At 32.0% G+C, this 120,603-nt stretch overlaps 8 protein-coding genes, 1 long non-coding RNA gene and 1 other non-coding gene across 15 annotated transcripts in view; 3 read left to right on the top strand and 7 right to left on the bottom strand.

The window, feature by feature from the left end:
* LOC101243903 (callose synthase 12) overlaps window positions 1-7,548 on the bottom strand; it is a 9,073-nt gene extending 1,525 nt beyond the window's left edge. Inside the window, exons 1-2 of one of the 2 annotated variants that reach the window (XM_004243304.5) lie at window positions 1,983-7,548; window positions 553-624 (exon numbers count right to left, since the gene is read on the bottom strand). In XM_004243304.5, coding sequence (XP_004243352.1) covers window positions 1,989-7,295 — 5,307 coding nt within the window. In that variant the 5' untranslated portion in view covers window positions 7,296-7,548 and the 3' untranslated portion in view covers window positions 553-624; window positions 1,983-1,988. The remainder of the gene's footprint in view (window positions 1-552; window positions 625-1,982) is intronic. The other variant, XM_010325437.4, reaches the window with a different exon arrangement.
* On the bottom strand, window positions 4,273-4,351 carry LOC112941953 (small nucleolar RNA J33). Its single transcript, XR_003247612.1, has one exon. It is a non-coding gene; the product is annotated as a small nucleolar RNA J33 (small nucleolar RNA).
* Window positions 7,549-14,579: 7,031 nt separating the features above from the next.
* On the bottom strand, window positions 14,580-18,665 carry LOC101268882 (uncharacterized). The gene is made up of 3 exons (XM_004243303.5): window positions 18,094-18,665; window positions 16,747-17,037; window positions 14,580-16,026 (listed from the first exon to the last, which is right to left on the bottom strand). The coding sequence occupies exons 1-3, from the start codon at window positions 18,247-18,249 to the stop codon at window positions 14,860-14,862; spliced, it is 1,614 nt and encodes a 537-aa protein (XP_004243351.1). The 5' UTR covers window positions 18,250-18,665; the 3' UTR covers window positions 14,580-14,859.
* Window positions 18,666-49,987: 31,322 nt separating this feature from the next.
* On the bottom strand, window positions 49,988-59,374 carry LOC112941847 (uncharacterized). Its single transcript, XM_069287482.1, has 5 exons — window positions 59,350-59,374; window positions 58,773-58,928; window positions 58,585-58,697; window positions 55,429-55,505; window positions 49,988-50,276 (listed from the first exon to the last, which is right to left on the bottom strand). The coding sequence occupies exons 1-5, from the start codon at window positions 59,372-59,374 to the stop codon at window positions 50,222-50,224; spliced, it is 426 nt and encodes a 141-aa protein (XP_069143583.1). The 3' UTR covers window positions 49,988-50,221.
* A 7,054-nt stretch (window positions 59,375-66,428) lies between these two features.
* On the top strand, window positions 66,429-67,844 carry LOC104648386 (uncharacterized). Its single transcript, XR_742388.4, has 2 exons — window positions 66,429-66,987; window positions 67,396-67,844. It is a non-coding gene; the product is annotated as an uncharacterized lncRNA (long non-coding RNA).
* A 462-nt stretch (window positions 67,845-68,306) lies between these two features.
* On the bottom strand, window positions 68,307-75,926 carry LOC101268201 (uncharacterized). Of its 2 annotated transcripts, XM_004243302.5 has the most exons (8): window positions 75,562-75,926; window positions 73,279-73,419; window positions 72,998-73,090; window positions 72,732-72,858; window positions 71,419-71,528; window positions 70,580-70,660; window positions 69,002-69,084; window positions 68,307-68,902 (listed from the first exon to the last, which is right to left on the bottom strand). In XM_004243302.5, the coding sequence occupies exons 1-8, from the start codon at window positions 75,883-75,885 to the stop codon at window positions 68,683-68,685; spliced, it is 1,179 nt and encodes a 392-aa protein (XP_004243350.2). In that variant the 5' UTR covers window positions 75,886-75,926; the 3' UTR covers window positions 68,307-68,682. The 2 variants fall into 2 exon arrangements, with proteins under 2 accessions (XP_004243350.2, XP_025887871.1); XM_026032086.2 differs by lacking the exons at window positions 68,307-68,902; window positions 69,002-69,084 and adding an exon at window positions 69,343-69,811 and having other exon boundaries at window positions 75,562-75,910.
* A 21,578-nt stretch (window positions 75,927-97,504) lies between these two features.
* On the top strand, window positions 97,505-100,270 carry LOC101264841 (E3 ubiquitin-protein ligase RMA1H1). 3 transcript variants are annotated; one of them, XM_010325435.4, is made up of 2 exons: window positions 97,505-97,658; window positions 99,296-100,270. In XM_010325435.4, exon 2 carries the CDS (start codon window positions 99,334-99,336, stop codon window positions 100,060-100,062), a length of 729 nt encoding a protein of 242 aa, XP_010323737.3. In that variant the 5' UTR covers window positions 97,505-97,658; window positions 99,296-99,333; the 3' UTR covers window positions 100,063-100,270. The 3 variants fall into 3 exon arrangements, with proteins under 3 accessions (XP_010323737.3, XP_069143184.1, XP_069143183.1); XM_069287083.1 differs by lacking the exon at window positions 97,505-97,658 and adding an exon at window positions 98,890-98,999; XM_069287082.1 differs by lacking the exon at window positions 97,505-97,658 and adding an exon at window positions 99,078-99,196.
* Window positions 100,271-103,924: 3,654 nt separating this feature from the next.
* On the bottom strand, window positions 103,925-109,045 carry LOC138337056 (pentatricopeptide repeat-containing protein At2g20710, mitochondrial-like). Of its 2 annotated transcripts, XR_011210811.1 has the most exons (3): window positions 108,664-109,045; window positions 104,464-105,878; window positions 103,925-104,222 (listed from the first exon to the last, which is right to left on the bottom strand). XR_011210811.1 is itself a non-coding variant. In XM_069287084.1 (2 exons), exons 1-2 carry the CDS (start codon window positions 108,961-108,963, stop codon window positions 104,697-104,699), a joined length of 1,482 nt encoding a protein of 493 aa, XP_069143185.1. In that variant the 5' UTR covers window positions 108,964-109,041; the 3' UTR covers window positions 104,272-104,696. The 2 variants fall into 2 exon arrangements, 1 of the variants encoding a protein (XP_069143185.1); XM_069287084.1 differs by lacking the exon at window positions 103,925-104,222 and having other exon boundaries at window positions 104,272-105,878; window positions 108,664-109,041.
* A 1,888-nt stretch (window positions 109,046-110,933) lies between these two features.
* On the bottom strand, window positions 110,934-114,195 carry LOC101267624 (pentatricopeptide repeat-containing protein At2g20710, mitochondrial). The gene is made up of 2 exons (XM_069287085.1): window positions 113,673-114,195; window positions 110,934-112,347 (listed from the first exon to the last, which is right to left on the bottom strand). Exon 2 carries the CDS (start codon window positions 112,135-112,137, stop codon window positions 111,166-111,168), a length of 972 nt encoding a protein of 323 aa, XP_069143186.1. The 5' UTR covers window positions 112,138-112,347; window positions 113,673-114,195; the 3' UTR covers window positions 110,934-111,165.
* Window positions 114,196-114,872: 677 nt separating this feature from the next.
* LOC101264232 (receptor-like protein EIX1) lies at window positions 114,873-117,938 on the top strand. Its single transcript, XM_010325434.4, has one exon. It carries the CDS (start codon window positions 115,087-115,089, stop codon window positions 117,850-117,852), a length of 2,766 nt encoding a protein of 921 aa, XP_010323736.1. The 5' UTR covers window positions 114,873-115,086; the 3' UTR covers window positions 117,853-117,938.
* The last annotated feature ends 2,665 nt before the right edge of the window (window positions 117,939-120,603 follow it).

Below are 120,603 nucleotides of genomic sequence, written 5' to 3' on the forward strand. Positions count from 1 at the left end.
AAAAGGTTTGCAATAATATATTTCGAAATTTAACATGCAGCTAAATGTTATCCTATTATCTCTCTACTTAAGAGTCATCTTCATAATTAGTGCTAGCAAACAGATTTACACATAATCAAGCTTACCAAAAATCAGATTAAACCCTATGATGAAAGGAGAAATCTTAGTAGCTCAGTTGGTTGGCTATCTAAACTTCCACCTTATTAATGAGGGTTAGATTCCCCACATTGTAAACCCCTCCCCCATTTCCCCTTTCACTACCCTCAAATTTGAAAGAATAAAAAATAAAAAATCCATATGAATTATGAAGGATAGTTAAGAAGGCTCATACGAAAGTGAAAATCTAATGTTATCTCTTTAAAGTACCTTCTACTGTTATTTTTCATATGTAACTTCTAAAAAGTTAACTTAATTAAACTTTTTAAAACTTCATGATATTTAATTTAAGACCAAAAATAGCAGTATGCATGATTAAGCTCCAAACAAGATGGTTGGTAAAATGAACAAATAGTTGAATAACTGACAAATCAAAGAGTTGAGAAGGTTTCGTACCATGCCTTAATTTCCACATGTATATTGGACATTGACTACATGGAGCACTCATACTTAATGTTCCTGTAAATCCTGAAAGTGAGGAAAGAAGAGAATTGTTGTAATACAATAAATAATTCCAGAAATCGAGGAATGATCAAAAACACAAATTCCAGGATAAGTAACAAAAGGGATGACATTTTAGCTAATCGAACAAAATTATTTTAGGAGCTATAGGTAGCTAGAAGATCACTAGTTTCCATGGAAATTGGACCTGCAAATTGGCTTCTGAAGTTTTAAGAAAGTAGCATTAGAAGATCAACGCCCACAGGAGGTATGTTAATTTGATAGAAGCATACTACTAAAACAAGATATCCCTTCAAGTCCAAGATGTTAATATTCTTGCTATAAAGTGGGAAACATTGTATCTTCATATATAATTACATACACTAGAGAGTAGTGACTAGTCATAAGTTGAGCTATGCAGACAGAAGAGTTTTTGTTGAAGAGGAATATAATTCAATGGTAGTCGAAAACAATGGTGTATTGGCCAATTTAGGAAGACTGTCACGTAGATAGCAACTTATGAATATTATTACATATCTTCCAAAATCTTCAACAATCCAAAGAAAAGACCAGACGTTAAGAACCTCAGCTCCAGTACATAAACATGAGTAATCCTACTTTATATATTATATCAACCTGATTGAAACTTTTCAGGGAAATCAGAAAGCAAAAGTCAAGAAATAGATCTCAAACTAAAGCTTGGGAGTTTTACATATGTTAGTCCACATTAGGATATGTTTTTCTTATGAAGTAGTCCATAATAGAATATGTAGACTACGAATAGAAACTATCATCATTTTTAAGATGTGAATCCAGTGATTAATGGGAGAGTCTTGTGCAAGAAGAGAGTATAGTTCCTAGCAGAATCAAGTTAACCATGACTTGTAAAAGTTTTGATTCTTTTCATCCTTTATAATTGGCTTAAAACGAGATGAAAGTAAAACCAAACGGATGCAGGTGGGCAATATACTAGCTTCATTGCAAATTAATACATGTAAAATATTCAATTCTTAACAATTTACTACCCTACCCCACCCCCTCACCCCCCACCCCCAAAAGAAAAATAAAAAATTAAAGGAAGACGGAAAATAAACGAAAGAACTCAACGGCACTAATCAAATGCCACAACTGGGCAAGCAAGCTGTAGTCAGACAACAAGAAGAGAAATTACAAGGGACAGAATTATTAATCAAATAACTGTTCATAGCAGTAGAAACAATCTACTTTTAATAGCAAATGTGTGAGGTTCTCTAAGAATGATCAACAAAAGAGGTGATCTTACAACTACAACATCTACATGTGAAACACACAAAAGACATGCATTGCAGCAGAATATAAAAGTTATATACAACATTTCTGTATACCTAAATGTTGAAAAGGATTACCTCAAATCACACGTCACTCTTAGGCTTTTTTCCTGTCACAATCTGGAATATCCGCAGACCTCTACTAAATGCTTCATTGAATAGGATCCTTGTCTGCATTGGTTGGAAACCAGGCAACCAAGACAGTACTGCAACAGGTACCATGACAATAATCCCAAACATTATCTCATATAGTCGCGCCACAGACACAACAGTTCCCCATATCATACTCTTCTGCAAAAAGGGACGTAACACTTGGGCGATTGAAATGAAGCCCCAACCAGTAGGAACAAAAGCCAACAGGCTGACAAAGAGATCACCAAATTTAAATGCTGTGAACTGCAGTAAAGCAACAATTACAACTATGAAAAAGAGTACAGCAAGGAGCTGCACAAGGCGAAAGTATATGTGCTCCCGTGCAGCATATTTTTCCCGAGCATAAGCTGTAATATTAAAAAAGCCAAGAGCCACCACCACATAAATCCATGAAAGCAAGTAAACAGCAATGCTTTTGCTTCCAGCAGCAATACCCAGATGATATACAATGCCATACTGGAAAAAGAAGAAGCGGAGGTCTAGGATAATTTCCAGTATCTTTCCCCACAGACCTGTCGTTCTTAAATGATCCTGTTCCTCCTCCCACCATTTCTCCCAGCTCTGGTCTGACTTCGCAAAAACACTACCACGGTACCAAATCCAGTTCATGAAGTCATCAAAATCATACACTGTCTTTAGCCAATCAAACCCAGAAGGATTAAACACAAAGGGCCCCAAGATCCATGACACCACCAGGAACCAACTTGATATAGTCAGTGCTATATATGTAAAAGTTCCTTTAGCAACAGGGCTGTATGCAGCATACACTGTAAGTATCAAACCAAGTTCAATTGCCTTGACAAAATGGCTACGAGCATATAACCGATAATTCTCAGCAAAACACTTGTGCTGCACGACAAAACCTCTCCCAGTTGCCCGGTATTTTGCACCACCATGGAGAATGGTACGACCAAAGTAATGAGCACGAGTTCCCATTGAGAATGTGTAAAATACAGATGAAAGTTGGAGCATCATTGTAAGAAATTCCCAGATAGATGTAAGAAAACCATGCTCGAGAGAGTTCTCCACAATCATTGGTAATGCGGTGAAAAGGCCCAGCTGGATGATAAATTGCTGGTTCAGTATGGCACCAAGTGCTCTGTTGTTGTCGGTGGTATCTGCAGCAACAGAGCCCTCAACCCCACTAAGTGCCAGGTAAAGTCGTCCCCATAAGAATGCATATACAGTGAGGACAATCATCATTGTATTGAAGAAGAATCCTACAGTTGTATAAAAGAAAGAAAGCATTCTGAAGAAATCCAGCCTATGACCCAACCTATAGACATCTCTGCTAAGAACTTGTTCTCCATTGCCACTGGCAACCTTGGCTTCAAACATAGATATCTGATTCAACCCAACATCCCTTCCTTTGCCAACTTGTATATACTCATGGTGAGTGACATTGCCACCTCGTAATGTACAGTTGAAGCCAGCAAAAATGTCCTCGCTGATGTTGATCACTTTAGATGCCTTGCTTATTCCTCCCCTAGTTAGAAACCAAAACCTGTCAAATACATCTGGATGTCCATAATGCATTCGGATTTTCAGGGGGTTGGCTAATACACGCTGTCCTAGGGTTACAAAACTCATTTCCTGAGCTGACATGAACCAAGCAAGGGATGACACGGAACCAGTAAATATATGTTCTCGAACTCCAAGAATCGTAGGTTTGCGAATACCATAGTAGAGTTTGAATTCTTCCAACAAGTTCCTCATTTTCAGTGCCTCCTCAAAGTAATTATCTTGGTTCATGTCAATAGTCTGAACTGCATCACCACGGGTAAAGATAAAGGCATGATTTTGATTTTCTGGTTTCCCCTCCCCAAGCTTCAAAGGACCAGGCAACTTAACTCGATAGATCTCAACTTCCCTTTCAAGTTTTTGATCATACTTCACAAGCACAGAATAATAATCCTTCTCATCCCTTCCTGTGGGAACCTCATCAACATAAGCTACACGAAGAGCTTCATTATTTTTCATCAGATACAAAATTTCCTCTGCATGTGGATCTTTTTTGGCCTTCTGAGCCCCATATATCTGACAAGCTACCACATATGTGAATTTCATTAAAGCAGTCCCATACTCGTGGCCTTTAAACAACATACTCACTGAACTGTCAGCTCTACTCAACCTCCTCGAAGACTGAGATCTTTCTGAACTTAAACCACCAATGCTATCATCATGCCTCATAGAACCAAGTTCCACTGATCCTTCTCTGATATCCATCTCACAAGCAGAATCCAGAAAGGCCAGCATTTTGAGAGCTCGATAGTAGTACATCATCCCCCTAACCGTGCGAGTAAGAGTCTGCCCTCTGTATGATGCCCAAAGACGAAGATCCCTTAGCTTTGTAGTCCATAACTCTTTCTTCTCATCAACCATTCCTTCTCTACGCATTCGCTGCAAGAAATTTTCCCACTCATCAGCATAAATAGTCTGCAAGTAATATAATGTAGAAATCCCATCTTCATTCTCAGTTCTGAGTTGTTCCTTGTTGTACAGTACATCTTCATTGTAGTAAGGTGTCAAAACACTGAAAGCCATCATCTTCTCAACTTGGGGCGCATGTGGCATATTCATAAATAGAGAATTGCTAAAGAAGGCAAGTCGACGTCTCGCCTCAAGATTTCTTGGGATATTACTCATAGAGTCCCGAGATGTAAGAATAGTGTTCAAGCGGCGAGCTTGCCGATAAAATGTCTCATTCTCTGGATCAGGCAATGAAACTACATTCTCAAAAAGCAATCTAGTTGCAGATGCCTGAAGAGCCAGACCTTCCTCTCTCAGCTGATCTCCAGTCATCTTCTCTTTCAGAAAATCCCGAGTGGCAACCTCATATAAGGCCTGGAGAACATTCACAATCTTGTCAACATCCTTTTTTGGCTTAAGTAATAGATCCAGAAGAGCAATCAACTTTCCACGGATCTGGGGCAGAGCAGTCAGATTATAGTATTTTGTGAATTTCTCCAGCTGAATCCACTGATCAATCTGCTGAAAAAAGGTTGTTATGATGGAATGCTCCTCGCTGTTCAATTTCACAATTTCCAGCAGCAAATGCCTTGTACTGTCATAAGCCTCAATAACAGCACATCGTCTGTACTCATACTTGCTGATCTTATGCCAGAGCCACTTATCAGGAGCATCCACCAGCTCCTTCGCCTGGCTGAGACCAAGCAGCACCTCGTTGCAGAGGAGCAAACATGGCCAACGAATCACTCTAACATTCCATGTGTTCTGGGGCAGCTCCAACAACTCAACCTCACGGTCATTCAGAATATCTTCTTCTCTGAAAGTTGTAATTATCTCATTCCAAATCAAGGCAAATTTGTTCGCCTCTACCTGGTTTGATTCAAGCTTTTTGAATGGTCGACCAAACCCATATCTGAGTTTCAAACGGAGGATGGCGTCCTTGAACTTGCTTTTTAGTGTTCCTTGAGCATTCAACAACTGCTCTTCTGGCATCAGATTAAACTGCATTGCACTTGCAAAAAATTGAAATCTCAACCTTAACTGCGGCATGTTTCGAATCTCTCCCAAGTGATCAAATAATCCAACCGCTGCCCCAACAAAAGAAGAGTAGATTGAGTACCATATCTGAATATCCATGAGATAAATCAGTACAACAGGAAGCCAAAGCAATCCTACTGAGAACCTGTTGCTATGGTTAAAGAATTCATGCCATTCGTACTTCACATCCCTGAGGCGCAACAGTGCTCTTGTTGGAACGATCATAGGTTTGATCTGTAGGAAGTAACTGAAGGAAAACTTGGTCGCGAGCACTACTACCCAAAAGAGGGAATACTTAATGTTATCAACAAGGCCTTCCCTGAGTCCACGACCCACAAACGTTCGACTCTGGAACCACCAGGACAACAGGTAAAATATCCTCCAGTTCGTGTTCTCGAGAAAATTCCTGACCCATGGCAGAACAAAGAGTGCCAGGGCTAACAGTTCTGGAGCAATGAAAACAAGAGCAACCTCAAGAAAATTCACTACCCTCCTGTTAGCAGCACTGCTCCATTTCCCATCCCTATTCCTCTGGATCCAAATCCTCCCATAGAATGCACCAAAGACCACAATCCACGCAGCTGCAACCACACTCTTCAACACCATTCTCACCCCATGCCACGGGGTCTCCCTAGAGATGATACGATATTGCATTCCTGCATCAAGTAACGACTGCAGAAATCTCATACTGCTCCAGGTGAAGAAGATAGTTAACACCCTCACCTGAACCTCCCTACTCTCCAAAGCCTGCCACGGATAAGGCTTCCCTTCCCAAGCTACAATAATTGCAGCCTGCAAAAACAACGCCAGCATGATCCATAGCTTATCAAAACTCCTATACAAATTCAAAAATGATCTCTGCTCCACAAACCCTGTCTTTCCAACCTTCTTTCCCTTGTTAGTGGTCACAAAAAATGTACTCCCAATATCAATAGGCCACTTCAACTTATCAAAACACCTTTTAGTCCAGAAATACTCATTGATGTCATCGTAATTCCGCCACGCAGAGTGTGGGGCAGTACCATTCCGACTATTATCAGCCTCAGCTCGGATTGTTTGGTAAATTGGCGTTACGATCCGATTCAGAAAAGCATTTTCACCAGATATCGATGGCAAAAATGGCCTACCAGTATTCTCATCAATGTAATCCTCCAAAATCTTATTCAATTCCATAGCCATATTATGAAAAATAAAGCATAAACATTCAGGAACAAAACGTAGATTCGCTGACTCACCCCATATAAGAAGGTAAAGCGAGACATAAAGCAACTCACGGCGGTGGTCAGATGAGTTATGCCGGTCGGAAAGCCAAACATTAGATTTGAGACCGAGAAAAGAGCACCACGACGAGTAATTCTTCAGAAGCTGACGTCGGAACCGACGGAGAACAGCAGGGTCAAGAGAGTCAATATTGTCCGGCGGCGGAGATAAACGCATCTGAGCATTAGCAAGATGAAGCACGATATGTTCCCGTTGGTTACGAACACTAGAATCCTGAAACCCGAAGAACAGCGCCAGCCAGTCAAGCAGGTCATAGTGAGGTTTCCACGGTGCAAATGGAGGTCTCCTTAGGTCACCTACAGAGCGTAAAGCCGCCGCCGCAGCGCGTACCTCAGGGAAACGTAGAGAAGGATGGTCAGCTAGAAGATTATGAATCGGAATGATGTTATATGGTTCTTCATCTATAGAAACTTGTCTCGCCGCCGGCGTTGAACGTTGCCGGAGGCTCATTGTAGCATTCGGAGAGATCTAAAAAGGAAAATCCCCTTTTGTGTGTAAACGGATACAGAGCATAGAAGATGAATGGCAAAACTGAGAAGCGGCGCGTGGCAATGCGCGTGGTTTATAATGATTTGCTTCTTTAAATTTTTTTGAATTACAAATATTTTTAGTACTTTCGCCTCAGGCCAAGAAAAAAGATATTAACGGTCAATGCCAGCACAAATATCAAAAATAAATAAGTAAATAAATTGTACATATACACAAACTTAAAAATCTCCTTTCATATATATATATAGCATGAAAAATCTTTTTTAGCCACAATGATAAATAAATAACATATTACACTGTGATATTTTATCTTTTTGAATCTTCTTACTCTTTTACAGTTAATATTTTTTAATAAAAAAAAATATCTCAATTTATTTTAAATCAAAAAAGAAAATTATATACTTTTTAAATTTTTTATCAAATTCTTGTCAAATATTCTAGCCATTATAGAATACCTCTATTTCTTCTCGAATATTCATCTCTTTTATTAGGTAATGTATTACTTTTATAATTAACAACACACTTAAATATATTTTACACCGTGATATTTATATAAATAAACAACTTAAAAGTCTCCTATCATATATATCGTAGGATAATTCTTTAGTAGCTAAATCGATAAAATAACATACTTTTTTACACAGTGATATTTTATCTTATTGAAATCTTTTTACTTTTTTAATTAAAAATAAAAAATATTAATTTATTTTAAAATAAAAATAATATTATATATTTTTAAATTTGTAGTCAAATTTTTTGATCATTTTAAAATACATTCATTTTTTCTGGTGTAGATTTATATTTCCGCTCAAATTTTTTTTTTATTAGATAATGTATTACTCTTACGATAAATCAGACAATCAAAAAATTAAAAGCAATAAAGAAATTTGAAATTTTTATATTCTTTCGCAGATATTTCTTACTTTTTCTTAAGCATGAAGATTGGTGAAATAGTTTAGTTTGTAAATTTCCAAGAGCCTACGGAAAAGAAAATTTCAACGGGGACCTTATTTGTATATTCTTATAAAGGCAATTGAAAAATTAAAGTTCAACTTTTGCTTTTACACTTTGTTTTGCTTTTACATTTTGTTTCGAGGGCTCTTAAGTATTTCTTTTTAATACTATATTGTATTATACTATTTTAATAAATATAATATTTAAATAAATTATATTGTTTATATTACATAATGTTATGCTTCAACCTTTCGAAGGATATGCTTATAATAAAGTAGGATATGGTATAGTACTATTAAATTAAAATTATTAAATAATAAGTAAATATAAAGTGAAAAATAAAAATAAGATAATGAACTATAACATTAAGGGTGTTTTTGGTATGAAAAAGATATTTTATTCGGAAAATAATTTCTTAGAAGATATTATTTTGAAAAATAAATGATTTTCTTATTTATATTCTAGATCTCGATAAGAAAGCATGAAAATTTTACCCGAAAGAGTCCATATGCTATAGTAGCATGAGACGGGGAATGCTAGATTGGGGTTGGGATAGTCAAGAGTCGGGTTCGGGAGATTGAATGAATAAGAGAAGACAGATGACTTGAAATGTCACTAATATAACTTATTTCTCCTTACTTTCACTGAAAAAGTCATATTTTTTATTTTTAACAAAATTATTTTTCCAAATAAAATATGTTTCAAATATAAAAATAATTTTTTATAGTAAACACATTTTAAATCGATCGTTATATACTTATGAAATAGAGAGGAAAAAGATCGCTTTCAAACGTGTAGAGTTTCAAGCCAATTGCGTATAGATTGTCAAGTTGTCAACATGAGACAATAAGTCAATTCGAATAAATATTATCAATTCACATGATGTCGATATTAAGAATTAATTAACCATTAAGTTTCAAATTTAGTCATTTAAGAAATTACTTTAAAAAACAAAAAATTCCCCAAAACAGTCAAATCTCAATGAAAATTATAATAGTAGTGCTTCATTAATTAAGGCATGTTAGCCTTTTTTTACCATAATTAATAATATGATGGTCCCTTATATTATGATGAATATATGATTTATTTCCTTAAAAGGCCTACAAACGATTATTATACCAAAACATTTTTAGGTATTGATAATTATTCGTTCAGTCTTAAAATACTTTTTTGTATTAAAAAGTTATTAATTAAAAAAGACAATTGATTATTTTACTTTTAATTGTATCTTAGAATATGATCGGTTTTTGTTTAATATTCAGTCTATTTATATGACATATAGAAGTAATTAGAGCATTGAAACTTGTTTTCTCAACGATAACAATTTTATTATTTTACTATGACAAGTTGTGAATAGTTAAATTCATCGTAAATCTATGACTAACTCATATTTCCTCCGTTCAAAATTGTTTATTATGTTATATTGAAAGTCAATTTAACTAATTTTCAAAGGTAAATTAGATCACATTAATTTGATATTTTAAACAAAAAAAATTAATATTTTAAAACTATATGAAAAGTACTATAAATTACATTTTTTACATATTAATATAATGAAAAAATGTTAATCACAATTTTTATAGTTTGACTCTAAAAATAAAAATTATGACAAAAAATATCAAACGGAGGAAAGTATTATTTTTTTATTACCTATTAATAAATAATTAAAGGACAATGCATTTGGACTATTAGTAATAAATTTTTTATTAATTTTAGTTTTTAAAAAATGATCACAAAAGAAGTTACGAGTTAAGCAGGAAGTCAGAGGAATTTCATTGCCAAATCACAAGTGATAATTAAATAAGATTATTTTATTTATGATTCGATTACCATGTTAATTTAATATTTTTATAATTTCTATTGAACTATATACATATTTTTCATTTGTTTTTCTCAAAATTCTTTAAATATATCTCTGATAAGTCATGAATTTATTCAAAATCATTTTAATATCTTCACGAGATAAGGTAAATATTTTTCTTCTAAATCCGCATAAGAGATTCTAATAATGTCCTAGCTAGTAGCTACTTCACAAATATCAACTCAAATAATTAATGAATTTAATTAAGTATGAGTCTATATTACGATAAAGGAAAATAAATCCCTAATAAAAGGGGACAAGATTCCTTAAAAAGGGGTGGACTAATATTTTATAAAGTAGGTCCATTGAAAATGAAAGTGATTAAATACTTTATCGTCCGCTTTTAGTTGTTTTAATTTTTTTTTTAAAATTTTAAATATAAAAATTAAGATAAATAATCTATAATATATATTTATTAAATTAATATGAAAAAATTATAATTTAAAATGCTAAATTAATTTTTAATTTAATCTTAAAAATTAAATAAATAAACTTTCGAAAAGCATGAGAGTTAAAAATGAAAAGAGAGAGAGTAGATTGTATTAATAATCCCTTATTTTAAGGCGCTCTTTTAACTCTAATTTAAAAGCTTCTTAATTGATTTGTCTATTTGAAAGTGTACCTTAATTAAAATCTAATCATATTTCCAATCATATAACACTTGAATTTTAGAAATTTTCTAAAGGAAAACGGTACGAAGCATATTTGAAATTTGATCGAAATTATTTTAGTAATATTGAATTTTAAAAGCTATCATTTTATCCTTTTTAAACTATTTAATAGTGTACTTATTATAAAGGTATATATATACTCACTTGGACATTATAAATATTGTATAATTATAAATAATAATGTGTCCATGTGAGTATTTATATACCTTTAATTAAATATTACAGGAGCAAAAAATCCTTCTTAAAGTTTAGTATCGCAACAAAAATTTCGATCCAAATTGAAATATTTTTCAGACCCTTTTTCCATTTTCAAATAATGATGAAATTCAAATTCAGTTTTAATCTTTTCATATAATTTTAATGGAAATTGAGTAGAAAAGATTTTTAGCATTTGTGATATATATATATATATACACACACACACACCTTAGGACACGTAAGGTAAATTTAGACAAGAATTTCAATTTTTTTTCCAATCAACTTAGGGGTGACTCGACAATGTTAAAAAAAAAGACATGTCTTAAGCCCCTAAATTTAAGGGGCCTCATTTTTAATAATATTAGGTTATAAGTTATTATTTTTTAACAAATATTGAATACTATTTGTAGAAAAAATAAACTTTTCATGAAAATGAATGAATTATTAGAAAAAATATAACATATTTAGAGTACTATATCTCATGAAAAATAATTTAAAATAAGAATAGTTCTATTATCAATTAAAAACTAAAAAAAATCAATTATATAAATGTTATTAACAATTCAAGTTTAAAGTTTCATTTAATTTTTACCTTAGTCTACTAATATACTCGAGTCACTCCTGAATCAAACTTTTAACTAAAAATAACAATTTTCTTGCAATTGTCTAATCTAATTCTTTTTCCAGCTTTTTTAAAAAAAAAGAGGATATTTGCTTAAATTAAATTCTAGTAAATATAACTTTTTGGCCTTTTCCCCTTTTCACAAAGAAATGATACAATTGAGTAACCATCATTATCTATTTATCTTCTTCTTCGTCTTTATTCAACAATAAATAAATATATTCATCAGAAAAATAAATTAATTATTTAAAAATATATATATATATATATATATATAAAATATGTTTTAGTTTTTATTAAATATATATTAATTTAATAAATCATAAATCATAATAGATTTATTCCAATTGAGATAGATAATGTATTACTAACAATTACTTTAACATAACCTATATAGTAAACTTACAAAACACACGTAAAAGTCTTTTTAAAATTTTGAATTGAAGTGTTTAATATGCACACTCTATCAAGTGTTTAACGATAATAAGTCATAGTTCAAAATTTCAAATATCTATACACTTTAATGACAAATTTAAGAACTTATTAATATATTAAATTGATATTTATTTATTTTTAATTAAATAACTTTAAATTTAAATCCTTCTAATAAAATTATACGAATGTTTTGCTCATAATAGTTATTCACGATCTATTAAATAAGTATAATTTAATTTTTGATATGAAGTCAAATTAATCGCATATGATATAATATAAATATTGCGCACAAAACAAAAAGATAATGATGCACACAAACTTAGGTTATCTGTTTTCAAATAAAATAAATATTTTGTGATGGGCAGCACATGCTTCTTCTACTCAAAAACATTGAATAAACATTTTATTAGATCTCATCATTTTAAATAAATTCAAGAAGGGGTTGGAGGGTGGGGGTTGCATACTCACAATTTCAAATTTACTAGTAATTTTTCATTAGCTTTATTTACTTTGTTCATATTCATATAATAAATGTTTATTTATTTTTGTAATGATTAATATTTCAAGACTGATTTATCTAAATAATTATGTGATTACAACAATTCCGATAATAAGATTTTAAGAATTAAGTTGTAGTCTTGCTTATTTTTTCATACTAATGGTCAGATTAATTTTTGTTTATATATATCGTCCTCGTTATTTATTTATTGTGTTATTTTATTATAATTATTGTTCCTTTCTTATTTTTGTCATATATATGGTATATTTTTTTGTCTTGAATTATTCACCTATATTATTCTCTCGAGTTAGGTTCTATTAAAAGAACATTTTCTAAAAGTAATACTTTCTTTGCTCCAGATAATTTACAAAAAGGATTTTGAATTTTTAACTTTGCCTATCCTATGAGACGAGACTTTAAGTTTAACAAATTTTAACTTCTTATGTCTTATGTCTAAGACTAATTAAATTAAATTACATTTTGAAGTACTCCATCCAATCCATTTATTTCTTGTTTGAAAAAAAAAAAGTCCAATGATTGATTTTTCATAAAGAACATTATATTTTTCAAATGTTCTATTCGATGAAGTCATAATCGAACTTGTGTCATCTAAACTTAATGTTTCACAATAAAATACTCTTTTATATATATATATATATATGTGAAGTGGTTGATATTTGTCACATCAAAAATGAGATTATAACAAAAGTCAAATGCCGCGTCAATTGTTTTCATTAAAATTAATTCGGAAAGTTCTTCCACAAATCAAATCTTTACTAATCGAGGTGAAAGTTTTGATAATAGTGATAATACAAAAGTTCTATTACAAGTACACATTGATTTGTTTTTTTAATTTAATGTTTGATATTTGTATTAGAGCACGATTAATTTAAATTCACGTCACATAGAACTAATTTTAAAAAAATGCTCCCTATCAAATACTCCCTCTGTCCCTATTTACTTGTCCATGTTTTCTTTTATATCTGTCCCTATTTATTTGTCCATTTTAACAAATCAAGAAAGGACAATATTTTTTTTCCTAATATGCCCTTATTTAATTCTAGAAAATTTCTAGTATTATTAAGTTGTAATGCATGCTTTTTGAAACCAAAAAATACATTTATTATACTTGGAGAGTTGCATAATCTTTTAAGTTAAGGATAAAATTGTAACTAAACTATGATAATAATTGATATCTTAATATGTGTGTCACTTCTAAAATGAACAACTAAATTGAGACAGAAAGAGTATATTTATTATATACATACCCAAACTCAAAATCGAAACCTCTGACTGGTGATATGCAAGTTGAAGCTGCCACGCTGAAATTAAGTTGAAAATTTTCAAATTAAAACAAACCAACGCGTATGGGTCCGTCTTACGTTATTGACACTTCCAACGACTTCTAATTTCATTTGGTTGAATTTTACGTCTAGTACATTTAATCCATCCACTTGTTGAAAGATATAAACTTCCTCCATTTTAAAATATTGATCATTTTTTGTCATCCAAAATCAAATTATCTCCGTCTCATATTAGTTGTCATTTTTTTTTAAACAGATCTTTAATAGATCATATAAAGGCTCAAAAGTGATAAATGCCATCGAGAAATAGTGTTAAACTGCAACAAGTAAATTCACTCATCCAAAGTTTGTTTTGCATTCAAATTTTCAGGGATTGGATTTAGGTGTGTAACAAACTTTGACATACTAATTTCATGTGTTTAGTGTTTCACTCCCAGCAATTATTCTGATCTTCCAATAACCAAGAGAACTAAACTTACATCTAAGAGTTATAGCTAAAATGGATCTTGACTTAATTCTACAATTTGGATTTAAACCTTAAATTAAGAAAAAGTCGAAGGTAGAATTTGAAGCTTATGAGTTCGGAATTCTAGTTCCCTTTCTTACCGCCAGGCGCGACGTACATAGTACATACAACAACATAATTATATGTTTTTATCAGATATATAATAAGTACAAATGCTTACTGGTGCGTAGGAGGATATTCATAAGAACTTTCAATTTCAAACAGAAGTGTAAAACCCCTTACAAGTTACAACTAATACGAGAGCTTCAGAAGTTTGCAGGTAAAATAACAAAGCTTCAGAAGACTTGACAAATATACAATGCATCTAAAGATCTCATATACACCAGATTCCACGCTACCAACATGACTCCTTATTCAGCAATAGATAGTGTTTGAGTCACATGTACTACAACTCTTTAGTTTCTCAGACCATTCATGGAACGTTACTAGAAAGATTGGGGCCCGATCATTTAACCTCACCATCCTCTCTGAGGACCACCAGATGAATGTCCATTCATCCTGTCCAGGATGGCATTGAAATCAACAGGCTGGCCACTTTCCTCGAGCCTTTGGATCACATTAACAACATGATCACCACGGTAGCCCATGCTCACTAGTTTCTCAATCAACTCATTGTACGGATGGTTGCGCACCTGCTGAGGTGGACGAACCATCAGATTTGGACTGGGGGCAGGCTGCTGATTTTGGGGAGGGAAGCTGGATGGAGGATAACCACTTTGTTGGAAGTTCGGTTGGGGTGGTGGATGTGCCCTTGTGCCTTCGCCATCATACATCACATATGCATTTCCTGGAGAGAGTGTTGGATGAGCTCCACTAGCTGCATACCCATCCCCTGGTGCACCAAATGAAGGCTTAAGATGTGGCGTAGCGGGCTGTTGCTGAAGGGGCCTACCAGACCTATCATAGCCATAAGGCATTGATTCGGGACGGCTAGCAACTGGTTGAGATACTCCAGAAAATGGCACTTGCATGGGCATACTATTGGGCATTGTCTCAGGAGTAGGATTTGGTTGACTATGCAGATAAGAGGGATAAACAGCAGGTGATGCAGGTCTAGCTTGCTGTTGCATATTTGGAATCTGTGACTGTTGAACCTGTTGGGGTACCTGCTGTGCCCACTGCTGCTGATATTGGGGCATTGATTGGAGTTGTTGTGTCTGATTCACCTGAGGTGCTGCACGCTGTGGTGTTACTTGCATTTGAGGATTTCTGTACTGCGGATCAGACGACAAAAATTGACCTTGAGACAACTGAGTTGGAGCTTGTTGATTTGCCATCTGAGGAGGGGGTAAATAATACCCTTGTGACTGTGGCATACTTTGGGGTGGAATTGATTGTGGAGGAGGCACAGGTGGCTGTTGTGGCTGCTCCACAGGTCGGTTAGTAAGAGAAGCCTGGGGTGCCACTTGATGGGGTAGTGCAAGAGCCAGTTGCTGTCCATGCACTTCAGGTGCGTCGTCACTTTTTTTGTCATCAGACAGGTGTTGAGCACTTCTCTCCTCGTTCTGCTGAGAATTGCTAGATGAAGTTGATCCTTTCTGTGCAAGCTGAAGCTTGGCCAGCTCCTTTTGAGTTTCGGCAAGTTCTTGTTTATCTCTTAGAATCTGTACAGATCTGTGAACCTGCAGGAAGAACAGTTTAGTCAATAGCTATTTAAGTTCTTTGTTGAAATCAAGAGATATTTAAGTTTTTTGTTGAAATCAAAAGCTATTAAAGTTGACATAATGTGATGGAAAAACTGCTGAACACCAAAGAGCAACTTGAGAATTGCCAGTGGTTAAGAACGAAACCATTCATACGCCTTAGAACCAACAAAAGCAAAAGTCAGAATTATTAGTTTATCAAAAAGTGCATCTAAAGTTTCAAGTACAAACAAAATGAAAGGCATCTCTGCAGAGGGATTAGGAAAGCAAACCATACAAGTCAATTTGTCAACTGTCCATTTTTAATTAATGGAGAAGATGTCTAGTTTAGAAAATTCTCTAAGGTGATCACATGTTAAAGCTAAAAACAGATCTGCACCACACAAACTTTCTCCAGCAACTACTGGTTCAAGATAATACTTCATTCATAAACTGCATAAACTGCTAATTGCTAGTAAAGAACCAAGCACATTTCCCAATGCATCTCTCTCAGCTACACTATCTTACATGCAGCCTAGTATGAGTGACAGGTCTTGAAACTAGTTCAAGACACACGGGAGCAGTAACTTTTAAGTGTCTTAACTTTAGACCCACAGAAAAAAGGTAACTAACCTCTAGGACATGCTTAGTTTCAAGACACACGGGAGCAGTAATTTTTAAGTGTCATAACTTTAGTCCCACAGAAAACAGGTAACTAACCTCTTGAACATGCTTCTCTAGAGCCTTCAGTTTTGAATCTGCCTCACCGTGATCCCGAACTAAATCAGAGCGCATTTCTCCAATAGACTTATCAAGATTGTAACAGTATAATTCCAACTGTGACAAGCGTGAACTGATCCCCTCTAGGAAGCGCATGAGATTGTCCGTATATTTCTTCATGGTCTTCTCAATAGTACATATCATGTCTTGGTTGAAGGAAGATTCTTCTGGAGGACTATATGCTGGAGCAGGAAACATTGATGACCTTGTCATTCTGCTTTTGTGGAACTCCTACTCAAAACAAGAACAAAATTGAGTTTATTCTAAGAAAGCGACTGCTTCTATAAATTTAGAAGTGAGTTTACATTGAGTACGAACATTTTTGAGTATGCATTTGAGTGTGAACTTTTACACTTTACCAGCTAAATGAAGAAAACAAATTGGTTAAGTACGATGCATGTACTAGCATTGATCTTAGTAACTATATTTACAAAGACTACATAACCATTATGGTGGTTGGTGTAGAACTTAATTCCTATGGCAATGCAAAATGATGCAAATAAGGCCCATTAGTGCAACCATTTCATGGTTATTTTCACTGTGCCAGATAAAACCTAGACTCCAATCCAGGGAGAAAAATTTCACCATCAGACCTTAGCTCCCCTTGAAGTCCACTATCTCAAAGATGACAATTACTATACAAAAAATGCAAGCATGAAAGTCAAAGCAGATGAACAGAGTTCGTATCAGAAATGGAAATCAAACTCTTTCTTCAACAAATGCACATACGCCAGAGCGTGGCAAGCACCATCATTGCCACCACCAAAAATGATGTAAATAGCAACCTCTAGTTTAACCAAAAACATCTGTCCACAGACCACTCAATTCATGAAAAAGAACCACCAATGGTCTCTCATATCACTTTAATAATCATCTAAACAATTATACCAAAACACTCTTCCATCCCCTTCTCTTTAAATCAGCAGGCGTTTCATTATTCTTCCTATTTCCAATAAATTTGATTCTCCCCATCTTTCCCCTCAGCTGTACTCCCCCAAAGTACGATTTCTCAAGCAATCCTAACAACAAAAAGAACGACCTACATCGTTTACATACCTCAGCTGTACTCCCGATTATACGATTTGTTAAGCAATCTTAACAACAAACGAACGAGCTACAACGTCTACATACCAGACAAAAGATTACATTTTTTTTGGTGGGGTTATAATAAAACACACAAAATCTTTACCAGATTCCAAATTCAGCAACTATTACCACAATCAAACAATAAATTTCCCTCAAAACCCTAAAGGTCAACTAGCTTAAATCACAAACAATAGCAATTACCTTAGCAGAATTGGCAGCGATTACAGAATCAGAGTGTGTTCCATTAGAGGGATCTTGATTAGCATAATCTTCATAGGAACAAAGTATATCATCCGATGCAAAATCAAAACCCTTAGAACCCGCATTGTTTGACCTACCAGATGATCCAGATGCCATTTCTCAATGATCCAAAAACTAGGGTTTCGCTTCGATTATCAAAATCAAGATAAATAATTGTATAAAATCAAGATTTTGAACAAGGTATAACGTATTGATAAAGTTTTCTTGGTAGAGAAGATAAGAGATTTATCGGGAATAGTGTAGTTTGCTTTTGCTTCACTACTAGGTTCGTCCTATTGTATATTTGTAAACACAATTCTAAACTTTATATGATTAATTAAGATAATTAATACTTAATTTTTTTATATTAAGAAAATAAATATTTTACTTTTATTTCGTATATTGTATTTAGAAATTGTTTGATACGAAGAGTAATTACATAAGTAAGATTTAGAAAGACAAGATATTTGAAGATTTTATCACTATTTTGTAATGGAAAAAGAGTTGATTTTTTTTGAAAACGTTTGGATAACGTATATCAAATTTGAATAACAGAATAAGAAAATAATAAAGAAGATATAACATTTATTATAAACGTAACATAGTGCATATAATAATGAAATAATATCAGCAGCTAAATAATTAATGTAATAATTGAAATACAATATATAATATATAACAAAAATAACACAACACTTTACTTTTATTAAATTTGTATCATAATACTCATTTCTTCATATCTAGAACCATGTCCTCGGTAATATGAAGTTGAGTAATTTCTTTATCTAATTATCGCGTAATTACAATGCACCGAAAGATGCTCCTTCGTAAAAAAATTATGTTTTATGTTTATATCAAATTCTACATTGAAAGTATATATACTTAAAGTCGAATAACTTGACAAAAAGTTATGTCTTTAGTGCAATTATAATGAGTATTAGATTCAAATCTCAAATATCGCAATATTTTATTTATTTATTTTGACAATCATACATCAATGTATTTGAATATTTTTAATTAAATTTTTAGCCTATATTTTATTGATGGGATAACTTATTTATTTATCAGAGATAATTTTATTTATCATGTATTCATAAAATATATAATTATACAAAGTAATAATTATTAAATTGAAACATTATTAATAAAATTAAATATATTTTTAATTATTAAAGATTTCTCACAAGCATGTTAAATCATTAATAACCAAGTAATATGAAATTAAAAAAACAAAGAAAGACATAGGTTAAGATTAGGATAAACCTATCGACCGACCATAAAAAAATTAAATATGACCGACCACCATGATTATGTGGTAGGTTATGTTTTTTATTTAATTTTTTTTACCTTTTTAATGTATTTTTATATTATATAACGATTTTTAATTTATTATTTATATTATATAACTGTTGATTATCATTATTTTATTTTATATTATATAACCATTTATTATTATTATTATTTAGTTGTTGAAAAATAGTATAGCATAATGCCAAGATAAACATGCAAAGGAAGGAAGTGAATCTTTTGATTGAAATTATGATCTTGACAAGCTCTATGTAAATAATGACTTCTATTTTAGTTTATTTGATTATTAATATATTGTAAGAAATTATTATAAATTGTAGGATAACACAGAAATATGAAATGTCGAATGTAGTAAACATAGGAAAAATAGGCAGAGACAAAAAAAAGTATTCTAGAAAGGTAATTAGAATGGTCGTGGCGCAACTAAGTTATTAAGAATATGATCATAGATAGAAACGTGCGTGGATCACAAATTAGATTAGAAGATAAGTAGGTAGTTCAGCTTCGATTAACTTTTTGATGAATTTAATCATGTACGTGAACTCTCTAATTTTTATCATCAGTTGTTATTTTAAAATAATTTATCTTTTTGTATGTATTAATGTTAATTGATTGACACGACATATACATATGATAATACACGTAAACAAAAATATTAACAAAACACATATTTGTCATTTAAATAAATTATTAGTGCATATCTTGTAATTTCATTTAAATAAATATATTACTACATTTACTATACTCTATTTTGTTATTAATGGTAATATTTCATATTGGTGTGACACACACGTGCGTCGCACATGTTCTAACCTAACTGATAAAGAAATTAAAAATCAAGCAACAAATGTATATTGAAATTAAATAATAAATCTTTTACAATAATTATTATTAAAAAGGAGCAAAATAATTTTTTTCCTTCTTCAATAAGACGATCCATGAGTGTGACTAGCGTCTTCACATCATCATGTAACCTCAATTGTTACCTTAAGAGGGAGTTTGCTAGATAAAGATGGAGATGAAGGTTGCGACTGCACGTTTGTTAGAGTTATCGATGCCAAATATCGCTTCAGAAAAATTATTTAAAAAATTGAATCGATATTAAAATACTGTTGTTGTCTGCCTAGTTCCTTCATTTTGTTATTTTTTGTTCTTCATTCTAGGGGAGGAAGTATATATATATATATATATATATATATATATATATATATATATATATATATATATATATATATATATATATATATATATAAATATATATATATATGAAAAAATTTATGAGGTGGGAAAAACAACTCAATTTTTATCATATATATATATATATATATATATATAAATATATATATATATGAAAAAATTTATGAGGTGGGAAAAACAACTCAATTTTTATCAGGGATTGTCTTAAAGTATTATAAAATTTTGTTGATAATTTTACTTCATTTATTTTGTTATTGTGCATTTATTTATTTTATCAATTAAGATACATTAAGGTAATAAATCATAAGTGAAATTGACTAAATTTCAATCCTCAACAGAACATTGCATGTTTAACAAAATACACAAAGACTTCTATAATTTGTGATTTTTTTAAGAATTTCAATCCTCATCAGAACATTAATATATAAAGACCTCTTTAATTTGTGAATTTTTTTCAACTTTTTTGATCTCTAACTATTAATGGATATAAATATTTATTTAACTTTGCTTATTTGATGGTCTCTATTTATACACGATTTTATCGTAATTGAATGAGATACATATACTTGTCGCATATATATTTTTTGTTCATGTGATGTTCTTTAATTTTAATTTTGATGTGACACACGTGCATCGCACATACTCTAAACTTGTTAAAAAATATAGGAAAATTTTCAAATAGATAACTTGAGGAGGAGGAGTTATTTGTTAACTTGATTTGATTGCTTTTTCTTTTACTTGTTTTTAAGTCCGTAAATGTCAAAAATTTTACCATAAAATAATGTAGAACCCTGTTGTTCTCCGCCTTGTTCCTCCATCTTTTTTTTTTTGTTCTTCATTCTAAGGAGAATAGTATATATATAGGAAAAATTTATTAGGTAGGGTTGGGGTGGGGCCATTTAGAATCAAATCAATGTTAATTAGGGGGGTGTTTTAAAGTATTATAATTTTTTTTTGACAATTTTAATTATTTTTTTGTCATTGTACATTTAATTATTTTATCAATTATGATAAATTTAGTTACAAAATCATAACTGAAATTGACTAAATTTCAATTCTCATTAGAACATTATATGTTTGATAAAATATATAAAAACCTCTTTAATTTGTGATGTTATTCAATTTTTTCTAAACTCTAAACTATTAATAGATAAATTTGCTTATTTGATAGTCTTAATTTATACATGATTTTATATCAATTGAGTGAGATACACATACCCGTCATATATATATATATATATATATATATATATATATATTTTGTTCATGTGATATTCTTTAATTTTTTTTTATATTGACGTGACACACAAGTGCATCGCACGTACTTTAAACTAGTTACAAAATAAAAGAAGATCTTAACGTAGATAACTTGAGGAGGAGGAGTTGATTAATTTGATTGATTTACCTTTTTTTTTTACTTGTTTTAAGTCCGTAAATGTCAAAAAAATTTTACCATAAAAAAATAACTAAGCATTTATATTAGTACTAATAATCGATAACAATCTTAAAAAATTATAAATATACAAATACAACCAAGAAACAACACTATCTTAAGCCCTAGTCATACGAACATATTTCGAACTTATCATTTGACTTTTCAATATTGGTAATTTTAATTTATAATGCTACTTATAAATCTTTTTTGAATCATTATAATTGTATTCTAGTTTTTTTGAAAAAGTAAAATCATATTTCTAGTTATTATTAATATATTTCTAGTTGTTGCCTTGGAGGGAGTCTGCTAGTTGAAGCTGAAGTTGGAGGAGTTGGAGGCTGCGACTACACAATTGTTGAGTTATCAATGTGAGTAACTACTTCAGAAAAACTCTTTTGGGGAATTGAATCGATAGTAAAACCCTGCTGTTCTTCGCCTTGTTCCTCCATCTTTTTTTTTTGTTCTCCATTCTAAGGAGAATAGTATATATATAGGAAAAATTTATTAGGTAGGGTTGGGGTGGTGCCATTTAGAGTCAAATCAATGTTAATTAGGGGGGTGTTTTAAAGTATTATAATTTTTTTGACAATTTTAGTTATTTTTTTGTCATTGTACATTTAATTATTTTATCAATTATGATAAATTTTGTTAAAATATCATAAATGAAATAGACTACATTTCAATCCTCATTAGAACATTATATGTTTGACAAAATACATAAAAACCTCTTTAATTTGTGATGTTATTCAATTTTTTCTAAACTCTAAACTATTAATAGATAAATTTGCTTATTTGATAGTCTTTATTTATACATGATTTTATATCAATTGAGGGAGATACACATACCCGTCATACATATATATTTTGTTCATGTGATATTCTTTAATTTTTTTTATATTGACGTGACACACGTGCATCGCACGTACTCTAAACTAGTTACAAAATAAAAGAAGATCTTAACATAGATAACTTGAGGAGTAGGAGTAGTTGATTAATTTGATTGATTTACCTTTTTTTAAAAAAAAATTTAAGTCCGTAAATGTCAAAAAAATTTTACCATAAAATAATAACTAAGCATTTATATTAGTACTAATAATCGATAACATTCTTAAAAAATTATAAATATACAAATACAACCAAGAAACAACACTATCCTAAGCCCTAGTCATACGAACATATTTCACACTTATCATTTGACTTTTCAATATTGGTAATTTTAATTATTAAGGCTACTTATAAATCTGTTTTGAATCATTATAATTATATTTTATTTTTTTTTAAAAATTAAAATTATATTTCTAGTTATTATCAATATATTTCTAGTTGTTTCCTTGGAGTGAGTCTGCTAGTTGAAGCTGAAGTTGGAGGCTGCGACTACACAATTGTTGAGTTATCAATATCATTAACTGCTTTAGAAAAGCTCTTTTGGAGAATTGAATCGATATTAGAACCCTGTTGTTCTCCGCCTTGTTCCTCCATTTTTTTTTGTTCTTCCTTCTAAAGAGAATAGTATATATATAGGAAAAATTTATTTGGCAAGGTTGGGGTGGGGCATTTAGAGTCAAATCAATGTTAATTAGGGGGGTGTTTTAAAGTATTATAATTTTTTTTTGAAAATTTTAATTATTTTTTCGTCATTGTACATTTAATTATTTTATCAATTATGATAAATTTAGTTAAAAAATCATAAATGAAATTGACTAAATTTCAATCCTCATTAGAACATTATATGTTTGATAAAATACATAAAAACCTGTTTATTTTGTGATGTTATTCAAATTTTTTTAAATAAAATATATAAAAACCTCTTTATTTTGTGATGTTATTCAATTTTTTTTAAACTCTAAACTATTAATAGATAAATTTACTTATTTGATAGTCTTTATTTATACATGATTTTATATCAATTGAGCGAGATAAACATACTCTTTACATTTATTTTTTTGTTCATGTGATATTATTCAAATTTTGTTTTACTTTTTAAACTTCGATAACTTTTTTGATGTTTTGTTTGGGTCAAATTTATAATAAATTTTGACTGAGCTTTTCTTTTCATACAACAAATAATTAGTTATTTGGAAAAAATAATAAGATTTTAATAAATTTATTTTGTCTTTTACTTCACATTTCACATTTTTTTTTGACAAACTCAATTTGTAGTAAATTGCAGGTCCTGAAGACTATCAACCAACCCTTTTCAATGTCATCTTATTTCTCTTTTTCCTGAATGTAACCTTTACACATTATTTCATTATATTCTTCAAAGCTATTCGTCTTTTAAAAATCTGTGTTTTATATTACAATTGTGATAAATTAGTAGAGAAGATGAATTTGCTTATTTGATAGTCTTTATTTATACATGATTTTATATCAATTGAGCGAGATACACATACCCGTCATATATATATATATATATTGGTCATGTGATATCCTTTAATTTTTTTTATATTGACGTGACACACACGTGCATCGCACGTACTCTAAACTAGTTACAAAATAAAAGAAGATCTTAACATAGATAACTCGAGGAGAAGGAGTAGTTGATTAATTTGATTGATTTACCTTTTTTTTACTTGTTTTATGTCCGTAAATGTCAAAAAACATTTACCATAAAATAATAACTAAGCATTTATATTAGTACTAATAATCGATAACAATCGTAAAAAATTATAAATATACAAATACAACCAAGAAACAAACTATCTTAAGCCCTAGTCATACGAACATATTTCAGACTTATCATTTGACTTTTCAATATTGGTAATTTTAATTATTAAGGCTACTTATAAATCTTTTTTGAATCATTATAATTATATTTTAGTTTTTTTAAAAAGTAAAATCATATTTCTAGTTATTATTAATATATTTCTAGTTGTTGCCTTGGAGGGAGTCTTGTAGTTGAAGCTGAAGTTGGAGGCTGCGACTACATAATTGTTGAGTTATTAATATCAATAACTGCTTTAGAAAAGCTCCTTTGGAGAATTGAATCGATATTAAAACCCTGTTGTTCTGCGACTTGTTCCTCCATCTTTTTTTTGTTCTTCCTTCTAAGGAGAATAATATATATATATAGGAAAAATTTATTAGGCAGGGTTGGGGTGGGGCCATTTAGAGTCAAATCAATGTTAATTAGGGGGGTGTTTTAAAGTATTATTATTTTTTTTTGACAATTTTAATTTTTTTTTAGTCATTGTACATTTAACTATTTTATCAATTATGATAAATTTAGTTAAAAAATCATAAATGAAATCGACTAAATTTCAATCCTCATAAGAATATTATATGTTTGACAAAATACATAAGAACCTCTTTAATTTGTGATGTTATTCAATTTTTTCTAAACTCTAAACTATTAATAGATAAATTTGCTTATTTGATAGTCTTTATTTATACATGATTTTATATCAATTGAGGGAGATACACATACCCGTCATACATATATATTTTGTTCATGTGATATTCTTTAATTTTATTTATATTGACGTGACACACACGTGCATCGCACGTACTCTAAACTAGTTACAAAATAAAAGAAGATCTTAACATAGATAACTTGAGGAGGAGGAGTAGTTGATTAATTTGATTGATTTATCTTTTTTAAAAAAAAATTGTTTTAAGTCCGTAATTGTCAAAAAAAATTTACCATAAAATAATAACTAAGCATTTATTTTAGTACTAATAATCGATAACAATCTTAAAAAATTATAAATATACAAATACAACCAAGAAACAACACTATCTTAAGCCCTAGTCATACGAACATATTTCAGACTTATCATTTGACTTTTCAATATTGGTAATTTTAATTATTAATGCTAATTATAAATCTTTTTTGAATCATTATGATTATATTCTAGTTTTTAAAAAAAGTAAAATCATTTTTCTAGTTATTATTAATATATTTCTAGTTGTTGCCTTGGAGGGAGTCTGCTAGTTGAAGCTGAAGTTGGAGGCTGCGACTACACAATTGTTGAGTTATCAATGTCAGTAACTACTTTAGAAAAGCTCTTTTGGGGAATTGATTCGATAATAAAACCCTGTTGTTCTCCGCCTTGTTCCTCCATCTTTTTTTTTTGTTCTTCATTCTAAGGAGAATAGTATGTATATATATAGGAAAAATTTAATAGGTAGGGTTGGGGTGGGGCCATTTAGAGTCAAACCAATGTTAATTAGGGGGGTGTTTTAAAGTATTATAACTTTTTTTGACAATTTTAATTATTTTTTTTATCATTGTACATTTAATTATTTATCAAATATGATAAATTTAGTTAAAAAATCATAAATGAAATTGACTAAATTTCAATCCTCATTAGAACATTATATGTGTAACGACCTGTTTAGTCGTTTTGAGCAGCAGATTTTATTTCTGGAAAAACAGGCTGAGACGACGGAACTCACGACGGAACGTCATGGGCACGACGGACCGTCGAGGGTGTCTCGTCCCAAAACACATAGAATTAGTGGATCGGGTGTCACGAACCGACACATAGAATTAGTGGATCAGGTGTCACGAACCGACACATAGAATTAGTGGGACGGGTGTCACGAACCAACACATAGAATTAGTGGGACGGGTGTCACGAACCGACACATAGAATTAGTGGATCGGGTGTCACGAACCGACACATAGAATTAGTGGGACGGGTGTCACGAACCGACACATAGAATTAGTGGATCGGGTGTCACGAACTGACACGTAGATGTAGGGGATCGGAGTGTCACGTACCGACACAAGAGGACTAATGAATATGAGGGAGCGGAGTGTCACGTACCGACACAAGAGAAATAAAGATTAAGACTGGTCACCGGACCGGAACCGGGTCACCGGACCGGAATGAACCGGTACCGGACCGGATCGGAATCTGTTGACCGGAATTTTGACCGGTACCGGGATGAACCGGACCGAAATTACCGGGATGGTTCATCGGTTCCGTCCCGTTCCACTATATACCGGGACGGAACCGGAATGAACCGGAATGGACCGGGACGGGATTAACGGGACGATATTTTTTAAATTACGAAAATATAATTTGTTTTTATTTTTTAAGTATAAATTAATAGTTTTTAAATTTATACTATAATTTTTAACTTAAGTTTATTTTAAAGATATTTTATTAATTTTTTTTATTATTGTTAAGTTTGCAAGTAATCTAATAAAGTTTTCAAAATTTAAATCTTTTGAAGTTTATACTTTATAAGTTATTACTTATATTTATTAATATTTATTTTATAAGTTATATTTATAACTTGTATCTTGTAAATATTAAATAAATAAAATTTGTAATTTTAAAAAAGTAAATTAAATTACAAAAATTAAAAAATATCAATTTAATTTATTTAAATTTGTAACAAATTACAATTTCAATTTACAACTATTAGTAGAGTACATAGCTTACGCAGCCACCTTCTAGGAAGGGTTCTGTTTCAACTATGTCTCGAATGTAATACTAATAGTTGTATAGTCCCGTAAATCCTCTTTCTAACTCAGCTAGGGATTGATTGTGATCAACTTCTGGTCTTGGTAAAGCTCGTTGACGATCTTGAATTTCGATGCCATCATCACTACCACATCCAATAGCTGAATCTATGAAAAGTTCAAATTGACTATCTAACTTTGGAAGTCCTTGATTTCTACGCTCAGCATTTATCCAGTCTCTAAATAACACTGATATCTCCAGGCTGTCTTCTGCTAACGAATATCTGTGGTCTCCAATTTGAAATCTTGCCGCGCTGAAAGCTGCCTCCGAAGCTACTGATGATCCTTGAATTGCAAGCACATCCTTCACCATCCTACTAAGTTTTGGATATTGAGCTCCACGATTTCTCCACCAGTTCAATAATTCCGGTATACCATGATCGTTTGTAATATCATCTGTACCCTGTTCAAGATATTTAACAAATTTGCATTTATTAGAAGAGTCAAGACCAAGTTTATGTTTCACTTGTCCATGAGCACCTACTTGATTTGTAGACGTTTGAGGATTTTCAACATTATCTAAGAATGAATATTTATCATACATTTCTTTTGCAAAGTATTTTATACTATTTTGACATGTTACCAAATCAGGTTCTTCTTCAGATTGAATATCTAAATTCTGATAAATGCATTCAACTAAAGCTTTTGTACCATATTCTTTATATTCGGGGTTGAAAAGAAGTGCAGTTAAATAAATTTGAGGAATAGAAAAAAAATATTTTTTAAATTTTGTAATCATAACTTCAATAGCAGAGGTGAATAAAGTATTTGTTTTATATTCAGAAAAAATAGATGAAATCTCACATATGTGTATTAAAATTTCAGAAATAGTAGGATAATATATTCCAGAAAAAATTTTAGTAGCATCATAAAATGATTTCAAAAATATTCTAAGTTCATTTACTTCATCCCAATCACTATCATTAATTTTAAATTCAGGATAAGCATTATGATTATTAAATAGCGTAGTAATAGGTTGCCTATATGCATAAGCAACTTCAAGCATATCATAAAAGTAATTCCATCTAGTTTTTACATGCTTCGGAACTTTTCTAAACGGAAGTTTAAATGCGTTACAAAGTTCTTTAAATTGATTAATTCTACTACTACTATTCATATGAAAAATGTAAAAACAAGCATTATCAATTTTATCATAACTATTTTCAAATAATTTCACACCGTCACTAACAACCAAATTTAATATATGCGCGGCACATCTAACATGAAAAGCATATTTACTAATAGGACAAAGTCTAGGTTCTAGCAAATTAATAGCATTTAAATTAGCAGAGGCATTATCTAAAGTAATACTAACGACTTTATCACAAAGACCAAAAAAATCTAAAATTTCCAACACAGTAGTAGCAATATAAAATCCGGTTTTTTTCTTTTGACAAATTTTATAACCAATAATTCTTTTTTGTAAATTCCAATTATAATCGATCCAATGCGCAGTAACAGTTAAATAATCAAAACCATTAGGACTACGATCCATATCAGTAGTAATAGCAACTCTACAATCCATTAGTTCAAAATAGGCACGTAAATATTGACAATGTTTTTCTTGAAATTCGAAAATATCTCTTTTTACCATGCTTCTTGATAAACCTTGAAAACTAGGATTATATGTTTCACGAATATAAGCAATAAAACCCGGATGTTCTCCAAAACTAAAAGGTAAACCACAAACAACAACCATTTTAGCAAAGTTTTCACGATCACGATCCTTGTTATAGGTTCGATGTGTAAGAGGACCACTTGGGTTCGAAGTATTTAACTCACTTTGAACCATATTTGATCCTCTAACCGATTCTTCAACATTACAATTTCCACCAACTTCAAGAGAAGACATATATGCAAACCACTCTTTACTATGCTTGTTAATCAAATGTTTTTTTAATCCCCCCGTTGAACCTCCCGTCCCACCAGATGTATATTTAAAATGTTGTTTACAAAGATTACATATACTAAAAGTTTTTTCTTCATTCAAATAACAAAATTTCCACACATGTGATTTTAAAGAACGTTGTACCTTGGTCTTACCTCTAGTTGGAATAATAAGGGGACGAGTAGTTCCAACCGGAGGTGGAGCTTCAATACCTATACTATTGACTGTATTGAGGTCGGCGGCGGGGCTAGTCGGTGTATCATCTAAATCTACTTCTTCATCTAAATTTAATTGTTCATCCGTTTCCACTTCTTCATTTTCTTGATTAATACCATAATGTCTTTCATAGAGTTCATGGGGAGTCGGACTATCTGAATTAATATTTATAGGACCGGGACGGGAAAAACTAGTTTCATTCACATGCGTAAATTCATCTGTATTTATTCTAACAAGAGGAATTTTAGATTTAGACGAACTAGCACCTTTGTTAGTTTTTTTAACTAATTTTTTTACTGATTCTACTAGACCTTTTTTACTTCCACTTTTTTTAGAAGACTCCATGATATAAAATTATAAATTATAAAATACGAAACTTAACAAGAACAACTTACAAGTTAAATAATAAATACAAAAAATAAATATAAGATTAGAGAGTGGAACGAAGTTACCAAACGTTTGTATAAGAACAAACGATTATAATGAAAATTAAAATATTGATGTCGAAACTTGAAATTTGAAGAAGATTCCTCCTCCGAAATACACCAAATGACCAAATGATATAAGTTATAAATATGAATGTAATTTGAAAATATATATTCTCTCAAATACTCAGATTATATTTGTAAGTTGTAAACTTGTAAATAAAATTTTTTTACACACAACTCTAATTTATACAACAAAAAAACTAGCCGTTTTAATTTTTCCGTTTAAAATTTAAGGCTGTTCTTGGGAAAAGGGTAGGGGGTGGGGGGGGGGGGAATTTGAAAAAAATTTAAATTTTAAAATATAATTTATAAAAAATATAAATATAAATTATATAAAATATAAAATATAAAAAAATTAATATATATTAAATAAATTGGACCGGAACCGGACCAGACCGGAACCGGAATGAACCGGGATGAACCGGTACCGGTACACCGGTACGAAACTACGGTTCCATCCCGTTCCGTGTACCGGTTTAGAATATCCCAGCCCGTTCCGTAGGCAACCGAAACGGGACGAACCGAAACGGTACCGGTACGTCCCGTTCCGTTGCCCAGTCTTAATAAAGATAATGAATCTTGAAAGATGTTAATATACTCAATCTAATGAACATAATTCCCAAATGAGTATGGTATTGAGGCTTGAGTCCTCATGTGTGAACTTGACGGTAATTGATTATGACATAGTACTTGTTTTTGCTACATGTTGAGTATCATAGTTGATTTTATGATATTACTTGGTATATATTGATTTCTATTTTGAGTTGGCCGATGATATCTACTCAGTACCCGTGTTTTGTACTGACCCCTACTTTTATGTTTTCTCCTTTGTTATTTGTGGAGTGCAGCAAACGTGCCATCGTCTTCAACTCAAACGCAACTCTAGCCAGTCTTCATTATTCCTGATATCAGGGTGAGCTAATGCTTCTAGCTTGGACTGGATCTTCTTCCTCATGTCTTGATGCCTTGAAGTTCCGGCATGGACTAGCTTTCTTGTATTTTAGCTTTTTAGAATACTCTTAGTTTAGTACTTTGATCATAGATGTTCTTGTGGTGATGACTTCCAGATTTTGGAGATAATAATAGTTATTGATTTTATTAATGAGTTTAAGTCTTCCGCATTATTTTCTGTTGATATTATATTGAAATGTTAAGGTTTAGATTGGTTGGTTCGCTCACACAGGAGGGTAAGTGTGGGTGCCAGTCGCGGCCCGATTTGGGTCGTGACAAACTTGGTATCAGAGCATTAGGTTCGTTGGTCTCATCACACAAGAACGAGTCTAGTAGAGTCTTAAGGAACGGTAGGGGGACGCCTTTACTTTTCTTTGAGAGGCTATAAGACTTTAGGAAAATTCCATTCTTTCTTTCTTTCTTTCGTGCTATTACTTGGGTCCAATTGGTATCTAGGTGATACAAATTGGTATCTGACCATCTTCACTCTATTTCGCAGATGTTTAGAACTAGAGCAACGACTGCGCCAACACCAACATCGACAAGACAAGAAGCGTCTGAGCCAGCCACTGGGGCTGTAGCTCGAGGAAGAGTAGCAGCAAGAGGCCGTGGGAGGACGTCCTCTAGAGGAAGAGGACAAGCACCTAGCCCATCTGATGCTAGGGCGGTGACTCCTCCACCAACTGAGGAAGTAGTAAGAGAGGGTGAGGAAGGGGAGAATGAACAAGTGCAAAATGAGGAATTGCCACCCCAACCTACCCCAGAGATGATCAATCAGGTTCTCGCTTATCTTAGTGGGTTATCTGATCAAGGTCAAACACCTCCAGTGTTTTCTGCACCAGCACCTCAGGGTCCGGAGGTACAACATGCGGCTACTGCGGCTCCCGCATGGATGTTCCATTGGAAATAGACACGTTTCCTCGTCTGACTACAGGGCCTATAATGACAAATGATCAACATGAACTTTTCAGTAAGTTCTTGAAATTGAAACCTCCAGTCTTCAAGGGTGCTGAATCTGAGGATGCTTACGATTTTCTGGTTGACTGTCATGAGCAACTACACAAGATGGGTATCGTAGAACGGTTTGGTGTTGAGTTCGTGAGTTATCAGTTTCAAGGGAACGCCAAAATGTGGTGGCGGTCACATGTTGAGTGTCAACCAACCGAGGCACCACATATGACTTGGGCCTCATTCTCTAGCTTGTTTATGGAGAAGTATATCCCCCGAACTTTGAGGGATAGGAAAAAGGATGAGTTCTTGAGACTAGAGCAAGGTAGGATGTCGGTCAATGCATATGAGGCTAAGTTTCGTGCACTATCCAGATATGCCACCCAACTTTGTTTCAGTCCACAAGAGCGGATTCGTCGTTTTGTGAAGGGGTTGAGGTCAGAGTTGCGGATTTCAGCCTTACAGGTAGCGGCTATGGCAAAATCCTTCCAAGAAGTGGTAGATTTCGTGGTAGAGGTGGAAGGAGTGAAGCCAGATGAATTCACCATGGCATCGACATCAAAGAGGTTTCGAAAGAGAGGTGAGTTTAATGGTTCTTACTCTAGAGGACAGGGTTCAGGAGGTTACTCAGTCCGACCAATTCAGTCTTCACTACAGACTGTAGTTGGGGGACCACCTCAGACCGGTCAACACTTCTCTGAAAGACCTATGCTTGAATCAAGAGAGTGTTATGGACGTGGGGAGACTGTACATATTAGGAGGAATTGTCCCAAACAGAGTTATAGACCCCCAATAGCTAGAGGTAGAGGTGGTCATGGTAGAGGCCGTTATTCTGGAGGACGTGGTGGTCGAGGTAATGGTGGTCACCAAAACGGCCGGGGTGATGGGCAAACTGGAGCCACTACATCACAACATGGTAGGGGCAACAGACAAACAAACGAAAGGGCCCATTGTTATGCTTTCCCTGGGAGATCGGAGGCGGAGACATCTGATGCTGTCATCACAGGTAATCTTTCGGTTTGTGATTGCATGGCTTTTGTATTGTTTGACCCTGGCTCTACATTTTCATATGTATCTTCCGCATTTGCTAATGGTCTAAATTTACATTGTGAATTACTTGATATGCCTATTCGCGTTTCTACTCCGGTGGGTGAGTCTGTGGTAGTTGAAAAGGTATATAGGTCTTGTTTGGTGAACTTTGTGGGGGAGCAACACTTATGTAGATTTTGTTATCTTAGAAATGGTTGATTTTGATGTAATTCTGGGTATGACTTGGCTTTCTCCGCAATTTGCGATCTTGGATTGTAATGGTGAAACGGTGACGTTAGCCAAGCCTGGGACAGATCTGTTAGTGTGGGAGGGTGACTACACTTCCAATCCGGTGCGTATCATCTCCTTTCTTCGTGCTAAGAAAATGGTTAGTAAAGGGTGTTTAGCTTTCTTGGCACATCTCAAGGATGACACTACCCAAGTACCTTCGGTTGAGTCGGTTTCGGTGGTCCGTGAGTTTCTGGATGTGTTCCCTGCAGATCTTCCTGGTATGCCACCAGATAGGGATATTGACTTCTGTATTGATCTTGAACCGGGTACTCGCCCCATTTCTATACCCCCTTATAGAATGGCTCCCACGGAGTTAAGAGAGTTAAAAGCCCAACTTCAAGAATTGTTGAACAAAGGCTTCATTAGACCAAGTGCATCTCCTTGGGGTGCTCCGGTATTATTTGTGAAGAAAAAGGATGGGAGTTTTAGGATGTGCATAGATTACAGACAGTTGAACAAGGTAACTATTAAGAACAAGTATCTCATTCCTCGCATTGATGACTTGTTCGATCAGTTACAAGGTGTTTGTGTCTTCTCTAAGATTGACTTGAGATCCGGTTATCATCAATTGAAGATACGGGCAACGGATGTGCCAAAAACTGCTTTTCGAACTAGGTATGGGCATTACGAATTTGTAGTGATGTCTTTTGGTCTTACGAATGCCCCTGCTGCGTTCATGAGTTTGATGAACGGGATTTTTAAACCATATTTGGATCTCTTTGTGATCGTATTTATTGATGACATACTGATATACTCTAAAAGTAAGGAGGAACATGAGGAGCATTTGAGAATGGTATTGGAAATGTTGAGGGAGAAAAAGTTTTATGCCAAGTTCTCTAAGTGTGAGTTTTGGCTAGATGCAGTGTCCTTCTTGGGGCACGTGGTTTCTAAGGATGGAGTGATGGTGGATCCTTCTAAGATTGAGACAGTGAAGAATTGGGTAAGACCTACTAATGTGTCAGAAATAAGGAGCTTTGTTGGTTTAGCTAGCTATTACCGCCGATTTGTCAAGGGATTCTCTTCCATTTCTTCCCAACTGACGAACTTGACTAAGCAAAATGTCCCATTTGTATGGTCGGATGAGTGTGAGGAAAGCTTTCAGAAGCTCAAGACTCTGTTGACTACTCACCAATTCTCACCTTGCCAGTGGAAGGTAAGAATTTCATTGTCTATTGTGATGCATCCTATTCGGGTTTGGGTGCGGTGCTAATGCAAGAGAAGAATGTGATTGCTTATGCTTCAAGACAATTAAAAGTGCATGAACGTAACTATCCAACTCATGATTTGGAATTGGCCGCGGTAGTGTTTGCATTAAAGCAATGGAGACATTATTTATATGGGGTTAAGTGTGAGGTCTATACGGATCATCGTAGCCTACAGTATGTCTTTACTCAGAAAGATTTGAACTTGAGACAGAGGAGATGGATGGAACTACTGAAGGACTACGACATCACTATTTTGTATCATCCGGGGAAGGCGAATGTTGTAGTGGATGCTTTAAGTAGAAAGGCGGGAAGCATGGGAAGTCTAGCTCACTTGCAAGCTTCTAGACGCCCATTGGCTAGAGAAGTTCAGATTCTGGCTAACGACCTTATGAGATTAGAAGTAAATGAGAAGGAAGGATTTTTAGCTTGTGTGGAGGCAAGATCTTCTTTCCTTGACAAGATTAAGGGAAGACAGTTTAATGATGAGAAACTGCGCAGAATCCAAGATAAGGTATTGCGAGGAGAGGCTAAGGAAGCACGAATCGATGAGGAAGGTGTTTTGAGAATTAAGGGAAGGGTATGTGTACCCGCGTCGATGATTTGATCAACACTATTCTGACAGAGGCTCATAGTTCAAGGTATTCGATACATCCGGGTGCAACCAAGATGTACCGTGACCTAAAGCAACACTTTTGGTGGAGTAGAATGAAGCGTGATATTGTGGACTTTATTGCCAAATGTTCAAACTGTCAACAAGTAAAGTATGAATACCAAAGGCCCGGAGGAACACTTCAGAGAATGCCCATTCCGAAATGGAAATGGGAGAGAATCGCAATGGACTTCGTGGTTGGTCTTCCAAAGACGATGGGTAAGTATGACTCTATTTGGGTGATTGTTGATAGGTTAACTTAGTCTGCTCATTTTATTCCGGTTAGGGTGACTTACAATGCTGAGAAGTTAGCCAAAATATATATCTCAGAAATTGTTCGGTTGCATGGGGTTCTACTCTCCATCATATCAGATAGAGGTACGCAGTTTACTTCTAAGTTTTGGAGAACATTGCATGCTGAATTGGGTACTAGGTTGGACCTTAGTACTGCGTTCCATCCTCAGACCGATGGTCAGTCTGAGCGAACGATTTGGAGGATATGCTTAGCGCATGTGTGATAGAGTTTGGTGGCCATTGGGATAGCTTCTTACCCTTAGCGGAATTTTCATACAATAATAGCTACCACTCAAGCATCGATATGGCTCCATTTGAAGCATTGTATGGTAGGAGATATAGGTCCCCCATTGGTTGGTTTGATGCATTCGAGGTTAGACCTTGGGGTACTGATCTTTTGAGGGATTCGATAGAGAAAGTGAAATCTATTCAAGAAAAGCTTCTAGCGGCGCAAAGTAGGCAAAAAGAATATGCAGATCGAAAGGTTAGAGACTTAGAGTTCATGGAGGGTGAACAAGTCTTGTTGAAGGTTTCGCCAATGAAAGGGGTGATGCGGTTTGGTAAAAGAGGCAAGCTAAGCCCAAGGTACATTGGTCCCTTTGAAGTACTTAAGCGAGTAGGGGAGGTGGCTTATGAGTTAGCCTTGCCTCCAGGGATGTCCGGAGTACATCCGGTATTCCATGTGTCGATGTTGAAAAGATACCATGGGGATGGAAACTACATTATCCGTTGGGATTCAGTTTTGCTTGATGAGAATTTGTCCTATGAGGAGGAGCCTGTTGCTATTCTAGATAGAGAAATTCGCAAGTTGAGATCAAGGGAGATTGCATCCATCAAAGTTCAATGGAAGAATCGACCCGTTGAAGAAGCCACTTGGGAGAAGGAGGTTGATATGCGAGAAAGATATCCACACCTGTTCACAGATTCAGGTACTTCTTTTCGCTCTTATTTTCCTTCTTGTGATCGTTCGGGGACGAACGAGGGGTAAATTGGTATCTAATGTAACGACCTGTTTAGTCATTTTGAGCAGCAAATTTTATTTCTGAAAAAATAGGCTGAGACGACGGAACCCACGACGGAACGTCATGGGCACGACGGACCGTCGAGGGTGTCTCGTCCCAAAACACATAGAATTAGTGGATCGATTGTCACGAACCGACACATAGAATTAGTGGGACGGGTGTCATGAACCGACACATAGAATTAGTGGGACGGGTGTCACGAACCGACACATAGAATTAGTGGATCGGGTGTCACGAACCGACACATAAAATTAGTGGGACGGGTGTCACGAACTGACACATAGAATTAGTGGATCGGGTGTCACGAACCGACACGTAGATGTAGGGGATCAGAGTGTCACGTATCGACACAAGAGGACTAATGAATATGAGGGAGCGGAGTGTCACGTACCGACACAAGAGAAATAAAGATAATAAATCTTGAAAGATGTTAATATACTCAATCTAATGAACATAATTCCCAAATGAGTATGGTATTGAGGCTTGAGTCCTCATGTGTGAACTTGACGGTAATTGATTATGACATAGTACTTGTTGTTGCTACATGTTGAGTATCATAGTTGATTTTATGATATTACTTGGTATATATTGATTTCTATTTTGAGTTGGCCGATGATATCTACTCAGTACCCGTGTTTTGTACTGACCCCTACTTTTATGTTTTCTCCTTTGTTATTTGTGGAGTGCAGCAAACGTGCCATCGTCTTCAACTCAACCGCAACTCTAGCCAGTCTTCATTATTCCTGATATCAGGGTGAGCTAATGCTTCTAGCTTGGACTGGATCTTCTTCCTCATGTCTTGATGCCTTGAAGTTCCGGCATGGACTAGCTTTCTTGTATTTTAGCTTTTTAGAATACTCTTAGTTTAGTACTTTGATCATAGATGTTCTTGTGGCGATAACTTCTAGATTTTGGGGATAATAATAGTTATTGATTTTATTAATGAGTTTAAGTCTTCCGCATTATTTTCTGTTGATATTATATTGAAATGTTAAGGTTTAGATTGGTTGGTTCGCTCACACAGGAGGGTAAATGTGGGTGCCAGTTGCGGCCCGATTTGGGTCGTGACAATATGTTTGACAAAATACATAAAAACCTCTTCAATTTCTAATTTTATTCAATTATTTCTAAACTCTAAACTATTAATAGATAAATTTTCTTATTTGATAGTCTTTATTTATACATGATTTTATAGCGTCATATATATATTTTTTGTTCATGTGATATTCTTTAATTTTTTTTATGTTGAGGTGATACACACGTGCATCGCACGCACTCTAAACTAGTTACAAAATAAAAGAAGATCTTAACATAGATAATTTGAGGAGGAGGAGTACTTGATTAATTTGATTTATTTACCTTTTTTTAAAAATTGTTTTAAGTCCGTAAATGTCAAAAAAATTTATCATAAAATAATAACTAAGCATTTATATTAGTACTAATAATCGATAACAATCTTAAAAAAATTATAAATATACAAATACAACCAAGAAACAACACTATCTTAAGCCCTAGTCATACGAACATATTTCAGACTTATCATTTGACTTTTCAATATTGGTAATTTTAATTATTAATGATACTTATAAATCTTTTTTGAATCATTATAATTGTATTCTAGTCTCTTTTTTTTTAAAAGTAAAATCATATTTCTACTTATTATTAATATATTTCTAGTTGTTGCCTTGGAGGGAGTCTGCTAGTTGATGCTGAGTTGGAGGCTGCAACTGCACAATTGTTGAGTTATCAATGTCTGTAAATGCTTAAGAAAAGCTCTCTTGAGGAATTGAATCGATAGTAGAACCCCGTTGTTCTCCGCCTTGTTCTTCCATTTTTTTGTTCTTCATTCTAAGAGAATAGTATATATATAGGAAAAATTTAATAGGTAGGGTTGGGGTGGAGCCATTTAGAGTCAAATCAATGTTAATTAGGGGGGTGTTTTAAAGTATTATAATTTTTTTTATCATTGTACATTTAATTATTTTATCAATTATGATAAATTTAGTTAAAAAATCATAAATGAAATTGACTAAATTTCAATCCTCATCAGAACATTATATGTTTGACAAAATACATAAAAACCTCTTTAATTTGTGATGTTATCCAATTTTTTCTAAACTCTAAACTATTATAGATAAATTTGCTTATTTGATAGTCTTTATTTTTACATGATTTTATATCAATTGAGTGAGATACACATACCCGTCATATATATATTTTTTGTTCATGTGATATTCTTTAATTTTTTTATATTGACGTGACATACACGTGCATCACACGTACTCTAAACTAGTTACAAAATAAAAGAAGATCTTAACATAGATAACTTGAGGAGAAGGAGTAGTTGATTAATTTGATTGATTTTTTTTAAAAATTATTTTAAGTCCGTAAATGTCAAAAAAAAATTACCATAAAATAATAACTAAGCATTTATATTAGTACTAATAATCGATAATAATCTTAAAAAATTATAAATATACAAATACAACCAAGAAACAACACTATCTTTAGCCCTAGTCATACAAACATATTTCAAACTTATCATTTGACTTTTTAATATTGGTAATTTTAATTATTAATGCTACTTATATATCTTTTTTGAATCATTATAATTGTATTCTAATTTTTTTTTAAAGTAAAATCATATTTCTAGTTATTATTAATATATTTATAGTTGTTGCCTTGGAGGGAGTCTGCTAGTTGAAGCTGAAGTTGAAGGCTGCGTCTGCATAATTGTTGAGTCATCAATGTCAGTAACTGCTTCAGAAAACCCTTTTGGGGAATTGAATCGATAGTAGAACCCTATTGTTCTTCGCGTTGTTCCTCCATTTTTTTCGTTCTTCTTTCTAAGGAGAATAGTATATATATAGGAAAAATTTATTAGGTAGGGTTGGGGTGGGGCCATTTAGAGTCAAATCAATGTTAATTAGGGGGGTGTTTTAAAGTATTGTAATTTTTTTTGACAATTTTAATTATTTTTTTGTCATTGTACATTTAATTATTTTATCAATTATGATAAATTTAGTTAAAAAATCATAAATGAAATTGACTAAATTTCAATCCTCATCAGAACATTATATGTTTGACAAAATACATAAAAACATCTTTAATTTGTGAGGTTATCCATTTTTTTTCTAAACTCTAAACTATTAATAGATAAATTTGCTTATTTGATAGTCTTTATTTATACATGATTTTATATCAATTGAGTGAGATACACATACCCGTCATATATATTTTTTTTGTTCATGTGATATTCTTTAACTTTTTTTTTATATTGACGTGACACACACGTGCATCGCACGTACTCTAAACTAGTTACAAAATAAAAGAAGATCTTAACATAGATAACTTGAGGAGGAGGAGTAGTTGATTAATTTACCTTTTTTTTTTACTTGTTTTAAATTCGTAAATGTCAAAAAAAAATTACCATAAAATAATAACTAAGCATTTATATTAGTACTAATAATCGATAACAATCTTAAAAAATTATAAATCAACAAATACAACCAAGAAACAACACTATCATAAGTCGTAGTCATACGAACATATTTAAGATTTATCATTTGACTTTTCAATACTGGTAATTTTAATTAATAATGCTACTTTTAAATTTTTTTTGAATCATTATAATTGTATTCTAATTTTTTTTTTAAAAAAAAAGTAAAATCATATTTCTAGTTATTATTAATATTCTAAGTGTTTCCTTGGAGGAAGTCTGCTAGTTGAAGCTGAAGTTGGAGGCTGCGACTGCACAATTGTTGAGTTATCAATGTTAGTAACGGCTTCAGCAAAGCTCTTTTGGAGAATTGAATAGATAGTAGAACCTTGTTGTTCTCCGTGTTGTTCCTCTATCTTTTTTTTTTGTTCTTCAGTCTAAGGAGAATAGTATATATATAGGAAAAATTTATTAGGTAAGGTTGGGGTGGGGCCATTTAGAGTCATATCAATGTTAATTAGAGGGGTGTTTTAAAGTATTATAATTTTTTTTGATAAATTTAATTATATTTTTGTCGTTGTACATTTAACTATTTTATCAATTATGATAAATTTAGTTAAAAAATCATAAATGAAATTGACTAAATTTCAATCCTCATCAGAACATTATATGTTTGACAAAATACATAAAAACCTCTTTAATTTGTGATGTTATTCAATTTTTTCTAAACTCTAAACTATTAATAGATAAATTTGCTTATTTGATAGTCCTTATTTATACACGATTTTATATCAATTGAGTGAGATACACATACCCGTCATATATATATTTTTTGTTCATTTGATATTCTTTAAATTTTTTTTATATTGACGTGACATACATGTGCATCGCACATACTCTAAACTAGTTGCAAAATAAAAGAAGATCTTAACATAGATAACTTGAGGAGGAGGCGTAGTTGCTTAATTTGATTGATTTACCTTTTTTTTCACTCGTTTTAAGTCCTCAATGTCAAAAATTTTTTATTATAAAATAATAACTAAGCATTTATATTAGTACTAATAATCGATAACAATCTTAAAAAATTATAAATTTACAAATACAACCAAGAAACAACGCTATCTTTAGCCATAGTCATACGAAAATATTTCCGACTTATCATTTGACTTTTCAATATTGGTAATTTTAATTATGAATGCTACTTATAAATATTTTTTGAATCATTATAATTGTATTCTAGTTTTTTTTAAAAAGTAAAATCATATTTCTAGTTATTATTAATATATTTCTAGTTGTTGCGTTGGAGGGAGTCTGCTAGTTGAAGCTGAAGTTGGAGGCTGCGACTGCACAATTGTTGAGTTATCAATGTCAGTAACTGCTTCAGGAAAGCTCTTTTGGGGAATTGAATCGATAGTAGAACCCTGTTGTTCTACGCCTTGTTCCTCCATCTTTTTTTTGTTCTTCATTCTAAGGAGAATAGTATATATATAGGAAAAATTTATTAGGTTTGGTTGGGGTGGGGCCATTTAGAGTCAAATCAATGTTAATTAGGGGGGTGTTTTCAAGTATTATAATTTTTTTTTGACAATTTTAATTATTTTTTTTTATCATTGTACATCTAATTATTTTATCAATTATGATAAATTTAATTTAAAAAATCATAAATGAAATTGACTAAATTTCAATCCTCATTAGAACATTATATGTTTGATAAAATATATAAAAACCTCTTTAATTTGTAATGTTATCCAATTTTTTCTAAATTCTAAACTATTAATAGATAAATTTGCTTATTTGATAGTCTTTATTTATACATAATTTTATATAAATTGAGTGAGATACACATACTCGTCATATATATATTTTTTGTTCACGTGATATTCTTTAATTATTTTTATATTGACGTGACACACACGTGCATCGCACGTACCCTAAACTAATTACAAAATAAAAGAAGATTTTAACATAGATAACTTGAGGAGGAGGCGTAGTTGCTTAATTTGATTGATTTACCTTTTTTTTTTTTTACTTGTTTAAGTCCATAAATGTCAAAAAAGATTTGCCATAAAATAATAACTAAGCATTTATATTAGTACTAATAATCGATAACAATCTTAATAAATTATAAATATACAAATACAACCAAGAAACAACACTGTCTTAAGCCCTAGTCATACGAACATATTTCAGACTAATCATTTGACTTTTCAATATTGGTAATTCTAATTATTAATGCTACTTATAAATCTTTTTTGAATCATTATAATTGTATTCTAATTTTTTTTTAAAAGTAAAATCATATTTCTAGTTATTATTAATATATTTCTAGTTGTTGTCTTGGAGGGAGTCTGCTAGTTGAAGCTGAAGTTAGAGGCTGCGACTATACAATTGTTGAGTTATCAATGTCAGTAACTGCTTCAGACTAGCTCTTTTGGGGAATTGAATCGATTGTAGAACCCTGTTGTTCCCCGCCTTGTTCCTCCATCTTTTTTTTTTTTGGTTCTTCATTCTAAGGAGAATAGTGTATATATATATATATATATATATATATATATATATATATATTGGAAAAATTTATTAGGTAGGGTTGGGGTGGGGCCATTTAGAGTAAAATCAATGTTATTTAGGAGGGTGTTTTAAAGTATTATAATTTTTTTTGACAATTTAAATTATTTTTTTTATCATTGTTCATTTAATTATTTTATCAATAATGATAAATTTAGTTAAAAAATTATAAATGAAATTGACTAAATTTCAATCCTCATTAGAACATTATATGTTTGACAAAATATATAAAAACCTCTTTAATTTGTTATGTTAATCAATTTTTTCTAAACTCTAAACTATTAATAGATAAATTTGCTTATTTGATAGTCTTTATTTATACATGATTTTATATCAATTGAGTGAGATACACATACCCATCATATATATATTTTTTGTTCATGTGATATTCTTTAATTTTTTTTATATTGACGTGACACACACGTGCAGCGCACGTACTCTAAACTAGTTACAAAATAAAAGAAGATCTTAACATAGATTACTTGAGGAGGAGGAGTAGTTGATTAATTTGATTGATTTACCTTTTTTTTTTAATTGTTTTAAGTCCGTAAATGTCAAAAAAAATTTATCATAAAATAATAACTAAGCATTTATATTAGTACTAATAATCGATAACAATCTTAAAAAATTATAAATATACAAATACAACTAAGAAACAACACTATCCTAAGCCCTAATCATACGAACAAATTTCAGACTTATCATTTGACTTTTCAATGTTGGTAATTCTAATTATTAATGCTACTTATAAATCTTTTTTGAATGATTATAATTGTATTCTAGTTTTTTTTAAAAAGTAAAATCATATTTCTAGTTATTATTAATATATTTCTAGTTGTTGCGTTGGAGGGAGTCTGCTAGTTGAAGCTGAAGTTGGAGGCTGCGACTGCACAATTGTTGAGTTATCAATGTCAGTAACTGCTTCAGGAAAGCTCTTTTGGGGAATTGAATCGATAGTAGAACCTTGTTGTTCTACGCCTTGTTCCTCCATCTTTTTTTTGTTCTTCATTCTAAGGAGAATAGTATATATATAGGAAAAATTTATTAGGTAGGGTTGGGGTGGGGCCATTTAGAGTCAAATCAATGTTAATTAGGGGGTGTTTTAAAGTATTATAATTTTTTTTTGACAATTTTAATTATTTTTTTTTATCATAGTACATTTATTATTTATCAAATATGATAAATTTAGTTAAAAATCATAAATGAAATTGACTAAATTTCAATCCTGAATAAAACATTATATGTTTGACAATATACATAAAAACCTCTTTAATTTGTGATTTTATTCAATTTTTTCTAAACTCTAAACTATTAATAGATAAATTTTCTTATTTGATAGTCTTTATTTATACATGATTTTATATCAATTGTGTGAGATACACATACCCATCATATATATATTTTTTGTTTATGTGATATTCTTTAATTTTTTTTTATATTGACGTGATACACACGTGCATCGCACGTACTCTAAACTAGTTACAAAATAAAAGAAGATCTTAAAATAGATAACTTTAGGAGGAGGAGTAGTTGATTAATTTGTTTGATTTACCTTTGTTTTTTACTTGTTTTAAGTCCGTAAATGTCAAAAAACATTTACCATAAAATAATAACTAAGCATTTATATTAGTACTAATAATTGATAACAATCTTACAAAATTAATAACTATACATATACAACCAAGAAACAACACTATCTTATGCCCTAGTCATACGATCATATTTCAGATTATCATTTGACTTTTCAGTATTGGTAATTTTAATTATTAATGCTACTTAAAATCTTTTTTGAATCATTATAATTGTACTCTAATTTTTTTTAAAAGCGAAATCATATTTCTAGTTATTATTAGTATAGGTGCGTTTCTTTTCTATTTCTTAGTCGAATGATATAAAATCAAGAAAAAAGATTTAGCATACAAAATTAATTAGGATTCAACATAAATTCTAAAATTAGAAAATATCTACCTTTGTAGCATTATATTTTGAAATTTATCATCTCTATAATATTGACATTTCAAATTTTCTTCTTACTATATATTATTTTGAACTTAAAATAAGACTAAACATGTTGTTGCTACAAGAGCTTAAAAAGCTTACCACGCATTACATGATCGCTATAATTATATATATATAATTTATGTTAAAAAATTGATTAAATTAATAATTAGAATGCCAATTCATTAGAATAAGGTGTAAAAAAGTCTTTCATGAATATTTTTGTACAAGAAATTAGGAGGATTATTTTGATATTAATTTTAAAATTAAATTTATATATCTTGAATTTTATGTGTCGTATTACCTAACATTAGAATTGTAACGACCTGTTTAGTCGTTTTGAGCTGTAGAGTTTACTTCTGGTAATAACTGTCTGAGTCGACGGATCCCACGACGGTCCGTCATGGGCACGACGGACCGTTGAGGGGTCTCGTTCCAAAACACTTAGATTCTGGAAATTTGGGTACTGAGAACAACTCTCTGAACTTCGCGACGATATGGCAGGACGGACCGTCGTGGGCACGACGGAACGTCACAGGCCCTTAGTGAAAAGTTAGTCTCTGAATTCTGTAACGACTCAGCAGGACGGACCGTCACAGGCACGACGGCCCGTCACAGGCTGCGTAACCCTGACTGGGTCGGATTTCTGTTAAATATTTTAAGGGGCGTTTTGGACTATTCCTGTTTATAATTATAAAGTTAGTGGTTGAATGTTAATAATTCAATTACTTGGGGGTTAAAGGAGACAACCTTGGAATAAATAGTGGGTTACTTTTACCATCTTTTATACTTAATTATATAGTAATTAGGGTAAAAGAAAAAGGGTTGGAATAAGAAAAATAGAAAAAGAACAGAGAGAGGGAGAAACGATCGATCAAGAGGAGAGAACGAAGAGGAAAGCAAAGCTTTGGAAAAGTAGATTTCTGGATCACGAATTCTTCGGTGGAGGTAGGTTATGGTTTATGCTTTTCATAGTAAACTCTTGATAGCGAATGATATGTATTGGGTAGTTTTGTAAAGTCTCCTATATGCTTAATTATATGCTTGCATGATGTGATTATATAATTGCGATAAAATAAGCATGATGAGGCTATTGAATCCTAAACCTTGAAACCTCTTTGTTAATGATGATGCCTTGGTATAAAAGCAGGCTTGATGAACTAAAAGAATGAGGTTAGTGGATCGGGTGTCACGTTCCAACACCAGGATAGTAATAGAGGATCGGGTGTCACGTTCCAACACCAGGATAGTAATAGAGGATCGGGTGTCACGTTCCGACACCAGGATAATATTAATGGATCGGGTGTCACGTTCCGACACCAGGATAGTATGAATGGGATCGGGTGTCACGTTCCGACACCAGGATAGTAATAGTGGATCGGGTGTCACGTTCCGACACCAAGATAGTATGATGAGGATCGGAGTGTCACGTTCCGACACCAGGATAGTAAAGAGAATGAATCTTGAAATATGTTAATATACTCAATTTAATGAACCTATTTCTCAAATGAGTATGGTATGGAGGCTTGAGTTCTCATGGGTGTACTTGGCGTTATTTATCAATGATTCTCGTACTTGTGTTGCTACATGTTGAGTATTGTAGTTGATTTTATGATATTATCTGATATATACTGTTTTCTATTTTGAGTTGGCCGATGATACCTACTCAGTACCTATGTTTTGTACTGACCCCAACTTGTATGTTTTCTTTTTATTATTTGTGGGGTGCAGCAAACGTACCGTCGTCTTCAACTCAACCGCAACTCTAGCCAGTCTTCGTCACACCAGATTTCAGGGTGAGCTAAAGCTTCTAGCTTGGACTGGATCTTCTTCTTCATGTCTGGATGCCTTGAAGTTCTGGCATAGACTAGCTGTTATTTATGTTTAGTTTCTTAGATACTCTTAGCTTTGGGAATTTGAGAATAGATGTTCTTGTGATGATGACTTCCAGATTTTGGGGATAATGATAAGTTTGAGTTTTAGAAGTTGATTATTGATTTCGTTAATGAGTTTTAAGTCTTCCGCATTATTTTTATGTTTATTATGTTTGAAATGTTGGGGTTTAGATTGGTTGGTTCGCTCACATAGTAGGGTAAGTGTGGGTGCCACTCGCGGCTCGTTTTGGATCGTGACAAGAATGATTTTGTTTCCAAATCTTACAATATCATTAATCTCATATAAAATATAATATTTATATAAATATTGAAAAATTTGAGTTTGAATCAAACAAAATTTAAAAAGATAGAAAAGGGTTATAGGAGAAAAAGATAAATTAGGCTAACCTCTACGACCCGTTGTCTCTTTATCTTCTTTTGTAGCATCATAACTCATAAATTCAATTGTAAAACATATCAATATAAAGAGCAAACAAAAATAAAAAATCAAAACATAAATCATCAAAGTGATGAAGAAATTAAAAGACCGACCAACAAGTGCATGCAAAAATTAAATTATAAACCTTTTACATTATTTATTAAAAGGAGCAAAATAACTTTTTTCTCCTCTTCAGTAAGACGATCCATGAGTCTGACTAGTGTCTTCACATCACAATACCTCAATTGTTTCCTTGGAGGGACTTTGCTAGATGAAGTTGAAAATGAAGACTATAATTGGGGTTTGTTGAGTTATCGATGTCAGTTGCCACTTCAGAAAAATTCTTTTAAGGAATTGAATCGATAATAGAACTATATTATTATCCGTCTTGTCCCTCAGCTTTGTTATTTTTTTACTTCATTCTAAGGAGAGGAAGAATATATATAGGAAAAATTTTATGAAGTGGGGTTATTTAGAGACAACTTAATTTTTATTAGGGGATGTCTTAAAGTATTTGAAAATTTTGTTGAAAATTTTACTTCATTTATTTTTGTTATTGTAAATTTATTTATTTTATCAATTAAGACAAATTAAGTAAATTAATCATAAATAAAATGGACTAAATTTCAATCCTCATCAGAACATTAATACATAACGACCTCTTTGATTTGTGAATTTTATTCAACTTTTTTGAACTCTAAACTATTAATAGATATAGATATTTATTGAAGTTTACTTTTTTGATAGTCTTAATTCATACATGATTTTATCGCAATTGAGTGAGCTTTACATACTTATCAAATATATATTTTTTATTCATGTGATATTCTTTAAATTTTATTTTACCTTTTATATTAACATGACACACACGTACGTACTATCAACTAGTTAAAAATTAAAAGAAGATTTTCAAATAGATAACTTGAGGAAAGGAATTATTGATTAACTTGATTTGATTGCTTCTTCTTTTTTTTTTGCCTTGTTTTTAGTTCCAATGTCAAAAATAAATAAATATAAAACAATAAATAATCATTTATATTAGTACTAATAATCAATAACAATCTTAAAAATTATAATTATACAAGTACAACTAAGAAACAACACTATCATATGCTCTAATCATACATACATATTTTCATACTTATCATTTGAATTTTCAATATTGATTTCGGACTTATCATTTGAATTTTCAATATTGATAGTTTTAATCATTGGTGCTACTTATAAATCTTTTTTGGATCATTATAGTTGTGCTCTTATTTTTTTTAGTAGAATCATATTTCTATTAATTATTAATTTAGTTGTGTTTCTTTTCTATTTCTTAACCAGAATGATATAAAGCCATGAAAGAAAAATTAAATTAGGGTGCCTCTACGCCCCCTTGACTCTTTATCTTCTTTTGTAGCGCTGTAACGCATAAATTACATTGTAAAACATATCAACATATAGAGCAAACAAAAATAAAAAATCAAAACATAAATCATCTAACTGATGAAGAAATTAAAAGATTGAGCAACAAGTGCGTGCAAAAATTAAATAAATAATTATGATCTAAAAAAGCAAAGACATAAATCATTTATATTAGTACTAATAATTTATAACGATCTTCAAAAATTATAACTAGATTAATTTTACATATAACCAAGAAACAACACTAGCTATCACTTGTTCTAGATACATATTTAAAAAATTATCATTTGAGTTGTCAATTTTGGTAGTTTTAATCATTGGTTCTACTTATCAATCTTTATATGTAATTGCGCTTTCTTGCTTTATTTTTCCGTAGTAAAACTATGTTTCTATTAATTATTTACTTAGCTGCAAATTTTTTTTCAATTTATTAGTCAGAATGATATAAGATCATGAAAGAAGAATTAAACACACAAAATTGATTAAAAATCGCATAAATTCTAAACTTAGAAATATAAATTTATCATCTCGATAATATCGGCATTTCAAATTTTCTTCTTTAACTGATAAACAAGACCAAAGATGTTGATGGTACAAAAAGTTAAAAAGATAACCACACGTGACTTGAACGCTATAATTATGTATATAATTAATGGTGAAAATATATTTAAATAAATAAATAGAATGACAAATCATTAGAGTAAGCTATAAAAAAAATAATCTTTAATGAGTATTTTGGTACAAGAAATTAGGTGGAATATTCTAATATTAGTTTAGAAATTAAGTTTATATATCTTAAATTTTGGGTGAGATATTACCAAAAATTTGTATTTTTTTTTTCAAAATCTTATAATATCACTTATCTCATTAGAAATATAAAATTAATATAAATATAATTTTGAATCAAATTAATCTAATAAAGTTGGAGGAGAAGTATAAGAGCAAATTTTAGAGTTGTCAAAGAGGTCGTCTTAGCCACACCCGATGTAAGCTTCATGGGTCAAGGAATCGATGCGCTGGGACAGGACAACCCTTCATTTAAAAGGGCTTGGAAATTCCCAATCCAACCTAACCCTAAAAGAGCCAAGGGTTAGGGCGGGTTGATCCTTCTTTTTTTCTTTTCAAGATTAAAATTTTATTACACGATGAAAATGAGAAGATTTTCAAATCTAATATGACATGTATCTAGAATATACGTGGATACATGTATCCGGTGTGATGCATCCCAGATACGTAAGCGAGATATGGGAGTGATGAACAATATGAGACGGAGGCAGGGTTCGAGATTTGTCTAAGTATCCTAGATACCTGCAAATCCACATGAATAGAGTGTATCTAGAACAAATGAACCTAATTTTGGGTACATGTATCTGGACATACCAAAATCTGGTAAGATTCGTAAATTACAACATAGTTTGCATTTAGGGGATTAGTTCATATACTAGTGAGGTTATAAATTTACCATTAAATAAATAGTTTTGGCTCATGGGCCTATCTCGGCTCTTCCCTGGTCAAGCTTCAAAGGCCAAATGCCTATCTGGGTTGGGCTTATAAGCCCTAATTTTAAATGGGCTTGAAAAATCTTATTCCAACCCTACCCCAATAACAGGTAGTCTGGGCGGCCCTATGGGATAAACCTATTTTGACAGATCTAAACAAAATAAACGAAGTAGGCGACCTCTCCGCCCACTTTCTCTTTATATTCTTTTGTACCGCCGTCGTAACTCATGAACTCAACTGTAAAACATATATTAATATAAAGATCATACATAAATGGAAAAACAAAACATAATTCATCTAAGTGATGAAGGAATTAAAAGATCGAGCAACAAGTACATGCTGAAATTAAATAATAAACCTTTTACATTAATTATTATTATTATTATTATAAAGGAGCAAAATGACTCTTTTCTCCTCTTCAGTAAGACGACCCATGAGTCTGGCTAGAGTCTTCACATCACGAAGCCTTAGTTGTTGCCTTGGAGGGAGTCTGCTAGATGAAGCTGAAGTTGGAGGCTGCGACTGCACAATTGTTGAGTTATCAATGCCAGTAACTACTTCAGAAAAGCTCTTTTGGGGAATTGAAGCGATAGTAGAACCCTGTTGTTCTCCGACTTGTTCCTCCATCTTTTTTTTTGTTCTTCATTCTAAGGAGAAGAAGAGTATATATATATATAGGAAAAAGTTATTGGGTAGGGTTGGAGTGGGAACATTTAGAGTCAAAGTAATGTTCATTAGGGGGGTGTTTTAAAGTATAATAAATTTTTTTTTGACAATTTTAATTATTTTTTTGTCTTTTTACATTTAATTATCTTATCAATCATGATAACTTTAATTAAAAAATCATAAATGAAATTGACTAAATTTCAATCCTCATTAGAACATTATATGTTTGACAAAATACATAAAGACCTCTTTAATTTGTGATTTTATTCAATTTTTTCTAAACTCTAAATTATTAATAGATAAATTTGCTTATTTGATTGTCTTTATTTATACATGATTTTATTACAATTGAGTGAGATAAACATACTCTTTACATTTATTTTTTTTGTTCGTGTGCTATTATTCAAATTTTATTTTACTTTTTAAACTTCAATAACCTTTTTGATTTTTTTTGGGGTCAAATTTATAATAAATTTTGACTGAGCTTTTCTTTTCAGACAAAAAATAATTAGTTATTTGGCAAAAATAAAATATTTTAATATTTTACTTCACTAACTCAATTTGTAGTAAATTGCAGGTCCTGAAGACTGTCAACCAACCCTTTCCAATAACAAAATAAAGTCGGGACTAGAGAAAGTTTACCTAGATTTTATTTCTACCCAAGTAGGGAAGTCATTTTCGATAGAGTCTCAACTCAAGAGAAAAATAGTTCAAAGCAGTATAGATAAAGAATAATGGAAATCAAAAAATTATGACAACACACCAACTTGACAAATCATTATACTAAATTAAATAATTTGAATAAATTTTTACTAGATAGGAAACATTACCCCTTTTATCTTTTGAATCATAGTATATCATGTCATATAAAATTTGAAAGAATCTGGACTTTTGTTCCAAAAAATAGTCAGTCCTGCAGCTGCTGAATTATTATCAGACTTCTAGAGACCAACAAAATCTTAGACCTTTGGGTTGCTGCTACAATGATCAAATAAATTTCTTGCTTTTCAGACTATTATTACTTCGCTACTGAGCTGCTGCCACTAATTTGAGTTTTAACCTAATAACTTCTCGAACTTGATGGAGGTTGATCCATGAACTTAATCAAGGTTCATGCGATTACATGTTTTTAGCTATGATCACACATTAACTAATATAAATGACTTATGCGGAACTCAAAGGAAACATTTTATGACACAGAAATAGAGATAACATGCATAGCACGAAAGAAGCTAACTAAAGAAGATTAATGAAAATAATTTCCAAAAAAGATAAGGTAAAACACGCAGTGTGATAACATAATTTTAATGAAATAAAGCTAGCCCAAAACAACAAGATGGAATCAGAAAGTTACTGAATTGCCAAGAAACATTAGATAAAGAGAAACGATACACTAATCTGAACACTATAGTTAATGCCAAATTCATATCACATTGTGTAAACTACACCCACAAAGCGCCAACTAGGACACATACGATCAGAGTTTATATGATCAAATTATAATTTGAAACTAAATTTGTACATTAAGACTAGAAAAACAATCAACAGGAAGTAAAACCAAGATAAAACGCCCAAGCTTTCAGCTATCATCACACATAAATTAAGAAAAAGAATTAAACGAGATGAAGAGGAGTGATAGCACATTCCAGCAGCTAATAAAGAGACATCTCAATTTTATTTTACTTTCTTTGAGTAACAAGAAAACCAACTGAAGCAAACATACTACTCAAACAGGACACCGATATTTTAAATACACAGCAAGCTAGAAGTTGTTAGCACAAAGAAATGGACATAGCAATAACGACTTAAGAATGAAAACTGAATCTTGCCCTTAACTTAGTGATCAAGAACATATATTAGCTATATATCCCCAATCATTCGGTTCATTGGACAATCTTGAAATACATAAAACAGAGATGTCAACTTACATAAATACTTATTTAGAAGAGACTGGAATTGGAAATGAAGCCAAAACAAAGTAAAGAAAATTCCAACAGATAAGTTCTCAAATATGCAGGCAGAACACAATTCATTATTAAATCTATCGGAGTATCAATTGATGGTATCCTCCTTTGATTCAACAGAGCTATAACTACTCAATGCTCGTTAAACTAAGGGAAGAAGAAAGAAGATTAACTTTTGCAGAGCAGCTAACAAGGACGACATTAACCTCAAATAACAACAAAATAATGAAGATTTAGCTATCGAAACAAGAGCTCCCAAAAACTTTCGCAAGGTCCCATTTTTCAAGCCTTCAGAACCATCGATGATCAGTGAAAAAAGGGTTTATATACAATTCCCAAAATCCGAAAAAACCTTAAAGAATTCAATGTGGACTCTTTTAGAAATTCTCAAATCCTTTAAAAAAAATAAGGTTGAATACGTACGGATTTGTATCGAGCACCACCCCCCCACGCCACAAGGCACGACAACTCCCCCCACCCCCACCCCACCCCAAACCATGAGGCACGGAGCGTGCCCCGAAGCCCATCTCCCTCCCTCGCAAGCCCCGAGAGACGCTTTGTGCCTCGCGTGCCCCGAGGACCATCTCCCTCCCCATCCCGCCTTGAGACACGCTCTATGCCTTGCATGCCCCGAGGCCTCTCTCCCTTCCACGCCCCGCCCCGAGTCCTCTCTCCCTCTCCTGCCCCACCCCGAGGCATGCTCCGTACCTCAAGCCCCGCTCCCTTGCCCAGCCTCGAGGTATGCTCTCCCCCCATCCCTGCCTCGTGCCTCTAAGGCCTCGCCCCATCCCCTCCCCGAAGCATGCTCTGTGCCTCGAGGCCTCCTCCCTTACCCTGCCTCGAGGCACCCCCGTCCCGCGCCCCTCCTTGAGGCACCCCGAGGCCCCTCTTTCCCTATTCTTGCCTCAAGGCACCTTGAGGCCCCCCTCACCCCATCCTTGCCTCGAGGCACGTTTCGTGCCCCGAATCCCCTCTCTTTCACCTCCTCCCCTCTCCGATGAAAACACTCCATGCCTCGAGGCTCCCCTCCCTCGCCCCACCCCGAGGCACGCTTCATGCCCCGAGGCCACTCTTCCCCCCCCCCCATTCCCGCCCGAAGCATGCTTCGTACCTAGAGGCCCCATTTCCCGCCCCACCTCAAGTCACCCTTTCCCCATCCATGCACTGAGGCACCCCCAGGCCCGCCTCATTCCATCCCCGCCCCGAGGCACACTCTGTGCCCTAAGGCCCCCTTCCCCATCCATGCCCTGAGGCACCTCCAGGCTCGCCTCATTCCATCCCCGCCCCGAGGCACACTATGTGCCCTAAGGCCCCCTACCCCTCTCTGAGGCACGCTCTGTGACTCGTGGCCCCCTACCCCCATCCAACCCCGATATACGCTCCGTGCCCGAGGCCTCTTCTTCCTTCCTGCCCCTAGGCATGATTCGTGCCCCCGAGACCCTCTCTCCTCCGCCCCGTCCCGAGGACCCCTTCCTCGCCCGCTCCGATGATCACTCTCCCCCATCCCCACCCATTGCCCTAAGGCCCCACCTCCCCGCATCTCTACCCCGAAGCACGCCACGTGCCTCGAGGCCCCTCTCACTTACCCCGTCTCGGGGCAAGCTCGTCCCCCGCCTCGCCTCGAGGCACCCTGACGCCCCCCCCTCTCCATATCCCCGTCCCAAGGCACCCTGAGTTCTCCTCCTCCCATCCCCGTCTAGAGACACGCCCTGTGCCCCGAGTCCGCCTTTTCCCCTTCCTCCCATTCCGTGCCCTGAGGCCCCTTTCCCCCTCCCCGCCTTAAGGCACACTCCGTGCCTTGAGGTCCCCCTCCCCGCCTTAAGGCACACTCCGTGCCTTGAAGGCCCCTCCCTGTCCCGCCCTAAGGCATGTTTTATGCCTCAAGGCCCCCCCTTCTCTCGCCTCACCCCGCGGCAAGCTCCATGCCTCGAGGCCCCCCTTCCCTCGCCTCGCTTCTTTCCCCAAGCCCCTTTTCCCTGCATCCCTTCCCCGAGGCACACACTGTACCCCTGCCTCCCCCATCCCCGCCCTAAGGCACGCTCCATGCCTCGATGCCCCCTCCTTCTCTCCAACCCGAAGCACGCTTCATATCCCGAGGCCTCCCTTTCCCCCATCCCCGCCCCGAGGCACCCCACGACCTTTCCTTCCCCGATTCTCGCCTCGAGGGATGCACATGAACCATCTCTTCACCAAGGCACGCTCCGTGCCTATACCTTCCTCGAGGCCTTGTTTTCCCATCCCCGCCCTGAGATACGCTTCGTGGCCCGAGGCCTCCCTCCCCAATCCCCGCCTTGAAGCATGCTCCGTTCCATTTGGCCCCCTATCCCCGTCCCTAGGCACGCTCCGTGCCCCCAGATCCCCCTCACGTCTCTCCCTTCCCCCTCCACTTGAAGCACGCTCTCTGCACTAATGCCCCTTCCTTCGCCCCGCCTCGAGGCGCTGCCTCTCCCCATCCCCGCCATGAGGGACACTCCGTGCCCCGACACCCCCATTTCCCCCTCGAAGTACGCTTCGTGCCCCGAGACCCCCTTTTCTCTCATCCCCGCCCAAAGGCTCCGTTTTCCCATACCCCCCCCCCCCCGAGGTACGCTTCGTGTCCCTAGGCCTCCCTTCCCCATCCCCACCTTGAGGCAAGCTTCGTGCCTTGAGACACCCCCTTCCCTCCTCCTTGAAGCACGCTCCATGCTCGAAGGCCCCCCACCCTCGCCCCGCCTTGAGGCACGCTTCGTGCCCCGACCCCTTCCCCCGCCCCGCCTTAAGGCACACCCCTATTCCTTCCCGATGACTTGCCCTAAGGCATGCCTCTCTCTCATCCCCCCACCCCGCCCTTTCGCCTCTTCTCTTTGTCCAGACCCATCCCCGCCCCCCCTCGCCCATCTCCCTCTCCTCACACTCCCCGCTTATCTTGTCCCCCTGACCTACTCCCTTCCTCTCCCCCCCTAGCACGCTTTGTGCTTAGAGGCCCCTGCCTCGCCTTAAGGCACGCTTTATAGCAACAAAAAAAGACATAAGAAAAATAGAGTTGGGCAGAGAGTAATTCAAACCTTTTATAATGAACTGATCCAAGTGTCTTATTTATCCCATGAATCTTGATCCTCTGCATATACATGGATCTGCGTTGCTTCATAAATTATACAAAAAAAAAAGAGATTAGAAAAGGAACACCTATAAAATCATGGAACCAGAAGAAGACATGCTTAAGACATTTCTCACATTTAAAATGGTTACTTTAAAAGGGATCTTTATAACCAATCTGGGCATGTTGAATAATCAAACTCAAAAAAATCATGTTTTCAAAATTGATGACTAAAAGGGATCAATGAATTAAAATGAAGACAATGCCTCGTTCTGGTTAGCTCATCCTTTTTATAGATTAGATCAAGTCTTCTTATATTTCATGAGAGCAGGTTGTCAAGCTCACACCATGTGGTATGGTGCATAATTCTGCTCTGGCTTTCACCTTCGAGCAAGTAGGTAAAGATTCAAAAACTCTGAAGGTACTAATTTTTGTGTAGGACATGTATACTAGGCGGAGAACTTGAGGTTAATGACGTTCCCTTTTAACTAGACTTTCTTTTTCTCTCGTATTTTATCCCCTTTTATAGCTTCCTCGTTATATTTCGTTCTCCCCTTTTCTGGTTTTCCCATCAGTTTTGTCTGTGCTACCTAATATATTGTGTGTCTAAAGGAATAGCAATAATTGTATTTTACTGAAATATGACAAAATCTCTAGATTAAGGGGATGCTAGTGAAATGTTGTCCCTGATTTTCTTTAGTGATAAAGCTATTGTCAAGTTCTGATGACCTTCACAAATTTGTACATGTTAAGTTTCTGCTTATGCTAATACATAGACTTAGCAAGAAAAATCAAACTGGAGGCAACATAATTTTCATTTCTTCTTGTCACTTTGTCAGGAGTGTTATTTTCCGTTGATATGTTATTGTATTTTTTCCACTACTATATGGTTTAGGCAGCAAGATAAATTCCTTGCCAAAGGAATCAACACGATGCTACGGAGCAAATAATCATTGCATGAAAGAAAATTACAGACTGATGACAATACTATTTAGGCTTTTCTGATTTCTTATGTGAAAATGAAGAGGGGACTAGTGAATGTTTTGGGCAACATGTGAAGGTGTGGAGTTTGTTACAAGTAGCTATTGATAGGTTTACAAATTAGAATATTTTTGTGTTTCTTATATTTCTGCTTTTTCAGCTATTCCTCTGTAATTCTCTTCTCTATTTTCTTCAGCTTTTATTCTTCTGTTACATTGCCATTTACCTTTAATTTCTTATTGTATGATGTACTTTACCAAAAAAAAATCTAATTTTTGAATGTATAACTCATATGGTGGAGACTAACTTTCTAGAAAAGTAAAATAACTATACTTATTGCTTTCAGCAACTGTTACAAGATATAAGATGCTTAAACTACAATTATTATTACATGTGAATTGAAATATCCCACATGGGGTAATGGTGTTTTTGTTTCAATATTGTTTATCTTTATTTGGATTTTGTTTTTTCAAGATTTTCATTATCTGACTTTTAATGAGTAGAGAATCTATTGGTTGGTTTGGGGTTTGTCACCATTATTGTCTCATTCTAACTTCTAGGATCATCAAGAATGGGGTTTTCAGTTCTATTTTTCGGGAGGAAACTTGTTTTTTTGGTGGTTTGGTTTGAATATTGATGTGAGTTGATTGTTTTGCTTGGGGGGAATCTTGATAAAGATTGCTTCTTTTGATGTTTTAGAGCTGAAATTTTCATCATCCCACCATAATCAAAGTTTGAATTTGTTGTTTTTTGAGCTCCAAGATTTCATCTTAGATTAGAGTTTCTGAGTTTTGGTTTGATTTTGGGTTTTCTTGGTAGTTAGAATCAAAAGTAAACTGAGTTGATGATGATGAAAAGTTTTAAGCTTTGTAATTTTTGAAAGTGGAAAAAGGAAGTTGGGAATTTGTCTGGATAAATTAGTGATATACAAAAGAAGGGATTAAATTTGGGTGGTGGTGGTGATGGAGCAGCAGATTAGCTTTCACGAGGTGATTGAGAAACAGAAGATTTCCAAAATGGGACGATGGAGAAGTAGAAGAACTTTAGAGGGTTGATGGAAAAGCAAAAATGTTTTCGGATAGTGATGGAGAGAAAGATGAGCTTTGGTGGTAAGAAGAAAAGGAGAATCACCAGGGAAAAAAGGGGATTCCCCACTTCACTTGGCAGTAAAACTAGGGAACCTCGGAAAGGTGAAAGAAATAGGTCATAGCAAAAGCACCAACAATTTGTTATCTAAACAAAACCAGAAAGTGAGACAGTTCTGTATGTTGCGGCAGAGAATGGCCATAGTTTGGTTGTTGCAAGAGTTGTTAAAACATTTAGACCTTCAGACAACTTCTATTCTGGCAAATAATGGTTTTGATACATTCCATACTGCCGCAAAGCAGGTTCATCTTGATGAGTCTTATGATGCATTCTTTCTTGTACATATCTTGCTTATGGAGATAATGTCTATGTTTATTTTAATTCACATGTTATAATTGTTGCAGACCCATATAAGGAGCAATTTTCATCATTGATTTTAGCTTCCAAAACTTTACCTTAAGTTGTTGTAGTGCAGATTACTTATGGCTTCAGTTAGAATATGTTTTCACCAGCCTAGATGTTGAGACCCTACATATTATCACTTGAAGACTTGTGATATAGATAATCTTCAACTTTGTAAATCTACAATTAGAGGAAAGGACTAAGTTCGGAGAAGATAATTTTCACATCATGTGAGCATTGAAGATCATCCTTTTCTTTGTAAATATTCTATGTTTCAAGCTAAATAATCCATGAAGGTTTTATTACTAATTCTAATCAGTAACAACAAAGAGCTAACCACCAGATATGATATACCAAATTCTCCATTCCTATGAGTTGATTTTGAGGTTACCTAAAAATTATTCAATTAACTAAGCCCCCAACCCTAAGTCAGAGGTTAAATACTAAATTGGGAAAAAGTAAATTTTCCACACAGCGATCTCGGTGATAAACACTCACAGTGAGCAATTGCAAGCGATAATCTTGAAGCAAAGCAAAATTCTATGTTTAAAGCTAAATGATCCATAAACTGATAAACCAAATTTTCCATTCTTACGAGTTGATTTCAAGGTTTATTCAAATAATCAATCAACTAAGCCCCCCAACCCTAAGGTACCTGAATACGAACAGTACATCCGAACCAATGTATCTCCTCATTTGCCCCAAAACTACCTCCCTCGTGACTCTCAGCAATTTTATTTTCGCCATCGTCATCTTTGCCATTTTCTGCTGCATACACAAAAAAAAATTGATTTCGTTGATCCAAGAAAAAGTCAAATTGAGAGGGGAATTAAGAAATTCTACCATTTATGAGAAACTGAAGGTTTTGCAGAGAGAGAGACTCATCTTCATCGCTTTGAGAAGAGTGCTTGTGAGAATGATGGTGAAGAAGAGAACTCAACACAATTTTGTATATGTAACGGTCGATTGGATGAAAACAAAATAATTTTAAAAAATGGACTTTAAAATTTTATTACTTTATAGCTATAAAAAAAAAAAATTGCTACTTCAAAATACAATAGATAATTATTCAAATGTATAATCCAGTGGATCCAAATTCCACTAGAATTCCAATTCTAGGTCTTTTTTGAAAATAATAGTACTAATACTAACAATTATTTTGCTTTCAGAAAAGGGTCAAAAATATCCTTAAACTATCTAAAATAGCTTAAATATACCTTTAAACTATATTTTGGTTCATAACTATCCTTCTCGTCAAACTATTGGGTCAAAAATGTCTTCTAATAAACGAAAATTATTAAATGTCATGTGGATGCCACATGAATATCACATGGCACCCCAATAGATTTCCACTGTCAGATAGACTTAAAGAAAAAGGGTCAAAAGTACCCTTAAACTATTCGAAATAGTTCATATTTACCCTTAAATTGTTCGAAATAACTCATATTTGCCCAGAATATAACTTAAAAGAGAAGATACGAATATAATTAAAATTATTAAAAACGTTAGGTATGAGAAAAAGGAAGCACGGGAAAATTTTATATTTTCTTGAACGAATTCAAACACTTTGTAAAAAGGTAGGAATTTATCGTGAAAATAAAAGCAGTATAATATGGAAGCAAATTATAGAAAAAGAAATGTTAGGGTACTGCAATAAACTACTATGACTACAAAGTTACTTGATTTATTTGATTATTTTTCATTAAAAATTGTACTAATATGAAATATTATTTAAAATCAAAATTTTAAGAAATAAAAAAACATCTATTTAAACTATTTTAATGACTTGACCAACAAAAAATTAATTTTTGTACAGTTACTCAATTATGTTATTATATCAATTAATTATTATTTTAATTCTAAATTAGACAGTAAACCTCGTTATTCAATTAACATTATCCAACAATTCATTGGTTTCCCTATCAACTATCTAACTGGTTTTGCCACTGGACACAAAAGAAAGATCATTGTTTATAGGTGATGAATTCTTCCTTACAATGAATAGGGAGATAATGATTAGTAAATTGGACAAGTGAACGATTGATAGATTACAAAAATAAAGATAGAATAATTGGTTAAATAAAGCTAGAGTTTGACTATAAATTTTTAAATATTTTTGACAAATATTATTTGGGTGAAAATTTGAGAAAAATTTCATATGTGTTTGGCCATAGTATTTGGAAAATATTTTCACTATTTTAAAAAAATATGATTTATACCCCTAAATTTTAAAAACTATCAAAAAACTAACCATAAGCATGTTTACAAGTCAATTAAATTTTCTTTGCAATAAATAACAAGTAGTGTCCATGACTATGGAGCAACGTGATCATTTGGAGTACGGAGCATCATTACATACATCGTGAAGTAGACATAACACATGACTTTGTTTCTATGAGCCGATTCTTCAAATTTCCACCAATCATATCAACACTTTCATATTCACTGAATATTTCATCATTACTTTAGTATTCACGTAAAAAATTATGTAATACAATGCAAACAACTACTATAGAGGATGTTTTTATAAAAATAAAAGTTTCGTGTAAAATTTTAACTTTTAAAAGATTCCAAAAAATGATATTTGACCCAAATACTAGAAAAAACTATTATTTGAGAATTGATATATTTGTAAAAAAAATTGTCAAATAATGATAACTTATATAGACAAAAACTATTTGCCAAATTTCCCCTCATATATTACTTGGAAAATCTATTGTCAAACGGGTCCGAAGAGTTGGTGATTACATAAGTCACTAACAATTAACGATCATTTTCTTTTACAATTAATTAGAGCAAAGAAGCACAAATATAATGTCCACCAGTAAACATAATGTGACATATGATATAATTTTAATAATATTAAAATGTCACACTAATAGGTATATTAGTTGGAGTCGTGGTTTTTTGTGTATAAATTGAGTGGTTAATAAATTGAGTCGAAAATTATAAAATTTTAGATTTTAATTTTAGGAGAGATAAAATACTTAGTGTTTTTTTTTATTTGTTACTTGAACTTTTTACCTATACCGATGGAAGTAGCACGTAGTGTTGGCAATTTAAGTCAACTTTTCACTGACCCGCCCAAATAGCTCATCAAATATGGATTGAAAGAGTAATTTTAAATAGAGCAACTTTCACATATAGCAAACATAAAATTTATATTTGTATGCAAAGTTTGCATAATTGTGTTGCATAGCGAACATAAATATGTATAATTCGTTATATATACAAAGAAACCAATTGTATGATTCACTATACGTATACAAAAAAAGAAAGCAGTTGTATACAAATAAATTGTACAATTTGTGTATGTATAAAATGAGAAAGAGAGAAAGACAAAAGAAAATTGGGCAGGAAAATATTTGTATTGTATAATTATAAGTGTATAGGACGAAGATATATATATAGATATAGATATATATATGCATGTGTACATACAATTTTCTCTCGCTTTATACAATAGAAACACAATTTATACATTTCGTTTCCGTTAGGCGAGGGTGGCGAAGTAGATCTGGAAGAGTGACGAGCGAGATCTGGGAGAGGAGAAAGAGGGGAGAGACAGAAATGAAAATATATGTATATATACAATTTTTCTCGCTTTATACAAATAGAAACATATTTTATACACTTGTGTTTGTATTAAAGTGAGAGGGAGCGAACGAGACATAGAGAGTGGCGAGCGAGAGTTTGAGGTAGAGAGTTGACTGACAAACAGTTTGCTACAAGGCACAATTAAATAAAAGTGTGGTTATAACATTTAATTTGATTTATTAGTTTGTCATTATATACAATTTTTCCTTTTAAATACGGTTAATATTTGGGCTTATACCCCATATTTTATACCAATTAACATATGCGTATATTATGGCTAAACTACGGGTCATACACGGGTATTGCAAGTTTTCTCCAAATTTTCAAAAAACCTTCCGTTGACAAGTTTTAAAAGCGATTTTTCAAAACTTCATATATGGGTCCCTATTAATATTTCAACTCTCGACCCCCCACCCCCACCCGCCCAACAAAAAGTTTAAGGTTTATTTCTAAAAAATATTTTGAACTTCAAAAAAATCATTTTTTTCACCTCTACCCTCGACCCCCACCCCCATACAAGCCCCCTCACCAACCCAACCCAAACCCACCCACCCACCTACCCCCAAAAAAAATTAAGTTTGTTTTAAAAGAATATTTTCAACTTCAAATTTTTATTTTTTTATCTCTACCATCGTCCTCCCATCAGCCCCCACCCCCATCCCAAAAAAAAAATTAAGTTTGTTTTAAAAAAATATTTTCAACTTCAAATATTTATTTTTTCACCCTACCCTTTACCCCTCCCCCAACCCCCAGCCATCGTCCCCCTACCCCTCCCCCCTACCCCCAACCAACTCACACCCTTCAAAAATATTAAGTTTATTTTTTAAAAATATTTTTAACTTCAAATATTCATTTTTTCACCCTATTCTGGACCCCCACTCCCTCGCTAGCCCCCTATCAACCCCTCTCCCCCCCCCCCCCCCCGCCCCCCCAAAAAAAAAATTAAGTTCTTATTTTACTTTTGTAATAAAATAAAACTAAATGAAACAATTTCAACGGATTTTATCTAAAAAAAAAGACTACGATATTTTCTTCATATTGAATTCTTAAGTAAATAACTATTTTTTATGAAATATGGTTAAAATATGGATAAACTAGTATTTTACCCAACTCATTTATTACCCAATTCATTTTTACTCATATCAAATATGGGCGGGTTGAATGATTACTCATTTTCAACCTGCCAACATTTAACTCAACTCGCTCATTTGTCACCACTAGTAGCACATATACCTCATGCCAATCGAGTGTTGGACAAAAGAAACGATACTCTATAGATTTTTAGTGTAACAAGTTTATAATCATTTTGATCCACCTGAAGATGTATATAGTTTAACATTATTCATGAGTATATTTTCGTTAGTAACAATTATTACGTTTCGAATAATTTTTATTTCACAAGATAGGGATCGGATAAAGTCTATGTACACTCTACCTTTTGAGTCCCTATCTTGTGGTAGGGTTTTGCTAGGTATGTCATTATTATTGTTATCGAATAGTTTTTCACATATGTTTAGTGTTGGTAAGATATAAAGTGAAATAACGTCCCAATAACAATCGTATAAATTAAACCACGAATAGACATGTCATGATGAGATAATTACAGTTTTCTTTATTCTTAATCGAGATTCTGGATTTGAGTCTTGCAAATCAATATCATTTTGTTAAAGGAGCATTTATCTCACTAGCGCGAATCAAAATTAATTGGTTGAGTGAATTTCAGGTAACATATAATTCCTTTTAAATACATTTATATTTATAAAAAAGACTACTCGGGTTGAAGAAATAAAAAGAATATTATAAAGTAAAAAATCCAATCATCATCAACAAAGTAAAAGTTAAGATAACCAATCAATCGAGCTATTAAATTATCCATCGAGTTTTATCACGATGATAGAGTAGTTGCAAATAGGAACTGGATAGACATAACATAAACTTCTTATCTTTAGAGAAATACGTATTCATCCTATTGGTCTACAAGTTGCAATCTCTTTTTGTATTGCCTTTTGACCATAATTTTTAATGAATGGCGGAATTATAATTGTGACCAAAACGATCGTAATGACGTTTCATTTTACTATATTAATTAGTCAAATTTGATGTAAACATGTTTCATGTTAATGGTGGTTGGATCAAAGATTATATTTGTTAATTAGAAGTGTTTAGCTATTGGGAGTACTGAAGATACACTTTATTGTTGTGTGATGTAATCTTCTTTTTTTCTCTTTTATTTTAGGCCATGCAAAATGGATATACTTGAAAAATCAATAACTTTCTGAAATAGCTCTACTTAGAGTCCTAATTATTGATTATAGTAATAGTTTAACTAATTAGCAAACATGACAATGCATTTAAAGGTGTAACATGACAATGAAGTACTCGTGAATTGAAAATTACGAGGTTTTTGATTCAAATTAAATCACTATACAAAATAAAGATATAAGATGTTTTAATTTCTTATCAATTCTCATATATTCTAGTCGTGGTAGATATAATGATTTATGATTATAGTAATGCTCGTTATTGATAGAGATTGTAAGGATATCCCATGAAATTATTTTACGTGTATAAAAATTAATTCAGACGCTATAAAAATAACTTTTGATTCATTATATTAACGAAAAAAATAAAACTGATCAAATTATATATTGTCATTTTTTTTTAACTCTAGCTATTTTTTATAAGGAAAATTATAATAGCTTATTATCAACACCACTTCCATGTCATGGCAAATTATTAGTCACATAATTTACTCTTTAATGATTGATGCAAAAAGAGTGGGTGATAATAAAGTGGACTTGCCACATGTCATGATTCTACTTGTCCAATTAAACTTAGCTGTATAATTATAATTCTCACAAATTGAACATATTTATTTAGTTTGACAATAAATATGATTTTAGCTCATTTATCCGTTAAGAAATTCTATTTCATTTTTGTACTTAAGCAAATTGCTTTTCGGAGTATTAATTTACTTATTGTAAATAATTGTCTATAATTGTTTTTTTTATTAGGTAATATGTTAGAACTAAATTTTGATATATTAATATATAAAAATTTCACTCTAATAATATTTTATCTATCATTTAAGAATTGTTTTAGATTACAATATTTATTTTTATAAAAAAGAAAATGTATCAACTCAAACGTTGCCAGTAAAAATGGGATGGAAGAAATATTTGTTAACAACCTCCATTTGGTTAGGAATTGGACGAATGCGTCCTTTTCTCCTACTTTGAGTGTTTTGTTTCATTAACTTTGTAATTTATTTATTTATATATATTATTTTGTGATTCCAAATTACTTGGAGTAGAATAACTTTTGAATTTTCGAAAAGAACAAATAGATATAATTGTATTTGTGTTAAGTATTTAAAAGTTTTTTAAATTTTGTGAATTCTATAAATTGAAATGAGAAAGGAGAAACGTGAGAGGACACTACAAGGTCAATGTTAAAAAATCAAATCAACCACGAAACCACAAAAACATATTTAAGAAAGATTTAGCTATTTTATAGTTTAATTATAAATATTTTAAAATTTAAATTCTAATTTTTGCAATCGCAGAATACGACGGACGAATAACAATTTGTTGAAAAAATATAAATAGATGAAAAGTGAAATTACATGTTTTCTCAATTTTGAAATATACTTCAGCTATCGTTGCGAAACGATACTTACTCATTTATTTTTTAGAGTTAGAGATTTTATTTGAATATCTAAAATTCGAAGAAAAAACTCGATAATAAATGGTCGTAAACTTTCCAAATTCTCCGCCCGAAGAGGAGCCATGGAAACACAACAAGGATGTCGTGGACTGTTATAACGCATACACGTGTCCTCATTTGCTTTGTCTATAACTCCAAAATATCTACCTATCAACTTCAACCAAAGATTTGTCTCCCAAAATAATCCAACCTGGCACGGCAGACGTGTATCGAAACTTAGAGTCAGATTCATGATTTAAATTTTATAAATTTAATTTTTAAAATATAATATTATGTAATTTGAAAAACCATAAATTTGAGCATATTATTATAATTTATTGTAATTCTAGTTGGGTTTTATATATATATATATATATATATATAAAAAGAATTGTTATTAATATCACCTATCGTATGATATTTAATTTTAATTATATAATATTAAATTAATTTTTTAAAAAAAATTAATAATAAATCATATAAATTGAAGACAGAGCCAGTAATCTAAAAGAGTTGGAATGCGTGCACTTGATAAAAGGGTGTTCCTAATCTAAATTCATTCCCTTTGACCCATAAAAATTATATCTATATTTCCTTGTTCTAATTTTAAAAAAATAAATTTAGCTTTAAATTTAAGTTTTAGTATTAATCATAGTATTTTTCTCTTAAATTTATTATATTCAGAAAATGATGATGAAATTCTCATTTTATTTATTATTTTGTCAAGTATGTGCCAATTTAATATTGTATATGGTAAGTAATAATAAGTGGAGGCGTAGAAAATAAAATAATATACTCGTGCAAATTATCTTTCGTGTCATCCTGTGCATTATACAAGAGGTAAGAAGGGAATTAAAAATAAATATATATCGGACCTTTCTTACAAGTTACAACCATTAGTATATTATTTGTTCACATTATTAAAATTTTATATGTTTAAATTATTCGTTATTTTGATTAATTAATTTTTTCTGGTCTCGTCTAATTATTTTTTTGGAAGTATAAATATTGTAATGTGTAGCAACACATTTTCTAAGAAATATATTCATATCATACTTGAAACTCAACAAAGATAACGAAATAAATATTAAAAATATCTTAAATTTGACATAAAATTAATAATTTTAGCTTTTATTTACTGTCGGTCTTAAAAATATATTTCTATTTGAGTAGCTAAACTTAGATATGTACGCCTCTGATGAGTCACCTGTCAAGGCAAGTGATCTTAAATTTTTATAGGAGCATGATATACTCTTAATAGAAAATCTAAAGAAGTGTTGAAAATACTCTTAAGCTTGGCAAAAATTAAAGAGTGCATGTAAATTAAGTTAATTATTGCAATATCAGAAGAAGTACCGAAAACACATTTAAATTTGTTAAAATGGAACTAATAATTTATATCGAATCTATAAGTGATTAACTGATTTAATTTTCACGTCCTACATTTTTATTGGGGCCTACTCTAATAAATATACTTTTATTTAGTTTTGAAAATAAAATAGAGAATGGTTGTATTTTGTATTGCGGCGTACTTTTTGTGAGCCCATATGGTATATGGTCCCAATTACTCCTATATAAATAGCCTCCCAACTTCCTCCCACTTTCTCTAAACTACCATCCATTCAATTCCCCAAAATCCCTTATTTTTCCATCCAAAAACAACATGAAGAAATCACTTCTCTTAGCAGCCTCTGTTTCTGCTGCCGCCACCGCCACCGTCTCTTCTGTATCCAAAGTTCGAATTTCTCTTCACAAGGTAAACATTCAAGTTTTTTTTAATGGATTTTGCTCTGTTTTCTCTGTTTTCAGTAGCTTTAATGTCGTTTCTGTGTAGAGAGAGTTATCTCTTCTTTTGTTTTTTTCGAATGGATTTTGCTCTGTCTCTATGTAGTTTTAATGTCGTTTGAGTGTAGAGTAAGTTATCTCCTTTTGTTTTTTTATTTGTTAAAATCAAATCTTATTTTGTTAAGCAATGAATTTTATGAATCGGAAGTGAGAACTCAGTTATCCGGTGCTGAGAGTTAGTAGATCTCGCTGGAATTAGCGTTGAGTTTCCTGCAGTTTGAAATTTGAATTTATGACTTTTGACTTAAAAACACTTAAAATAAGGCAATCTTACTATTATTTTGAATTCAGATGTTGAATTTCTTTCCTTTTGTTTCAGGACGATAATTTGAAGAAAACTGATGAAGATTGTTCAAAATCGGTGAAAGCATCAACATCTACAGATAAATTTGCGCCCAGATTTGATGGATTGAGGTTTATAGAGACGTTGGTCACTGCTCACAGATAAGTTTACAAAAGAGGCCCCCCAAAAAAAAAAGTTTTGGATGGAAAATATATAAGTGAAAAAGGAGGAATATGATATTGTAATTTATACATGATTGTTTCAAGGATATATCAAATTTCAAAAAAAATTGTTTCCCAAGAGTTTTTTTTTTAAAAAAATCAGATTTGTCTGAAGAACGTATGATGTCGCTGTTCAAATTTGTTTAGATTCTTGACAATATTTGTATTTCCAATAGGAGTTTTTATGTTTGACAAAAACTACAGCTTAAATTATATTTTATGTTCTTTTTAATTGGGGTTAATGACATGGATTCACTAGAAAAAGTGTACGATTCAGATTTAGAAAGTTTACCAAGTCCGGAATTGAGTACGAAGTTAATGAGTCCAGTCAAACTTACACAACTTGGACAGCTAGAATGATCCAGTAGTTTCTGAAAATCAAAATTTTTTTATCTGATTCATGATTTTACATTTATAGAAAACTTTACAGATTTGTTTATGGATATTTGAGAATTTATTTTCATTTCTCTGAAATCGTGAAGAAGACATGTGCAGTCCAATGAATTTCAATCTCTTATCTCTCGGCTCGACGCTTTCAAATTTCAATAATACTCAAATGTGGAACAACAAAAAGAGATAGATAGAGACATGCTAGTTTAACAACAAGAACATCAATTCAATGTCATCCAACTAGACATTGATTCATTATGACATGCACTTTTATGTTATTAAAAAAAAATCAATAATTGAACTCTCTTGACTTAAGTGATATCATCAAGGATATAATTTATAAAATCTAAGAAATAATGTATGGCATTTTAAAAAAGTCTGTGCAACATGTGTTGAAAGTATGTACATAAAGACTTCAATGAAGAAGCAAAACTACAGAGAAACCAAAACATTGTGTTAAAAATTGGGAAAATTTGAAATTGTCCAAAATTATGTGGATCTATCTCGTACTTGTAATTCATATAATTCATATTACTGCTCTATGACAACATGTTAGTCCGATTGATGTTCTGCTGTATATATGTGGCCTGGTTTCTTGCCTTTGGCCTCACCATTTGTCTGTCAACAGTGAAATGTTTGTAAAGACGCGTTTTTTACCTCTAAAAATGCTGATATTAATCTGCCAGAAAGGTGAAACGACTGTTGCCCATTGTTAAAAGATGTCATGATTGTGTCTTTCTTTACGGGTGATGGACCTGCCCATGCGAAGACGTCGAGTTGTGAGTGCTTCGAACAAAACCTCCACTGCATCTTCAAGTGCTTTGGCTTGATTATCCAATCCATGGGAAACAAAATTTGGAAGGTCATGCAGCTCATCGAGGAGGCCTATGGCTGCAGCTGCTGTACATGTACGATCCCATGATGGTTGGGGTCTGCATTTGGCCAAAACGTTAGATATGACTCCGGAAAAGCCAAAGAGAAAGTAATAAAGATGAATGAGTCTGCTGCAGATTTGGGATCATGTATCCTACCTGAGTTTATGCATCAAGGATGCTCCTGTGTTCAGCGTTATGCAAGGAATCTCCTCCTCCCCCCACATCACCTTGTACCGATCCTAATCATTAAACATATCAGATCAATTGTTTGTCATTGAGAAATCGATTCACATTTCCCAAACTCAAATAAATCCTAACATCAATGCAACTTTGGCTACACAGGTGAAACTAAAGAAATACAAAAACAGCATACCCAGTGTAGTCCCACAAGTGTGGTCTAGGGAGGGTAGGATATACACAAACCTTATTACCCCTCCCTACCTTTGTAGGGTAGAGAGCTGTTTCTAATAGACCCTCAGCTCAAAAGAGGTGAAACTAAAGAAATATTGTGGATAATTCGTTGTAACAAGTTTTACTCACTTAAATCCAACTAAAAATCTTGTACTTCTTACACATGTGCCACTCTTTTGTACTTCTTATGACTTGGGAAGTACCTCCAAATAAGAGAATACAAATATGGAGCGGATAACAGCACTAGATGAATAACCTCTCCTACAACTGTCCATGCAATTTAGTCATTCTGAGAGAGATAATGAAGGGATGGGAGGACTTCGACAAAACATTCAACATATTTGCTTGGGAGGGGCGGTAGGATAAGATTGTGGTATCAGACTTTGGTTTTACACCATTAAGGTCAGAGCTAGAGATTTTTTCCATCTCAAGTGAGAAAAATGCAAGTGTGGCTAATGAAATTAGAGAGATGGTGTCCAGGGCATTTGAGGTATCCAGCTCCGAAGGCACATATGAGACTTGAGATTGTTCAAATGATAATAGATACTAACTTGCCTGCATCAAACAAAACAAGAAACAAGACAGGTGGATTTGGAAACGGAATGCTAGAAAGTTCACCATCAAATCATATATATATTCTCTTAAGAGGGAAGAGCCATCTTTAAAAACTAAGGATAAATAGAATACATATTTGCTGCTGTTATTTTGTCCAAGCAAGTTGATGAAGATGTCAATCATTTGCTCATTCACTGGACTACCAACCAGTGGAATCTCCTTTTAGCGATTTCGGGTGCCCTTTAAAGTATAAGTTCTATATAAATTAAAGAAACAAAAGTTCTGCCCTTTTGGCAGCTATGCAAGTCAATTATCTTATTATTTCTCGTATAGAGCTTCATTATTAAATTTAAGTGGTTCTAACATGCACAACTGCAATTGAAACAGTGCATATAACGTAATTAACTTTAAAGCAACTAAAGTAATCATAACAGTAGAGACAAAACTTTTTCAAATGTCCATCAAAAATGCTTTTTAAATGTCCTGTAATATAAGTACTACAATCTAATTGGTTCAACCTCAAGTTATTATATCATTCTTTTGCACCCAAGGTTTTCCAACCTTTTTATATAATATAACTAACTTTAAAGCAAGTGAAGTAATCACCACGGTTGAGGTGCGTGCAAGCTGACTCAGACACCACGGTTACTAAAAAACAAATCCTATCATTACCCCACCCCACCCGACAATGTTCATGGTAAAAAATTTTGTTAGTTAATGATCTGATTTGAATTTAAAAAATAAGAGTTACGTTGCGAGCTGAAATACCTTTAAACGGCTGAACATTGCACCCGAATTGCTCCACGTCCCATCAATTAGAATAAAATTCAAGGAATGGGCTCCATCTGCCTATATATTAGCAGCATAAAGAGTCAATATTCATACAATAGAAAATGAGAACCATCACATAAACAAAAGTTCACATGAATGATCACTTCCATGTGGTTTGAGAAGCAAAACTACAAGTCAAACTGCCATTATATGAAACTAATATTGGCAAGCACTTGTTCAAAAGAAACTGCATTGCACCATGAAGAACATTATCATCCTATATAATTAGGTACATTCCACGCAATTAAGTCTTTGTCATTGTACTTAATAGCATAGAGGTAAAAACCCCACATCTCCAACCATTAGGGAGGAAATTGATATGCAAAGGGATTTAAATGGGAAAGGACCCCTCTTGAGCTCCTAATTGTGTGTGTTTGTGGTGGGGCTTTGGGAGAGTGAAATTTACCATGGTTAACTCAAAGACTGGCACGAAAAACATAAAGACAGAATCTTTCATTTAAGGGAAGCCAAATAGTTGAGAAAAACAAGAAGCAAAATAGCTTATCCCTCTTTTTATTCTGAAGAGATAGAGAAGTAAACCAATTTACATATCTAAAGTTTCCTTGTGGGTAACTCCATCATATTCTACTAAGGCCTAAGGTATTGGGATGTCTTTTCACTTTTCCCAGTCTCGAAATCATTACCCTGAATTGCTTCCAGAGAAGAAAAGAATGAGAAAACAACTTGCTCTTTTGTTTCTACTTTTACTTCCCCACAATCATCTTGTCAATGACAACTTTAGCCATATTACCAAGTAAAAAGTTAGGATGGCGTACCATCTCAGGATGGTTTTCTACATTTGCAAAAGAAAGCCCAGCCATGCTATCCTTGACAGAATTTGTTGGTGCATTCTTGTTGGGATAAAGACACCAAACCTTGTCTTTTCCTGAAAATGATGTAAAATGCAAATCAAAAGGTAATCGCAGGTTCTAATAGAAAAGGTTGAACAGGATTCAATCAAGTAAAGCTTAACTTGTTTAAATAGATAAACAGGACACATAAAGATAACTTGGCTCCACATGCTATCCCTCTTTTCATGCTACATAGATGGTGCCAATTATAACTGATGCATTATACAACATCCAAAAACTTGTGATCATGAAAACTGGATAGAATAGTGATCATGCTCCCGTTACCATGAATATTCAAACATGATATCTAAAGTTCATTTTTTCCATTATCTAATGTTATTGAATGCATCATACATGATTATGCCGACAAGTCCATTAGTTAAATAAGATAGTTAATAACTGAATTGTCCTCTTTACTGTTGTCAAGATATTGTTAGGAAAAACTGAGAAACATGTTAACAATTAGGAGGCAGGAAGCTAACAAAAGTTTGGCAACATTTTCTACTAACGCAGACAATTCAAAGACACAGTGATCCAAGAATTTGACAATATCATGACTTGTGCATGTTAGAAACAGACCACCCACCCACTAATTTACTAGAAGTGATTAACATGCTTAATGGGGCAAAGGGCAGCCCGGCGCATTCACGCAGGGTCTGGGGAAGGGCTGCACCCCGAGGGGTGTGATATAGACAGCACACCCTAATGCAAACATTATTGGCTTTTTGCACGGCTTGAACCTGTGACCTATAGGTCACGCGGAGAAAACTTTTACCGTTGTTCCAAGGTTCCCCTTCTATTAGTTTGGCAAGACACCTCAATTCTGTCTTTAACCCTAGGATGCGAAACACATGCTTACACAGTCCAATTTGGTTAATTACATCTGTTGTTCTGATACTTGTTAGCTACATATTGTATGATATTTTTCTATTCATATTCAGCATTGGCATGATATGTTCTGGGGTAGACAGAGTCACATGTACAAAGGACACAACCCCTCACCCTCTTGCCCCAATCAGATAACAATTTTGTATCATTTTACCAACCACAGTAAGCTGTGCACTCCAAGATTCTATAAACAAGCGGCCTTTTCACATAAAAGACAAGCATCTACTTTAGGAATCATGTGAAGGTTATGAGCACTCTCGGACGTCTTCAATATTCATGCTAGGACATACTCTACAGCTATTTCTTCATGGTAGAGTGTTAAATTGGTGAATTTAAAAACAAATGAAAACCTGCAAGCTTGAGTGCATCCCACATCATATCCTCATGTTCAGTTATTCCATAAAGACACAAACTAGCAGCGTGGACACCAAATACTTGCCACAACAACTTCCCTGTGTTATTTTGTCGCAAAAAATCCTGCAAAGATGGAAAAAACACCAATTATGGATCATGTAGATTGAAAGAAGTGAGTGTAAAACATAAGGAAATGAAAGGTTTTAATGAAAAAAATGCAAAAGAAAAAAAAAAGATGAAGACAGATGGTAAAATTTTGTACCTTTGGGTGCATGTACAACCAAAACCGCATCCGATTCCAAAGAGGACATGTTATGAGTTTTGAGCACATACAATCGGCCGAGCAAAGCCAACACTTGAGAATTTAAAACAGAACCAAAACCAAATGCGATACCATCAAAACCTATTCGTATGTGAAAAGAAGTCAACTTTTCTAAGGGACAATCTGCAGATAACAGCAATTTTTCATGCTTTAATGCAGAAAAGATCCCACAAACAAATAAAAAATGTGAAACAACCCTGATTTGATGAGCAAATGTTTACCTTCTGACAAAGGTAACCCCTACTTCCAAGCACGCGACATGCAATTTGGCGAGCTGAAAAGAACTGGAGTTTCTGTTCAGAATCACCTAAAGATTGATATTTTGCTCTATGCTTTTTATCCTCTTGCACCTTGAAGTCACCCTAAAGATCAGATCACAGTTATGAGCTAATAAAGGGCAATTAGTTATTTTTTGATCAGTTAAAGCACGAGTAATTCTGAAAGAGGTTAACAAGCCTGAGGTAGAGATATAAAGTTCCTAATTAGGATTAGTTAATCGTTTTCAACTGAAATCACCAAAGTACATGTATTTACCATAACCTCCACTGCATTATATGTTTGATCTCTCTTTTCTTTTGCTCAAGAGGATTGACAAGTAAACGTTCCCCAGTTGAGAAGTGACTAAAAGTTGGTGTCATTCAAAAGTAACAAACTTAACTCCAAATTTGTTTTATCGTGTAATTTAATAATCTTATTCATTTTAGTAAATTCTTTTTTCGTTTTCAACCATCAGTTTAATTTACACATTGTTGTAATTTTAATCAACCCAAGAGTAAAGTCAAAATATAAATACAAAGAGAATCTTTCTCTTCATAAATATAAAAAACAAGAGATATTCCAAGGAAATACAAAATACAACATATTAGTATGGACATTATGTTGTCAAATAAAAATTTTTATTGAATAATTGTTGTAAAACGTACAATTGATAACGGAGCGCTATGGGATGGAAAAGTATTCTTTTTTTTAATGATGTGGTGTTTGGATATACAACTTGACTATCCCAATGGGGGTACCTGCTACTTCCCACCGGCATAAGTATCGTAGTTTTACCAAGGCTTAGACATATACTTTTTTGTTGTTGAGATGGAAAAAACTATCTAGTGATTTTTTCTCCCCGGAATATGATCCCTCGTCTCTTAAGTTTGCACCCACTTCATCGACCACTAGACCAAACCATCCAGTAAGGGATGAAAAAATACTTAATAAGGTGAGAGGCATGTTTTATAGGAAGACTGTGAAACTAACAATATTATATGGGAGTGAATGTAAGACTAGGGAATCCCAATATACAAAATATAAATGTTGTACCACTACGGATTATAAATGATCAAATCTGATAAGACAATTGAAATAGCAAATAGAGAGGATAAAGTGAGAGAAGAAAGCCTCTTAATGTAGACCTCCCGATGAACCGGTTTTCAGGTACGAAATTACAATGATTGTTAGTAATAGAAATGGGTGTGGTAGAAAAACTTACAAGAACAGAATTTGCCTAAAAAGATTTTAAAAAATACATAAGCAATGCAAACCTAATTAAGAACACAACATAACAAAAGCATAATATCTCTACAAGTGATACCAGTTTTAGTGAACAAATACACTAACACTCGTATATCTCTAGAGGGATAAACTTAGTTAACCATGTAGTATAAGAGCGTGATTTAGACAAACTAACCGCCTTAAAGGGAAATATTTACTAGTGAAAACAAACAGACATGAATAGAGTCCGATACCCAGAATAAAAAAGACCTGAATAAAGCATAATGGATTTAGATGAATCATATAGCCGACTCCAATCGATTCAGAATTGAGGAGTAACTAGTTGGTGCTGATTAATATTGTTTCAAAATACGAGAACAATCCTAGGATAAAGCATTAAAAAATCGTCAATATGAGTGGTAATCAAACCGACTCATCTACACCTCATCTTTGAAGCATGATAAGGAATCCCAAAAAAGATCGATTGAGACTGCATCCAGGGATTCCACAAAGATCTCTAAAATCTTGTCTAGGACAAGTGAGATCTTCAGTCTGCATGCTTGAGAGCTACTCAAACAAAAAAGAGTCTGGTTCAGTCCAAATTCAGGCCCGTCACACCCAACTAGAAAGGCTAAAATAGAAGAGGGAGTAAGAGAAAACATCTAAAACTTATTATTTTGTATCAAACAGTATAACTACTACTAGGGAAGCAGTTCTACAAAAGCATATAACTGTAAGTCCATTAGTGACATTCAGTGTTCCCCTGTTTCCTGTTTAGCATTACAACAACAAATTACCCACTGAAATCCACAAGTGAAGTCTAGCGCTATCTCGTAAAGATTAGAGAAGCATTGATGAAAAAAAAAATCATTGGCCCTAACTACTTGTTAAGAAGTAACTTGTCTTCAAATTAAACAACCCCTAAGCGTTTAAAAGTAGAATTACAGTTAATCTGAAACAAGAATGCAGAATGTACAAGGGAAACACAAATGGAAAAAAAAAAAAGGAATCAAATCTTTTACCGAAAGTTTGCCATGATTTCCACCAAAGACCATTTGGGCATCAACGTTTTTCTCCAACATATTCAAATCCTCAACAACCTGAGTAACCATGGAAGGTACAGTTGATGTAGTCCCCCAACCCCTCCATTCTTCAAGGCTAATTGCAGCTTCTCCATTGCTTACAACTACTTTCTGGGATTCTCTTGAAGAAGAATGATCTGCAGCCATTGTTGTGGAGAAGGGTTTTGAGGAGTCCATTGAAGTAACTGTGTTGTTGCAGAATTGTTGAAGAGGAAAATGGAAGGAGCTAATGAAGCTCAAGGGTCTTGTTGCAAAAATCAGCATTGTATTCTTCAATTTTCATCAAATCTAAGCCCAATTTTGTTATACATTCTCTCAAAAAATCTCATATGTATCATTTTAAGCCCATTGGGCTAGATGGATATGCTAACAATTAGCCCAAAGGAAAATTGTAAAATTTTCATGGAAAATCTACCATATTAAACAAACATTTCTACCGTATTTACTAATTCTCCGTATAGTTTGAAATAGTTTCATATTATCTCACTAATTAATAATGAGAAAATTGAATGAAATTGTAAACTATTAATCCAAATTAAATTTTATAACTCTAGTTTGTTTTATTTGCAATTCGCAATAAACATCCATTTTTTTTGTCATATGATTGGGTATTCAATAAGCCATTTTCGGTATACAATTAGTCATTTTATACATCTCAGTATAAAATGTATGAAATGTGTTTGTGTTTGTATAAAACGAAAGAAAAGTGTACACGGAAATACAAATATAGATATTCGTCATATACACTTATGATTATACAAATATAGATTTTACTATACAAATTACAATGTATAAATGATTTTATGTAAAGCTGAGCATTAGTATAAAATTAGATGTATCTAGCTAATTATACAAATCAAAAGCTCCATAGCAAATATTAAATTTGCTATGAAGCATAATTATGCAAACTATAGTTATAACTAGGAGTGGCAAACGAGTGAGTTGAGTCGATCAAAAAATGAGTTAAATAAAAATGTAAGTTACCCAACTCAACTCATATTTTAGATGGGTAAAAACAAGTTACCTAATGAATAATATGAGTAATCATATTTAATCATATTATATTAGAAATCTTGTTAAAAACTTTAAAACAAAAAATGATAATTTATCACTTCACTTCACCCTTACCAGCACCCCTACCCCCACTCCTCACTCCCTACCAGCCCCCCTCACCCTCCACACCCCCATCCAAAAAAAGAACTAATGATTTTTTTGAAAAAAAATTATCAACCCACCTCCTACCAGTCCCCCTCCCCCTACCAACCCCTATCCCAAATTATAAATGTAAAAAAACAGTTTCAAAAAAAAACTTTCTTACTATCTAACCCTTTATCACTTTTTTTTGTTTGTTTGTTTTTACCCATTCATCCATTTAACTATCCATTTTAAAATGGTTAGTATTGATATTACTCATTTTTTATCTATCTTTAAATGAGTTGGATACCCAATTCATTTAAAAGGATAATATGAATGGATACCCATATTATTTACCCATTTTGTCACCTTAACTATAGCATACAAATATGATTTTTATGTTTGCTATATGTGAAAGTTGCTACTTAATAATTATATACACAATTTCAAGTCAAATATATCTACATACATGTATTTTTGCTATTTGATACACTAAATTAGGTAGAGAGACGAGCAAGAAAGGAGAGCGAGGACTGATATAAAAGAGAGACGAGTAAGAGAATTAGATACATGAGAATCTATTTGAATACAGTTTATTTTTAAAAAAAAATTATATCTAACTTTGAACCATGTTACATAATATTATTAACTAATATGAATATTAATAGTTGTACAATAATATTTTTTCCAATTCATAGCAATTAAAGTATAATGTTTTGATAAAGTGGATCTTTTTTGGAAAGATTAAAAAACATGGCAAATTATTATTGTTGCAAACTAAAGAAATAAATTGGGCTAAATCATATCCATCTAACAAGCCCAATGAGCTTCTAAGGCCCAAAATACCATGGAGTATCTAAAATGAAATTTGATTTTAGACTTTAGATTCAATAAAATTTCATATATCATTAAAAAAAAAAAGTCAAACTCAACTTGTCGCTTTTTCAAAATAACAATTCTTTAATTTTGAGGTATTCTCTTATTTAATTTATTTCATCATATATTAGACCACTTCTATAACATGCATTAAAATAAACTTTTGAAATAGGAGATAAAATGGATTCTATTTATAAATGGAAATCAATGTAGCGTTTTCTTTGTTCCATTATTTAATTTATTTCATCTATTTCTTATTGAGTAGTAAATTGAAAACGATAATAAGGGGTGGAATATACTATGGTTAATGTACAAGAAAAATGTAATAAATGGAGTATAGAGTATAAATTTGGGTTTGAGATGTTAAATGTTATAGAAAATCAAATGTAATGATATAGCTTGATAATATTATTATAAAAAATGTTATATACACAATTTTTACAAAACTAAAATTATCTCTTTTAAGTTTACGGATTCATTCATATGTCACAAACTTATTTAAATTTTTATATCCTAACAAAAAAAATCACATGTCATTTTATTTACTTTCAACGTAATCCATACATACAAGACGAACTCTATCATAAACAAGACTTTATTCTATTTAAATATGAATAAAGTTTGTCTATACCTTACTTTCTCTATGCATTAAATATTTATTATTGCAATTTAAAAGAACTTTAATTATGATAATATAAAAACCATAATTAAGATTTTCTAGAACTATCGAGAAACCAGAAACTAAACTATTTGGCACATGATGTACATTTTTACAAACAAAAGAATAAACTAATTTATTTGAAATTCATGAAATGAAATTAGAAAACAAGTTTTGAACACCTATCTAATATTGATATTCAACTCAAAGTTGAATTTTAAAATTTCATGACCAATACTGAGTTTGAAATTAAAAAATTATTTCATAAAAACACTTCCAATAGATTCTTCAAAAGTAATCTTTTTTTTTAAAAAAAAAAAATTATTCAAGGCTTGGTTAATTTGCCCTCGGTGATCAAAAGGGTTGAAGAACCAACAGGAGCACTACAAGTGGTCAATAAATGGCCAGAATCAACTGTCCATAAGTCAATAATCATTTAATTAATAGATTAATAATTATAATCAAACCAATTATAGTCAATGGAAAATATCCTTTTTTTAAAAAATTAATTCCATGAAATATCAAATATTATCTTATTGTATATTGAAATCATAATTTAATACAATAAATAATTCAAACAATAATATTTTCTTCCGTCGGTCAGATTACTTATTCCATCTCCTTGATCCTTTAATTAATTCACACAATTATATCTTATTTAATTTCAAAGTATTCTAGAGGATTTTATTTTATATTTTAAAAACAACATGGAACTAAAGAATTATATACTTAACAATATGTACAAAGTATGTCACTATCAAGCCAAGTTACAAATTTTGTACAAACCACTACTGTATATAACATGTTAAATTGTACCTTACTAAATAAGTCCCTCTAGTCTTAATAGCTATCACTCACTTTGCCATGTCAGTTGGTGTTAAAATGTCACGACGAAGCCTGACATGAAGTGTTTAAAATGAATAAAATCTAATTAAAGTGTCAAAGTGAAAATTACTGTCAAATCTAGAAGGCCACCGACAATTTAAGCCCATATAAAAAATAATAATATTTTATTATATAATGTTCATATTTTTCAAAAATAGACGAAGGGGTCAAGAACTTCAATACTAATTTGTGGTGAAGAATGCTAATGTAAAAAGAAATTATGACAAATTCAATTTCATTAATTCTTACACAAAAAAGGTATAAATTTAATATTTCGAAAAAATTATTATCACTCATAAATAATAAAATATACTACTTATAAGATATATCTAGAAGGGCGTTACGTTAATTTTAGTGTAGTCTATTATTTTAGAAAAATTAAATAAAAATAGGCCACGTATCTCTAATTTTAAGAAACTTCTTACGTTTGTTGATTTTTCTTTCTTTATAATACGAACAATTTTTTACACGTCTGGTCCTTTTTTTCCATATTAATCAATTTTCGAAAATGTTGTCACATTACTGAAAATAAGCAAATATTCTTCTGTTTTGTGCGTAAGCTAAAGTATTTGATACTGCTAAGAATAAATTTTCCATTTTTATCCCTTTGAACATTGCCGAAAATCGAGGTTTGATGAGTTTTTCTTTTTCGAAATTTGCAGTCGCTACAATTTTTGTCACGATTTTTGTCATTTTGGGTGAAAACTCTTTAGTGAGGACTCTGTGCGCACTGAATAAATTGATAGTCTCATTTAAAAAAAAAAAGTAAAAATTTTTGAATAAATTTCAAACTGCTATTTATAAGTTGAAAATAACTTTTGTTACTATTCAAAATTATTTATTTATTTTACCAAACTTTGATCAAACACCTTTATTTTATTTTCTTTATAACATAAGATCTTTGTTTAATTTTTTTTTTTAAATAATTCAAGAGTTTAGCTATACATGTTTAAAACTATGATATATTAATTGACTTGATTTTGACAGTACAAAAAAAATAACAATCACCTAATCTCTTTTTCCATATTTGTGTACTAAATATATTGTTTTTATACTAGTGACAATGATATTAGTATGTCATTATTGGTGCAAGTCCAAATAAGGTGAAATATGAGAAATGTCAAAAGGTGAAATCAATTAGCTCATTATGACATCAACTATCATTTATTTTTAAGATTTGAACTTGAAATTTATAATTAAGGGTGAAAATAGCTTTATTATGACTGCATCATAATTCAAATTAAAGGACATAACAATTTTATTATGACTGTATCATACTCCGTATTAATTAGTACTTAAATATTCCGTATTGAATGGCGAAATAATTTCATTATGACTGCATTATAATCTGTATTGATTAGTACTTAAATGTTAGTACGAACATGAATTATTTTGATGGTACGTGAATTGTGAATTGTTTTAATGTATAAAAATTACAAAAAGTCTAGTGAATTACTGGCAAAAAGGTTTAAGAATTACTTTAATTATGTTACATATTTATAATCATCAAGTATGGCAATCTATTCATATTATTTTTGATCCCCGCCGCAATGAAAATAATTTTTAGCGATGATAAATATTGACATTATTAAAAAATATTAAAATCATCTTCGACATTAGTAGAACTAATATCACAAAAAACTTTAAAGAACATATACACAGAATGCTAATTGCTGCTAAAAATACAATCTTTAGTCGTCACTAATGATCATTTTTGAGATAGTGATCTGTGTGTTATAAAGTCAAAAAATCTAAATATGTAACACGACGTACGTTTTACACTAATGTTATTATTTTCTGTTTAAACCTATTCCAGTCAATTCTATTCTATTGTATCTAATTATGACTTTTAATTAAGAAAATTTGTGATTTGTGGACTAATTGTTATGACAATTATACATGGGAATCTCCTGTCCCTAATAAGTTAATCTTGTTTCCATTTTAGCAGCCTATGAAAAGGCATGCATGGTTTGGTGGCCGCCACTCACAAATTCGAAAAATTAACTTGTAAATAATTATATAAGTTTATCAGTATAATTCAAGTATACACAATATCTAACACATTGATGATATATGTGTATATTATTTAATATAAGTATATACTATATGCATCTTTTGTAGATTAGATAACCCAAAAAACATTGTTAATACATAATTTTTCCTTTGAAAAATTTGAACTCGACGGTTAGAAGTTCTATTCACACATTTCATTTGATTTACTATTTTCAAAATCTATTAAATTATACTCTTTTATGTAGATTTTTCGACATATATCTAAGAACTTTGACGCTTTAAGCCTGTTTGCAAGACACACTTATATTAAGTTAAAATATCTAATGGATATCGAATAAGTTTTAATATCAAATCAACGATTGAAAACATATTTAAATTTTTATTTATATATTAAGTTGTCTTACACATTAGATCCACCAACCCTGCCTTTGAATTAGTTGGTTTGATTCCCAAATTCACACAAACTTTTTTTGTCTCACCATTGACAAGCATGTTTAGGCTGACACATTAAGCAGGAAGAATATTATCAGACAAAATATAATTAATAGAAGTATTAAATATTCTTAATCACTGAAAATTTTAATTTCGTCAATGATTCGTCATGAGAAGAAATTGTTTATCTGTATTAAAGAAAAGATATAATAAATATATTTAAGGGTAACAACATCCCTTTGTCTCATGAGAAATCTTCTTTTTTTTTTAAAGTTTATCCGAAAAACTAATATCACCTTATTATAATTTTATTAAAATAATTTATAATTATACAAATTTGTATGAATTGTTTTACCACTATTTTAGAAGTCATCATTTTTTAAAAAAATTAAACCATATAAAATGAGTAAGTGAGTTCTATCTATTTTTCTGCGGCAACATGTACTCTAAACTCGGCAATAATAATTTTTTCCATAATATTCTAGAACTCTAAACGGATCATTTTTTACTTTGATCCCTATTTTGTGTCAATATTTATATTTTTGTTCTTCATAACAGATATTTTTTTTTACATAAATCTCATAGTATAAAAATCTAAATTACATTCTATCCCTACTCTTTTTTAATTAATAAAAATTTCTCAAAATTATTGTTATCCAGATACATAGCAAGGAACACGGATATATAAAATATGATACATAAAAACAAAATTATTTACACTTTTAAAGGAAAGAAAATATAAAATTAATGTGAGTTCCCCAAATTACGGTAATTTAGTTAAATTCAATCTCTCTCAAATCTTAAAAGATTCAATCAAATCAAAATTCAAATTTTCTTCTCTCAAATCTCTTCCAAATCTGCCCAAATTCAATACAAAATTTATTTTTTCTTCTCTCAGTTCTATTTTAAATCCGTCTAGTTTCAAAAATTTCAAATTTTCTTCTTTCAATTCTCACCCAAATTAATAGATTGAAAAAAGTCAAAAACAATAGCTGATTTTATCGGATGCGTATCTATAAATTTGGATAATTAATACATGGGTGAATCAACTAATTTTTTTTCATTGTTAATTGTGCTCTCGTGTTATAATATCCGGGCTCCTCTTTGAACGCTTGTGCAAAGATATCAAATTTCTCATATATTAGTAGCACAATATTTGAAAGGAAAATATGAAAGAAATATTTTAAAATTCAAGCAAGATGTGAATTTTGCAGTGGGAGAGGCAACATCGCTTGATTTTGCCTACTTGTTGGACAACTGAGTGGGTTAAAAATATATGATATCTTCTTTTTGCAAATTTTCTTCGGGTAATAGCCCTGAGCAGTCCATATTGGTACTATGAAATTATTCATGTGTATCTGTTACACATTGAAACAACATATAAAATGGTTGAAGAGATACATAACTTTGATGGATACATATTTGTGTGGTTATTGCTATGTATCAGATATATTTAGTATAAATTTAAATTGAAGTATCATGTCTAAAAAATTAGTGCATGATTTATTAGTATTTATGTATCTTATTTTATTTGATAAATATTACATTTTATAAAAAGAAACATGATACATATAATTATTCTAGATAACATTTTTTTTGTGTAGGATACATAAAACAGTAGTGATCACTTGATACATATAATGATATACGTAATAAAGTTTGTAAAACTGTTGAATTTGGTAGATAATATGTATCATGCACCTGTCAAATAGACGGGTGGATTATAGAGCTAGGGTAGGGGCAAATCGAAGGCCCATCGGGATTGGGCATGGACGAGCCTCGACTGGGCCAGCATTGATGAAAAAAGAAAAACTTCCCCCATCGCATCATTAACCGGTGTAGGATTTAAGGTTTGTGTATCAACTGTATTTATTAAGATTGATACATTATTGTTTGGTAATTGTTATGTATCAGATATATTTAATATGAATTTGAATTTACATATCATGTCAAAAAATTAGTGCATGATATATTATTATCTATGTATCTTATTTTGTTTGAGAAAATACTATATTTTATTTTATTTTAAAAATATTATACATGTAATTGTTTTAAATAACGTATTTTTTTGGTGTGTGATACATAACACAAAGTTTATTTATCAAGTACCTTTGTATTGAATATGATAAACACATCAAAGATTCAACAACACTAGAGTTATGTATCAATACCTTAAATATGAAAATGATATGTTGCATAAAACAAAAGCAATTGTAGCAGTGATTTAGTAGACCAGTGATAACAATAAAAAAAGACTAATTTAAGAATAGAAAAAGCGAGACACATTGATAGTAAGCCCAAAAAACTAAAAGATCGAGCCAACATAATGAAGTGTATCAAGATCGCAATTAGAAATTTCTGAAATCATTTCGAATGCACTCCAAGATAAACTGTGGATTAACAAGGATTTTCCACCTCTCTTCCGTAAATAGTCCGAGAGTAAAAGATTCATTAATTTTTTTAAGATAAAAAATAAAAAATTGAAGTGGATGAAAGAAATCTAACTCTTGAATAACTTGAAATCTTTTATTGGAAAGAGAATTTTTTTTTGAAATTCAATAATAGATTAATGAAAGTAACTGTAGAGAGATTTGTGGAGTGAAAAAAGGAAGTAATATCATGGTTAAGAAATTCAAATTAATGTATCTGAAAAAAAAAATGATGAGAGAAAAAAAGAAACTGTTGATATTTATTGAAATGGTAGGAAAATAAGAAAATATGTTAAGGAATGATGTGTAGTTAGATATTTTTTTCATTTTTTTAGGTCATAAGTTCATATTATTTTCATATCTTAATATTTTATAATTAAATATGACTTTAGTTTTGGAAGAACTTATTTTTTAAGGATAAATTCAATCGTTAAATAATTTTTTTTACGACAAAGGGAAATCCACAATCGCTACTCTGCCCTTTGGGTGCAGACAGGGTAAAACATCGCTCCTATGCAATATAACTTGCAAACCACATATGAGAGGTAACCCGCACTAGCCAATCTTGTGAGACGAGCTCGTCCCAGAAAGCAAATCCCTTACTTTTGCTGGCAAGGGTTTCAAACTTGAGACCTCCAACATGGAAGTCCTAAGCTCAAAACACTGGGCTACCCAAAATAATTCAATCGTTAAATAACTAAAATTAAAGATCATCCCATTCGAAAGAAAAGAGTACAATTTTATAAATCTAAACTATAACTAAGCAAATTTTGACCTTTAGAAAAGTAATAATAATAACCCAAGAATTCTAATTTTTGGCCCTCACAAAAATATGGTGCATAATTAAGAGGATTTGCAACTTGTAACCATTTATATGTTCTTATTAGGTTGATTAACTTAAAAAAATTAAATATAATATCTAAGAACACAAAAAAAAAAGTTATCAAAATTAAATCACGGTACACGCCTCACACCACCTGCATTAACTAAAGGAAAAGTCAATATATATATAATTGGAGAAATATACGATTAAGGATGGGCATGATATGATATATATTGAATTATCAAATTATATAGAATTTTTTAACACCCTGCTTTTGGTATTAGGGTATTCATATAATATATGATATGTATTTAAGTTGTTTTTGATATTTGATACGGTGTTTGCTATTTAGAAATTATATAATGTCATATTGAAGTACATAGTAACATAATATATACATTTTATTAAACTACTAACAAATATCAAATCTAATATTAATATAAATTAAAGTTTAGAAGTTGAAACTTTGACTACTCTATTATGTTTGGAATTTAATTTTTTCAAAAAAACAAAGAATTTATTTGTACTTTATTTTTAATATAAATTTCTACACGTGTAACGTGGTAGAATATTGCAATTGAAATCTTTTTTTAATTATCAAAAATACAATACTCTATTATACAAATATATATTAATCGAAGTTAAACAAATTAATTTACCATACTGTACAGTATCAAAAACAAATTTTAAAATACTTTCTATATCAAATTAAATTGATATGATAATAATATAATATTTGAGAAATCAAATTCCAAAAATTTGATACTAAAACTTTAAAATATTTTATTGTAACGACCTGTTTAGTCGTTTTTGAACAGTAGAGTTTATTCTGGTAATAACTGTCTGGGTCGACGGATTCCACGACGGACCGTCATGGGCATGACGGACCGTCGAGGGGGTCTCGTTCCAAAATACTTAGAATCTAAAAATTTGGGTACTGAGAACAACTCTCTGAACTTCGCGATGACATGGCAGGACGGACCGTCGTAGGCACGACGGACCGTCATAGACCCTTTAGTGAAATTGAGTCTCTGGACTTTGTGATGGAAGCAGCAGGACGAACCGTCGCAGGCACGATGGGCCGTCACAGGGTGCGTAACCCTGACTGGGTCGGATTTCTGTTAAAAGTTTTAAGGGGCGTTTTGGACTATTCCTGCTTATGATTATAAAGTTAGTGGGTTAATGTTAATAATTCAATTACTTGGGGGTTAAAGATGACAACCTTGAATTAAATAGTGGGTTACTTTTGTCATCTTTTATACTTAATTATATGGTAATTAGGGTAAAAGAAAAAGAGTTTGAATAAGGAAAAATAGAAAGAACAGAAGAGGGAGAACGAACGATCGAGAGAGGGAGAAACGAAGAGGAAAGCAAAGCATTGGAGAAGTAGATTTCTTGATCACGATTCTTCGGTGGAGGTAGGTTATGGTTTATGCTATTCCGTAGTAAACTCTCAATAGCGAATGATATGTATTGTGTAGTATTGTAAAGTCTTCTATATGCTTAATTATGTGCTTGCATGATGTGATTATATATAATTGTGATAAAATAAGCATGATGAGGCTGTTGAATCTTAAACCTTAAAACCTCTTTGTTAATGATGATGCCTTGGTATAAAGGAAGGCTTGATGAACTAAAAGAATGAGGTTAGTGGATCGGGTGTCACGTTCCGACACCAGGATAGTATTAATGGATCGGGTGTCACGTTCCGGCACCAGGATAGTAATAGTGGATCGGGTGTAACGTTCCGACACCAGGATAGTATTAATGGATCGGGTGTCACGTTCCGACACCAGGATAGTAAAAAGAATGAATCTTGAATTATGTTAATATACTCAATTTAATGAACCTGATTCCCAAATGAGTATGGTGTGGAGGCTTGAGTCCTCATAGATGTGCTTGGGTTGTGCCCAATGGTTATGGTACTTGTTGTTGTCACCTGTTAAGTGTTATGGTTGATTTTACGTTATTATCTGATATATATTGCTTTCTATTCTGAGTTGGCCGATGATATTTACTCAGTACTTGTGCTTGTACTGACCCCTACTTGTATGTTTTCTCGTTTTTATTTGTGGAGTGCAGCAAACGTACCGTCGTCTTCAACTCAACCGCAACTCTAGCCAGTCTTCGCCACGTCAAATTTCAGGGTGAGCTATTGTTCCTAGCTCGGACTGGATTCTCTCTCATTCATGTCTTGATGTCCTTGAAGTTCGGACATGGACCATTTGTTTACTTATTTTAGCTTCTTAGATACTCTTAAATTTAGTAATTTGAGGATAGATGTTCTTGTGATGATGACTTCCAGATTTTGGGGATAATGATAGTAATTGATAAACTTTAGAAGCTATTTTATTGATTTCGTTAATGAGTTTTAAGTCTTCCGCATTATATTCTGTTTATTATGGTTGAAATGTTGGGGTTTAGATTGGTTGATTCGCTCACATAGGAGGATAAGTGTGGGTGCCACTCGCGGCTCGTTTTGAGTCGTGACACTTGTTATATTATACCATACCATGTTCCCTTATATACAATATTATAATAATAATAATAATAATAATAATAATAATAATAGTTGTTAGTGAAACACCTAAAACCAATGTGATATAACAAAATTTTTAAACAATTCATAAAGATATTTGTATTATTATTATATCAAAATGGCAGCATTTTAACGTAACTGCTATCAAGTGGTCATTAAAGGTACACTATTTTTTTTAGTTCGATTTTCTATTCGAAATTTGAAATTCATATTAGAGTCTTGATAAATTTGAATATATATTATATAATTTATTTGGTGTGATGCTTTCAATAAGTTTTTTTCCATACTCAGGGGTCGAACCACAGACCTCTAGTTAATAGTGAAGCAAAGTGAGTTGAAAATAATGAAATGCATGTGTTTGTAACTCGTGACTACACCGATTAATTTTTTCTGCAATACTTTCTCGGTTTAAAAAAGAATGATCTCATTTCTTTTCTAGTCTGTTTAAAAAAGAATGACTCCTTTTCTTTTTTTGGGACTTTAACTTTAATTTTCCACGTGGCATATTTAAGACCACAAGATTAAAGGTCATTTTGGTACATTTGACATAAATTTAATTTAAAACCACAAGATCAAAAAATCTTCTTTCTTTTCTTAAACTTCGTTCAAAGCCAAACTATGTTATTCTTATTTAAACGAATGGAATATTATTTTGTGATAGTAATTATAACTTAAGTATTTATAATCAATATTTTATATAAATATCATTAAAAATATTAGCAACTCTAAATATAATGATATTATTTTAATTGCTGTTTAAAATTTAAAACCATTATATATATAGACAGATACATAGATAGATAGATGGGGTGGGGCTTTGATAAGATCATGAGACCACCCCAATAATTAGTATGTGTATTATTAGTCCTTAAACTTTCACTAGTTTATTATTCTTTTTGTCTCTATTTAGTTGTCCACTTTAGAAGTGATACACATATTAAGGCATCATTTATTATCATAGGTTAGTTATAATTTTACCCTTAACTTAAAAAATTATGTAAAATATATTTTTCTAATTCCAAAAAACATGCATTACAACTTAGTAGCACTAGAAAATTTTTAGAATTAAATAAGGACATATTAGAAAATAAATTATTGTCCTTTCTTAATTTGTTAAAATGAACAAGTAAATAGGAACAGAATTAAAAAAAAATATTGACAAATAAAAAGGGATAGAGGCAATATATTTAGTGATAGATCATGTTAGGACTTGGAGGTGTGCTTATCCAAATTAGTTTGTCTTAATCTGCATTTAATTAATAGCACATGAGAAAAGGCATAAGAAGAAACACACATACATCTCACTTTTTAATTTATAGTACGAAGTTATATATATGACTTTAGTAAGGGTTGAATATTTTAATTGGATTTTCATTGTTTCATATTTTTGTGCAAGTCATGAAGTTTCCGAGTTCTTGTTTCAAGAATTACTGATATTTTCTTACATACCATAACATTAATTCTAATTTGAAATTTAAATTTAATTTTCTACTTTTCGAAAAAATGGAAATTTTCAATCACGATGAAATTATAGTTGATGCTTTGTTCCTACAAGTGATTTTTTAAAGAGCAACTTTCACATATAGCAAATAAAAAATTCATATTTGTATGCTATAGTAAAGTTTGTATAATTGCACTCCATAGCAACCATAAAACTGTATAATTCGCTATACATATACATTTGTATAATTCGCTGGCCTATTTCGCTGCAATTGTATAATTTGCTTTGCATACAGTTGAATCGAATTAAAATGTATGTACATTGCATAATTATAAGTGTATAACAAGAAGATATATGTTTTTCTCGCTTTATACAAAAACAGAAACACAATATATACACTTATGTTGTATAAAGCTAGAGAAAATTGCATTTCACTGCAATTGTATAATTCGCAATTGTATAGTTCATTGGCCTTTTTCTCTGCAATATTTGAAGTAAAATGTTTGTAAATTGTATAATTAAGTGTATAACACGAAGATATACATTTTTGCATGTGTATATACAATTTTCTATCGCTTTATACAAAACAGAAACAGAATTATACATTTATGTGTATAAAGCGAGAGAGGCGAGCGAGATTTTTGGGAGAGATACGCTGGCAAATTTTAGCTAATGTTTGCTATGGAACACAATTAAATCAAACCCTAGCTATTCCATTTATTTTAGGTTATTAGTTTGCTATACAATTTTCCCTTTTTTAAATCAAGATCTTAAATTTAACCCTCATATTCTATTGCCTAACGCTTATTTATTTTTTTAAAAGGCAAAAAGATTGATTATGTGACTAATTAAGTATAGCAGATTGATTAAGAGTCATATAATGTGTACTAAGAAGTTGTCAATTACATCATTAAGTTTGAAAATGAAAGGAAAAATTTGGCCAATCAAAAAGAAATTAAACAAGTTATCTGGTTGGAATTGGATTATGAAATTAAAACGTATGCTTTAATTATTTGTTTTAACATAGCAAGATGGTGCTGACAGTTGGTGAAATAATGGTTGTACAAAATTGACATTTCTCTAATAAAGCCCATGCATATGGGGCCTTGGGACTCAAATATTACAACAAATAAAAGAAGTTTGTGATAATAAAATAATGATAACTTTCACGTATAGCAAATAAAAAATCTATATTTGTATGCTAGCAAAATTTGTATAATTGCGCTCCATAGCAAACATAAAATTGTATAATTTGCTATATATATATATACAATTGTATAATTCGTTGGCTTAAATTGTATAATTCGCTGGCCTATTTCGCTGCAATTGTATAATTCGCTATCCTTTTTCGCTGCAATTGTATAATGCACAATTGTATAATTCACTGCCTATTTCACTGCAATATTTTTATAAAATTTGCTTTGCATACAACTGAATCGAATTAAAATGTATGTATATTGCATAATTATAAGTATATAGCAAGAAGATATATGTTTTTCTCTCGCTTTATACAAAAACAGAAACACAATATATACACTTCTGTTGTATAAAGCTAGAGAAAATTGTATTTCACTGCAATTGTATAATTCGTTGACCTTTTTCTCTGCAATATTTGTATAAAATTTGCATTTGTCTACAATTGAATTGAAGTAAAATGTTTGTAAATTGTATAATTAAGTGTATAACACGAAGATATATGTTTTTGAATGTGTATATACAATTTTCTCTCGCTTTATACAAAACGGAAACAGAAATTATACACTTCTGTGTATAAAGCAAGAGAGGCGAGATGGGAGAGTGGCGAGCGAGACTTTTGGGAGAGAAGCGCCTGGCAAATTTTGACTAACATTTTCTATGGAGCACAATTAAATCAAACCCTAGCTACTCCATTAATTTTAGATTATTAGTTTGCTATTATATACAATTTTCCCTAAAATAATTATTGCTATGTTATATTTAGCTATAATAATATAATTATTTATAATTAATACTTTATATAAAATTGCCAAATACTTTAGTAGTAATTATAAAATACAATGACATTATCATTATTAAAAAAAATATATTATCATCAAAATAATTTTTACCATCGTACCATGATAGTTTACTTTAACTAATTTTCAATCTTAAAGTAGACAAAATGTTAAAATGATAATAATGTAAGATTAAGTTAGACATCTTATCTCCCAGTCACAAGCTCAATCGACTACTTTAGTAAATGATGGTGAAATTTTTTAATTATAATTAAGAAGACAATTTAATAAATTAAAGTATAATTTTTTTCCTTTTCAATCATTTAATGGGAAAGTTAAAAATCTTACATGGAGTATATTCCGGAGAAAATGTACCCTATAAATCACCTAGAAAGTCATTTAACGTATTTTAATAGTGTTATATTTAAATTTTATTCGTTAATAATATTATAATATCTTGATACTAATTACTAATATCAATCATATATATAATTTATCTTAAAATTAATGATTAAACAAAAAATAAGATAATATTATTATTTTTATAGTTTATATTATTCAAAATACCAAACGACCCGGAAAATCATAAATGTGAAGTTGTGAACTAAGGATTAAGAAAATATCGATACATTTAATAGTTTGTAAATAAAGGAAATGAAAGTATGCGTCTTTAGTTTTATCGTACAGTTTGGGGAACTAATTTATAATAGATGTACAAAATTGACATTTTCTAATAAATCCAATGTATATGGGGCCTTGCTTATAGGTCAATTTAACTAAATTTGTCGATCTTATATTGGACAAAAAGTTGAAAGGATAAATCTTATAAGATTGAAATTAAGTTAGATATTTTGGATTTGTTTTACGATTTTTTTTTCTCAAATAAAGTAAATCAGTGAGTTTTTTTTATAAGATAATATTTCATATACACACTCGGCTTATTATAATTCACTTAGAAAGTTATAACATTAGTATTTTACCTAAAAATCACTTGATCATTTAAATGTTTTTCGTTGATACGAAGATTTTATTTTAAACTAGAGTTTTTAAGAAATAATAATATTCTTTTTATTCCAATAAAATAAAAAAACAAGTCAATTTAATAATTAATTTAAATAAATAACTTTACAACCCAATTAATTTAGAATCTCATTAGAATGTTATTTTTTTAAAAAAAAATGCATTGTGGATAAGTATTCATTGAAATAAATAAATATTCAAGATGCTTTTCTTTTCTTACTAAAAAGAATTAATCATCTGTAACTACATTCAATTATCAAGATAAAAAGGAAATTTAGGTAAGACGTTTTTGAAATTGAATTAAAATATGATTACACATTTAAAGTAAAGCGACATCCACTAAAACGTAATTTATTTGGGTAATTAAAATGACATTTCAACGGTAGCTTTTTATTTCCTTAATGCATTTTTAAGTAGAAGCACCTACGGAACTGTAAATGCACCATGTTTCTTTACAAAATAGTGATTTTTATTAAGTATCCAAACACATCACTATAGTTCGGGGCGGAGCGGACGAACCGTTTTGGTAATTTTTAAGGTTAATTATATAGTTAGGTATAATTATTTGGACCGTTTTGGTAATTTTTAAGATTAATTATATAGTTAGGTATAATTATTCGATACAGATAAATGTTACTACCCATAGGTCTTTGTCTTATATATCACTATTTCGTGTTCTAAACTCAAATTTGATGAGTACGTGACTTAACATGCCATTTATTGTATACAAATAACACATTTAACATTTTTTTGGGGTGGGGGGGGGGGAGGGAAGGGGTGCAGTATCGTCTCAACAAGTTTGGGGATCTAAAGCCAAACGCCATAAAGAGGCTCTATTTTTTAGTTGGCAAATATAGATTGAATAATTATACCATACTCATGTAATCATACAAATGAGGTCTAGAGAGATACGATATATGCTACACATTATGAAGTAAGAATGCAAACAATGTAAATTATTTTCAATGAAAATTATATAATATAAAGTTTAGAATAACAAGACATGACTTAATTCTTTTAAAAATATGGTGAATTAAATTAGTGTTGTGATGAATTTGATAAGTAGATATAATAATATCAAAATTGTGTTGATTAGTTTTGGTGCTTGAAATTTGAATAAGACACAAAAAACAAATTTATTCTTTTTATAAACACACAACAATAGAGATTTTACATAATGTAGAAGGTTTGAGCGTTTGAGAGACTTTAGAATATTCATTAATGAAAGAATAAAAAATATTGAATGGAGAATGAAGAAAAGTAAGTAGAAAACGCAATACGGTTGGTTCATGATAATCATGAGAATATAAATGAGCTAGACAACAAAAGAAATAGCCACATGCAAAATTATAAAAGATACTACAATTAACTCGCCACACAAAAATCTAAAAAAGATAATACAATCAACTAAACAATCTTTACAAAAAAAAATCTTTTAATATTTATTAGTACATGAAATTTTTTAAGTATATTTCTCTATCTCTCTCTATATTTATGAGAGAATGAAGTCTCAAAAAAGTTGAAACCAAGCGATTATTTTAGTGATCTTATGATCAAAACGGCCAAAAAGCACGTTTAGTTGAGGGACCAAACTCATATCAAGTTCAAGTTTAATATTGTTTTGCAAGAAAAATTAATTAGTATACGACTAACTTAAAAGAAAAATTATAAATTCAATTATTGTGTATACATGCAACGCAACCAAATATATATATATATATATATAATGTCCAGGGGAAATGCATAATGGGCTTGTAATAAATTCATATGATGATAATCAAATGTTAGAACAATAATTAGTTTCAACCGGTTATTATCGTGGAGATATATTTTTATTTTTAATCAGAAATTTTAAATTTAAATTTTCTCAACTCGAAGTTTCATTTGTTAAGAACTTCTTAATGCAAATATTGAAGTCGGATGAAAAATAAAAAAGTAGTAGCAAATTAAAGCGTGAAGAGGGCCGACGTGGCTGCAATCCAAATGGGCGCGATGTGCAGTGTGACATGACATATTTTTTCTGTTTTGATTTATGTAATATACTTTTATTTTTAATTAATTTAAACAAGAAATACAAATTTTCTTATCTGACTAATGTTTAGTGACATCAATATTTTTTAAAATAGTGATTCTTACTTATTTGACAAAAAAATCAACAAAATATACTCTTTTATTTAAAATATTACTTATTTTCAGGATAATTTTAGAACTTATCAATTTTATTTTTGTATTTCTTAAATTTCCTATTTTGTTAAACTTTATCAATAAATTAAAACAAAATGAAAATACTACATTGTTTTATCCTACAAGAAAAGAAGTTCCAATTAGGGTGTGTTTATAAAATGTATTTTCTTGAAAAATAAATTGATTTTTTACGTATAGATTATCAAACAATTTCTCAAATGATAATTTGAAAAAATCTGATTATATAAATGCAACAACCTCAACAAGTTTATTGGTATAAATCTGTCACGACTCAAATCGAGCCATGAGTGACACCCACATTTATCCTCCTATGTGAGCGAACCAACCAATCTAACCCTATCATTTCAAACATAATGAACTAAATACATTGCGGAAGACTTAAAAACTCATTAACAAAATAAATCAAATAACTTCTAAAACTCAAACATTTATTATTATCCCCAAAATTTGGAAGTCATCATCACAAGAACATCTATCCTCAATTTACTAAAGCTAAGAGTATCTAGAAAGCTAGAATAAACAAAAAGCTAGTCCATGCCGGAACTTCAAGGCATCGAGACATGAAGAAGATCCAGTCCAAGCTAGAAGCGTTAGCTCACCCTGAAATCCGGTGTAATGAAGACTGGCTAGAGTTGCGGTTGAGTTGAAGACGATGGCACATTTGCTACACTCCACAAATAACAAGGAAAGAAAATACAAGTAGGGGTCAGTACAAAACACGGGTACTGAGTAGATATCATCGGCCAACTCAAAATAGAAAACAATATATATCAAGTAATAATATAAAATCAACTACATTACTCAACATGTAGCAACAACAAGTACTATGATCGTTAATAAGTACCGCCAAGTTTACACATGAGGACTCAAGCCTCAATACCATACTCATTTGGGAATTAGGTTCATTAGATTGAGTATATTAACATCTTTCAAGATTCATCACCTTTATTCTTGTGTCGGTACGTGACACTCTGCTCCCCTACTACTATGTGTCGGAACGTGACACTCCAATCCCCTAGTTCTACGTGTCAGTTCGTGACACCCGATCCCCTAATTCTACGTGTCGGTTCATGACACCCGATCCCCTAATTCTATGTGTCGGTTCGTGACACCCGATCCCCTAATTCTACGTGTCGGTTCGTGACACCCGATCTACTAATCTCATTCTATTAATTCATCAAGCCTTCTTTTATACCAAGGCATCATCAATCTCATCAATCTCATCACTTTAGTTCATCAAGCCTTCTTTTATACCAAGACATCATCATTAACAAGGGGTTTTCAAGATTTGGGATTCAATAGCTTCATCATGCTTATTTCATCACAATTATATAATCACATTCATGCAAGCATACAATTAAGCATATAGAAGACTTTACAATACAACCCAAGACATATCATTCGCTATTAAGAGTTAACTACGAATAGTATAAAAAACATAACCTACCTCCACCGAAGATTAGAAATCAAGCAAGCAAGTTTCCAAAGCTGCGTTCTTCTCTCTCTCGCTCGATCGTTTCTCCCTCTCTCTCTCTGTTCTTTTTCTTTTTCTTGTTCAAACCCTCTTTCTTTTACCCTAATTAGCATATAATTAAGAATAAAAGATGGCAATAATAACCCACTAATTTACTCAAGGTTACCTCTTTTAACCCCCAAGTAATTAGACTTATTAACATTAACCCACTAACTTTATACTTATAGCAGGAATAACCCAAAACGTCCCTTAAAACATTTAAAGAAATCCGACCTCGCCTGGGATTACGCAGCCTGTGACGGGCCGTCGTGCCTGCGACGGTCCGTCCTGCTACTCCGTCACAGAGTTCAGAGACTGAAATTTACTGAAGAGTCTGTGACGGCCCGTCATGCCTGTGACGGTCCGTCCTGCCATTCCGTTACGAAGTTCAGAGAGTCGATTTCAGTACCCATTTTTCAGAATTTCTAAGTGTTTTGAAACGAGACCCCCTCGACGGTCCGTCGTGCCCATGATGGTCCGTCGTGGGTTCCGTTGTCTCAGCCTGTTTTTCCAGAAATAAAATCTGCTGCTCAAAACGACTAAACAGGTCGTTACAAAATCATCTTAATAAATTATGTGAAGTTTAATCAGGAGAGTAAAATGTTTTTCTTTTTGCACTATTTGTTTCTTAAATTAATTTTTTATCTCATTAGATTTTTCTCTTTTAACGTTTTTAACGATTCAAAGCAAGGTATATTACTACACGGTAGATGTACTTTCTTTTTCTTTTACTAAGTTTTTTGTCATTAATTTTTTTAAAGTAATATTTTAACAAGACATATTATTTATTAATTAACATATATGGACCTTATACATATACTATTATAAATGTTCATTTAGCCAAATATTTTCCTAGATAAAACTTACAACTACAAAAGTATTATACGAGTAGCCCATCTCACAAGCAATTTCATGAAAAGCTAACCTTAAAAGCAATGCTCGTTTCGATCAACTTATTTTAATTATTTTTAAGTTAAAATAATTTTTAAGTCGTTTTGAAGTATTCTGGTAAAGTTAAAAAAGTGCTTATAAATATTTATTTTAAGTTAAAATAATAAAAATAAGTCAAAAGTCATAAGTTAAAAATTCTAAAGTATGATTTTGGCTTTATAAGTCATAAGTCAAAAATCAATCCAAACATGACTCTAATTTTAAGTGTTTTTAAGTCAAAATAGCTTTAACTAGTTTTGAAGTATTTGAATAAAGTTAAAAAATACTTATAAACACTTATTTTAAAGTTAAAATAACAAAATAAACCAAATATAAATTAAAAATCCTAATTAATAATTTTTAACTTATAAATCATAAGCAAAACGTCAATCTAAACCGACACTCAAACGACAGCACCATAACAACTTCTTCTTTTTTCTATAAATAAAAAAGTGAAGTCATTTAGTTATCAAAAAAAAGTGAAGTGAGTTAACTTGTGCTCTCCTCCGTCAATATTAATTATTCATCTTATGATAAACAACTATCCTAAATTATCTAGTAATTTACTAATCAAAACAATGAATTTTTTCTACCATTATTATTTTTATAAACCTAAACAAGTTTATGTAAAAGTTTTTCTTTTTCAAATCTGTGGTTAAAAAGTAAATTAATTTACTAAAACTATTCATTTTATTTCTAATTTTAAAATAATGAAAATTGTAAAAAAATCCAAAGAGAGAAAACGGAGTTACTCAAACGGCGTACGCAAACCTCCCCGTAACTGCCACGTCCGTGAAATGACAAAAGTGGGCCCCGCTTTGTTTTCCCATTATGTTCTTATCACCAGAAGCAAGTAACAATTAGTAATTAATTAATTTAATTAAGTAATTAACAAATAAGTACATTTATTTATACTTCTAATTATCCTATACATACAGACCCCTTATATGTATAGGCGAGTCTTGTTAAAGCTGTGTATATATATATAGAACCAAAAACATTCATCTAATTCATCATCCAATCTACTCTATTATTCAAAACCTCTGTTTTCACCTTTTATTTTTGCTTCTAAAACACAAAGGATTCTTAGCTTTCTCCTTATAAAGACTCAATACTTTGCTTGTGTATTAGTTCAGAAACGTTCTTGATACAAATTTACTATTTGGGTATGTTTCTTTTTTTCATTATTTTTAAGTTTTATTCATGTGAGTCTAGATAAAGATAGCCCCTTTTCTGTTTTTTAGAAGATTTTGATGATAAAGTTTGGATTTTTATTGTTGAGAATGGATTAAAAAGTTCAGATCTCTATGTTTTGATGTAGTCTGTTCTTGAAGTATCTTGTTTCTGCATTTTTGTTAATGGGGTTTGTAGTTTTTCTTATCTTTGTTGTTTGTGTGGTGGTGGGGTTGGGGGTTGATTGTTGTGTGTGGTCTTTCTTATATGGACTTGAGCAATGCTGTGATTGAGCTAGTTTTTGTGATTGAGTTAGTCTTAGGTGTCGTATCTTTACGGGTTCCATCGTACTTTATTGGGATTGGTAAATTCTTGAAGATATTAGTAAAAGTTATAGGGAATGATAAGATTGGTTATGTAGGACTAATGAAGATTATAGTTTCTTATCATCAACCTGTAAAAGTGGCTGGTTTTGGATAGTTTAACTCTCTTTTGAAGTTGTAGGGACAAAAGGTTTTTCCTTTCTGGTTTGGGTAGCAAGGACTAAAAAGTCACCAGAATACTGTTTCTATCATGATCTTGATTATCTTTCTTCAAGTCTGCAGCTCAGGGGTTTTTTCTTGAAAATTACCTAAAACATATGCTTTTGACTATTCAACTGTGTCGCCGCATCCGTTTCAGATCCTTAGAAGTAAATTACTTTTGGAGGATCCGACAAATCATCGAACTAGTCTCTCTTATACTTCTTGTAAGTTGTGGATCCTCAATTGATCCAACTTTTGGGATCCTTGCATAGGAGGCAGGGCACTTACTATTGGAATTGTTGAAGGAGAGATTGAAAAATCAGATAGGCCTTACAATTGAGATTTTTGAAGGAGAGACGAAAATCGATTACGAGAACTTGATTGTTATAATGAAATGTGGTTATAAAGAGGTCTAACTGTAGTTTTCATTTCCGATAGCATAGATCAGGTTAACCTTATATTGGGTATCTTTGGATAACAAAAGATATATTTTTTATGACTCAATTCTGTGGTTTTCCATAGTTAATGCTGTACCACTTTGCTCTCATGACTTATTGGTGTACTTACTTTGATATTGAAGCCTTATCTTAAGGTGGTTTACCTATTAAATATGAATTGACTTGTGAGTTGGATAGGATGATCAGAGACACATATTTTTATTAAATGCCTTAGGTTTATCCATTTATTTACTATCTAGGCATCAATAATTCATATAGTTGTTCTTATCCTTGGAGAAACTGATTTGTACTTTGTATAACGTTAGATTTTTGTGATAGCTGTTGGATATTGGCTTTTGGGAAAAACCAATAGGTAGTTTCTCTTTGTACTCAACTTGTGCCTACATTTCATTGACCTTGTTTTTTTTCTTCATCTAAAACTAGATCCAAATAATGGGGCATTCTCTTGTAATTGATTAGACGTTTAGCATTGCATGGCGTCTTTTGTTTTATCGTTGCTTCTTTGAGTGTAGTGTACCATGAGGAGAAGATCAATAACATTTCCTTAAGGTTCACATGTTCAATGTTTATCGTAGTTCTGTATAGTGTTTATGAATTTCAAGTCTTTGTTCTTTTGGTTCTGAGATCCTTGAATTTGTATTTTTACAGGCATTAGAAGCCAACTTTGTTACATCAACAAGCAGGATATGGCCTTAGAACAGCTGGACACTACCTTTAACAAACACGATACTCCATTAGGGAAATGGAAGACAATGAACGATGAAGTTGAAGAGAATATTTCTGGTGGTTTTGAATGTAACATATGCCTGGATCTCGTCCACGACCCTGTGGTAACTTTATGTGGTCACCTCTACTGTTGGCCTTGCATCTACAAATGGATTCATTTCCAGAGTGTTCCCTCAGAAAATTTGGATCAGCAGCAACCACAGTGCCCTGTATGCAAGGCTGAAGTTTCAGAAAGAACTTTGATTCCACTCTATGGACGCGGTGGTCAATCTACCAAACCATCTGAAGGAAAGGCTCCGAATCTTGGTATAGTGATCCCACAAAGACCTCCTAGTCCAAGATGCGGCGGTCACTTACTGATACCAACTACCGATTCAAGTCCATCCCATCTACTTCAACGACGAAATGATCAACAACAGTCTCAAACACGTCAATCGCCTTATCAACCACAAAGCGCCTCACCAGGCACCACAGTTAATATGTTACAACCCTCCATGATTGGACAAGTGGCCTATGCAAGAATCTTTGGTAATTCATCAACAACTCTGTATGCATACCCAAACTCTTACAATCTAGCCATCAGCAGTAGTCCAAGAATGAGAAGGCAATTATCACAGGCTGATAGATCACTTGGGAGAATATGTTTTTTCCTATTTTGTTGCTTTGTGACATGTCTAATCTTGTTTTGAACACTTTGTCTGTTGCTTCTACTTTGTAAAAAAGAAGATATGATGTTGTAGTAGATAAGAAAATGTACAGCCTCAGCTAAATGTGTAAAAAAATCATAGAAGCATTTGCTTTCTTTGATTGTTGATAAAACATACTTGGAATTTGAGTGCTTGAAGATTTGAACCCTTTTTTGATGTATTAATCTAAGAAATGAGGTTGGTAATTCTATCCATTATTGTGCATAGAGATGAGTTTTACTACTAATTCTTGCGTAATTAATTTTTACGATATTAATCTTTGTACCAAACGATTCTTTAGTGTGTTTGGCGGGACGATAACATTTTCCAAAAATATATATTTCAATTTTCATGGTTCGAGAAATATTATCTTTAAAGCAAGACTTTTAGCTTAATGTAACGATAAATATAATAAGAAGATACAAAATTAAGTAACAATCAAGATAAACATTATATTTAATGAGCGATGATAAGTTATGAAATGATACATAACAACATTAATTACATTAATGAAATTTGTTTTTCCTTTGAATAAGAGAAGTTATTTTCTTGATTTTTACATGTTCTACTTTTAATTTCCCATCCTGTTGTATTAATTTACTATGTATAAATGTTAATGTACTATATTTTACTTAACTTTCCAAACACTCGAAATACATTATATATATAAAAAAAGATATGTTATTTTTTTTATGATCCTACCAAACACACCCTAAAAGGAGGCTAATTTTGTGTACCTTATTTTTTCTTATCAAGAAACAAGATAACCAAAATTGAATTGGTATATTTTCTCTGTCAACTTATTAGTTGGTGGACCTTATTTAATTCCTTTTTTTTTTTAAAAAAAAAGACCAATTCTGATTGGTTCTTTTCTTATTCTTTCTTTAGAATATAATATTATTATTATTATTTTATTAGAATAAAAGTGGTGTATCAAGTTATTCCACATAGCAAAGTTACTAGCTTTCACATTGTAATGGACATTTTTAATATTATTTTCGTGATAACGATCTTCAGATAAATCGTATATTTTTCGATTAATTTAAAATAGTTAATATTTTTTTTATCAATATATGTGTATTGAAAAACGCAACTCACTAATATTTAAATTAAAAAATAAATCAAATATCTTTTTTTGATCTATTGAATTTAAATTTTGAATTTCTATAATTTAAATTCTTAAATTTATATGATATGATTAATTCATCAAATGGGCATTTGATTATAAACCTGTCACAATCAAGGCATCAACATCAGAAAGCGAAATTATATTCCTCTCATTTGCTCGTTCTTATCAATACAGAATCATTTGTTTGATTCAAAATCAAGTTATTCGAAAATTATAATAATTTTAATAAATATTATTACTAGCATATATAATAATAACCAATATTTTGAAATTAAATATATTATGAAAATCCTTCATATATGATATACATCTTCTATAACATTATTCATTTTTTCTAAAATATTTAAACCTTTTATCTAAAGAAAATCCTAAAACTTCGTCAAACTAATAAGTATGTTTAAGATAATTCTAAAACAGAAGGATTAATAAAAAAAAAAAAAAAGATAATTGTTTAGATAATAACTTAATAATAAATTAATAAAGTTTACAAATATCCTACATTATTAAAATACAGAAAAGTTATTAAGTACTAATATCCAACATTTTCACTTTTATCACATTTATAATACATATTATCTAAAATAATTTATAAAACAATATAATACAAATTTTATTGATAAATAATATATTCATCGCACATCTTAATATAACATGTCAAATTTCTTAACAAATAAGTATAATATATTTTAAAACAATTATAATACATATACATATATATATATATATATATATATATATATATATATATATATATATATATATTTGCATACATAATTCTTTTTCAGTAGATTTATGATAATATTTCTATAAATAGTAATAATAAAAAATATGCTAAAATCAGTAATTATTTATTAAAAGATAATTATCTAAATAACTTCTCCATAAATATTTAATCCTTCTTGTTTTTTGTTCTCACCCCATGTCAGATATCTATATTGAAACTCAACTAAATTCGAATTTATATCTCAAAATTTCACATCAACAGATAAAATATTTTTTAACAAAAGCGACTCTGTAGAGTCTCGAGAAATAAGGATCCATCCTTATTAGGAAATGGCCACTTATTATTATTTAAAGGTGACACCATTTCGTGCGTGGTGGGCGCCGGCGGCAACGGTAAGCAGCCATGCTGACGGCGTCTGTGCACAGTGATGGAGATAATATATATTTATTTTTTTTAATTTTTAGTGATTCACAATTTACAGCTCAGCCAAAAGAAATGTCCAAAAGAATCCCATACCTAAATCACAATTTTCACTTGATTGTGTTTTTTTTTTTTTTTTGGTTTCTTATACTTTGTTCCAACTTGCTTTTTGTACTCATTTTTCTTGCAATTATAAGCAATGATGCTCATTTCTGTCCATATGCAACTATCCCAGTCTAATCACAGTCGTTCGTTATACTAAAAATATTTATTTAATAATATTTCTTCAATTTAAAAAAAAATTACTTTTTGTGTCTGAGTAAAAATATCTTAAAAGATTATTCAAGTATGTGAAATTGTTTCAAAAAGTCATTCAACTTTGTTTTATATTAATAAAGTCATTCAACTTATCAATTTTCTTTTATAAAATCACTCAACTTGAACTATTTTTCTGAAAAATAGTTATAACCAAAAAATAAATAGATAATTACACAAACCACCCTTAAAGTTTAGTTTTGCAATACTTATTTTAATTGTAGTTTAATAATATTATACTTTAACTCTTATTTTATTTATTACTTCAACAAATATTTTTTTACCTAATTATTATTAACATAAGAATTTATGATTTAATTAAATTTCTATTTCATCCATTTATTTAATTTTTTATGAATAATATAATTTCTTCCTTCCATTAATATATACTTGTCAATTATTTGTATATGATTACATATGTGCATCCATAATGATTGAATGGATAAATTTGATGCTGAATTCGGCTTCATTAAGTTGATTTATACACTCTTTTCATAACCTATGCATTTCGTTTAAGTATTCTTTAACTTTTTTTACTTAAGAAACTGCATGTATGTTGATCAATTTAATAAATGTGTGATAAATAAAAATTTAATCAAATCATAAATTTTTATGTTAATAATAATTATTAGGTTAAGAAAATATTTGTTAAAGAAAATAAAATAAGAGAGTTTAACGTAATATTATAAACTATAATGAAAATAAATATTACAAAACTAAACTTGAAGGGTGGTTGTGTAATTAATTTTTTTATTTTTTGGTTATAATGATTTCCTAGAAGAATAGTACAAAGTCGAGTGACTTGATTGATACAAAACAAAGTTGAGTGACTATTTGAAATAATTTCAGATACTTTTTCTTTTAAGTTATTTACTCCTATTTTATTCTTACTATTAAATATTCCATTATTTGTCATCTAACATATTTTTCAAAGCATTATTAATATAGTAGCAATACTTTATTATTTATTATTTCTTAAGGGGTGTATCAAGTCAATAGTGTACATCTATTATTGAACACAAGGAGTATATTTTTTTGTTTCAATATATGTAATGGTATTTAATTGAACACGAAATATAAGAAGGAAATTTTTTAATTTTTTTAATAATTTAATTACTCACTATTAAGAACAAAATAGGGAGAAAATAATTAAACTTATCTTGAACTTTTATAATGGATTAATGAGAAACCATTAATGGACATAATTTAAACCAAAATTTCTGCTATTGCCCTTTGTAAAATTATAAATAATTTTGCAAGTAGTGCAATTTATTATCTCCTAGTAAATAAAACTGCAATAAATGAAAGTATAAATATGAAAAAAAAATCATCTTAAACTTTATACAATTAAATTATTTAGAACAATAAAAAAATCTAAAAGAATCACTTAATATGAAACAGAGGAGTATATGGGAAAATATATAAAGAATTTACATATTGAACCCATTTAATTTTGAATTTAAAATTTCGTCTCTAATTATTTCCTTGAGTTAATGGCTAATAATTGCTCTTACAATACATTTTATCTTTATAGATTTGTCCCCTAAAGATCTTCAGCTACACCATATCTCATAACTAAGCAGAAAAAAGAAGACAACAAAGAGATAATATATATTATTATATCTCTGCAGAAAATTAATTTATTTTATTTATATTGCATAGAAATGAAAGAAAGAAATTATCATTCCCCTTTTTCTGGTGTCACTTGTCAACCAAAAAAAAAAAAAAAGTTACAGCTTGTAAAAGTAACGAAGGGAACTTGTAAAAAGAACCACTTTCGCGGAGTTTCAAATTCTATAAGTGAAAGAAGTTTTACCTGTGAAAATTTGAACTCCATGAATCATGACACTGCCTATTTTTCGAAAAATAGAACCGAGAAGTGATCACTGAACGCTACTTCTACCTGCCAAGTCTGCAACTATAGAACAGAGGCAGAGATCATTCTTTTAGAAGCAGCAATTGAAAAACCCAACTAATAAAAGGCAGTAGAAAGTTTTGATTAGTGATCATGATAAAAATTTAGAGAATCGTATAATCCGGCATCCAGTGTCAACAAGTCTCCTCAAGGTCTGTTTCATTAAGTGCCTCGGACTTGCGATTTCCAATTTCAATATACTTATCTAAACCCCCCTCAAATTCTTTCGAGCAGAGACCTCGCACCCTAAGTAAATCTTTAAGCTCTTCTTCACCTTGAGTATCTCCTTTTGATTGCAAGTACTTCACACAGGAAGCCAAACTGTGGAAGTGTGGCTTCCACCCTGGCTTACTAGCCAAGATTGCTTTCTTCATCGTCTCCACTGCCTTGTCCATGTCATTTTGTACACAATAACCAAGTGCCAGACGATTCCATGAGCTCCCATTGGGATGCTTCCCACTTGCCTCGAGTTGCCCTATGAGTGATATTGCTTTTTCCATATGACCCTTCTTGCAGTAAGCACTTATGAGCAAGTTTGGAATTCGAATGTCAAAGTGTACCCTGTTTGTTTCCCACTCAGCAAATATCTTCTCCGCACCGTCAAGATCATCCAACTTTTCTAGTCCACGTATCATACAATGATAACTTGAATTGTGACGCTTAACTTTTTGCTTGTATTTATTCCATATACGATAGACATCATCTTTGTTTCCCATACTAGTATAGAGAGTAATTAGCATGTCAATACCAAGCTTTTCTCTTTTCCCCTTGAGTCTATACTCACATTTCTTCAATGACTCATTAGCCTTTTCTATATCACCAGCTTTCAAGTATCCCTTGGCAACAACTGTGTAAGGATTCCAATTGATCAGCAGAGGATCAGCTTCCATCTTCATCAGAACCTTCTCCATCTCCCTAACATCGGGAACAGATGCATAAGCATTTAAGAGGATACTATAGGAAATCATATCACCAGAAACTCCCTTGTCTTCCATCTCTAACATAAGTGACTGTAGCTTCTCAAGATATCCCAATTTAGCATAAAGGGTCATCATAACATTGTATGCTACTGTGCCAGCATAGGCCAACTCCTTCAACTTTTGCATGGTATCTTCTGCTTTTTTTATGACCATTGCATTAGCATAACAGTTCAAGAGAGCACCATATACCTGGTAGGTTCTTAAATCATCTGGAATGCTAGTGAAATATGTCTCTGCGGCTTCCAGACCATGGGCTTTTGATACTAAATCCAGTTCGACTGCAAAATCTCTAGGCGATATATCAAAATCTTTGGACTTCTTAATCCACTCAAAAACCTGTGATTGTATAAGAAGCAGAAATTGCTATTTTGTAAACTGAACCAATACATAAGTTAGGAAAAGAAAAGTTAAGCACGCAACCTAGTCTTTTTTCCTTGGTTCCCCAAAGGCTAGTATTTTGAACGAAAATATGACTGATTAATACGAACTTCATGATGTGGACGAATTTATGGATCGCGCTTGTTAAATCAACATTAAACTGATTCAGTTGAAAATATTTGTGGAACATGCAAGTTTACAAGGTATCTCTTACAAAGTCGAGTTGTACAGAGGAATTAATCAGAAACAGTGTTACCAAAATCGCTTAAAGCAAGGCTCAAAACATGTTGAGCGCTTCGCCTCGCTTAATGTGCGCTTCAGTGTAGTCATCAAAGTTCTAAGACAAACTTATCCACATAAATGAGCATCTCTGAAGAGGTGACACTAAACAATTCATGTTTGTTACTAGTCTTTAATTAAACATGTACATTTTGTATTTTTCTCATTGTGCCTTTTTTACATTGAAGTCCACACTTTATTTGAACTTCGCGCTTAAGCCCTAACGAAAAACAAAGGTCATGTTGGATGAAGGATAATAATTTGGTTCATGTATAGTTTAAAGATTCACTTCAGGACCTGGTTGACTAATCAAATGAAGCTCTTGTTTCTATGGGAAGAATAATAAGAGAAAAAGCAGGTAAGGAGAGGACTGTTTTAGGAATAGTTATCAAAGGTGCGCTTAAGGCCTGAAGCGAGGCTCGAAACGTGTTGAGGGCTTCGCCTTGCTTCATGTGCGCTTCAGTGTTGTCATCAAGGTTATAAGGCAAACATTTCCTTGCCAATGAGCCTCTTGTGAAGAAGTGAAACTAAATAATTGATATTTCATTTTATCATAAACTTTTTTCATTTTCTTTGGTCATATATTTGTCATCCATGTTTATAATTATTAGTCTTGGACTAAACATATATATTTGTGTTCTCTTCTCCCTTTGCGCCTTTTTTCATCAAAGCCCACGTGAAGTCCCCATAGACCTAGAGTGTTTTTGCGCTTTTTTCCTTTGATAACACTTTTTAGGAACGACTCTTAGAATACTCAAAAGTCCAAAACCAGACAAGCCCAAAAACTCTACAAGAGCTAATCACACTTCTTAGCTTAAAACTTTCGAATTGATTACAATGTGTTTGTATTTATTCGAACAAAGAAAATATTTGCAATATATAGTTTTAACAGAAATAGAAATTGCATAGACTGATAGATAGTTCTTCGGCTAAAGTGCTTCTAAGAATGTAGATCGCTCTAATCTTAGGCGTTAATCTTAATTCCTCACTATAACAAATTTATTAGCAAATTACATATGAAAGCAACACTTTCCCACCCCACCCGCCCCTCCTAAATTTATATCCTCAAAGAGAAGGGACTAAAAGGAGTCTTAGAACTCTAGGCATCATCCTAAAGAAAGGTAAACAAGAGAAGTCTTTAAATCCCTATCACATCCAATTAATGGCCAAACAGAGTAACATTAACAAATTAATGGTTAAGCAAATTGTTGCAGTACAAAAAACTTAAACTAAGTAAGATCCACTTTGAAGCATCTTCAGTCTTAAGCCTGGTATTAAGGAATAAGGCTGATGAAGGTTGACAAACAACATGATGATAGTCAAACTATTCTATGGATTCATGGATATTTTGCGATTGAAGCTAATTGATAAATATTGCAGTCCAACACGGGTTAACCAGAACATTCACTTGTAATGCTGAATCGTAAATAAGGATGGTTCAGTCCATATACCATCCCTCCCATTACCATAATAGGATATGCGATTATCCTTAGTGCTTTTTGTGCTGAAGAGACTAAACAAAACTTAGCCTCTTAAAATAATGAGGAATTTGTACATGAAGCTGAAGCAATACGTAGCCTCTTTGAATCCCTAAAAGATTAAAAGGGATTCCTTATTGGATGTGTGGCATACTAGAAAAAATAAGATTAGAAATGAAGATATTCGGAACTGGGTCTGAGTGGCCTCTGTGGAAGACAAGATACGTGAGGCAAAACTGAGATGATTTAGCCATGTGAAGAGATACACGAATGCCTAGTGTGGAGGTATGAGGTATTGATAGAGGTTGGACAAAGAAACTAATGGAGAGGTGATTGTGAAAAGGTGATAGAGAGGACATGACACAACTTCAACTTATCAAACACATGATCTTGGATAGGAGCTTATGGAAGATACCAATTAGGGTCAATGGTCAATAAGTAGTTGAGTGTTGTCTCACTTATCTTTCCATATTCATAGTCGTACTATTATTCTTGTAGTTTCTAATTCTACGTTGCTCGGACTCTTCAAAAATGCCAACGGGTGCTTGTTGAATTCGCCAAAAGTAGTGTATTTTTGGAGAATCCGAGAGGGGTGCGGCATGAAAAGTAGAGAGTCCGCGCAACTAAGAGTTTCTTGTTTCTTCGACTTCTATCACACTTATTCTTTCTTGTACTTCGATTCTCGTATTTTTTCATTATTTTAATGCCTTGTTTACTTCTTTTCCTGAGCTGAGCATCTATTAGAAACAACCACTCTAGGTCAAGGTAAGGTCTACATACACACTATCCTCCCCACAAGCCACTTGCGGCGTTCTCCTTCTATGAGTTCTACCACCATATGAACTTCAACAACAGACCAAATTCAAAAACTCCCCCACCCCCACCCCCAAAATGAAGTTCGTTTCAATTAGTATGATTTTCGCAAATCAATTATGTAAAGGAAATAATCCAAATTGCAGAAGTAAAAAGCAATACAAAAGACAGACCTGAAGGGCATGATTGTAGCGACGGTAAGCTCGAAACTGTCTGACGATGATCTGTAGGTCTTCATACTTAATGGGATTTTGCTCAGTAACCCATTTGTCGAGTACAGATATGACGGAGTCCTTAGAGCGCGTCAAATAGAGTAGCCTACTGTTCAGAGCATTCTTTGGAGACGCTTGTTCATCTTTATCAGGCAAAAATAAGGAGGCTAGGGTTTCAGTATTTGTAGAATATGAAGAAGAAGAAACCCTTAAAAAACAAGTACTGAATTTCCACCATGACTGTTGGACAAGTTTCACCATTCTTACCAGAAATGCAGAGTATGCCTCACTGTTTCACAACACTCTTGTAACCCTTCTTGCAATAAAAAAAAATATTATTTTAGTTTCACTTGTTAAAAAGGCCATTTGTTATACTTATGATTTAAAACAAATGATGGATATTTATTTATTGTGATTATAAATTATTTTTAAATTTAAATTATTATTTCATATAAAAAATGTGTCATTCGTTTTTAACAAGAAATTGAGTAGTATAAATTGAAACAAAGAGATAAGTAATTTGTTTAAGTAAGTGTATTTTTAATTTATTGGACAACTTTTACGTATAGCAAACATACAATTCATATCTGTATGCTATAGCAAAGTTTGAATAATTGCACTTCATATCAAACATATAAATGTATAATTCGTTATGTATATACAATTGAAGCGAATTGTATAAACGAAGTGTATAAAACGAGAAAGAGAAAGAAACTTAGGGCAGAAAATTGTATAAAACGAAGTGCATTAAGCAAATTGTATGATTATAAGTGTATAGAATGATGATATACAATTTGAATTTGTATAAAATGAGAAAGAGAGAAAGACAAAAGAGACTTGGGCAGTAAATATATAATTGAATCGAATTATATAAAACGAGAAAGAGAGAAATTATATACAATTTGAATTTGTATAAAACGAAAAAAAGAAAAAGCCAAAAGCAACTGGGCAGAGAAGTATTTTTATTGTATAATTATAAATGTATAGGACGAAAATATATGTATTTGCATGTGTATATACAATTTTTTCTCGCTCTATACAAACAGAAATGCAATTTATACATTTCGTTTCTGTTTGTATAAGCGAGTGAGGCGAGCGAGACTAAGGAGAGTGACGAGCGAGATCTGAGAGAGGGGAACAAAAAGATATATATTTATACAATTTTCTCTCACTTTATACAAATAAAAACAAATTTAATACACTTGTGTTTGTATAAAAATGAGAGGAAGCGAGCAAGAGAGGAGAGTGGCGAGCGAGAATTTGAGGGATAGAAGTGACTGATAAACAGTTGCTACCGAACACAATTAAATCAAAGAGTGATTATAACAATTAATTTAGTTTATTGATTTGCCATTATATACAATTTTCGCTTATTTATTTGGTTGATTTTTATTTTCTTAGAAAATGTTTTTTTTAAATGTTTTGATCAATTAAATATTTGAAGCATTTTCTCAATTAAATACTTAAAACTTAAAAGTGTTGGCTGTCAATTTTGCCGAGTGAGTTTTAGTTGTCTATGTTTTGAGTGGCAATAAAAATAAGTCATAAATATTTACTTGTTTATAATTTATCTTACTAGGGATAACAAAAAAATTAAATTAAATTGTTCGTCTCAAAATAGTTATGGTATTTTTAATTTTTATGTGTTCTTTAGAAAACATTAATTAGGAGGGGTGTTTGATTATTATTACTCCATTCGTCTGAAATTGTTTGTTATGTTTGATTAATTTTTAAAGGTAAATTAGATTATATTAATTCGATATTTTAAACAAAAAAAATAAATATTTTGTAACTATATGAAAAGTACTATAAATTACAATTTTATACATATTAATACAATGAAAAAATACATCTTAAAATATTAATCAAAATTTTTATAATTTAACTCTAAATATAAAAATTATAACAAATAATATCGAAGGGAAGGAGTACCAGGAGTAATCTCTATTCATAATTTCATACTCTATTTATGTGCCATGATTGAAGTATTTACTTACTTCATTTCTATTATAAGTCACCATTTTAAAATATCATTTTAAATTTTACGTTTTTAAAAAAAATAAAGTAAGTTTATCATTATATCTTATTTTGTGATTTTTTAAAGTTAAATTTTCAATAAATAAATATAAATTTATTTATTTATTATTGACTTAATTGACTCTTGATCATTGATAAATAATTATTTTTTATAGATTGGTCAAATTGATATTTTCAATGTCAATAGCTCTCAATTATAAAATAAGAAGAATAATATCATTTATGATTTATAAAATGATGATAAGAACCACATATATATAGGAACAGAGGAATAGTCAAAGTCTGCAACTATACAACAGAGCCAGAGATCATTCTTTTAGATTCAGCAATTGAAAGGCAGTAGAAAATTTTGATTAGTGATCATGACAAAAATTTAGAAAAATCATATAATCCACTATCCAGTGACATAGTTTTTTCTTACTATTGTCAACAAATCTCCTCATTGTCTGTTTCATTAAGAGCCTCAGACTTGCGATATCCGATTTCAATATACTTATCTAAACTCCTCTCGAATTCTTTCGAGCAGAGACCTCGTACTCTAAGTAAATCTTTAAGCTCTTCTTCTCCTTGAGTATCTCCTTTTGATTGCAAATACTTAACACAGAAAGCCAGACTCTGAAAGTGAGGCTTCCACCCTGGCTGACTAGCCAAGATTGCTTTCTTCATCGTATCCACTGCCTTGTCCATGTCATTTTGTACACAATAACCGAGTGCTAGACGATTCCATGTGCTCCCATTGGCATACTTCCCACTCTCCTCGAGTTGCTCTATGATTGATATAGCCTTTTCCATATGACCCTTCTTGCAGTAAGCACTTATGAGCAAGTTTGGAATTCGAATGTCAAAATGTACCCTGTTTGTTTCCCACTCAGCAAAGATCTCCTCTGCTCCATCAAGATCATCCAACTTTTCCAGTCCACGTATCATACAATGATAACTTGAATTGTGACGCTTAACTTTTTGCTTGTATTTATTCCATATACGATGGACATCATCTTTGTTTCCCATACTAGTATAGAGAGTAATGAGCATGTCAATACCAAGCTTTTCCCTTTTCCCCATGAGTCTATGCTCGCATTTCGTCAATGACTCGTTAGCCTTTTCTCTATTACCAGCTTTCAGGTACCCCTTTGCAGCAATTGCGTAAGAACTCCAATCAATCAGCAGAGGATCAGCTTCCAATTTCATCAGAACCTTCTCCATCTCCGAAACATTGGGAATAGATGCATATACATTTAACAGGATATTGTAGGAAACCAAATCACCAAAAATTCCATTGTCTTCCATCTCTAGCACAAGTGATTGTAGCTTCTCAAGATATCCCAATTTAGCATAAAGGGTCGTCATAACATTGTACGCCAGTGTGCCAGCATGGCCCAACTCCTTCAGCTTTTGCATGGTATCTTCTGCTTTTTTAAAGACATTTGCATCAGCATAGCAATTCAAGAGAGCACCATATACCTGGTAGGTTCTTGAATCATCTGGAATGCTAGTGAAATATGTCTCTGCAGCTTCCAGACCATGGGCTTTTGATACTAAATCCAGTTAGACTGCAAAATCTCTAGGCGATATATCAAAATTCTTGGACTTCTTCATCCACTCAAAAATCTGTGATTGTATAAGAAGCAGAAATTGCTATTTTGTAAACTTAACCAATACATAAGTGAGGAAAGAAAAGTAAGTACGCAACCTTGTCTTTTTTCCTTGGTTCCACAAAGGCTAGTATCACAAACAAAAATATGACTGATTAATACGAACTTCATGATGTGGACGAATTTATGAATTGCTCTTGTTAAATCAACATTAAACTGATTCAGTTGAAAATATTTGTAGAACATATAAGTTTACAAGGTATCTGTTACAAAGTCGAGTTGTAAAGAGGAATTAATCAGAAATAGTGTTAGCAAAGGCATACTTAAGCCCTAAAGTAAGGCTTGAAACATCTTAATGTGCTTTAGTATTGTCATCAACGCTCCAAGACAAACTTATCCAGACAAATGAGTGTTTCCTGAAGAGGTGACACTAAGCAATTGATGTTTCACTAAACAATTCATGCTTATTATTATTAATCTTGGACTAAGCATGTATATCTGTATTATTTCTCCATTGCACCTTTTTACATTAAAGCCCACGTTTTATTTGAGCTTACCACAAGGCTCAAAACATATGGAGGATAATAATCTGGTTCATGTATAGTCTTTTTTGTGCTGAAGAGGCTGAAGGAATACTTAGCCTCTTAAAATAATGAGGAATATGTACATGAACCTGAAACAATACTTAGTGTCTTCAAATTCCTAAAAGATTAAAAGGGATTTCATAATGGATGTGCATACTAGAAAAGATAAGGTCGGGAGTGGCAGTAGGCGAGACTGAGATATTTTGGACATGTGAAGAGGACATACATGGATGTCCCAATGTGGAGAGGTATGAGAGGTTGACTATGGATGGTGTCAGGAGATATAGAGGTAGACCATAAAAGCTTATGGAGATGTGATTGTGGTGAGGCGATTAGACAGAACATGTTGCAGCTTCAACTTATGGATGATATGAATTAGGGTAGACTGTTAGTACATAGTTGAGTGTTGTCTCAATCCGTCCATACTAGTAGTCGTAGTATTAGACTTTCTAGTTTCTTCTTTATTCGACTTCTGTTATTATTATTTATCATTCCTTGTACTATGACTATCATATAACTTCACTCCAAATATTTTCTTGAGCTCAGAGCTTATCAAAAACAGTCTCTCTAATTCGAGTTAAGGTCAACCTACACACTAAGCCACTTATGGGAAATGAGATTATTCTCCATTTCCCTATTAACATTCTCCCTCAATACCAGAAAACAGACCAGATCAATTAATTCAGTTTTAGCAAACCAACCATGGAAATTATCTAAAGGAAATAATCAAAATTGCAGAGGTAAAAAAGAAAGAAACCTGAAGGGCCTGCTTGTATCGACTGTAAGATCTAAGTTGTTTGATGATACTCAGTAGTTCTTCATACTTAATGGGATTTTGTTCAGTATCCCATTTCTCCAGTACTGATATGACGGATTCCTTAGAGCGATTCAAATAGAGTAGCCTATTGTACAGAGCATCCGAGGTTAACGGTTTACAAATTTGTTCATCTTTATTAGTCAAATCTAAGGAGGCTATAGTTTCAGCTATTGTAGAATATGAAGAAGAAGAAACCCTAACAAAACAAGTTCTCAATTTCCACCATGATTGTTGAACAAGTTTCACCATTCTTACCAGAAATGCAGAGCATATGTCTCACTATTTCACTCTTCATTTTAACCCTTGTGCCAATAAAAATTGTCTCACAGGCAAATTGGATAAATATATTCGAACCCATGATAAATGATACGCAAATATTTACCCTCATATTTTTGTGAGATATTAATGTTTCTGTGCGAAAAACTAGAGTAGATAGGAATATAATACTCGCTCGATATTGTTTGTCATGATTTCTTTTTTTAAGTTAAATTATAATATTTTTTTACTAAAAATGTAATTTTTTATTATATTAATATACAATAAATTGTACTTTTCATATAGTTGTAAAATATCTAATTTTTTTAGTTTAAAATATCAAATTACTCTTTACTTTTAAAAATTAATCAATTGACTTTCAATAACAAACAATTTTAGACGAAGAGAGTATTTGTTTTTTTTCCTTTTTTAGGTTAAAAAAGGATATATTTGAAAATGAGTTAAATTTCAGATTCAGAAAAATAACTTAGCCTTTTTTAATTTTTTAGTCTTTATTTATAAATTTTGCCGTGTAAATTTGAGTTGCTACTTTTTGACTGATTAAAAAACTGATAATGTTTTGTTCTAGATTTGTTAACTAACAACACAAACCTGAAGAAAATTGACAACAAAGATTGTCCATTTCCTGAAAACTTCCTAGTTTAATAATCCTTCCGTCCATTTTAACTTGTTCATATAGATTTGATACACTCGTTAAAGAATAATATATAAAATGATACATTAAATTCGAAATTCTATGTGAATTCAATGTATTTTTAATTTAATATTACAAGATTCAGAAATTATTTTAATTTTTTAAATTTTGTGACAAGTCAAAATCAGACAAATGAAACCAGAGTGTAATGCAAAACGTGCCAATTAAGAAGACTATTAAACTAATTCATGTCCCAAGAAGTCATCTAATCATGGCCAAATAATATAGACAATATTTTAGTCTATGCTCTTACTGTCTATATTCACACGTTGGTTGTTACAGATGATAAAATAATAATCTAATTCATAGAGCAGGTATGCAGTTGTTAGATTTTCAGATTTTTCTCATTTGATCTTTGTCTGTACTTTGATCAATATTCTGAAGATGAGTGTATCTAAAAAATTCATTCAACAGCTTATTGTGTTTGACATATTTGTCGCGCTGTCAGTTACCAGTGGTGTTGTGTTCAGTTCAGGAGTTGCTGATGGGAATATCAAGTGCCTTCAGACGGAATTAGAAGCTCTTCTCAGTTTCAAACGGGAGTTGTTAGATGTCCGTGGACGTCTTTCTTCATGGGGAAATGAAGGATTTAATCAAGATTGTTGCACATGGAGAGGTGTCCAGTGTGACAATCAAACCAGTAATGTCATTAGACTCGACCTTCGTGGTCCTTCTGGTCCTAATGCGTCTGCTGCCATTGCGCCGTTGATAGGTAAGATAAGTCCTGCCTTACAAGAATTGAAGCAGTTAAAGTATTTGGATCTTAGTTACAACCGAATTTCAGGAGGTATACCGGACTTTCTTGGTACTCTGAGTAAGTTGGAATACCTCAACTTATCTTGTATTGGTGATGATTTTACGACAGTTCCTAAACTTGGCGATCTTTCTAGCTTAAACACCCTTGATTTGAGCTATAATGATTTCCTATCTGTGAATAACCTTGAGTGGATTTCGAGTCTTCATCAATTGAGATACCTTGCCATACGTTACGTTAATAATCTGAATAATTCTGTATATACCTGGCTGTTTAAGTTGAGCAATCTGACTCACCTTGATCTCTCTGGTAATACTTTATCTGGTCAAATTCCTGATTCTTTTTGTAATATGAAATCCTTAAAACGCCTTGATCTGTCTCGGAATACGCTTGGAGGTGGCTTCCCTAGATGTCTTGGTAACAGTAGTGATTTGAAGTTGTTGCAACTGTCTTCCAACAATCTAGACGGGCAGCTACCTGAGATAATGAATAACTTGTCATGCGTGTCACATTCTCTCGAGTACCTGAACCTAGAAGAGAATCACATTGGTGGTTCACTGACTGATATTGTAGCAAAGTTTGCATCTTTGAGAGAACTGAGGCTCGGACGTAATAAGTTGAATGAATCCATCCCGGGAGCTGTGGGAGAACTACCAAGTCTAGTTCTTCTGGATTTATCTTGGAACAGAATCACAGGATCAGTCCCTGATCTTTTTCTGTTATCGTCGTTGAGGGAATTGTATCTTTCTCATAATCAGTTAACTGGTGTAACGGAGAGTATTGGACGTCTTTCCAAACTTGAGAAGTTGTACCTTGACTTCAATCTGCTTGAAGACACAATATCTGAAGCTCATTTGTTCAAGCTCTTGAAATTACGTGAGCTGGACCTCTCTTATAACACTCAACTACATATTCGAGTCAGTTCAGATTGGCTCCCGCCTTTTCAGCTGGATCTCATTCGTTTTACCCACTGCAAATTGGGTCCTCAATTCCCAAACTGGCTGAGGAATCAAAACAACATTTCCGAGCTTGATTTCTCAGTTTCTGGACTTTCGAGAGACGTTCCTAGTTGGTTCTGGGAGCAGTTGCCTGGATTGACATTCTTAAACCTTTCTTACAATGATATAGGAGGAAATGTACCCGATCTCTCAAAGAAGATGAGTGATCTTCTTTGTATAGATTTAGCTACAAACAAATTCACCGGTCCAATACCACGATTTCCTACCAGTGTTATAACAGTTGATCTCTCCAACAACATGTTCTCCGGTACCATCTCCTTCATTTGTGACAATTTTGATTACTTGGGATATCTTGATCTCTCAGACAACAGGTTGTCCGGAGTGCTTCCTCACTGCTGGACGCTTAGAAGTATCATGCATCTCAACTTAGGGACTAATAACTTCTTCGGGGAGATACCTGATTCGATAGGCTCATTGCAGACAATGGGAATGCTACATCTTCAAAACAATCATTTGACAGGAGAACTACCTCAGTCCCTGGCAAATTGCAAAAAGTTGAGGGTTATAGACGTTCGGTCTAATAACTTGTCTGGTGAAATTCCAGAATGGATTGGGAACAACATACCTGACATCATTATTGTTATCTTAAAATCCAACAGGTTTAGTGGAAGCATACCTTCAACCATATGCCAGCTAAAAGAACTTCAAATCTTGGACTTATCTGAAAATAAGATATCCGGGATCATACCAAAATGTATCAACAACCTCACTGCAATGACCGAAGAAGAGAGCACAATGCAACAAATCAAGAGTTGGTATTTTCAAGTCGATGATGAAGGTAATGTCAAAATAAATGCCTCATACGATGAGACAACAGTTTTGATGTGGAAGGGACGACAATTTGAATACAGCAGCATACTTGGTATGGTAAAGAGCCTCGATCTTTCAAGCAACAACATGGTGGGAGAAATCCCTATTGAAATTACATCTCTTGTAGGTTTGCACGGTTTGAACCTGTCGAGCAACAACTTAACGGGCAGCATCCCTCTGAGGATTGGTGAAATGAAGGCACTGAATTTCCTAGACTTAAGTACAAATGATCTTACAGGGGAAATTCCTGCTAGCCTTTCACAGTTAAGTCACTTGGGAGTCTTGAACTTGTCTTGCAACAACTTGTCTGGTCGAATCCCTTTAGGCGAACAGTTACTAACTTTCAACAACAGATCCTACATTGGCAATCATGGTCTTTGCGGCTATCCACTAACAGAAGCTTGCTCTCTGGAGGAACTTCCTCGAGACTCAACGTTGAGTGATGAGGACGAGTTTATAACTCCAGAATTTTATATTAGTATGGGAATCAGCTTTATTTCTGCATTTTTGGGAGTCTCAGCTCTGATGTTGAATAGAAGGTGGAGTTATGGTCTACTTAGATACTAGCAAATCAATAATGTAACATCACACAGTTAAATGTAGGTTTACTTACATACCATGATAAGTAGCTATATAATCTCGAGTTCTTGAAACTTTGCATTTGCCTGAATTTTTATTCGATGTGCATTGTACACCACACGAATCAGCTAATCCTCGAATATTTATACTGTACGAGTTGTTTATTTAACCTTTATGTCGTTTTCTCAAGCAAAACCATTCATTTTAAGGAGCACCATAGATCATCTGAGTGCAAGCAAGAGCAAACCTCATCCTCTGCCTCCCATTTGGAACTCAATATTGATAGCTTGAATTACTGATTACATGAAATAATTATAAGATGTATACTTTTTAAATTTGTCTCTTTTTATCTGTAATTTAAATTTTTTGTTATAATTTTATTTGTTTCTATTATTTTAAATTCTTTTTATTTTTATTTCTCATTATATATTATTTATTATTATATTTCATTTTCTTGTCATTCTCACACTATATTTTTATGCTATTTTTCGTCTTATCTATTTCATTTATTTATGTATTCCGTCTTTGTTTTTTCATTAACATAATTTTGTTAATATTTTTATTTTTATATTGAAGTAGAGTTTCTTGTTGAATAACATTATAGATTTGTCTTTTAAATCATATTTATATAGGTTACGTTGAAATTTGACATAAGAGTATTACGTTAGGATTTTTATTTTGAATTATAAACTTTTGTTATATTTTCAATCTCATTTGTTTTAGTAGAATTGACTTGATATTTCACAATGTAAGTCATTTATTTTTTTAGTTAGACTTAATAACTTGTTTCTTTATCAAATATTTTCATAATTTGTGACATTATATTTATAATATTAATCTTTTTGTCTAACATGTATTTTATAATGCATGTAGAAATTTCGTACTTTTAACTTTTATTATTAATTTGATTAATATATACTATATTTAAAAAACATAAATTTTTTGTTGTAATATTAATTAAGAATATATGTTTATTGACGAAAATATTTTCAAAAGATAATATATATTTTAATTATTTAATTTGAAATCATATATAAAATCTCTTATTTAATAGTTTAACCTTATAATTATAGTTGTGTAACAAAACAATATATTAAAAAGTAATTACTATTTTCTAGTACTCCCTCCGTCCTCAATTGTTTGTCAGGATAAAATCATATATTTTCCTCAAAACAAAATTTAATACGAAGTGTAATTTGATTAATATAACCCTACTATATTAAGAATATTAAAAGTTTACATAATTTTTCAACTAAACAAAATGAAATAATTATTAAGGACAAAAAAAAACTAATTATTTCTTGATTGTTTAAATTGACAATTAATCTTCGCATCTATTTTCAGTTTGGTTGAGATTCTCATATTAAATTTCTTGGTTTTAATTCTATCAAATTGATTCCTTTTGAATAATTATACGATGTGCCATTTTGAGAGACTAAAATAAATTGTTCCTTTGCTATGTATTTTCATGAGTTTTGTCACGATCCAAAAATGGGCGTGATGACACTCGTCTTATCCCACCAAGACAAGTCAGCCTAAAACTCAACCATTACAATAAAGTGCGGAAGTAAAATATAAGTAACTTAATAAAAAACCCAAAACCTGGTAGTCACGTGTACAAACCTCTAAAGTATTACAATTGATTCAAAAGAAAACTCAAGTCTCAAATGAAGTTGTTTCTAGAATAGAACAAGATCATAATTAAGGAGAAGAAAGTCTGCTGCGATGGAAACAGCCACCTGACAAATCTCCAGGAAGCCTCGGAAAAGAAGAGAATGACAAGTACAACAAAAATCCAGGCTCATAACCTACAAAAATTTGTAGAAGCAAGGGGTGAGTACCAAATCACACGGTACTCAGCAAGTAAACCTCTAAATACAAGCTAAGGGTATGAAATATGGGTACTCCTACCACCCCCAACCGAACCTCTACAACTACAACCTGCATTAAAAATCAACCCAACCTAACAACTCATAGTTTACATAGCACGTAGCTCAACAACACTTAGACAAATTAAATATCCTCAACAACAACACTTCAACAAATTACATATCCGCAATAACAAGCTCAACATTGATCAATCACAAGTTCCATAGAAAGGTAATCAGAAGATCAACAAAACACGATATCAAGTTCACTAATGATAAATATGTGCAATGCAATGGAATACAATGTCAAGTATAATGATGCATGCCTGACCTAGTGATACACACCCGCTGTCTCTCAGTCCGGGACCCATGGGGGACATATCTGTCCATGCATCTGTCGCGGCGCACGACACGACCCTCGATAATAGTAACCATCGTGGCGCGCGATACGTCCCTCGAAATATAGTATCCATCGCGGCGCGCGATACGTCCCTCGAAATGGTACATCCTCTTAAGTACCCATTCTATCTCAATGCACATAACACTTGTCACAACCAATGCCTCAGAATAATGCAGATGAGAATTTCACACAAATAATGAGGAGATGATTATTTTCATAACGTCGCACAGTTCACAACCACACAAACATGAAGTTACATCAACAATGATTCAACAAGTCTTCAACCCTTTCTCAACACATCACACGTAAACAATTAAGCACATTGCCTTTTGTTATCCCTTTTTTTCATCATTAGAATTAACCAGTGTGGACAAGTCAACCCATCACCAATCCCGTTACTCCCAAACATATACCACAAGGAAATACACACATTTCATACACTTAACAAGAATTTAGAAATCCACTTGCCTC

Source organism: Solanum lycopersicum, chromosome 7, assembly GCF_036512215.1.
Source record: "Solanum lycopersicum chromosome 7, SLM_r2.1".
Classification (NCBI taxonomy): Eukaryota; Viridiplantae; Streptophyta; class Magnoliopsida; order Solanales; family Solanaceae; genus Solanum; species Solanum lycopersicum.

Excerpts from the sequence above, each read along its gene's own strand:
- LOC101268882 (XM_004243303.5), bottom strand. The coding sequence starts at position 18,249 with ATGGCATCTGGATCATCTGGTAGGTCAAACAATGCGGGTTCTAAGGGT. Across the intron at positions 17,038-18,093 it reads TCGCTGCCAATTCTGCTAAG|GAGTTCCACAAAAGCAGAAT; the intron begins GTAATTGCTATT and ends TGTTTTGAGTAG. Across the intron at positions 16,027-16,746 it reads TAGAGAAGCATGTTCAAGAG|GTTCACAGATCTGTACAGAT; the intron begins GTTAGTTACCTG and ends TTCTTCCTGCAG.
- LOC112941847 (XM_069287482.1), bottom strand. The coding sequence starts at position 59,374 with ATGAGTTATTTCGAACAATTTAAGG. Across the intron at positions 55,506-58,584 it reads GATGTACTGTTCGTATTCAG|CAACGCAGATCCATGTATAT; the intron begins GTACCTTAGGGT and ends TAATTTATGAAG. Across the intron at positions 50,277-55,428 it reads GGATCAGTTCATTATAAAAG|TCGCAGCCTCCAACTTCAGC; the intron begins GTTTGAATTACT and ends ACAATTGTGCAG.
- LOC101268201 (XM_004243302.5), bottom strand. The coding sequence starts at position 75,885 with ATGCTGATTTTTGCAACAAGACCCTTGAGCTTCATTAGCTCCTTCCAT. Across the intron at positions 72,859-72,997 it reads GGTTGTACATGCACCCAAAG|GATTTTTTGCGACAAAATAA; the intron begins GTACAAAATTTT and ends CCATCTTTGCAG. Across the intron at positions 68,903-69,001 it reads TCCTTGATGCATAAACTCAG|ACCCCAACCATCATGGGATC; the intron begins GTAGGATACATG and ends GGCCAAATGCAG.
- LOC101264841 (XM_010325435.4), top strand. The coding sequence starts at position 99,334 with ATGGCCTTAGAACAGCTGGACACTACCTTTAACAAACACGATACTCCA.
- LOC138337056 (XM_069287084.1), bottom strand. The coding sequence starts at position 108,963 with ATGGTGAAACTTGTCCAACAGTCATGGTGGAAATTCAGTACTTGTTTT. Across the intron at positions 105,879-108,663 it reads GCTACAATCATGCCCTTCAG|GTTTTTGAGTGGATTAAGAA; the intron begins GTCTGTCTTTTG and ends ATACAATCACAG.
- LOC101267624 (XM_069287085.1), bottom strand. The coding sequence starts at position 112,137 with ATGCAAAAGCTGAAGGAGTTGGGCCATGCTGGCACACTGGCGTACAAT.
- LOC101264232 (XM_010325434.4), top strand. The coding sequence starts at position 115,087 with ATGAGTGTATCTAAAAAATTCATTCAACAGCTTATTGTGTTTGACATA.